This window comes from Artibeus jamaicensis, unplaced genomic scaffold (assembly GCF_021234435.1).
Source record: "Artibeus jamaicensis isolate MK-2021 breed Jamaican fruit bat unplaced genomic scaffold, CSHL_Jam_final contig_923, whole genome shotgun sequence".
In the NCBI taxonomy this organism is placed as follows: domain Eukaryota; kingdom Metazoa; phylum Chordata; class Mammalia; order Chiroptera; family Phyllostomidae; genus Artibeus; species Artibeus jamaicensis.
The window spans coordinates 3,375,772-3,488,371 of record NW_026522014.1 but is presented as its reverse complement, the minus strand read 5'-3'; the positions used below and the strand labels follow the sequence as shown (position 1 = coordinate 3,488,371).

At 37.2% G+C, this 112,600-nt stretch overlaps 1 protein-coding gene across 1 annotated transcript; it reads right to left on the bottom strand.

Moving 5' to 3' along the window:
• Positions 1 to 2,286: 2,286 nt before the first annotated feature.
• On the bottom strand, positions 2,287 to 48,656 carry CASD1 (CAS1 domain containing 1). The gene is made up of 18 exons (XM_037142778.2): positions 48,123 to 48,656; positions 40,609 to 40,705; positions 39,939 to 40,059; positions 31,774 to 31,818; positions 30,278 to 30,340; positions 24,681 to 24,725; positions 24,151 to 24,274; positions 22,788 to 23,002; positions 20,537 to 20,959; positions 19,450 to 19,539; positions 14,069 to 14,188; positions 12,913 to 13,069; positions 11,469 to 11,548; positions 9,176 to 9,277; positions 7,735 to 7,875; positions 7,111 to 7,188; positions 5,578 to 5,670; positions 2,287 to 3,792 (listed from the first exon to the last, which is right to left on the bottom strand). Exons 1-18 carry the CDS (start codon positions 48,253 to 48,255, stop codon positions 3,523 to 3,525), a joined length of 2,397 nt encoding a protein of 798 aa, XP_036998673.1. The 5' UTR covers positions 48,256 to 48,656; the 3' UTR covers positions 2,287 to 3,522.
• Positions 48,657 to 112,600: the final 63,944 nt, after the last annotated feature.

The window sequence follows — 112,600 nt, the reverse complement described above, 5'->3', positions numbered from 1 at the left end:
CATTATATTTACTTTTAAGCAAGAAAATGTTGGCCTGCACATGGCAGAAACACTTCTAAGTAACCAAAATTTCCTTTCAAAATTTTAATTACCTACTATTTTTATCCTCTGAAATGGTATTTTATAAATGAGATATAAGATTTAAACTATTTCTAACTAATCTACTAAATATTTTATAGCTCCTAATATCCTCAACTCTACTTTTGGAAAATAGCCTCTTGCTTATACTACTTTATGGATGTAACTTTTAAGGCAGTTTTCTAATATTTCTAATTCATATAAGACACTAGAAAAGATTTCATGACAGATAAGGATTTAAAGGTGCTTTTCAAGTCTCAGTATCTTAGGAAGTTTTCACCAATCCTGAAAAATCACCCCAAATATAACAAAACTTAATATTTAGAATTTTGAAACAGTTGTCAAGATCAATTCTGCAACAAGAAAGCATTGGGGTACATTTGAAGCAAGCAAGTACATTTTGGGGCCAACAGCAGAATTCTCAATGTGATTTATATTACAGGAAATCTGAGTAACTAACCAAGTGTTTTCTTCAACAAGGGAAGTTGTTAGGTTGAGCCATGCAAGCCTGCCAAAATTTCTACCACGTGTAGGTAAAAAATGATAGCATACTGGTGATTTACCACTGTTCAACATAAAGATTCCAACCTGGCTCTCCTAAGGTTTCCCAGAGGGGCGGAAGTTCTCATCTGAAGGGGAGGGGGCAATCTGGGGTGGCTTCTCCTAGAAACTGCACGTTCTTTTGACAAAGTGACTTTTATTAAGTGTCACTTTGTCAAAAAAATAACCATAATTATTTAAAAATGGTTATTAAGTAACAATGATATAGCCCTAGTGGTTTAGAATCTAGTAAAGAAATGAATATAAACAGATACAGTTATCATTAGAGTTTATTTCATCAATCTTAAAAGCTTCCTATGCTAACATGGAATTAAGCTTATTTCTAGAGAAAACAATTCATGCATTTTAAAAAATTTAACTGGTCAACTTATCTTACAATGGGATGGTAGGATGTAAATGTTATTTTATAAAAATGGGCACCTAAAGCAAGTAATAGGATCTAGCTCACAGGTACAGTGAGTGGTTTTTTGTGGAGGCTTTGCATTTTTCACACTACGTTGGCTATAAAAATGGGACAATTTGGCAAAAAGACACCGGAAAGTGTTTGGGTATATCTGAGGGCAAGCAAGTACCTTTATGGGCCAATGGTAGAATTCTCAGTGTGATTCATATTATAGGAAATCTGAGTTTAGAGAACCTCGGTGGCTTTGTCTCCATTTGAGCATATCTAAACACTCTAGAACAGTCTGACTGCATAATGCATGCAGGAAGTACCCGAGTCAGTGCAGAAAACACACGAAAACGTGTGCCTTACAGAGGTGCTATTGCTGCAGCGACTTCTGCTATAGCAACCTCTCATCCATAAAAACTCATTAAGAAAATCAAATACAAACAGAATGCATTGTAATTAGAAATGCATAATATTTCAACTATTTTATATAACTATGTAAGAAATGAAAAGGTGGGGCATTTTAAATCAGAGCACGTGATGAAGTGACAAGGTTTACTGGTTACCAAGCCTCAGTTCCAGGCTTTGGTTCGAAGAGGAGAGAAAACTTGCTTGTCTAGTCCCTTAGTGTCACTGTGGGAGACAGTAGTGCTTCTAAAACACCAGGAATACTGGTCATCGTTCTTTTTCAATTGTTTCATCAGGAAGACTCTTTTTCAGGTGATAAAACTTACAAGCTAAATTAAAATGCACTCTACCCACTGGCAGGCTACAGCAGCAAGAATAATGCGATTGTGGTACTCGAAGTTTTTGATTTATAACGATCCTATTCTGTGCTTATAAGGCTGCAGTCTAGGAGGAGAGCAATGAATCATTCCAACTGTCTCTCTGAGGAATGTCAAAAGATTAAGTAAGGGCAGATGAGGAGAGAAGAGGAAGGGACACACTTTTCTGTCCAAGCAATAGTCCTCAGTTGGTCAGAAGGAATCACTAGCACATAAGTCCAGTGCTAAAAAAATAATGGTTAAATTTTAAAAATCTCCAAGTAAGACTACTACTAAATCATAATGCTTAAATTTCTGAGTTGAAAGGCAGATAATTCTCCAAAGCTCTGATAAGTAAATTATTCCTTTTTCAACTATCATAATGTTCTACCTCTATATACCAAGAGTTTGAAAAAGCAAATTTAAGTTGAGGAAGTAAATTAGACATTTAAACAAATCATTAATGGATCCAGCTTTTTAAAAAAAGAACACATAGAGTTTAATTGATACTTTGCCAATACAAAAATAAGCATCCACAGAATGTTTATTTACTATTTAAATTACTCCATATTTTCATATACCACGAACAGAAAATATATTTTACCCCACACACAGTAAGAGCAAACGAGTGCAATCTTTCAAACATTAAAAGTCATAATAAAATCTGTACAACAGATAAATAAATTTATACCTCTAATAGTTAGTTTGTAACAACACCAAACCAAACCAAACCAAACCAAAAAACATATTATTGCCCAGTCACCGGTTTACTTAAAATTCTACTGATGGTTGTATATCTCAGTCCTAACAACTTGAATCTTTACTGGACTACACAAGTTTAGATTGATAAATACTTTTTTAAAAATAGGAGGGAGTAATAGGAAATAACAAAATGGTTATAAAGAGTTTTCCAAACATTGGAAATAATACATAAAAATTAGTCAGGGGGAAATGTATTAAGTGGACCCACAGGGTAACTGATATTACACTGGTGTAGCTTAAGATAAGGAAACAGGTGAATGGCTGAACTGGAAAGAAAATTTGGCCTTTTTATAAAATAAAAGCAACACAACATCAACAATGACAAAACCCTGTCATGGAGCCTAGAACAACTCTGTGAGACAAAGTGTACAAAGATTTAGGCTCGTGTACCTGAAAACCACAGTTAGAAAGACAATTATGTCGGGAACACATAACAACAGAAGAACACATATAAATTAAAGGCATACTGCTTATCACTCCACATCATTGCACATATGATAAGAAAACAATACTGTAGTTATTCTTGAGTGAGAAAGTTTTTAATGAACTAGGAATTTCCATGAGGAATACAGGTGTAGACAATCTCATTACCACAAATTTAGTAAATATCAAAACACTGCCACACTAAGCTAGTTAAATTATCTCTAGTTTTTACTGCAAAGGTAATTATTTCCCTGCCTTCATATGTTAACTTAAAATCATTTATAAATGGAAATATAGATCCAGTAGAAAAGACTTTTCACATGCAAAGCTATACAATGCAGTCTGTTTCATCACTGTTTTTCATTATTTCACATGGGAATATGTACACTTCCAATATATACAACCAAACACATTCAACAGACATCACTGAGCTGTCCTCTGACCAGACCAATTGTTATTTACATGTACAATTACATTTCCAGGTAGATGCTTTTCTCCTCCAGGCAGACACCAAGTTAGCTTGAAGAGTTTACATTTTTTAGGATTTTAGGAACTTAATGTCTTATCTTGAATGGATGATAAAATGAGGAGTCCAGAAAAAAATGCAGCTATGCATGCCAACCTTTTTAGCAGGGAAGAGTTATCTTTAGGAATAATGATCTGTGCAAGATCATTGGTGATCTGAGAAATTTCATGTGCCACACACACAAATATGAAAGTGCTGACGATGATGTTGAGCATAGGGTTTCCAGGTATGAGCACCAAGATTCCCCTTGTGTCCGCTGCCAGCCAGATGTGGTACTGGCAGATAAAAAGCTAGGAGGAAAGATATTTAAAGTTAGGTATGTGCAGAGGGTCCATGAATATATAACATTTTTTTCTAATTTAAACACTTGATAGCATAATTACAGTAGCAGGCTTTTCCAAAACCATTGAATTCTGTGTCACACTGGTCCCGAAAAGTCTATTGCAGTCTCCTCTCCAGAACTCACACGTGCTGAAGCACTGTGTCCAAGTGCTCAAGAAATGAACAACAGGAACCCTGACTCGATACACATTTCTTTGCATGACATGAAAGACAAATGACAGAATGATGTCTGGACTCCTGTGTTCAGACCTCAAATAAATGTGTGTGTGTGTGCATGCGCACGTGAGTATCTAGTTATAAACCTATGTGTATTAACTATGTGTGTACAACATGTGTCTACATATCTATGTACAGGATCTGGCAGAAGTAATGCCTGCTTGGGTGTGGTTGCCTGCTAGGGTAATAATAACAGTGTAATAATTTATAGTTTTGATCTGAATACTTCACCTAAAATGTCATATGGTATGCCTGAGTGTGATACTGTTATGTTACTGAATTACATGATTTTGTAGTAAAAGATTCTGTAATAAAGCAGAGGCGTTATTTGTACTGGACCCTGCATTTGTAACTATATTCATGTATGTACATACATGAGAGGGAAATGGTATTTAAGACCGCCTCATGTTTGCTATGAGTGGCCACACAAGTGTTCTGCACTACATTTGCAGGTTTCTACAGTGTAGTTCAAGTTCTGTGAGAACACATATTGGCGAACTACATCATTTCTTTTGACTTGATTATAAACGTGGCTCTTTCATCACACTGATTAAAAATATCACAGCAGATACATGCTTAAGCTACTTCAACAAATATGAGGACTATGACATTTCTATATTTTTAACAGAAACCCTAAATAGTAAATTAATTCAAGTAAAGTTGATAAAACCTCTCATGCTTTAAATATTAAGGAACTGACAAAATAAATATTCTTTAGTCCACTGAATGACTTGGTAAGCCATTCATGGCCAAGAATTTAAATTCTATGTAATCTCTCTTCCGAATGTGACTTAAAAATAATAGAACATTTTTTCAAGAACTCAGAAATTTATTTCCCTATTTTAAAGAAAACATAATAGATCTTATACTAAAAAAATATACCTTTTAAGTAAATCTTAAGCTCTAAAAATTATCTTTTATAAATCACAATATGAATTTTGTTTTAAAATATGCTATTTCAAAAAAAGCTCAAAACACTCAGAATGTATTTCAAAACCTGCTTTAAACTGATTTTGCAGATAACTTAATATTAGATATTACACACATAATAATGAGTTTTAAAATTATTCCAATTTCTAATAATAAGGGTGAATATTATTATGATAAGCATTATAACCTAAATTCCAGTAATATCACATTTAATTGTGGAAATAAACAACAAAATCAGAGTCCCCTCAGCTTGATTTCTTTTATGCCTATTTATAAATTTCATTTACATCGCTTTCATTTTTTTTCTCTTCTGGTCTCAGCATCCTGGGTGTGCTTCAAAGCTTATAACCGTATGAAGAACATGGTGAAAGTCATCTACCTCTAGTCACTTAAATAAAGCTTTACAATAGTCGACAGTATGTTACTGCTTTTGAGGGTACTGAGCTTTTCCCCCTATAATTCCATAAATTTCATAGCTCTGGTTAAAAAAATGTTACAGCCACACACACACACACACATACACGCACATGAGCACAAACAACACTTAGCTGTGTAAGTAAGATAGAGCAAAATGTTAATGTACTAACCTCTAACGAAATTTTCCCAAACCAAGCAAAAAATGAACTGTAAACAGAACGGGCATATCCAGGGATATTCCTTATTAGAATAAAGGCTAAAATCTAAAAATAAATAAATAAATAAATATTAATAATTTGTATATTAAAAGCATTTTTGCTTTCCTTCAAGTCATAACTTAATTCTTTTTTTTTTAAGTTTTATTTATTTAGCTTTAGAGGGGAAGGGAAGGAGAGAAGGAGAGAAATATCAATGTGTGGTTGCCTCTCGTGTGTCCCCTGCTGGGAACTGGCCTGCAACCCAGGCATGTGCCCTGACTGGGAATCAAACCTCGATCCTTTGGTTCGCAGGCCCAAGCTCAATCCACTGAGCTACACCAGCCAGGGCGACTTAATTCTTTATATTCTTAAACCTGATACATACACGATGTTTTCCCCCTCAACAGATAAAGCATTAGCAAGTTATTCCTGTTCTAGCATCCATCTAGCCTGGGTTTCTCAAACGTGGGGTCTGTATACTGCACACTAGTGCAGATACTAGGTGGTGCACGGCTGAACAGTTTTATTTAATGTTTTGGAAAAAATATAAACCCACTCTGAGGACCTTCATATAGAAACAGATAACATATTTATGTGGAAAAATTTATAAATTCCCATGATATAATTTTGATTCTTCCATAAAGATCCTCTAGAAATTCTCCCTGCTCCTCTTTGCTGGGCTACTCAGTTTTCAGTCCTTGGCCTAGACACTATTTTCTCCATGAACCTTGCTGGAGTAGGAAGAAGTCACATGTGTTTCTCAAGCACCCTAACTTACTCATCATCATACTAATCACAATGTACTATGACTACCTGCAACCAGAGGTATCTCTGCAAAAACACAAATCTGATTTGCCTCTAGCCTCTGCCCACCTCCCAGTCACTATCACCTACCTCTCCAGTCCTGGGCTCTTTGAACTCCAGCCCCAATGACCTTCTATGTCAAGTCCCTTGAATGTGCTATGCTCCTTTCCCCACAGGCCTAAGCTCTTATTGCCTGCTGTGCCTCATCCTTCCAGATCACTCCCCAACAACAACTAGGTCATATCTCCTCATGATGTTCCCTTACTGCATCATGACTTCTATTTACAACTACATGGTAATTACAAGATTATTATCTGTAATAGAAGAATGTAGGCTCAATAGGGTAGGAAGTATGTCTGATATGGTTACCACTGTATCTTTCCACATAATGTCTATCACGTACTAGGGATCAAATATTTATTAAGTAAATTTAAAAATTGTTAAAAGCAAATATGACAGGTACAATTAATATCTTCAAAGTGCCGATTAAGTGACAAATACTGATCATTTCCATACATTTAATACAACAGCCCTTTAAAAAGAGATTTTAATTTCCCTCTTATGACAGAAGAAGTAGGGCTTGGAAAGATTAAGTCATACACCTACATCTTGAAAAGTTTGATCTCAAGTTTCTTTGCCTCTAAAGATTGCATTCTTGTCAAGAATTAAGAAAAAATAGTTTCTCCAAATCAAGACTATTACCTGCACTACAGAAACACACGGGTGGAGCTCGTTGCACTCTGCTTTGTTTTTACAACTGCTGGCCCAGATGGAGTAGGTCTAAAACAGAAAACACATCAATCAGTCCACAGACACAGCTATGCCGAACACTCTCAGAAAATGTTGAAACTGTCTTTATAACATTATACTCCAGTATGCTACTTAAAAAGCTTCAGTAGAAACTTCCCATAGTTTTGCGCATCACTGGTTTTGGTGTCTTGACTCCCCACACACAAGCAGAGAGGCACGCAGGCCTACGCTTTTCTGGGAGCAGTGATCTGGGAGGCAGAGGTGGCTTTTCATGTCAAACAGCTTACATTTGTATCTTTCCCCCAATTTATCACAATTTTTAAAATTCCTATTTCACTTAGCTTTCAGTTGTTATTCATATTTAACGTGTACAGGTATTCACTTCAAAATTTATGCTCAATTGGAAAATAGACAATGAATTTTAAAGATTTTGTTCATTAAAAATAATTGATTCAAAAAATAAAATAAAAATAAATGAATAAAAAGAAAAAAATTGATTTAATTCCGTTCTCTTAAAGTTAATTTTCTATACCATTAGGATGTTGGAAAATCAAAAGATTAAATTCTGAAACTTACCAGGAAAGAAACTACTGAAATAAATAATAGAACATTTGAAATTTTGTTTGAAAAGAGAGGTTCACCCTTTCCTTCAGAAAGTATTTGACGCTTCTGTAAAGCCAGATAAATGAAAGCAAACAACATTCCGTAAAAGACTACCTGAAAAATAAGGAGACAAAATTTGTTTTAAACAGCTACTTTCCAATAAATAGCAAAAAATCTGGTAAATGAGAAAAATATGTGTAAAAGTAAGTAGGCTAAAAGCTTGAGATTTCAGAGTTTCTAGGACTTAAACTTTAAGAGTAAAACTTGAAGCAGTGAAGTTAACCCCTGTGATTGTTAGGAACTGTAAGTAATAGGCAAGAGAACGTCTCTTGTAACAACATGAGAAAAACTGGCTCATTCTGAGCAGTTTCAGCAGCAGGTGAAGATATAAAGACAATTTAAAAATAATAATAAAAACTTATTCTGAAGATAAATGATAAAATTTAATTGTATTCAACCAAGATAAAACATTTTATATTGATAATCCTTTCAATCAAATAAAACACACAATAAGAATACCACCAAACTCAGACTTTTAAATAAGAATATTTAAAGAGTGAAAAAATAAGCTGGACTAGAAAGCTCTCTTAAAAAAAAAAAAAGCTACCATATCATAGCAGACCGCTCTAATGAGAAAGCTGATAAGACCTTAGCAAAGCTTTTTTAAATAGATGGTTTTGAAACAATGTACTTCATTGGAAAGTGCACAGGTGTCAGAACCGGGGGATCACACAGAAATAGGCACCAGGAAAACATTTGCTGAATGAAAAATGAAATAGTAAAAGATGGGAGGAAAAGGGAAAAGAGTAAAGAGGAGTAATTAACATTTATCCAGCATCTGTTATTTTTCAAATGCTATGCTGGATGTTTTACATTCTGCTGGCCAACTGAATCTTAGCCACCCTTCAAGGTTAAATCCACAGAATCATCCATGACACTGCTCTCTCCTTCTCTGCCAACTTCTACCTCCAAATGCGTACTGCACAGTTTAGCACTCACTTGTAAGTAGTATTCCTGGGTTTTAAACTAGATGGTAAGGGTTAGAAGCCTCGAGGTGCGTCTCGTTCTCTAGCAGGTCCCTCCCAATACCAACACCAGGGCACACACTAGGGCCCAACACAAACATTGTGCTGAGCGGCTAAAACATGTACATGAAGGGTCACCTGTAAGTGAAAGTTATGACTCAAACGAAGGCTCTGTTATAGACAATGTTTTTTACAGTATTTCTCTGCTGATGCGCATACACATGCAGACCCTTTCTCTGCTATAAAAAAGTAGCGTGGCAGGGCTGCTCTGATTTACCAAATCAACATGCTTCCTTATTCTAAAACTAAATAAAAAATATTTTATTTTTCCAAAGAAATTTTTAAAAGAACAGTTTGAAATGGCCAAAGATCACAAGGTAAATACATACGTAACGGTCTAACCTCCATCTGAACCACCATTCGTATACATTCCCTTTCAGTTCAAAACACTTGGATAATGGCCAAAGAGAAAAGATCTTCTCAAATGCACCCTGGGAAAAGGAATCCGGAAAATAAATTAAGATGGTACAAGTCAATACTTGTAGACAGGATTATATAAGGATCATTCAGTTTTTCTATTCTACTTATTTCATTTAAAAATAGCACTTCATTTGAAATTCATCTGAAAATAAATTTATTTTACTAATGGCTAATACAAATGACTTAAACCTTTTTTTTTTACTTATTTTCATTGCAGATTAAAGGCTACAGAGACTGAAAAATTTAAAAGGAAAATTATCCCATTTAATATTTTAAATCTATGACACAAACAGCTAATACGTATTGATGAAAACAGAAAAATACAAAAGACTTCAGTCAATATGGTATAAATAACCTAAAAAATGATGGCTAATGTTAAAAAATATGTTTTTCTTTCTCTAAATGTCCTTAATAATCTATAATTAACCATATGAGTTAAGAGAATCCTCTGAATTAGTCACCTTAATCAATCAGCCATTCCCAAGTGCCATCACCAGCTTTTGAAACAAAGTTTACAATTTTACTCTGGTGAAGTTGGTGAATTGTGCCCTTTTATTAATCTGACAGCCTGGAAAATCTGAGGATGAAGAGGCAGAAGTCTTCGGTACATTCCTGCACATTAATGAAGTCTTTCAAAGAAGAGAACAAAACCCTCAATTTCCAGACTGAAGAAGGACGACAAACTCTATTAAGGAAAGCTCCATTATTAGACCTAATACCACAGCATTAAAAAATGTAACATTATAATTTTTTAAAAGGCTAATAAAAATTAAGAGAAAATACAAAAACTATTGTATTAAGTAATGCTGAATCATAAGGTCAGAAAAATGTTATTTTAATAAAGTGTAATATTCTCCATTTTACCACAGAATTTAAAATGCCTACAGCTTATTAAATATTAGGTCCTGACTATGCTTCAGGATATTAAGCATGATTAACAAAATTTGCATTATGAAGTACTTATATATCTTATACACATACAATGTGAAAATAGAAATATGATCCAATGGGTATATAACTATTAGATTTGATCTTACCCATCAATGTTACATGACATATTTATAAGGTACCACTTTATTTCTGATTAAAGATATTGTTTCTTATGTGATCAATAAACGAGTATTTACTGACCACCAGTTTTGTGAAAGACACTGAGATATATACTGGACCACATACTTTTTTCTTGTCCAATGGCAAACACTAATTCAGGGCAGAGGAAATCTCCTTAGCCCCTCTACTGACCCTCTGGTCTGCCTGCCTTTTCCTCCCTCAGACGCACCACAGCGTTGGGAACTTTGATGAATGACTGTTAGGTAGTTGTTGCAGTTACCTGGCTATTTCTTTACACATTTGCCTATTGTTTCCTTATTATTTTACATATCTGCTGCAAAAAACCCTTAGAGGTCAGGCAGAAATATCAATGCTTTATTTTTAAGTGTGAAAGCCTACAAAACAAGTGAAAAACCAGCTTTACAGAATTATACCCCCTCGCCCCACCCCTTAGGAGCATTTGCATCTGATGCAGCCAGGTACTGTACCAGACAGTGTGGGAGATAAAAGCAAACTGCAGAATGTGTCACAACTCTAGGCATTCAAATTAAAACATTTTGTTATAAATACCATGCTGCCCAACCGATGTGTCTGCCTGATGGACCCAGCCAGCAGGTAACAGTGTACCACCCTGCTGAAGTAACAGACAATCTCAACCATCATAAAAGGTTAGAGATAAGAAAATCACCAACATTTTAATGAAATTAAATATACCACATGCATACAAATCCCTTTGCTCCTACGTTGGGTTTATTAACTGCCAAAATTTTACTCCATGCAGTTATGGAAAAATCAAGTACGTAACACTTTTTGATGCAATGAATAATGCACAAACCAAGTCGCAAATTCTGTCAAGAGAATTTTGATCTCCACTTAGAGTCTTGTAAGAGACATTCAATAAATGTTTGATTGATCAAGTGAAATGGGTTTTGAACAATTGCCAGAGGAAGAGCTTAAATTGCTCTTTCAACAAAAACAGGGGTAACAAAAGTAGGTCTCAAAAGAACTACACCGCATAGTCAACTACGGAATGACACTTTTATTACAGTCATTAAAAAATGAAGCTAAAAGAAGCTCTAACTCTTCTCACATACTTTAATAGACTTGAACACTAAAATAAAATAGAATATAAACTAAAAGGACTGTACAAACCTGAGAATATGCCAAAAAACATATACATAACAGCAAGAAGGCTAGTTTCAGCAGTAAGCCAAAATGCCAGAAACAATTTCCTAAGAGAGAAAATATTTAATTTACTAAAAAATGTAAATTTACATTAAGAAAATACCAAATACGACTTAACACATTAATACACCACACAGTTCTTAATATAAGTTAAGGCTGCTTACAGGTGATGAAATATATCTAGGCAGTGTAAGTTACGAGTAGGACAAATAGGGAAAAAAAGGTGGACGGGTCCTGGCTAGGAATGAGGTTACAACATACGTCTGATGCCTCAATACCTGCTGTTCATCCACTATGAATATATTTGAAAACGCCTCCTGGATTCCATTATACCTATGCATTACTGAAAGCTGCAACAAAATCTGGAACAGTATGTTCAATGTAATTCTAAAACTCAGGCAGGAACATACTAACTTGGATAAGACTGCTTAAATGAATTCAAGTTTTAAAAGGCGAGCTTAAGGGCTACCTAATAGAATAGGATTTAACCATGAGGTATATTTTAACATACACATGTTTTGAGTTATGTATGTGTTCAGTATACGCACTGGTTATTCATTTGATTTAATATTTTGGTTTTATGTGAGGAATTAAACTACAGAGACTGTCCAGAGACACTAATGGACTTTATTAAAGACAGGAAACTCAACACTTTCCTGAAAAATTATTTGATATTATAATGGAAGTCAACAGAAAATACTTTTTGATATACAATATTTGAATAAGTTAAATACATTATGAAAAATACTTTAATGATATGATCTTGAGGTGGGGGGAAGCATTAAGATGAATGACTGTGGCCTCACTTTGAGCACTATCAGTAAGTGGCTATGTGATATTTGAAGATGACAACCTTTTGGACGCTTAGGTTTTCTTCAAATAACTGCTGAAAGGGTTGCACGAACATAAATTACATTAGAGGTTTTTAAAGTTGTTTGACATAAAAAGCCTTTTTGGAAATGAACATTTATTTACAATCTCTCTCTGCACACACACACACACACACACACACACACACACACACGAAATTAAATGAAGCCAAGCTGTCAAAATTGAAGCAGAATGTAGGAGACTACAACCTTGTCTGGCTTTCCCTTCTGTCTTCTAGCTTATCCACTCTGGCTCTGTACAAGACTGTTTGATAACTATTGCATTAGTTAATCAGTAAAATGGCTTTGAAATTTTAAAATTAAAAAAACACAAACTATAAACTGTTATTCGCATTGCTGTGTTATGTGAACTACTTAGACATTTTAGAAACAGTTTTTAAGAACAAACTTTCAAAATGTCAATGCTACACATAAATATAAACTGTTTACATGTCTCAATAAAAATAGTCTTTAACAACTAAAAACAAATTTAGTACATTGGAAGAATATATTTATTAACATAAGTAAGAAAGTATATTTACCGTTTGCTTTTTTTTGGATTATTTGAGGCCACAGTGCTAAAGTAACATATATGACTATGAACCATACAGTGACCAAGGGGACAAAGTAATAGAATTGATAAGGCCGATCCATTACTATACATAACACCACTACCAGGAAATTGAGACGAAATAAGACCTATTAAAAAGGAGAAGAAATAGTTTTCATTCCAGATATCCATGAAGAGCAAAGACAGATTCTCTCTGACAAATTACAAATGTTTATTTAAGACTAGAATAATAACTCTACAAGTGTATTTTATTAATCCCTAAAATTGTATTTGTTCTACAATCATTGTAAAGAGTTGAATATAAAATATTTATGCATCACTACATTAACTAAATCCCAGCAAAGCACAAGCCTGAGCTGTCCTCTGGCTACAAGTGCTATCATGTTAAATGTAGGGAAAGAATCATAAATCTCCCTCCTAGGGCTCCAGTTTATAAGCAGAGATTAGATTACCTCCAAGAACGTATCCATTTCATCTCTATTTAATGTTGATTTACCCCATTTGGGATTAAACTGAAAGTTGTCATATATACAAAATGATATTACTCAAATTAAACAGAATCTTTGAGACTTCTGTAACTGTCATCTCAGACAGTGCAACATCAAAGAACACAGAACCCAAGAGACTGGTGTGAGAGCAGCACCACTTCCTATGTGACCACAGGCGAATTACTTAACCTCTCTGAGCCTCCATGTCCTTGCCTGTGCTTGTGAAGGTCACAACTCAAGACTGTCGCGGGGGGGTAAGCAAAACAACGTTCAGAAATCACCTAAAGTAAGGTAGAAACTTAGTAAATATTATTCCTTTTCTTAGAGAGAGAAAATACTGGATGTTACTGTATAATAATTCCAGGTACCAGGTACCTGGACATTTCTACAAAACTAAAGTTAGTCAGCCATGTTTTGCCTTGCACACCAGTGTTTTTATTATACATTCATCTCGATTATATTTTCCCTTCTCAGTAATAATTTATCTTGAATTACTAACCACAGAATATAGAAATAAAACTTTAAAGCAGTATTTCATAAATTCAAATTATTCATGGTCTTACAATGACAGTATTTATATTTTATCAACAGTCACAAAAGCATGTTGAACTGGAAGAAAATAGTTGAATGTGTTCCTACCTGACATACTCTATGGATTCCAAAGTCTCCTTTGATCCAAAAGTATGAGAAGTGCCCATACCCTGTCTGAAACAGATATGCAGCAACCAGAACCCGAATGTGCATGTACACAGGCAAGAACTGTTGACAAAAACAGACAGGTGGAACGTATGTTGGCACCAACTATACCCTGAATGAGCATAACCAGTACTTTAAACCAAGACAGTGAATGACCATTATCATTCGGCATGACCTCAATGGAAAGGTTTATTCTCAAACATTAGGCAGTGCAGTAAGAGATGCAAATGTAGAATCAGAATCAGACCTAGATGTGCATTTCAGTTCTGCCACTTACTAACTGTGTGGCTTTGAGTCTGAGGCTTCTAACCTGCAAAGTGAGACTATCGCCTCTTTCCTCAAAGGGTTCTTGTGAGAAATGCATGAGTTAATATAAAGCACAGTGTATATTTCTTCCAGTTAGAACCAAATGTATAAAATCTATAATCATTAGCCCTGGCTGGTGTAGCTCAGTGGATTGAGCACGGGCCTGCGAACCAGACAATCGCGGTTTGATTCCCAGTCAGGGCACATGCCAGGGTTGCAGACAGGTTCCCTGCAGGCCAGTTCCCAGCAGGGGACGCACGAAAGGCAACCATACATTGATGTTTCTCTCCCTCTCTCCTTCCCTTCCCCTCTAAAGATAAATAAATAAAATCTTTAAAAAAAAATCTATAATCATTAATCACCACTCTGGTTTTCACATTTTTCTAATGGCAAAATAAATAAATAAATAAATAGTCTACACTTTTAACACTGTTAAATATTAGACTTTACACTTGTAAATAAAATGGTCACATGACTACTTAAAATATTGTTAGCTAAATACACATATTTAAAAATATACACAGACATAACAGAAACATTATTTCCCTCTCATTCTTATTTTATAGAGTAACTTTATTTTACACTCCTACATAAATGTTTTATTATGACCAAGATCCTTATAATCACTTGCCATGGTTTTTTCAGAGCATCATTTCTACTCTGTATTTTATGGGAGTCACTGGAAATATTATCTCATTTGCAAGCCCTAATTCTCATAACCTTAGAACACTGTCCTTCCACCTCCCGCCAACAATCGGGCCTTTAGATGCACATTCATAATCTCTATAATATAACTAGTACATGGCTTTTAAAAGTTATCTTTTAAAGAACTATTCAGTGACATCCAACACTTGCATTTATAAGGCCATTCTTTTAGGGATAATTACTAAATTTACGTATATTTTCTTGGCTTCTAATGTCTAGACTCATCTGCTCACCTCTGTAATTAATCAGCATTAACACTGCTTATTAGCCACTTCAGTCAGTGTGTCTTCCCCAAGTGATGCTTTGTAGGACGAAATAAACTAATTAAAGCAGACACCTTAAATAGACTTTATAAGGCCTTGGATGTATGCATCTTTTGTATATATCCTCGAATGCATCCTTGAACACACCTTTTTCTTTTCTGAGAGATAGTATTTTTTTCTGGAAGGAAAAAAACTGAATCTTTAATAGTTTACAAATTCTCTACCATAGCCACACTCTAGCCAAACTGTTCAGACTCCCTGTCTCCTGAACTGGCCTTCTTCCTGCCTCCTTGTCACCTCTTCTTTTGTTTACCTGTTTATGCTATTCTGGAATGTTCTCCTGGACCCTTTTGTATTTCTTCAAATTCTATTCTTCTTTAGAGCCCTGTTCAAAACTTCCAACCTTTACTCTCAGATGAAACTGGTTTCTCCTTCCTCTGAGTTGCTAGACTATCAACAATGTGTAAACCACAGTTTTTATTTATTGCTCTTTATCATTAGTTTTTAAATGTCTGATTTCATCATTAGATCAGAAATTTTCAATGAAGGTGTAACATATTAAATCATAGGGGTGAAGGTGGAAAATGCAGTACTGAAGTACCAGGATTTATCTGGTCTAAACTGTGCCCTTACTTCATTCCTGATGTTCTCTAAAATACTCCCTTTAAGTCTCTTAGCACTTTTTAGAAGCCGAAAACACAAATTCCAAAGGCAATCTATTCTATTTTCAGGTGGGGCTTAGCTGCTATAAAGTTGCTTTTCATAAAAAGTTGAAATGTAACTCTACTTAAAATTACCAACTTCAGCTCTCTAAGGCACTGCTTTGCAAGAGAAATAAAAGTGAGCCACATAGTGAATTTTTAAAAAGTTAAAAGAAACAAGTGAAACTTAGAATCAGTTTAAGTCAATATATCTAAAATATCATTCCAACATACAATTAGATATTTTATATTATTTTTATAGTAAGTTTTTGTAGTGTATTTATCATGATTAATCATCCTTAATCTGGTTTGTGTTTCACTTTATACAGTACAGCATATCTTAATTCTGACTGGCTCTGTTACCAGGCCTCCAGAGTCACTCACTGGCGGCAAGTGGTTTCCCCAACGAAGAGAGTTGCTCTAAAGCCACAGCCACAGGCTCAACCACGCTTACATCTAATAGTTCTAGAACGACTTGAAAAACAGATGTCAAACCTAGGCTAACCATTACTAATCACTCTCACCACTCTCCATAAAACATGCTTTCAAGTCCTTTCAAGATGAGGGCTCGGCCTACAAAGTTGGGATTTGGTCCTTCTTTTTAAACAGTCAAAACAATGAATTTAAATGGAATTAAACACAATCACAACAATTTGCCAAATTCCTGACAATGGTGGATTACTACAAATTTCATGTAACAGTTTTATCAACTTTTAAAGATATTTTCAACCAACAGAAAAGCTGCAATAATAGTACAATGGATATCTTACATACATATTATACTGAACCATTTAAAAGTATGTCACAGACCACATGACTCCACCCCTAAATACTTTAGCAAGTATCTCCTAGGCAGTAAAAATGCCTGATCATATTATCATCAAACCCAAGAAATTTAATATGACCATAATAGTAGCTACTGTACAATGCGCTTTCAAATTTCCCTGACTGTCTCAGTAACACTCTTTATAGTTTAAAATTTTTTGCTTTCGATTTAGGAACCTTGAATCAACTATCACTCATACCATTTACTTGTCATTCCTCTTTAGTCCCCTTTAAATTATTTTTCTTTTTGTCTTTCATGAGTCAAGTATTACTTACAACAAAATTTTAGGTATAAAAATATATTTAAAATTCCAACTTCATTAAAATCAATAGCTAGGTTGACTTCTGGTTCTCTTCTTTTTTTCTAGTCCCACAAAATTCCCCTCAAGACCTTTGACTCAGGTCCCTTCATAAAAGTTATTTATAAACTGTCAAAGAAAAAAATTACAGTGGAACACAGAACTACCTTGCTGTGCTTTCCACTTTAAATTCATAGCATTTTATCCATATTGAATATAAATTGTTTTAAAAGAATGTTTATACCAAGAATTGCAATCTGCCAGACCATCTGTATTATTTTAAGAATTCTCTGTAATCTTTGCTATAATTTCTATTTTAGTATAAAAACATGGAGTAACTAAAGTTTCATATATTTTACTAAAAAAATTAATATTAGGTAATTAGAATAATCATGGCAGTTAAAAAGAATTTTTAATTAAGGTAATCCCTCAAAGAGCCATGACTCAAATCCCAAAATATGTTATAACTCATGCTAATAATGCTTTGCTGATGTAGATACAGGTAATTTCTAACCAAAAAAATCTTACAGTATAAAAGAACAGGGATATGTTAATTAATCAAAACAAATATCTATTAATGAAAAGTATTTCCTGCCAGAACAGAAAATTTTTTTAAATTGTCACTTAGGATGTACTGGGATATAGTCTAAGATGTATTAGAATGCTAGCTTGGCAAATGATTATAAAAGAATGCCAAACTGCCTGTATCCATTTATGATCCAAATCCTTTCTGGAATCAATGAATTGAAGAATTTAATCTGCCATTAATTCTCTATGATTTTTTAAACACCATTATCACCCTTTAATATGTCAGCAATTAATTATGTCTCCAAGTGGCATTTTCTTAAAACCCCTTTTCCCCCTCAAATTAATTTAATCTTTGTGCATATGTCAGAGATTAAATTTCTAGGATTCAATATGCATCCCTACTTAGTATTTAGAAATCTGCCATATTTATCGTATAAACTCTGAACTGGGCTTATAAACTAAGTCTCACTCTCTTCATCTTCCCGGGCCTTGGCTCTCCCACTGCCAGGCCTCTCCATGGCCATTGAACTCAGGAGGTCCCTCCATCTGCAACGCCACAGGAATTTCACTGCTGCCGCAGATACACTTATCACAGTCATGGAAATTCAGTAAGAACTATACTTCATTCCTCTGCCTTTTGACCTTCAAATAAACCATCCGTAAAATCACTAATTTTTAAAAATAATAGACTTTAATGAAGAAAAACATTATTTTCAAATTCTTAGAGATATCTGAAGAACCCCAGTGTTATTTACCTTCTTAACTGCTGCTATGAAAATTTTAAAATACTGTACTCTTCTGCCTGGGAAACTGTCATATCCATGTATCATCAACTCAACTACTGTTTAAAGATGCGTGCTTTACATAAACAAATTATGCAGTAATAAAACAGTTCAGTAGTTCCCAAATCATGAATGACTTCCTTACATTTTAAAAACATTTTATAGAAATCAGTTTGTATCTTTACTCCAAAAATATGTAAAAAGTAATTATCAGACACTTAGGTCCACTCTAAAAAGTTTGTTTTAACTGTAATGTGGCTAAAACATTACAATTCTTATACATTTTTTTTCTACCCTTGCCGAATCCAGGATGTCCCCACATCTTGAGAATCCCAAATCTTTTTAGACAGTCAGGGAGCAGGAAAAGGCTTTGTCCAGATACCGGGCAGAGGAGGAACTCCGCATCTCACGGACAAGGCCCCACTCGGCCTCCAGTGCAGCCACCAGTGTCCGAGTTCTCTAAGTTTTTTAAACTCTACCAGTGTAAAAATAGTTGGTTAAACTCCCTAACATACAGAGAAGGACAGAACATACAATTCTCTGATTGGATTTCTTCTGATAGTAATTTACCTATTCCAAATCCTCATTTGCATTCACAAAGACTCTTGATGACTTGAAATTGGTTGTTCAACAGGGTGACATGAAATAATACCCTTTGATCATCAACTGTTTCTATTACATTAAAAATTAAGGCCAAGTAAATATAAGTAAATTATTGTCTTCTCTTTTTAAAAAATGACTTTGCTTTTGAAACTATTCATTCTCAAAGAGTCAGGTGGTAGGGGAAGAATGGGAAGGTAGAAAGATTGGGCTGGAAATCAGAAGGCAGGGAATATAGAACAAAAGAGTTGGTACCCTTAAAGAAACAGTGAAGTGGCAGTATTTCCTATGTTTTCTGAACTTTAAAATACTTACCGTACTTGCTCCAGAGATATGATAAATCAAAATCACAAGCTGCATCCAGCCTTTCCATTCATCTGTTTGTTCTCTATTTAATACTTTAGTCTGTGTAAAGAACCAACATCTGTATTAAAATTTATCATGAAGCTATTATTTTTGGACAGTACATATGTAAGTATGTTAAAATTGTTCTTATAGAATATAAAGATAATGCTTTTGTTAAAAGAACTTGGGTGGGGGAGAGTTAAAGATGGTCATTTTATTTCTTGATAAAAGATATAATAAAACCACTTAAAATATGAATTTGAAAACTAACATAAACTAAAATTTTAAACAGTATTTGATACTTATAGTTTTATATTAAGCTTAAATTTAAACTATAACAGATGTGTTTATAAATCTTAAAAAATGGCATTTTATAATTTTCTTTTAAGAAAATCTCAGGATTTCGGTTAGAAAAGATTTTACAGTTCTGTTACACTTTACTGTGAAAAAAAAACCTCTATTATTATAGCTTATTTTATGTGCGATTTTCTCACCGGAGATAAAGAACTGATTAATCATTCTCATATGAGTTATTTCTTACAATAAAATTTATTAATTGAAATAAATCATGCCTTATAAAGGAGTTACAGCAATGCTAAAATAGGAAATTCAGAATATTATGAAGTGCCCCTATTAGTATGTAAGTTCTAATTTGTGTGTACATATGATTATACATAAATATAAAACATGCTTGTGCATACAGGCATGTATTACTATCATTATACACTTTTGCTTTATAAAAGGCTGTAGTAGATAATGTCTGACTGAAGACCTTCACAAAACTGGAGGCCCCTCCACCTCCTCCATTTCCATGCAGGCAGAAGAACATTGAATCATATATCGTTTTTACAGGTTGTTATTGCCAACTTTCCAGTGATCTTCACCAAACTCTGTGCATGTCCTCCAAGATGTTTGTAAAACACAAGAGTCCACTGACTGAAATGCAACCACAATGTTCGTCTGTCCTCTTCTACACAGATGCTTGTACAGTTTTTAAAATCTAGACTTTGTAATGAGATAACAAAGGATAACAAGCTAAAAAGAAAACGACTCTTACCTCTTTAGTATTTTCATTATAAAATACTCCCAAAACCAAGATGTAAATAATTGGGATAAAGAAAGTTGAATGTGTATAAAATTTGTTTTCCTTCATAAACAGATTTGCACGATCACACATGTAGAAATAAGCCATAATCAGGCCAAGTTTGCAGAAAGATTGTAAAAGTACTTCTAATGGAGACACAGGGGTACTGATAATATTTTTCTTTTCCTCTCCACTTTCCAAATCAGTACATGGCTTATTCTTCCGATGAGAATTACGATGAATTATATAAAAAATTAAATATCCGACAATGGATAAGGTAAAAAAACAAGCAGCCAGCTTCTGTATGAGCGTCAGAGGGGGCCGCGGCTGGCAGCAGGAGCCGTCCACAGGCTTCAGGACCTTATTGCAATACACGTTCATGAGAATCATCGCGCTCTGGGAACAAACCAAGTTACTGGTTATTATCTTGTCAGCAATGTAGTTCACTTTGGATTTTCTCCTGTGAATACTACTGACTTTTCAACACTGACACCAAAATGCTTTTGTACTTTTTGCTGCCATTTCCCAAATGCTCATGCAAATAACGGTATTCCTTCAATCTGTAAAGCTAGTTCGGGGCTTTTCAAACTTCTTGGCCCATGATCTATACTGAAAAATTCATTTTCTAATGTGACCCAGACACATATATGGGAAACAATCCCTATCCTTACTACTTATGATGCACTCTGACATTTATTATTCTTTTCTCCTTTTTTTAGAAAAAAATACTAATTTCATAGCTGCTAATGAACCATGGCCTTAGGTAAAAACAGTGACAAGATGTCAAAGAACAAAAAATTTTAATTAGCAAACTTTCAATATGGAAGATAACCAGGATATTTAAGATAGGGTCCCAGTTTTTAAATGTGAAAAAAAAGAATGTAGCCCTGGTTGGTGTGGCTCAGTTGGTTCAGCATCATCCAGTGAACCACGGGGTTGTGGGTTCGATTCCGGGTCAGGGCACGTGCCTAGGTGTGGGTTCAGTCCCTAGTCGGGGCACATGCGGAAGGCAGCCAATCAATGTTCCTCTCTCACATGGATGTTTCTCTCCTTTCCCCTTTCTCTAAAATCAATAAAGCATGTCCTTGGATGAGAATTAAGAATATAAAACAACTACCACAAACAATAATTAAATCTTAGCTAACAATATTTGCAATACACTTTTCATTTGGTTTACAGTTTACAGACCACTTGGGATTCTACATTTTAAGTACTTCTAAAGTTAAACAAAATGTGGAATCTTGAACATGGTTTCATTATAGTAAAAACATTCTAGGCAAGCTGTCAAGATTCTGTCCAGTTGAAGTTTCAGTCAAATCCAGTTTTATTAAAACTTTATAGGTTAGCCATCTTTGGGACTTAAGGTGATTATATTATTTAAGCCTAAGCATTCAAAGGACTCAACTGTTCAGGACTATTCAGGAAATCTCGCCCTGCTAGCCCTGGGTTCTGTGTCTGACACCCTTGCAGATACTAGCTGACAGACCATATCCCCAAGTTCTTAACCAGCTGCACAGCATCCAAAAAGTCCCTTCAAGTGTGTGAAGAACACATGTATATATTTATACAAACATGCATTTTTCTACAGGACAGGAATGGAACCATTGCTTTTTACTGAACACTCGAAGAGGTCATGTGATCCTCAAAAAGGTTAAGGATCACTGCTTTATAAGAAAATGACTCCAAATCTGTTTTACTATGTGTGAAAATTTGTAGCTATGAAGTTCTTTTTGGGACTTAACATCCCTTTCCATCTGTCTATCCGGATTTTTTCACCGTCTACTGTGTACCTTGAATAATGTTTGGGGTAAAAAAAACCCTATACAAATAATAAAAATTATTCTACATATTAAAAAATGTACTCATCATAGAAGTTTAATCTTGTCAGTTTAAGGCGAGAACATAAAGCAGTTTTCAAACATGAGTGGGCTAAGAATGTATAGGATTCTTGATTAGACAAGGCATAGTAAGATAGTACTCAATAAATAAAGATTCATTTCCTCCTCTCCATAACTTCTTTCTCAAAGTATATAGAACACTCTCACTTATATATTCAGTTAGGTGATGAAAGCAAAATTACTTCTAGATTTGTGTTTAGACAGAATAACTGTAAGTAATTAAGAATGCAATAAAATAAGTCATTTATTACCATTTATAGTGACTGATAGCTATAACCAATTAGATATTATAGTTTCTATCTACAGACAGACACAAGAATTCTTACAGTTTCTCTGCTTGACTCTGGAAGATGTAAGCCATCCAAAGATTCCATGATGGTTTCTTGAGCAATTAATTTGGAAACACTGAACATCTTAACATTTGATTTAGAATTTCTGGTGCTACTATTCAAAATACTGACTGCAGCTTCATTATAGGCATCTATCTTCTCATTAGTGATCATTTTCCTATTTTCACTTAGTAGATCTTCATAAACAGGATCTGTACATGAAATACATTATTTAAAACATAGTTTTAAAAATTCTGTTGGTAGCAATCATGATTGTGCAAGTTAGTTGATTCCATTTCATATTTTGTTGTTCAAGGCAGAGAATTCTAGGAGCTTAGTAATTCTTTTTAAAGTAAAGCTGGCCAAGAATTGCAAAAGATTTATCTTACATTCAATTTCTGAATTAATCAATCAGTACCGTCTTCAATTTTATGTCCTAGCATGACTTAAGAGCTTAGAGTTTGGGGATGCTGGGTTATACTGGGTAATGGGAATTTAAAACTGGGTGGCAGAAGGCTGCCTAATGGGAAAGAGCAGCAAGTCTTTTTTCCCCTCTAGTCACTGCTTAATTTTGCAAACTTTGTTCACACAATTAAGAGGTTATCTTATTGAGGATCAAGGTCTCAAATAATTTAAATTTCACTTTTTCTCATGTTAGTACGAGAAAGGTTAACAAGGAGTCTGTAAATAGAGATTGTGGAACACATTATCACCAGCCCTTTTATTCCTCTCATCATGACATTCAACTTGGAAATAATCATAAGAGTTTCTGACAAACAACTTGAATTGCTAAAAAAAAAAAACCCAAGACATTTCATATTGCGCTAGCATTAAATAATGGACATTCAATAAACTATTGAAATGAGCTGATCTAATGTCAACTCTCTCTTAAAGAATTTCATTACCAATATAAACGAGATGGCATAAATTTAAATACATTCTGTCAATTCCAAAGAATATTTACTTTCTATGATTCTAATATTATGAAACAGACTTTGTAATTTTTCCCTATATTTCCCAATGACACTAAATATATTTTGTAAGAAGTAAAAAAATCAGAAGTAAACATCTCATTTGCCTATAGAACGTGTTCTCTTTGTTACAATCTGCAGCCATTCTGCCTGCTGAGGCTCTTTGTAGAATATATTTTTCTTATTTATTTTTTACTTATACTTATTAGTGTCTTTTCCTTAAGTTTGAAAGAAGAAAGCAAATAACTCAAATTTATTCTAATTTTGAAAACCTTATTTCAAAATGTATTCTTGTAAGGCAGCAATTTTATTTCTTGAAATAGGAGATAATAAAAATCCATGACTCAAAATATACACAAAATGACATTTCTTCATTACTCATCCGTTACCTTGTAAGACCCAGTAAACATCACTGGTCTTGGCCAGTTTTTCTAGAAGCGGTGCTATGGAAGTGATGTTCACTTTATACTGAGAAAGCGCTTCACTGCTGCCGTTGTGAATCTTAATAGACCACTGAGAAGAAGGAGAAATTAGCACAGAAAAATTAAAGTACATGATTTACTCTATTGTCACGAAGGTTATTATTTTAAGATAAGTCCCATTTTACTTTACTATTAGAATAAATTATGGTCACATTATTTCATGAAATATGTGAAGGCAGTTAGAAAAAGCTAATAAAATTAGGCTTCAACATATAACATCAAAAAGAATATAATTTTAGATATCAAATATTGACATTTAATAGCAAATTTTCTAAGTTCCTATCTTTTTAGCAAAATTCATTAGTCTCATTAAATAGAAATAGGAATTAAAACATAAGTACAATCAAGAATTCTATTTAACATAAGTTAACTTTTTCTTAGCATGTCCTTAAGTATGGAATGAAAATCATCACATAAGAATGCAGAGGGTAACTTACCGTGGCAGCTCCTGCTACAATCACATGGGGCTTTGCAACAGAATCCTAAAGAAAGGAAAATCTTTGTAACGGTGTTATATGTAGTTCAGAGAATTAATACAATTAATATTTTCCTTAAATTTAAGTTCTTCCTTCAAAACACATTTTAATTTTCTGGAGTTTCTTACTGAATCTCTGCAATAAGGAGATGGCGCCCTTAAAGAAACATAAAGACAGATAACCAATGCCTAAAAAACCTTACGTGGTCATACAGGATGGCATGAGGCTTGTACGGTTAATTCTTTGATGTTCTACACACACACACCCCCCCAACGGATGGATGGGGTGGTTTCTTTGTGACACACACACACACACACACCAACACACCACACACACACACACACCACCACCACCACCCCCCCCCCAAGATAGAAATCTCACATTGCTGAATGGCTGAATATTATTCTGAACTGTGAGTAAGTGGCTTAAGAATAAAACTAGTATATCATGTCGGCCAATTAAAAAGTATTTATGGAGTATGTAGTTTAAGTGTTAAATAAAATATTAGTGCCCCAAAGAAATACTTTTGGGGGAAAGCTAAATCCAATCCATATATAACAAAATAAACTGATCATTATTATAGACTACAATGTGGGGAAACAATAAGGAGAAATTTGGTAGAAATCCCCACCAGATGCAAAGTGTACTATTCTACTTTCTCTTAAATTAGCTCATTTTAATATGCATTCTTGCCACCTGTGACACAATGCAGGCAGATGTTATACAGATCCTGTACAACAAAGGCTTGGCCTCGGAAAGCTTCACGGGGCACAGCTGAAGCCTGGCAGGGACAAAGTCAGAGTTCCAGTCCTGACTCCTGTGTTCAATGCACTTCCCATGACTCAGGATGCGATGATACAATCACGTGCATGAGAAAAATTAAAAATATGAATTTAGGAAAACATCTGACCTGTATATAAAAGTGAGTTAGTGTCTCATTATAAAGGTGATATATACTTTCATAGAAAGCTATATAATCAGAAAAATAACAAATTAACCTATTTCTTCTTCAGAGGTATTTGTTTCCAGTCTAGTACCCTTAACCAATCCTTCTAAGTTTGTATCTTTGTTTTGTAAGTATGTTTAATACACTCCTGACTATCTCATGGGTGGCAAAAATCTGTATTACAATGAGCCAATTTAAGGGAAAAGTACTCAGTGCTCATTTTACATTATTTTATACCAAAACGTCTCCTCATGCCTAGGCGGCTCCTTTTCTCACTGTTTGCAGTGGTTGTCCCAAATCTTATTTTCCTTATTCAGGTCCCTCTTGTCCTCCTCCTCACTTTCCATATAAGGGCTAATCCTCAAATTTCAAAGAGAAAACTGAATTCATCTAGCTGTATGTTCTTGCCTTCCTCCGTTCTTACAGCTTCACCCAAATACTCACCCAGCCTACCTTCCCCTGACAAGAGAGTAAAGAAAGTATGTCCCTTTCTCTTCTAATGGCAAACCCTTTACTGTGCGTCTACGTCCCCTTCCTTTTTACCCCTATAATCAATGCGGCCCCCCTTTCCCTCTTCTGCCTCCCCTTAATCTACAAGTGTTGGATCACCTTTCTCTTTAAAAAATATTCCTTCAACCTTTTCTCACACTCAGACTCTTTTATTTCACACGCTTAACCAACAGATTACTTGAAAGAGCATTCTGCCTTCACTATGCCAATTTCTTTCTCTCTCATTTCTTCCTCAATTTATCATGTTTTGATTTGTGGCCTCAACGCCCATTAAAACTGCTCTCAGAGCCCACTGATGAACTCTGGACTGCCGAGTCCTATAGGCTAGATTCCTCATTCTCAGTGTGGTTGGGAACTGCCCTGTCTGGTTTCAGAAGCTGTAATCCCCTGTGGCTAAAGCTGAGTAAAGGACCTTGGGACCAGAAGCCAATTAAAAGACAAAGCTTATCTTCCTTGTAGGGGCACCACCTCTGTCCCCTTTCTCCTCACCCTGCTGGACCCTGGACAGATGACAGGTTAGCCAATGACAGGTAAGATTCCTCAAAAGACGGAGGACCTAAGACAGGCATGGTTGTGAAGGAGCCCTCAGTGAAGGACTTGGGGGGCTATAGAAAGGGGGTGATGGACCCTCACCCCTTGGCTTTGAAATAGGCTGAGTCCTCATTCTGTTTGTAAGAAGTCTCCTAATCTCTTGGCTGCCTTACTTCCCCTGCCTGACTTAAGCCTGAAACAATGCCTGAGGTGGGTTCCCTAGAGTGATCAGGCCTAAGAAAGAATGCATAAAATCCTATAAAACCTACTTTGCTAATACCTTCAATTTAAATGATAAGGGTCCAAGTAGGAAGTGAGTTTGTTTCCCAAAGTTTTATGACTCTTTAACTATCAGACCCTGACTCAGAATAAGCCCTCAGAGTTCTTTGAATGTTACCTATTGTTTAATCATTTCTGCCTGACAATGACTGATGAGTTTTACATATACATCCTGCATTCCTGTGCAAACTGAGCCCAATAAACGCTTGTCAAAGCAAGGGTTGAGGTGCTCTCCTCTTGAGAGAGTGGCCGAGGAGCTCCAAGGCTTTTTTTTCTCCTCTTGAGAGAGAAGCCACGCCATCCCTTTTCCTCCATAGGACTCAGTAGTCCATGTGAATTTGTCTCGTTTCATCCACAACACAGAGGACCCCAGGAGCCAGGGTCCGTGTCACAGTGTGACAATACTGACTATCCACTTCTTAAAACTCATTCCTGTGTTACATGACCATCACTCTCCCCCCACTTTTCCTTTCACTGCCCCTTCTCAGAATCTTTTGGATAGTTCCACTTCTAAACTGTCTTTAATTTCTACATTCTCTGCCTATTCAACTTCTTCCATTCGAGTAACTTCAAATACCACCTCACTCCGTATCAAGACTTCCCAAATTAACCTAAGTAGCTCACACCACTTACTGACTACCATTCACCTACAGAATGAAATCTAAATTGCTGCCCTAGCTGGTGTGGCTCAGTGGACTGAGCGCTGGCCTGCAAACTGAAAGGTGGCCAGTTTTGATTCCCAACCAGGGCACATGCCTGGGTTTCAGGCCAAGTCCCCAGCTGAGGGCGTGCAAGAGGCAACTGATCCCTGTATCTCTTGCACACTGATGTTTCCCTTCCTCTCCTTCTCCCTCCATCCCCCTCTCTGAAAATAAATAAATAAATCTTTAAAAATCGAAATTGCTGGTTTCTTCACAAGTTAGTCTAATTTACCACTATTCCCATTTAAAACTTTCAAAGGTTATCCACTACCTCAAAATAAATTTAACCAAATATCCTTATTTTTAGAAAATACATGCTGAAGTATTTAGAAGTAATCAAAAAACGGAAAAAGTAAATCTATACCACACCAAACACAGCTTAGGATGTTATAATCATTATCTGCTTAACTTATCTCTTATCAACTCTCTTCCAAAATGAAGCATCTGATATTAACAACCAAAACCAAACACAAATGAAGGATCCCTTTGAATTCTAGCTCTAGCCACACTAAAACCACTGATGATTCCCTGAATAGGCTCTACTTTATCTTCATCTTTGCATATATTACTTCCCTTGCTTGGGACAACCCTCCTTTCTCACTTTAGACCTTCACCTTCAGGACTACTTTTTCTGAAAATTAGTTTTGAAAACTTTAAAAGTTACATTTAGTGCTTATCCTCTGCAATGCTGTTATACCCGATAGTCCCCTATTTGGCCCCTGTCAGACTGTTTCCTTAATTACCAGTATTTGCCACTCATCTAGAAGCACTTTGAGGAGAAGAATTCTATTATGTTGCCCAGGGTATCAACACTATCCTAGTGCCTAAAATACTGCAAGTGATTTATAAAAACCTGTTGAGTAAAAGTAGAGTTGTTTAAATTCAACTTTGTTTTTATGCCAATAAGCTTCTATGAGGCATATAACTTTATCTTTGTAACCCACAGTTCTTCTGGAGATATTACTTCTGTAAAGCTTTCCTGGATCATCACCTAGATGCTAACCAAGCCCATCCTAAGTGCCTCCATCCATGGTGCTTTCCTTCATTCTTTGTGCCTGACCTGTTGGTACCCTTCATTTTACCTTCATTTTACGTGTCTGATGTCATTCATCAGACAGTCTTTCTTTATACACGAGACCGCAAATTCCAAGGACCAAGAGTGGGGCTAATTCCCTGTCACGTTCCTAATAACCAGCATAAAGCTAGAAATAGTACATAAATAATAAAAATATGGATCTTTGAATTCTTAGGATGTAGCAGTTTATTATGGAAATTGTAAAAAATAAATACATATATAGTCTTTAAAGAAATAAAACCAATCAATCAATAAACCTGAGGTAATTACATGACCATCTACCTAAATAAGTTGAAACTTTTCCTTATAATCATAATCATAAGAAATTTTGTAACAGAATCTAAAGCTCTAAAAACTAGTTTTAGCATATTATAAAAACTGGAAATCTGGAAATGCAATGTTATTTCCAGGTTAATAAAAACAATGATTTTCTGTAAACTTGCAGAACTTATAGATTATACTACTTTGATGTTTTGTTAACTCTGAATTTCACTACTTTGATGAATATACTATCAGGTCCACTAAAAATATGCAACATATTTTTAAGTCACTTGAACTATACACATAACACTCTACACCTCTGGACATTTTAAAACTTATCAAAAAAACAAAACACAATTACATGATACTCTAATTTATCAGAAAGTTCAATTCTAGAAATTGTCTGCATGTTTTTTTTTGAAAACTTAAACATATTTTCTTGAAAAAACAATATTAGAAACATTGACTAGGTTCCCACCAGATTGTGTGAACGCTTATCTGGTGTATGAAGTGGCTGCAATACTAAGCACTTACTGTGGAAAGAAGCAAATAAAAATACCATTGCAGTATAAGTAAGCAAAATAAGGTCAACAAAATTGAATATTGTTTTTATCCACCCCAAATGCGAATCCCTTTGGGAAAGAATACAGTTGTAATGAAAGGACTGATGGGGAGCTATATAAAGACTCCCATGGAGATTCCAAAGGGGACCTGTGGAAACTTAGGGGTTTTCTGACCTAAGAGCATGCTTGTCTTTATATCCAATTCATCTTTGAACATTATGAGCCAAATATACTAGGTCACTTCTGACTTCTGGGTCACAAACATAATGCTAAAAGGGAAAAAATAGGCTATCAAAAAACCAAAAATTTCCTGAACTATTTGGGCATGAGTTTGAAGGACCAAGTGGAAAAACATTCCAAGGAATGTGTACTGTGATAGAAAGATTGCTTGGGTTTGAGTTAACTGAGCTGCAGGCAGTAACAGAAAATTTCAAATCTGGGAAGTATGGTATGAGTATAATCAATCGCCTTAGGGTTGGAATGGTGATAGTGGAGATACTGGATCAACACACACATTCTCTTCTCAGTAAAGTGAGAGAACCAACCCAGCGTAGCTCAGCTGCTATCATGAAGGATGTATAAAGTACAGGAGAGGGGGGTAGCTGAGTAGGGGGAGAAAAACAATGAGTGCTCATGAGCTTTTAAAATTTGGGTGTGCAAAACCAGAAAGACCTCTCTTTTCAAATACAGACCTCAGTCCACACTTTGATACACTGTTTCATAGAACCATTAACTTCTGGATGCCACAGAAAATCCTAAGAAACATGTAAAGAAAAGAAAAAGTCAAAGAAACTGTTATATCCACCATTCAAAATTAACATTAACTTATTTCCTACACAGTACTTACAAGTACACCACCACCTTGCTGTAGTCAAAGGGGAGGGAGCGGGGACTGGGTAAAGGAGGTAAAGGGATTAAGTAGTACAAAATAGCCATCGGGAGAGGACACACAGTCAATAATTATGGTACCAGGTGGGTATTGGAATTATTGGAGGGAACACTTCATATAAAGTAGATGACTCTAATCACTATGTTTTTTACCTGAAACCAATATAAATACTGTAAGTAAATTCTAACTGAAAAAAAAAAAGCATTACTAAAAACTTATATTAAAATAAATCTACCATTAAGACAAAGCTTAAAAACTAAAGCCAAATGCACTGTATTTAAAAGATCTGAACAACTTACATAATTCATTTCCTTATTAAATCTATCTCAAGCTACCAAAAAAAAAATCCTAAGAAATGAACAAACAAAAAGACTACCTTGTCTGTGCATTCTTCTGTCTCAATCTGGCAAGTTTCACAAGATTTCCTGCTATCTACTTTTGCTTTTTTCTAATCTGTTTTCCACATTTTAGTCAGAGTAACCTTTAAAAAATTTAAAATCTGATCTCGCCACATCCCTGCTTAAATATTCAAGGAATTTCAATTGCCCTCAGGATAAGTTCAGGTCCTTGAAGTTGCTAAGAAGGTGCGGGATCTGCCCTCTGCCCAGGCACTCTGCCTCTTCCCCTGCCCCCTCCCCTTTGCCCTGCACGCCCTCTCAGTTACTGGGCAGCTCCTCCAATGCTTTGTGTCCACCTTCTCCAGCACTTTGCACGTACTATTCCTTTTGCCTCAAAGGCTCATAAACTCTTCCGCTGAGCCTGATGAACTCTTACTAATCTTTGAGGCCTCAGTTAAAACATCACTTCCTGGAGGAAGACAACTACTTTTAATTTATTGCCTTGTACATGCCTAATGTCCCACTGTTTCCCTTTAGCCCCCCTTATCCTCCATTTACTTGTATGTAAAGAACTATAATGATCTGCAAGCTCCACAAGGTCTAGGATAGTGTTTTGTTCATCCTCCCTGTATTCTCAGGATCTAGGACAGGTCACTGAGACTAGTAATTCAAAAATTCATGTACATTCTTTTATGAACATTAATCTTGGACATATACTGGTTTCAAATTAATGTGTAAGATTATTTTTCCTGGATTAAATATCTGAGAGTCCAAAATTTCTATTTTATTGCACAAAATAGTACACACATACATTTATTCAATTATTTTACTATTCTTGTCTACTCTCAATACATCGAAGTATATTTAATATATATACAAAGCATTAGGTGTTCTGTAAATAAATTAACTGATGAATATAGTCTTGACATTGTAACATGTGCTTACTATTATATGAACTTACCACTTTAACTGATGCACTCTTGTCTTCAAAAGGAATGTTCTCATGCTGCCATAAAAAAGGAGACACCAGAAATAGTAATGTATAGCCTTTATGTAAATAGTTCTATCATCAGCTGCTTTTGTTAATTTATTTATGTATCATATCTCAATTATCTATAGTCAATCTGAAGAGGGAAAGAACTGCACAGAACACCAAAAAGTAAGTGACACTAGTTAACTTGTATATGCGTGCTCTTCCACATCAAAGATATAGTTCAAAGATAAAACCGCAACTATCAATACAAACAGATATACGAACACGCCTATATAAATGATCTTTTCACCAAGATTGCTGCGATTCCAATTTAGTCCCAGTACTATTATCTATGGCAGAGATGAACTGCTCCCCTACATTTCCTAAGTCCCTTCCAATCAGACAGGACAACACGACTAGTTCTAGGAAATGTAACGTGGCCAAGCTGTGACATGGGTCACTTCCCAGATGAATTTCCCAGGGCAACTCTCGAGTCTCCAGCTTTGCCTGATACAGAGACAGAGGAGGAGAAGTGTTCCAAGTGGTATAACTAAAAGAGGATAAAGATCCCACAAGAGGAATCCCTGAGTGATTACATGGAGCGAAGGAGCAAAGGAGCAAAGCTTCTCCTGGGATGTGCAGTGCTAAGTAAGACCTCAGCATCTGTTGTGTTAAAATTCTAGTGTGTTTTGTTGCTGCAGCAACATCCAATCCATCCTCACCAATGTCCAAGTACAGGTCCTATCTGAACCAGAATAAACACATACGACCCGAGATCATTACCAGTTTCACTGTGAGGACAGCACATAGTCTAGCTGTAGAGAAAATTAAGATCTGGAGACAACTTCTTGTAATCGAGTGTTTCATATAAAAAAAAGAAATCCTTTCAGAGTTAAAAACCCAGAGTGGGGTGGAAGACAGAATGTTATTCCTAATTCCTAAAGCCAAGGTCAAACTGTGTTCATTAATTTAGCCAATTTTACTTTCATATCTATGTGAAATAAGGTTTTCTTTTACTAACAAGCTAACTTTTAAAATTCTTGTTAGTCCTGCTCAACCACCATTTTTTGGGCGGACTCCTGGGACAATTACTGCACAAGAACTTTAGGGTGTGTTACATGAAAAAGAGTTTTCTTGGCCAAGAAAGTGTGGGAAATACCGGGCCAGACAGAATCCCACAGGTACTCTGTTCTCCTCCCTCCTACCCCATCCTGGCCTTGTTAAAACTCTCCTCAGAGAAATACTGCCATGGACTTTCTTTTTCCTCCTCTTGTACAGTTCAATGAACTCAACTCAGCCTTCTCTTCCTTTATTATTTTAAGGTAACGTCTGATACATACAGACAGATATGATTCATGTGTCAGTCACAAAGCACAGTGAAAATACACATGGGCTTTGAATCCATGGCACAAATTGGAGCATCACCAATACACTGAGTGGCATGAGTGGACCGCTCCTTCTTAACTCCTTGCTTTACCCAAAGGAAACAGCTACCTTAAATTTTTGTTTATTTTTTATTATATGGTTATGTTACCTGTAATGTGAACCCTTAAATGATATATTATTTAGTGTTAACTTTCCAACTTTCAATTTTGAAAAATTTCAAAATTACAAAAAAGTTGGCAAAGTTGACAAAATTATAATGAACTTCCAAATGCCCTTTACCAACTTACATTTTCCACACTAGCTTTACGTTTCTCTGTACACACACATACATAGTTTGTCTCTTTTGCTGAACCATATGAAAGTAAATTGCAGATTTAACACTTCATCTTTAAATACTTAAGCATATGTGTCCAAAGCACATGCACTTTCTCTTACATAACTAATACTACAATCCCTCCTAGGAAATCCGATATTGATAAAATAGTCTAATCTAAAATACAGCCCGTGTTCAAATTTCCCCAGTCTCCCACAGTCCTTTCTATAGTTTTTATACTTCAATCCAGAACTCAATTAAAATCAGATATTAAATTTAATTGTTATATCTCTTTAGCCTCGTTTAATGTAGAACATTCCCTGGCCTTTAAAAACACATACATCAATTTACTGTATCAATATATGTTGGGAACCATCCTGCCTGGTTTCAGAAGCTGTAACCCCCCCATGACTAGGCTGAGTAAAAAGACCTTGGGACTGTAAGTCACTAAGGAGACAAAACTTTTCCTCCTGGCAGGGGTGCAACCTCTGCCCCCCCTTACTTCACCCGGCTTGGTCCCTGTAGGATGGCTGGATAGCCAATGATGGGTAAGATTCCACAAGGAAGGAACAACCCAAGACAGGCACAGTCACAAAGGGACCATCAGGGAAGGATTTAGGGTACTATACAAAAGAGGTGATGGACCCTCACCCCTCTGCTTTGTCATAGTCTGAGTCCTCATTCTGTTTGTGAGAAGTCTCCTAATCTCTTGGCTATCTTTCTTCCAGTGCCTGACTTAAGCCTAAAACTAAGCCAGAGAGGGGGGTAGCTTTGTGCTGAACAGGCAGTTCCTGGGGACGATCAGGCCTCAAGAAAGAATTCATAAAATCCTGTGAAAACTGCTTTGCTAAGAATGCCCTCAATTTAAATGATAAGGGTCCAAGCATAAAATGAGTTTGTTTCCCAAAGTTTTATGGTGCTTTGGTGTCACTCTATCTATCTGACCCTGACTCAGAATAAGCCCTATAGTTCTTTGAATGTTATCTATTCCTTGATCATTACTGCCTGACAATGATTGAAGAGCTTTACATATATGCCCTGTACTCCTACGCAAACTAAACCCAATAAAAGCCCATTGAGAAAGAGGCTCAAGCCCTTTCTCCATCAGTCTTTCCCCTCCAAGCAGATCATGTCTTGGTAGATTTATTCTCATCCAGAGCTCTCTGTGGGAGAACTCTGCTGGATGGAGCTCCCCCACAAATATACATCTAATATATTTATTACTTTTGTAAAGTCTCAGTCAGTTACTACAATACACAAAATCCAGATTACAATGGGCACTGACAGTTACCTTCATGTATATGTCTCTTAATACAAATGTAGAGTTCCTATCCCAATAGTTCTAAAGCAGCAATTTTCAACCTTTTTCATCTCATGGCACACACAAATTACTACGTTGGGGTGCACACACCAACAAATATATTTTTTGCTGATCTGACAAAAAGAGGCATAATTTCGATTCATTCACACCAGAGGGCTATTGTTGTGTTGGCTGGTATAATTTTTGTGTCTGACGACCTAAGGGAAAAGAGGTCAGTGCCCCTGACTAAATACAGTCAGGTATCGCATGTATTAAACATTTTTGCAGTGTACTGCTTCCAAATTGCTGTTCTAAAAATTCATGGGCTATACAAATGTTCATCCTCACATGATAAGACAAATTATTTTCTGAGGTTTGTAACAATTTATATTCTCACCAACAGTTTATGAGACACAGACCCTCTAATTCATCTCATCAGACTTCATATTCTTTGCCCTTGTCAGATGTAATTTCTGCCACGAAAGTAGGTGTAAATGGTATCTCGTGCCCTGGCTGATGTGGCTCAGTGGACTGAGTGCTGGCCTGTGAACCAAAGGGTTGCCAGTTCAATTCCCAGTCGGGCACATCCCTGGGTTGTGGGTTGGGTTCCTTGTGCATGTTTCTCTCCCTCTCTTTCTCTCTACCTTCTCTTCTCTAGAAATAAACTAAAATCTACAACAAAAAAAAAAGTGCCTCATTATGGTCTTGATTTTCATTTCCTTGGTTAACTATCTTTCAGATGGACACTGGGATTTACATTTTCCTCCTCTGTGAAATGTGTGGTCATTTCACACATTTGTTTGAAATGACCACACATTTCCCTTTTGTTTTCTGTTGGGTCATCTTTTTAAAATTAATTTGTGGTTCCTTACATCTCTTGAATATATATATTATAAATATCTCCTCCCAGTTTAAGGTAGTCTTTTTTCTTTAAGTTATCTTCTGATAAAGATACTCTAAATCTTAAATATGTAAATTTATCTATCTTGTATTTTATGGTTAATACTTTTGCTCCTTACCTAAGAAACTTTTCCCTACTTGAGGTAATGAAGATATTTTCTTGTATTTTTTTTCTAAATGTTTCAAAGTTTTGGTGTATCTGTTACTTATTAAGTCTATCATATAGGTGTCTATTTTAGAGCTCTCCATTCTATTCCACTGGTGTCTCTGTTGAGCCCTACCAACACCACAATGTATTAATACAGAGTTAAAATAAGTCTTGGTATTGGGGAACAAGTATTTTCTACCTTGTTCTTCAGCTCTGTTGTGGTTATTCTTTGTCTACTGCCCTTCCATGTAGAATTGAGAATCAGCTAGTAAAGTTCCACAACAAATTCTACTAGGATTTTATTTTAATTACGTTTGTACCTATAGATCAATTTGAGAATAACTGACATCTTTATAACATTGAATCTACCCATTCCAGGATACAGCATATATCTTCCACTTAATTATATCATTTTAAGTTATCTTTGAAAATTTTATGATTTTTTTCTGCACATAGATCTTCCACATTTGCTATATTTCATTCCTATATACTACAGGGTTTTTGTTACTATTACATACAGTATATTTTAAATAATATTTTTGAACTCTATATTTCTGGCATGTTGATATGAAATTAATAGCTTTACTGAGTTACTATAATTAATTTTGTATGATCTTATAATCTTCTATCTTATAAAAACTTTATTATATCTAATAAATTTTCTACAGATTTTTTAGAGATTTCTATACAGGTAATTATATCAGATGATATCCTGAGTTTATTTCTTTCTAATGCTTATATCTTCAAATTATCTTTTTTTGGCTAAGAACCTCTAATATGATGTTGAATATAAGCAGCAATAATGGGCATTCTTGTTTTCTGAATTTAACAGAAATGCATCTAACATTTCACCATTTACTGTAGACTTCTAGAAATTTTATCGGGTTAAGTTAGAATAGAGGAACTTAACTAATAGAGAAACAAGTGGTACCAGTTCTTTGAAATCTTTGGAACTTTTTTAATGGCCCAACAGATGGTCAAGAAAGGTTCTATGTGTGCTTTGGAAAAATATATTCTCTGAATTTTCAGTATATTCTTTAAGTATTGAGCTATAAGCTTACAAAATCAGCCTATTAGTAGTCTCCTATGTGTTCACTAACTGTATTTATTTTTCCTATGATTATTTTCATGAACAGTGAGCAGTTAACCCACTATGCTGGAGAATTTGTCAACTTCTCATTGTAATCATATTAATTTTTTGCTTTACACATTTTAAGACTAGTTTATTAAATGTCTACAAGTTTCAAATCATAGTGTTTTGAACTTTCCATCATTAAAAACTACCTGTATCTCTGATAATGCTTCATCCCTTAAAATTTACTTTGTCTTGTATTAATGACTTATTTTTCTTTAGTATTTGTCTGACAGATAAATTATCACACTTGTGATAATTTCCCTCTGACTTTCATGTGAATATTATTGGATAGTTCTTTAGTACCTTCTTTTAATAAAGTATAAAAAGACATTATTATTTTATACAGCCACTATTTGTTTAGATTTACATAGATGTTTAATATTTTCTTTAACAACTGTTTCTTATACTTCAGAACAAGTTTTTGTGAATTATCTTCCTCTTCCCTGACATCTACCCTTCAGAAAATCGTTAGAAAAATCCTTATAATCTTTATTTATCTGAAAATGGTCTATATTTCAAGAACGGGCATTTGTATCCGAGGTATACAACTCTAGGTCGAAACTTATTTTCCCGCAGAATGTTAAAGACATCACTCCACTGTCTCTGGCTTCCAGTATTACTACTGAGAAGCATGGCGGCCCAAAGTGTAGTTCTCTGCATACCGGGCACTGCAGCTCTTGGCGTCTGTCTTCAGGGCAACTTGAGTACCTACTGTGTGCCCACTGTTACTGTTCCCATATCTGGTTTTGCCTCATTAGTTATTTCTTTTTGGGGAGTGTCTTCCATTTATCCGAAGTCTAGAAATACATTACCAAGTATTTTTTTAATCTAGGATTTAGTTGGTTTGAGGTACAAGGGGCCCCAGAGTATCTAGCTTGCCCGCCAGCTGGAAGCAACACAAACAGCTTCTTCACTGCAAGGCTTCTCCGGTTTTTAATATCCTAACCTAAATTAAAAACATCTAAGAAGGGGATATAATATCCAGCTCTGCCCAAACTTATTTGACCAGAGCCTGTCACAGAATTAGTCTTTCACAAAATATTATCTGAAAAAAGTCCTGCTGTAAAGTTTCTTTTTAAAATATTTTTCCCTCAACACAGAAAAGAAATATATTCCAACAAAGACTTACCTTCAAAACTCCTATTCTGCCCAAAAAACCCCACACCAATGCTAAACCACCATCATCATTAGCAGAAGCAGCTTTTACGATATGCCAGACTGTGCTGGGCACAAGAATTTAAATAACAACAACAAGCTCTGTCCTCAAGTTGTTCAGAGACAAGAGAACTAAGTAAAATACAATTTAGCAAATGCTCCACTAGCAGTGTTAACTAAATAGTTTTCCAATAACTGTCTTTCTCAGACTATGACAAACTGCCTTTGGCTCTTTTTAAAATGCATATAAATTTAAATGTATCTTGCTTGATAATTGTGATAAAAATAAAATGAAAAGTGGACTTTATAATTTTCCATTATTCAGATTTTTAAAAAGATTTTACATATTTATCTTTAGAGGAGAAGAGAAGGAGAGAAGGAGAGAAATATCAATGTATGGTTGCTTCTCATGTGTCCCGGTGGGAACTGGCCTCCAACCCAGGCATGTGCCCAGCCTAAAAATCGAACTACAATCCTTTGATTTGCAGGCCCACACTCAATCCACCGAACTACACCAGCCAGGGCTCAGATTTAAAATCTCTATTAGTCCTTCCTGGTTGAAAAAACCTCCAATAGTCTAAAGGCTCTTCTCACAAGAAATAGTTCCTAAAAATCTAGTACCTGCTACTGCTGTCACTCTGCACCAAGCTACTTGTGAAGTCCTCGTTGTGAAATCCCTGATTTTTCAACTCCTTACCACAGGGCAGATGGAACGTATACAAGCAGACTTTCATCATAAATTCACGAGATAGCTCCCCTACAATTCTGAACTTTCTTATACTTCACTTTTCTCTCCTTGCCATTGCCCACTGCCAATCACACGCAGTTCAAGACGGGGTTAGAAATCTGGATCACTTAAAAATGGATAAACAGAAAAATAGTTCACAAAAAATTAACTAATTATTAACAAACATTAGATGATCGTATGTGTTAGTTTTCAAAGACCTACACATACACACGTGTAATCTTTTGGTTGCTTTTTTCTCTCCCGGAAGAACGACTACATTGAAGAAAGGTACATTTTTAAAGTAAGAAATATTTTATAAAAAGAGCATAAATTTGTTATTACACTGTTGTTTGAATTTTGTAGCATGATCGCCCAGTGCCAGTAAGGCGGCAGGAAATGAGGCCCTGACATACATTACTTAGACTATAAATTGAAATATTTAATGATATAATAATTTTAAAGTTTTTATATATTCATATACCTAATATTTACATGGTAGAGATTCCATCCTAAGGAAATAATTTAAAAAGCAAAGTTTTCAAACAAAGATGTACTTTAAAATGTCTTTTTTTAAAATAGCAAAGTGAAAATATAGGAAAGTACAAAAAGTTAGGAAAAGGGAGGTTTGCGTAAGATTATATCTACTCAATAATATGCTGGCATTATAAAAATATTTATGCTGATTATTTAATAATATGGCGAATTATGACAAGCAGTGGAGAAATAAGACATAAAATTGTACATGCTAAAAGATGACCATTATATATTTTTTAAAGGGACAAAAGATATATGGCAAACATTAAAAGGAGGGTATTTTCTTTGTTTTCTTTCTAAGGAATTTTTAAAAGCTTTTCCATGAAAAGAATTTATTATTTCCAAATACTAGAAAAATAAACTAATGAAAGGCTCGCCAATACCCACTCCTCCTTCCATTTCCCACGGTGGCCAATCACCCCTCTTTCCCCCGCACCGCTCCCAAACCCAAGTGAAGCTTCCACAGTGCCTCCTGGCCTGCACGTTCCTCCTAAAATGATTCAGCTGGCTAACTTCTAAAACAACGCCCTAGTGAAGAGAACAGACAAATTTTACCTTATTTCCTTCTTCTTTGAACTGAGGATTAATTATTTTTACAAATGAATAAAATAATTGACGAATTCTGGAATCTCCAATAAATGCGATATGTTTATCTACAAGGCAGTTCTTTGCTTCACTGAAATCAACAAAGAAACATTAATTAAAATAAATAAAAATAGCATCTTGGTGTTTCAAAGCTCACAGTTTGTGAAGAAAGTAGTACAGGATTACTATATATATAGTAACTATGTTGCTTTAAAAACAGGTGGTCATGTTTGCTTAACCTACAGGCTCCTGTATGATCAACTAACCTCAACAACTCCCAACAGCTCCCATTTATCAAGTCTTTAGGAGGTACTCTAACCATATTAAGTGCTTTATGTCCATTATTTCAGAATAAGTCTATGAGGTAGCTATCCAAGTCCCAAAGTGAGAGTCCTTCATTCAAGACCTTCCACCGTGGGCCTGTTTATTTTTCACCCGAGATAAAACCAGAGCTGTCTCCGAATGCTCTCAGGTAGGAATCTTCATTTGGGCTCAACTCCACCTCTATCCTCCTTCAGCAGTTCTCTACCATCATACACAGAAGTATCACAGAGTGCTTTCTTTGTTCCACCAACCACACTCCACTACATACTATGACCCATAATAGGGAAAAAACCAACAACAAAATGAGAAACCATACCTGATTTTGTATTTATGCATCATACAACTGTGAGGTTGCCAAACTTTCTCTCCAAGAAATCTGCCACTTGAAAGAAGGTATTCACACGAATCATTGCCTGTAACAGTTAAGCACAACAGTGTTACAAGCAAGTTAAATCTTTATATGTTAGTTATTTAACCCCATGTAACTCTTTGAGGAGAGAAAGTACAAAGACTTTATCCTTCACTCTATCTTCTAGTTGCATATTACTCATCCATGAGAAACGTAAATATCAATACATTACTATTCGGGAGGATAGCCACTAATAACACATACTTCGCACTAGAAGAGACTGACTTCCTAGCCTCTAAATGCTACATTCACTGCTGTGGCAGTTCCTTCTGCTTCAGATTTTCTTTCTGAGGATAGCATCTCAATCACAAACCAGCCTTTCCAATTATCATTCATATTTCTAGCTTGGAAAGAAAAGTTTGAGGGATAAAAGACTCTGGAAATGACTTCTTCCTTCTCAACTGTTATAATACATAGTGCATTAGCATATTTGGAAACCCAGTTAATATTGAAATATTTTATAAACCTACTCCCTGATTTTCACAACTTTCCTATGAGTATGCTATCCCATTCTGTAAATGTGTGAACAGAGCAAAAGACTTATTCAATAATCTGTTAAAAAGCCTAATGAAATTTTATTCTTTTAGAATATTACAAGGATAAGACTAAAAACAACGTCATGGTGGCCAAAGATACACACACATAATCAGTGTCAGTAACAAACTGCAGATTTCATAGTTAGTAATACTCAGCCTCTCTACTTCTCTTGATTGCTCTTTCCTTCCTGGAGGATGACCAACCAACTGCTCTCAATTTGGTGGAGACAGTCACAGTTTTACATGGAAAGTTCCACATCTGGGACAGGTGGTTACCCTTCTTCCTTTGGCTGTTTAACTGTACATTATCTCATATGACTTCACGGAGTTAAAAGAAAGGGGGGTGAAGGCATTTAAAAAGTTCAAATATGGCAAATGGATGAGGGAAAAATAAGGTGCTTAGATTAACCATAAGACTATAATAAAAGATATGTACTATTTAATCTAATCTTGAGTTCTTTACTTACACTCAACAGCACACTCTATTTGCTTTACAAATAGTTAAGGTCAGGATAGGGAGTCTGATGAGAAGAATATCACAGAACAAGAATTATACTGAATCATTCAGACTGGAGGTAGGGAAGACCTAAAGATATTTAAAGTAGAACACATTTTTTTTCCAATCTAGTTATCTATCTATCTGGTCAACATACAGATGAAAGGTAATACAAATGTAAAACAGGTATGTATAAATAGTGAAAGTACTGTTACTTCAGTGTCAGAAATTCTAAAACAGAACAGGAAGGAAAAAAATAACAATACTGCATTATTATACTGGTGGGAAACTGGATAAGAAAAGCAGAGTATTGATTACTGAATATTTCCAATTATATATGTAATCTGTGTAGGTTTTCTATATTTCAAAGATTTTTAAATAATATCTCACTAAGGAAACTATAATCGGTTCTTAATTCTTCACAATGATTAAAAACTAGTTCTAGTTCCAAAAGAAACCAAAAAACAAATTTAAGCTACATAAACAATCAAGGAAGAGTAAAGAAAGAACTATAGGATCACATAATTATTTTCCTAAAATAGCACTCCTGTTGCATTCTTTTATAGTGGCAATGAAGCAAAATCCTATTACTAAAATTCTAGTAAATGTTTAAAATTAGAATGAAAAGCCTGCATTTACAGCATTTCTACCTCTTTAAATACATCTATTAAACTAAATAAAAAGCTATAAGAAGTTGCAAATAATTGGGTATTAATTCTGTAAAATTTCCCTTTCTCTCTTAAAAAATGATTTTATTTATTTATTTTTAGAGAGAGGATAAAGGGAGAGAAAAAGAGAGGAAGAAAAACATCAATGTGCAGTTGCCTCTCGTGGGCCCCCTACTGGGGACCTGGCCAGCAACCCAGGCATGTGCCCTGACTGGGAATAGAACTGGTGAGCCTTTGGTTCCCAGGCCAGCCCTCAATCCACTGAGCCACACCAGCCAAGGTTGATTTTTGTTTATAACACAAGTCCAAACAGAAACACACCTTGATCAATATTCAGTGTGTGGGATTATGTCATTTGTCGATCATCTATATGGGTTATCAATAAGGTTTTCTGGAGAGGATGTACCATAGCAACATCTTAAAAAAAAACCAGTCTTTTCTCTGACTACTCACACATTGTTTTCCAGTAGTTCAGTGAGTAGAAAACAACATCTCTAACCTAATGAACCCATAGTAGAAAAACCCCAAAGCCAAATAGATTTGAAGTTGTCACTACCGAACAAGCACTGCAAACACAGGATTTTGAGACTGTTCATTTTTCCAGGGAAGAAATTCTTAATTTGCTAATAAATGCTAGTTGGTGATGATTCTTAAAGTATTTTAGGATGCAAAGGTTTTTCTACAGCCCTGCATCTGAACTTAATGATTTCTGTACATCAGCTAGGGTCCTGTCAGCATCCAGGAATCATACCCGCTATTCTAACAGGGTGAGTCTAGTACAAAGAATTGTTAGAAGAGTAAAAGAATTGGTAACCAGACAATTGAACAGACTGGCATTTCATATTTGTCAGCAGAATAAAGTAATCTTGTCTAGAAAAGAAAACTCCACAGAATTCCATACTCTAAAAGCTCTCTTTTGCTGGGAAAATATTTTTTGGATCAAATCAATAAATGTAAATCTAGATGTTAAAATAAGTTAAGATGTCATATTTTTATTATGTATACTAACTATACGTAATATACACTGGCATGTATTTCCTTTCAGAATTTACCCAAAAAAATCCCAACCAAAAGAACACAACAAAACCAGTCATTATTTTCAACTGCCTCATATAATTTTGATAGCTACTGGGATACAACCAGTGTCAGATGAAAGGTGCCGAGTGCTCAGATAAATCAGGCTGTGAACACAAACGCCCACACACAGGGCAACTAGAAGTACAGAATCATCTGCTTCGGCTATCTCCAATAAGCAGATTATCTGATGAATGGCTGTCTTCCTCTTCATTGTTATCTGAAGCATAAGCATTCTGTTTTGACAATGTAAAGTCTCAGGTTTTAAGGCATGATATTTCTATCATAGAAAGATATCCAAAGCAAGCAAAATAAGAAAAACAAGTTTTTAAACAGCTGAAAACTATGTAACAACTGAAGGGAAAATAGGTTTTGCTAAAGTGTAGCCTCTATTTTCCAGAATAAATACTTCCTGTGGCACACTGCTGACTTACACGAATCATCCTACCGAAGCTGTGTGTTCCTTTCTACCAACCATGAAGATGCTAGGTCATAAAGTTTACAATATGATCTGCAGTATATTTTGTTTGCCTAAAATTCAGCAAGTTATACTCTAGTCTGTGCTGAAAAATCATCATGTACATTTTCCTTCAGACAAGCTAGGAGCGCCTCATTACAAGCACTGTCATAGAGATTGGATCTTTCCAGCAGTCAAAGGAAAGCCTGAGAGACCTAGAGCTACTTTTTCTCCAGTTCATTTCTGAAGCCTTGAACTTACTTTTCTCCAAAATATGCAATACCTAACATTTGCATTTAATATGCCTATCGATGGGAAGGATTAACATTTCAACAAAATTAATGCATTTGTAGTAGCAAGTTAACATTATCAATTTAAAAACTGAAATGGATGGGAACTACCCTCAAAGCAAAGAGACACTGGCCTTGTGTCACAGACATAATGTTTTCAAGTTGTAACCATAATATTAACAGACATTTTGTGATTCAGTAATTTTAGAGGCTGATAAAATTTTTTAATGTAGTTAAAAGCTTAATTATTTTAAAGTGCCATTCAACTATGAAAATAATGCAACAAAAACCTGCTTTCTAAATTTGAGATGAAAACGTACTATTAGAACATGAAATTCAATTAAAAGCAAAATAACCAAATGCAAGGAGGAAAAACAGAAGGAAATAGATTTCAAAAACCTATTTATACAATAATTATTCATGAATTGAAGCTCTGTGTGTTAAACTTTGATAACTTAAAAGATAAATATAATATCCTTGGAAACTCAAGGGGTTTTGTGTGTGGAAAGATGCAAATTATAATACAAGGTGATAAGCAGTAATTGCTTTGAAAACACTGAATTCTTAATTCCTACTTCTGTGGCAGTGATATTTGAACCAGGCCTTGAAGGAAAGACCTGTACTTTCTTTGCAGAAAGAAAGACCATTGCAGGCATAGAAAATAAAATATTTGTGAGACATGTAAAAGGGCAAAATGTATTTAGACATTTTGGTGAGACTGGAGTTTAGGAAGAAGAAAAAAAGAAAAACAGGTAATAAAAAGTAAGGTGGTTAGATTTGGAAGTGCTACACATGCAACTTTTGAAGTCACTTTACTGGAAGAAGAATAGGTAAACTCTTGGCTGGTACTGTGAAGCTGAATTAATGTTTCTAAATGGTTTAATCCATTCCTTCTGGAATATGCTTTCCCATTCCATGTTCTATATACATCACCACCAGGTAAGAAGCTCTGAAAAAGGCACACCAGACCATAATAACATAATGGTTTGAGGCGAACTAGGTTCTAAATCCTACCTCAAACTAATTTATATCCTTAAGCAATTTACCCTCTCATGACTCATCTTTAAAATGCAAATAACACTGTAATTCGAAGAATCTAAGAGCATTGATTATAAGAGGCAACATTATTTCATGTTGCAGTAGGAAAAAATGTTATCAATTAAACTTTGACATTCAATCAAAGATTTAAAAGCTCATCTTGATTACAGGAATGCTATAAACAGGCCAGGAGGAGGACTAAATATGGTAAAGTACATCTACCTCAGAGAATGGTTACAAATACAAAATGACTTAAAATGTGAAACCGTTGGAATAGTACCTTGCATACAGTAAGTGTTCAATGTTGGTATGTAGTGTTTGCCAAGCTTTACTTTCTGCAGGATATAATTCTTTTACTTGCTGTTCTTTGTATAGAGAAAGCAAGACGCTGAATATGTGAATTCTACTGCATTCACTCTTCCTTGCTGGATGCATACTCATGTCCACACATTGAAGATTTAAATTTAATTATTTAATTATTTTATTGGTTATGCTATTAAAGGCAGATTTTTCTGCCTTTACCCCCTCCACCCTGTAATCCCTACTCCCTCAGGCAATCCTATTGTTCACCTCCAAGGGTCATGCACTAAATTCTCTGGCTACTACACCTCCTACACTGCACTTTACATTCCCATGGCTAATCTGTAACTACCTATTTGTACCTCTTAATCCCCTCACCTATTCACCAATTTTCCTTCTCCCTTGCTCCCATCTGGCAACAATCGAAATGTTCTTTTTATCCGTGATTCTGTCTCTGATTATGTTTGCTTAGTTTGTTTTTCAGATTCAATTGTTGATAGATATGTATTTTTTGCCATTTTATTTTTCGCAGTTTTGATCTTTTTAATATACAGCCTAAACCTCTATATCTAAGTCCTTTTTTATTCTAAAGACGTGATATTGTTGTTCAAGTGTATCTTTGTATAAAGAGCTTTGCATCTGAATTTGACACTGCCAAAGCACAAGGATGGCTAAAAAGTTCCTGGTAAGATTATTTTTCCCAAATAGTTTCTGGCTCAAGTCCTTGACATTCAGTCTGGGCAAGTATGCACACCAGGTGTTCTGTTTCACACTCAAGGAACTGAAGCACCTAGGGAAGCTGATGACTAGCTTCTGGAGGAGGCTTTACAAACAACCCCAGATTGCTACACTGACTCATAAAGTTCCATCTGACATTCTGTTTTCCTTGCTGATGACAGATCTTGAAAAGATGAAATAATCTAAATATAGTCATTAGTATCCACGCTTATCTGATGTAAAAGCACAATTAAAAGTGAGGAGAGGGTGTGGAAGGGGAAAGACTACATATTTACTTTTAAGGATAAGGCACCGAAGTTACAAAAAACTGAGTTCAATTGCTGTCATCTTATACCCAACTAGCACATGATTAATAGTTGTTAGAAAATCTTCTTCAAAATTACCACAAAAGCATGTATCAACATTGCTAGTTTTATTTTGCATATGATCTGTTACAGCAACTGCGGATGAACCAGAGCCCTCCCAAGTCGTATGGCTGTGATCTTCAGGAGGCTGGAGAAAAAAGGCCAAAAGGGTATAAAAAATTTATTTTTTAAAATTGATTTAGTTTGTTTAGACAAAAAGCTATTCACATAATACAGTACTAGAGTAGGAGATTTTTAATCCTCAAACATTGGAGAAAACAAAATAGCAAAACTGATCAAAATGTTCTACATTTGAAAGATTTCCTGGGATGAGAAGACAGCTCAGATTCCAGAATACAGTTTACTGGACACTTTGCCAAAAGTGGGTGTGAAGTTACCTAAAAAGCAATAGCGTTAAATGCCCACCTGCCCATTACACATTCCATCCTGACCAATCTCAGTCACCAAAAGCTGTCCTGATAAGCGCCAAAAAAGAAAAGATCCTATCATTATTAATTTCCCCTAGCCTGTCCGTCTCTCTCTCCTAGGAACATTTTTACAATTTTTTAAAAACAAATCAACCAACACAGAATATTCCCTCAGTGATCAAGTGATATTTCTTCATCACTGAAGGTAATTCTTTGTGAAATAAGGAGGTCGTTTCCTTTTGCCCTTTACACAAATCTCAGAACCAACAGCACAAGCCTCCTTTCAAACTTCTTCCAACTTGCTTGCATTGCCCACCTGGGTTACTGTCAACTACTACTTTTCAGGGACCTGCTCCAGTGCCTTTACTTCGTAAAAGTGTGCAACCAGAACCCTCTAAACATTTCTTCATCACAAAGTCTGGGTGACACCTCCTCTATTTGGCCAAGGGCATCTTTTGCCAGCTGTCGTTCCCCGTGGCAAAGGAAAATAGGGGCGGCCCTCGCTGCTGTCCAACAACGGGTTGGCCCCGCTGTTGCAGGGCAGAGACCTGATTAAACGAAAGCTAAGAGCCGGACCCCTAGCACGGAAAAACGACGCTGCCGCTATATTTGGAAATGCCCCCGTGCAGGAGGCCTTTGCCTCCACACTCCCGGGTTGGCCGGGAAGCCGCCGCGGGTCAAACCACCTGCACGCGAGCCCCCGGCCTGGCGAGGCTCCCTGCGCCCCGCTCACGCTGGAGCCCGGACCCCGGCAGCCCCTCGGTCCAGGCCGGGGTAGGCGTCCCCGACCCCAGCGCAGGTGCCTGGGGGGCCCGGAACCAAGGGGCCTCGTCCTGTCGCGGCCCGCACTGGGGTCCGCTTCGTCGGCCAAAGCCGCCCGGCCCGCGGAGAGGGACACCAGGGGGAACGTGGGGGCACCGCCTCCCCCGCGGGCCGGGCGCGGGGGCGGGCGGGCGGCCGCGTGAGCGTGGGCGGGTGTTGGGCGAGGGGGCGGCCTCCTGCCGCCGCGTCGCCTCCTCCCCTAGCCGGGCCCGGGGGGAGGGCCCGCTCACCTCGGTAGCGGCGGGAGGCGAGGTGGCACACTGCGAGCAGCAGCACGGCCACCAGCGCCAGCACCTTGGCGCTTCTCACGCTGAAGTAGTGGTTGATCTCTCGCTTGCCCAGGTTGTAGGCCAGAGCCGCCATCTTGGTTCCTCCATGACAACAGTGCGCGGCGGAGCGGGGAAGGGGCGCCGCACAGGGGCAGCACTGGGGCTGCCGCCGCCGCAGCCAGGCGAGGAGCCGCCGCCAGTCCCCGCGGCCGCCACCCGCACCTCCCACCGAGGAGCCTGACCCCGCCGCCGCGGCGTCCCCGACCTCCGCCTGTCCCTCCTCGGCCCCAGCCGCCTGGGCGGCCTCCCCCCAGCCCCGCCGCCGCTGCTCCGCCGTGCCGGTTCCCGAGGCGCCCTGGACGCCTGTCTCCTCCCCTTCCTCCTCCTCCCCTTTAGCCTCCTGCCTTAATAGCGGCTGCGCCTGCGAGGGGGCTCCGGATGCCCTGGGCTCCGGGGTCACGAGCCCCAGGTGGCCCTTCAGGGTCACTGGGTCATGGGCGCCGGCGGGCGGTGGCGGGGGAATGGCGGTACAGACTTAGGGGTAGAGGGGAGGGGACCAGGGATCCAACCTGGCCGGAATGCGTTGCAGGGAGCCCTGGAACTTTCTCCTGGCTTATTGGCCTTTACCTGAGTCTAGGTCGGGTCAATAAAAGGACAATTCCATAAGAAAAGTACACATCACTCCACTTTCTCCTAACCCCCAATACACTTTCCTGACCTTTCTAACCCTGGAACCTGCCCAGTGGGGAGTCAAGGCCACCCCGCCTTCACCAGTGCTCATTTTCTGGCTATCTGGCCTGTCTGGTTGCCCCATTACGCGTTGTGATATTAAGGCCACCGGTAGGAACAGCATTAGCTCTCAATTTACCACCTTGGCCCATTTCTCTTCTAACTTTTTTTTAAAAGGCCTCAGTTTTCCCAGTTCCAGTGGGCGAAGATACATCCAAGTACCGGGCAACAAGGTACAGAATGAGCCTAGCTTAGTGTGGGTGTTGGTGAGAAAACTGTATTTTATACAAAGGTTGGCTAGGTGAGTGTGCCAAATGTAAAGTGTGCTCATAACAAACATCCCCTCTCCGAGAGTTGGTTCACGCTTTGTGGTTATCAATAAAGTGAGCACTCTTTTGCCCTATTAAATGCTTGTTTTCTATACTTCTCCCTTCTTTTATCCTGTTTTACTTTTGGTCTCAGCCTGTACTTCCTTCCAGGTGGGAATGGTTGTTTGTTTCCTCCCTTTCTTCTCGCCTTGTTTAATGTGAGTTATTGGTTAGCTGGGTGTTTTCAAGTATTCTTTACAACATTCCCATTTACCCATTCCTGAGCCTGTGTTTACAGTCCCCTCTTAAAATTATAAAATATTAGATATGAAGGGACAATGGAGATGTTGTCATCCCAATTCCTTTCATCCAAGGACTCTTTATTATGTTTTCATCCAGGAACCCCATATCTTGAAAGATTTTGTCGCTTAAATGAAATTACATATATCACTGTCATAGGTGTAATGCTAATAAGCAATAAAGTTAAGTAAATGTACGAATAGTAGGCACTGTTCCTTGGAAATGCTCTCTTATTTTTGGCTGTCACTCTCCTAATCTAAAAACTATCACATGCTGGCAGAATTAAATCAGATATTATAAATATCGGATAACACTGCTAACAATATATGGTCTGCCAATCACATCCTAGAAACTTCTAGGGTGTCATCAACAGCAAATTAGAATTTCTGACCGGTGTGCCATAACCATTGTGTTAACCTGTAGAGTTGATTTAATGCCTGCCAAAAGTAAAGAAACTTGACTATTTAATTGCGATTTCCAAAAGGGATCATGAAATATTGTAAATAGCTTGTGGACCTCTTCCTTTTTCCACTGTAGCTTAAAGCTGATCCCTGCCTCAGCTCTGAACCTCTTCCTGTCCTTTCTCGGGGTGCCAGTGATTCCATCAGTTATCCCTGTGTCCATCAGCTCTCTGTCTTTCGTAAACTCTCCCTCTGTCCTGGCTGTTTGCTTTCCACTACTCCGTTTTCTCTTTTGAGTAAAACACACCCATGGACTGTGTGTTTGTGCGGTTTACCTCTCCATCTCTCTTTCCTTCTCAGACAAGTATCTGGAAAGAGTTGTGTTGACTTGCTCCACTTCAGTTCTCCCTTCTGAGTAACTCAGATATGTTGTCTCATCTCATCCCCTTGTGTTGCTTTGGGCAAGACAAATTTTCTTGCCGGACTTCATCCTTTTAACTCATCTTGCTTGGGTCTGGCTCAAAAGTTGTCTTGACTTCCTCTTTGACATACTTTTGATCAGACTGAACTTTCTTCAGCTGGGATCTGGATGATGTTAAAAACTAGTTAGTGGCTCCAAGTTTATTTGCCTGCTACTGAACCCTGCAGAATGTTTACTGATGCTCAGCAGGTTACCTCACCTCTCAAGGGTCTGATAAAAAGAGGGCCTCTTTCAACCTATCTTCTCAATGTGCATTTGTTTTTTTTAAAAAAACCTCATTTTATCCCCTTCTTTTTATTTAAACCAAATATTTGTTTCCCATGTACCACAGGAAGTCATGAGGATAAACAGGACCGGAAAAGGAGACTGAAATGGAGCAGTCCGTGTGGTAAGAGGTGCACAGGTTTTTTTTTGTCTCTATAAACATTACTAGTAGTTTCCTTTCCTTTATTCCCTTTTTTTAAAAATAGTTTGAGGTTTGTGGTCCACTGTGTTCATTTATTACTCTTGATACCAGTGTGATTTTGTTTAATCAAGTATGATTGACATAACATTAGTTTCAGGTGCACAATGTAATGTTTTGATATTTGTATGTATTGCAAAATGATCACCACTGTAAGTCTAGTTAATATAGTTAATACATTTATCATAACACACAGTTACAATTTTTTTCTTGTGATTAGAACTTTTGAAATCTACTCTTAGCAACTTTGAAACATGCAATACAGTAGTATTAATTGTGGTTCCCCCTTCCCGAAGCTGTCTCTGTTATCTGCGCCCTTGATGGTATCAGTGCCAGTGCATATGAGAACTTGGTCTCATAAGCTTCCTTCTTTGTTTCTACCTTCAATTTATCCCTCTTCACCGTTTGCCCCATAGAAGCCCAAATGCTTCCTACTTATTATAAAGCACTTTTCTTAATTCACTACATTCCCTTCTTCCTTAAACATCAAACTTCTTTTTTAATTTAATCTTTATTGCATTTTCCCCCATTACCGCTTAGTCCTCTTATAACCCTTTCCCCACAGCAATCACCACACTGTTGTCCATGTCCATGAGTCCTTTTTCCTTGTGGTTCAGTCCCTCCACTCCCCAAGCTTCCCCACCCCACAGCTGTCATCCTGCTGTGAGTCTGTCCCTGTTTTCCTTGTTAGTTTGTTCATTAGCAGTCTACAATTATTGTTCTCATTTTTTTGACTACTTATTGGTTCTTTAAACACTTGAAAACTGACTGGTGCTCCTATTGCTTTACTTAAACCACTCTTTTAAATGTCAACCACAACCTAAATGACCAAATCCAGTGTCTTTATCTTAACTTTATTTTCCTGACTGTGCAGCATGGTTCAAATATTTGCTTTCTTACAGGCTTCTCTTAATGGCTTCCACGCCACATCTTTCTGGCTCTCTTATTTCCTTTCCCATGAACCTCTAAGAAGAGTCATCTTGCTTTTTCAACCCCCCTATATGAAAGAGCTTTTCAGAATTCTCTTGCCTGCTTTTCTGCTTGGGAAACCTGCGCTATAAGTTGGCCTCAGTTATCGCACTGGCTCCAAAGCGTGTAACCTAGAATCCCCTCATTGGCTCCAGGACTCTTTTGCACATACCAGGGACAGCTTCACTGAGTATCTCATGGTACCTGAGACCCAGTGTGTCAGAAACGTTTTGTTTTCCTTCCAAAGCCATTCATGCTGTTATGTTTACCATTTAGTTCATTGACACCACTATCCTTCAAGTCATTCCTGCTGATCTTTGACTTACCTCCTTTTTCCTCTGCATTATTTAAAGAATAGTTTTCAATGGGGATGGGGTGTGTTCACAAGATGAGGCATTGGGTAGTCAGAACCAAGCACTAAAACTTCTATTTACAGTTAATTCCTGTTAAAAATTATTAAAGAAAATAAAGTTAGTGTCACTTTTCAGACCATTGCAAAATAGGGTGAAGGCAAGAAGCCTTTATAGAATATAAAGAATAGAGAAAAGAAAATAGAAAATACCTGGTTGGCTGAGGCCACATACTCAACGTTCTTTGGGATAAGAAGAAACAAGGAAATGAGTATAGAGCCCAGAGGTGACTTGGCATTTGGGGATTGACTGACTGAATATATTGCATTCTGATTCAGTGGAGTATTTATAGGGATAGGAGAGTTACCTAAATTTTGGTTTGCTGATGTGGAACCCTGGGGAAGGAGCAGCTTCATCCTGAGCCTAGGAAGTTATTTCAACATTCCTGAGTACAATAAAATAAGGCTTCACTGGTATCTAATATAAGGACCTCCCCCGGTACTCTGATTCGGTCTTTGTGGAGAGTCATGTCAAGTGCACTTGGAAGGCAGTCCCGAGGGGAGAACATATAGTGACTATGGGCCTCTCCAATAAATTCACAGATTATATTATCTACTTTCACTTAAACTTACTGAGTGGAGAGTGACTTTAAAAATCCCCACGGGGAATATGAATTGAAGATGATTCTAATTATGCAAACCCTACCAAACACGAAGAATATATAGAACAGAATTTTCCCCTAAATACCAAGTCCTCATCAGCTACATGACTTGGTTTTTAAAAAGTATGTGGCTGTATCAGATATATATAGAGAGAGACACAGGTTATATACCACAGCTGACATAAACCTGTGTAGACAAAAATCTGTGAGAAACCAGAAAAAAATTGAAATTATCAAATTACTTAAAATAAGAATTTACATCCACACACTGTAAACTGTGGCTTTTACTGTAAGTTTATGGTACTTTGAGATGAGAGTTACTGCTTACATGAAGCCATCAAAATTAATATAAGTCAAGCACCCAAATATGAATTAAAGCTCTCTCTTTGAAACCAACCACGACAAAATTGTGTGAGCATGTGTGTGCAGTCTAGAAGAGCCACCCCAGGATGTGCCTCACTGGTATGCAGATTATTTGAGCTAAAGGCAATTTTGGTTTCAGGTTCCAGAGAAACTTCTGCCCCAAACCCTTAACTACCTAGAAGAATTTAAATTAGAGACCTTGGCCATAAGAGATTACCAGAGATAACTTCTTTTGACTCATCTATAGGGCGTGGAAAACTTCTTTGTACTGAAGGTCTGTTTTTCTTATCATCTTGCAATGACTGTTTGGAGCCCCAAAGGCACCTTACCTCATGCTCAACTCAGGATGTTTTATTACAAACCTCAGTCCCCCTTCCCATGTCTGACTCGCTCAGGTATGTGAGGTCCGAGTGTGTATGGTATTAAATCTGCCTCCTGTTGATTTATTTGACCAGCCAAAGAGAACCAGAGGAGAGAAAGTGGAATTTTTCCCTTTCCCCCCGACATAAAATGTTTCAGATTACATGTGTTATATTGGCTTATTGGTAAAACAGTACACATTTTATAATTAAATACATGTATTCATACATTGGAGGCTTGCATGTTCAAACTTAACTGATGTGAATGCGTGGTCAAAAATCTAAAATCGCTTACTTTGTGTGTCACGGCCATATCTGTTCTTTGTGCCTTCCTTGAAACTCATCTCCCACAATGGTCAGGTTTGCACCCCAACCTGACCATTGCAACAGGTTTCTCTTGGCCCCCTTGCCTCGAATTTTTCTCTTTCAGTTTCTACCTCCCCCACACTCCCATTGCTGCTAGAATTGTCTCAGGCTTATATTGATCTTGTCATTGCCCTGCTTAAAAACCTGGTGGCGCCCTCTTGGAACAAAACAAATCCCCAGCCTCCTAATATGACTTGGCCTCAAATCTCTGTTTCTTCTGTCCAGCTCTCATTCCACACAACCACGCTATGCTGTGGGCTGGGAACACCGTGTGTGTCACATGTCTCTTACTCTTCCCTTTTCTTTGAAAAACTTTTCCCCTACAACTCACATTCTACTTATTTAAAACCTCTCTTCTTTCGTTTTCTCCTCCAGCTTTACTGAAGTGTAGCTGACAGGTAAAATGATTTATACTTATAGTGCACAATGTAGTGATTTGATGCACATGTATTTTGTGAAATGGTTACCACAGTCAGAAAAACTTCCTGTGTTAAAGGTCTGCTCCATTTTGCCTCTTCCATGAAGTAAGCCCCATGGCTGTCTAACGGAATATAACTCTCCCTCCTCTGATTTGTCATGGGTCTTTGTTTCTGCCTGTGCTTCAGCAGGCTTATAGCACAGGTACCATCCAGTCAGAGCAGAGATCTTCCTTGTGCATATTGTGTGTATTGGGAGATTTTCAGTTTTGTCTTTTGGGGTAAATCCCAGTGTGCCTTATAATTTATTCAGTTACACTGCCTATCTTCCTCTTCTTTAGTGTCCTCCCTCCAGATTGTATGCATTGGGCTACAGGCGGTCAGTACTTTTTGTATTATTGGTAGGGGGAAATTTGTGAAAGACTTAGAAATGGATTGAGATATTATGGTTGTCTTCCATGAAAGACTGGGCATTGTTCAGATTATCTGATTCTATAGAATGTCTGGATGTTTTATTGTCTGTGAACTATTGTACATTGCTGCAAGTTATATAATACTTATAGTAATGCAAATTATCTTGTCTGTAGAAATACAAATTGTATTTCACTGGGATTCAGTTGATCATTGCCCTGTGGACATTGAGCAGTTTGAAGTTTTATATTTGTTCAGCAAGTTTATTTCACCATTCTTATGCCCACGTGTGTGTGGTTCTTTGAATTCTTTCTTGAACCAGTTGTAATGTCTTACTGGTTCCCTCACTAATTAATGAATTAAATAAAAGCTTTGATACATGTTTATTTGATGTCTATATGAAAACCATGCTATATCCTCCTCTAAAAGTTATTTTTTACTACATGTCATTTCTTGAACTTAATAATATTAATATTTTAAAATTCAGATTATATATCATTTAGTGAAGAACACTGGATGAAACTGCGACACTTTTATTCTCAGAATTTTTGAGATTATTGAGTAGAGAAATATTTCCCAAGTTGACTTTTGGCTTGTCTGAACAAGTGAACAATTTCCTGTAAAAGACCAAAAAGTTGTTTTTATTGCGGTGAATTTGAACAGTAGCTTTTGGATTCTTTGATCACGTTGAGTGTACACAAAACCAAACAAAACCAGACCAAACGCCCAATTTGTATTTACTCAAATATTCAAAAACTGAATCAGTTACTCAATTTTGTTATGTGTTTCACTCAGTTATTTTATTATGTGTTTTTTCATATTTTTTTTAACCTGGAGGATTTCACCTTGAAGAAAATATATACAGAAATCTTATCATTTGGAAGTTTTACACAGGAAACATTGCATACATAATAAGTCTTAAACATGAGAATCACATACTGAGTTGACCTTACATTTATACCTGTTCCTGTCTTCACACTGGGAAATGCTTGAGAGTCTGTCTTGTGTTTATGATGCTTTCCATCTAAATTCTCTGGTTACCTCAACTGTGTTCTATTTCTCCCACCTTCTCAGCTCTTCCATCTCCTTTCCTTCTGTACCAACTGTAGTGTTTACCAAGGGTCTGTACTTTGGAGAAAGCTCTTTATTCCCACCCTGGTAACCTCATCACTCAGCTGGTTTGAACAAAGTGAAAGAAGAGGTGATGAGGAGAGTGGGCAGATTGGACACAGACTTCAGAAGTCAAATCGATAGAACTTGGTGGATCACGTGTGGGAGATAGAGAGGGAGAGTTGCGGGTGAACTGTTTCTGGCTTGAGCAGCTGGTGGCTTCAGGGACCGTTTACTGACTTGAGAAGACTGGAGTGGGGACAAGCTTGGGAAAGAGCATCATAACATTTCTTCAGTTTCTTTTTTGTTTATATTAGAGTATGTTTAAAAATTTACCCCCCCAAATACAGTCCATATTCAATTTTCATTTGTGAAATTTGGCCCCGCCTCACCACCTTCAATACCCTTTGTAGGACAGAAAATCGTACTTCCCATTCCATTCCCAAGTTGCACACTTTTTTTTTTCAGGTGAAATCAACATTTCCTATCAGTTAAAGAAATAAAGGGAGAGGGGGCGGTAGTGTAACAGTTATTTTCCCCTGGGTCTTCCTCACAGGCTAAGACAAATTCTCCTTTCTATAGAACAGTTGTTTTAAATTAGCCGGAAATTCACAGTTCATTGTTTTTTTAAAAGGTACCGTGTCTCTTAGGGAAGGCGAATATGAATACTTCCCATTATTTCTGAGGTGAAGGGAATTAAGCATTGATCAGATCCAGAGGGGGACAACTAGAATGGGGGGAAAAATCAAAATGACCTGCTGGGCTTCACAGGCTTCTGGCCCAAATAGTACTGACATTTTCATTAAGCAGGTTAAGGAAAACACTAGAGGTTAATCAACTTAGTGGTGTTTCTGCTGAAATGGCCTGAAAATGCTTAGGCCTCAGGTAAGTCTAATCTTGTTAGCAGTACTTTGGCCTTCCACTTTGCACTCTATCACCTTTGAATGTGTGTAAGCAAATTAGGATCCTTGTGTGTAGGGCTGTGCAGTTCACAGGGAGCTGTGAAAATGTATTAGGTGATGTCTGTAAAGCACTTTAAATGATCTATTGTTTAGCCAGATTTTCCTAAGGGGTGGTTTGTCTCACACTTCTAATGGCCATCTAGCTAGGTGATAAAGAGCGACCTTCAACTAAACACTTAGATCTTCAACATCTCCTTAGATTCAGGAGATGACGCGTAGGTGTTTTACTCTGTGCCCACGAAACATGCACTTACGTTTCCTGTCATGAGAATCTATCTTTCTAACTAGCATATTTTTGTGGGGGTGAGGGGATAACGCTTAGATATCATTTTCACTTTGCAAAAGTGGCAGGTATGATTTTGTGGTCATTAGAAAAAGTTCATACTATGGGGGTAGAATGATGTAGCAAAAAGAGAGTAGGTTTTGAAAAGAGCATTCAGGATTTGACACCTGGCTCCAGCATTTACCAGCTAAATAATGTGGCAACTCATTTTATGTATTGAACTTCAACTATCTTACTTGTAAAATGGAGATAATAACACCTATCACTCAAGGTTTTTTTAATGACTGTATGAGTAATGTATAGTTTTTGACATTTTGGTGGTGCTCAGTCAAATATTCTTTCTTCCTTCACAGTTCCTTGCCACTGGTAAATTCACCAGCGATTGTTGTTAAGTTTGCTCCCTGCTGGTCGATATCTACAAGTTAATATACATGACATAGAGACTGTTTAGCTAATGGGAAAAAGCCATATCAAGCACAGATACATTGCTTTAGATAATTAAATAACCCTTGCTTTGGTCTGTTAAACAATACCCTAGTATGATCGGGAAAAGTCCTGCCACTCACCTTCTTTTATTCCAAGTTTTAAATAATTTAGTTTAACAGTCCATTCTTTTGATCCTCAATAACCTCTATAGATTATTTTTGATCACACACATACAAAAGTCTGGTTTCATTATGCTTTGGCCTGACTGTTCACCTATTGCAGCAAGAGGTATTAACTAACCATATAGGCCTCACTGACCATTAAGTATTGAGTAACAAGAGATGCCAAATAATTAAATTCTGCTGCATAATTTCATTAAATAATATAGGATTCAGTAATGTAAGAGATCTTTTCTTCCCCCTTTCCTATCTCAAGATTAGGAAACCAAGGCCAACAGAATCTGCCAATCCAGACTTCATGTTTCATTGCTCCTCAATTCTGGTGAATTCATTTGCACTTGAAGTTTCCAATATGCTTACAGCCTGGAGGCTTTAACCATAAAAGTCGTGCAGTGACAGTTTTTGTGGGTGGCATTTGTAGACATTATTTTCACATATAAAACACAGCACTTGCTCCCTAATGATGAATTAAATATCATATATTTTTAAATATGACACTCAGGTATGACCTTGTATAATAATGCCAACATTGAAGACAGTAAAATTCTCTGTTGGGGTACAATACATAATTTTTTATTTTAAAAAATATTTATTTTTTAGAGAGAGGGGAAGGAAAGGAGAAAGAGCGGGAGAAACATCAATGTGTGGTTGCCCCTCATTCACCCTCAACTGGGAACCTGGCCTGCAACCCAGGCATGTGCCCTGACTGGGAATTGAACCACCAACCCTTTGGTTTGCAGGCTCATGCTCAATCCACTGAGCTACACGAGTCAGAGCCATACTTTTTAAAAATGTGTTTGATACCTAGGGAATGGAAGTTAACTTCTGAGTGACTTTATTGAGTAACTTTATTTTCATGTAAGATATGGAGACTCAGTAAAGGTACTTCGTTCTAAATTCTGAAGAAGGCACTGAGAGAAATGATTTTTTAAATGTTCCATTTGTTTTTGAGAGTTAGAGATAAATTACCAAGTAAAAGAAAATGTTTCTTTATGCAAGCATCAGAAAACAGACAATTAACAAGTAGACATCATCAGTATTCCAAACCAAATAATTATAATTCCATTTCTCTTATTAGTTTATTTAGTTTATGTATCTATTTCTTGTTCTGTTGCATCTTGGGTCATTGGGCTATTTTCATGAAGTCATCTGCTTCTGAACTAGAGTCCTAGAAGTCCAACTGGCTTACCCATATGCCTGATGACTGTGCAGGCAATGCAATCTAAGCAGAGTTGTTACGCATGAGCCTGTCCATTGAAATATCAGCAGAGTATATAGCGACATTGCCCTTCTTTACTGAAAATAAAAATTTTAACTTCTGAGCCTTTTGGTGAGCATCAGAAAATAATAGAATCCTCTGTCAACGAGACTAAATGATTATGGTTAATTTATTGTTGTAACCAACATTATCGAAACTGAAGACAGTAAAATCCCCTGTTGAGTGCTGTCCCTGGTTTTGTGTAAGAATTTGGTCAGTGTTTTTCTGGGGAGGAAGAACATACAGTAGCCCCACTCTGTTTGATGTTTTGCTTTCTGTGGTTTCAGTTACTTGTGTTCTAAAAACATTAAATAGAAAATTCCAGAAATAAACAATTCTTAAGACTTGAATTGTACATCATTCTGAGGAGTGTCATGAAATCTTTTGCCATCCTGCCTGGGACGCGAATCATTCCTTTTTTCGGAATATTCATGCTGTATACACCCCCCCCCACACACACACACACACACCGGCCCCCCACTGTTACTTACTTGTCTTGGTCATCAGATTGGCTGTTGTACTATTACAGTTCTTGTGTTTAAATAATCTTTATTTTACTTAGTAATGGCCCCAATGTCATTCACAAACTTTTACCACAGTATGTTATTGTAATTTTTATTTTTCATTATTATTGTTGTTAATCTCTTACTCTGCCGAATTTATAAACTAAACTTTATCATAATGTGTGTGTACAGGAAAAACACAGTATGTATAGGGTTAGGTAGTATCTAAGGTGGAGCCTTCAGATGGATCCCCGGGGAGAAAAGGAGCCTCGTGCTTGGGCGGGGGGGGGCGGCATTGAGAAGCCCCAGGGCCTTCCAACTCCCTCTGTGGTGTGTGCAGTCTCAGATACCTACATATGGGTAACGTTTTATCTGTAAAAAACCTGTTAATTTGATCACTCTTTTGATCAGTTCTTACAACAGTGTTGAGCTAACTAAGAAGTAAAGATGTCAAGAAACAATTACTTTAGTTATTAATTCTTCTAAGAGGCAAAAGAAAAAAATCTTCATGAATCACTAAGGGCCTTATGGCAAATTTCAAAGAAACTTTATATGTAAAAAATCCTGAGAATTTCATCTTTCTGATTCTAGAGTATGATCGTGGGAAAGCAAAATCAGAAGAGTTTTCAGAGTGTAATAGATCAACTATTAAGACAGAAATCAGGTGTGCCTGAGAAACAATAAATTGGCTACCTGTTAATCAAAGTGACAATACAATAATCTAAATAACAAAAGGGTATCACGATTGAAAGGAATCTTAGGCCTCTCAGAAATGAGGAGCTTTATGTTTTTGTTGCTTATACTGATGAAAAAGGTGTTCTGGTCATAAAGGAAGCTCACAAGGTGTTCTGATCATAAATTTCTAAATGAGCAAGTCATGGTGGATAGTCACAGCTCGGGTATGTAACTTTTTTGGGGGGAGGGGCCTGAGGAGAGGGAGAAAGAGAGAGAGAAACATCAATTTGTTGTTCCACGTATTTATGCATTCACTGGTTGATTCTTTTATGTGCCCTGACTGGTGATCAAACCTGCGATCTTGGCTTAGGGCGTAGGTATATTTCTTTTTTAGTAAAAGGTTTATTTTTGCCTTAAATAAGGCCTGTCCATTGTTTCTGTGCATCTAGGTTAACACCTTTTTGCAATACTTCTTTTCAGAAGAATAACTACCCTCCAGGGAGCTCATAATCTTATTAAGTAATCTTCCCTAGGCCCATCCCCTCCTTAGTTCCACATGCATAAAAGAAGTTGCAAAACTGCTAGTCTCTGGAGTATCTGATATCTTGCTTCCCAGCAATTGTCAGTTTGGGCTCAAATAAACCCTTATACAAATGTCTACAGATTTAGACTTTTCTTACCTGGACACTTAATCAAGGGCTTGAAAAAGTCAGTACAAATCACAAAAAACTACTTTGATGGGATATGGAATTCCTGCCATGCTGACACATCACACAGAATGTAAAAGAATAACTATTTATAACTGTAAGGAAAAAAACTTTCCCCTCCTTTTCTAGGTTTTTTATTTTTTTTGGAGGGGGGCGGTGTTGGTCTAATCATTAAACTGACAGACAGATTAACAGGAGAGAAATGAATTTAATTTTGTGTATCTAGGAGTCCATAAAAATGAAATTCAGTGAAGTAACCCAAGCAGGCAATTTTTATACTTTTTAGACAAAAAAACAAACAAACCAATAAATTTGTGAAGAATTGACAAGAAAAACAAGTTCGGGTTTGGGGTAGTAAATTAGTGAGGAAGTAACAAGCTTTGTTTATGCAGCCTTGTCCGCTTGGACTTCCCTATTTCTGATGCTAAAGACACCCTCCACCCTCCTGGTACAGGGTGGGGGGTGCGGTTCACAGGAGAGGTTTGTTCTCTGCTGCAGGGCGATAAAGAGGGGTCAGAGTGTCTTGAACTGGCTGTATTTTAAAGGTAACTTTAATTCAAAATAATCAGTATGACAGGTGGGATACTTTGAAATGGCACATTTTGCTTGCCTTCACCACCCTTGTCAAGGAAGACCAAATGGTACAATATAAACTGTCATTTTAAGATACAGAAAACTAAATTCTAGTTCTCCTTTAATATTATACTTAGCAGTAAATGATTTATAAGCTCCTTCTCTTACTGTTTGAATTATGTTACACCCATCGAAACTGAGTGAACTTTGTGAAAATTTGAATACAGTTTAATCCTTTTTAGACTCATTATTTGCAGTTTGAAACAAATATGATTTTTTTCTACCAGTTTGTGATTTTTTTGTATCTATTCCAAGTTTGTCTGACACAATTTTTTTCTCACCTTCTGGGAGTACCAGACTTTTTACTTTAAGGTAAAACTACCCTTCTTTTCTTAAAAACAAAAATACATATCATTACTTTGCATTCACAGTCACAGGTTTCTGCCACTATTCTTTTAGTGTAGCATTTGATTACCTATATGAATTATAACTTCCAGTCAAATTAACTATACATAGCAGTAACTAAATCATGAATACAAATGCACACATAAAATCCTCTAGAGTCACACATTTTTCACATTTTAAAGGAGCAAAATGAAAACGATCATTAAATTGACCAACAGATATATCTGCTATAAGAGATACGAGAGCCCTGACTAGCATGGCTCAATAGATTGGGCCTTGTCTCCCATTATGAAAGGCTGCTGCTGGTTCAATTCCCAGTCATGGCACATGTCTGGCTTGTGGGGCAGGTCCCCAGTTGGGGGCGCATGAGAGGCCACCAATCTATGTTTCTCTCCCTCTTTTCCCCTCCCTTCCCCTCTCTCTAAAAATAACAATAAACAAGTCTCTAAAAAAATAAAAGAGTATATATTAAAATATGTTGGGTAAGCACACTTCAGTGTTATATTTTGCTTAGAAATTTTCTGGTGTCCAACAGTATGCGTTAAATAACTTTAATTAGGGTTAGTCCAAGGTTTTAAAGTTAAATTAAGGTCTCGGTTAAGTTAACGTACTAGAACTTAAAAATCAGTTGTTAAAATTATAACTTAAGAATTTAGACCATTTGTATTTACATAGTTTAGTGATTGTGACTGAGAATTCAGATCCCCCTCTATCATTTGACTTAATATTTTTTTCCAGGAAATTCTTGCCCAGGAATACAAATCTGTAAACCAATAAATTCTTTCACTATTTGCTTTAGGCCTAATAAATTTAGCTTTGATCAGTGACATGACCAAAGAGAACTGTGAGTGAGTAAATGTGCTGTAAGCCAGGAAGTTTGTGGCAATGTTGTTATACAGCATTAGCACATCAATGCAAGTGTATTAATAAAGCCAGGGAAGAAGAGTTGTTTTTCAAACCAGAAGTTATCAAACCAGCCCAGTTTGTAAAAGATTCAACTTGATTACGTGAACTTGTGTAAGAATTTTTTAAGCCTAGTTTTATATGTCCAATTTCTTTATTTCCTGAGAAATTTGAGAATATTAGAGTTGTATGAGTACTATTTATTTTCCTTTAAAAATCTATTAGAATAGAGCTATTTGGATTTGAGATACTTCATAATTTGATTTATTTGTATATTCTAGATGTCAGAAAACATCAAACACCTATTGAGAGGTAAAGGTTTTGCCTAATCTCAGATACAAAGACTTGCTAAGAGCTCATAGCTCTGGTTCTAGGACCTTAATCATAGGTGAATAGGAAATGCAGAACCGAAAACACTCACTGTGGCAGATTTCAAAGGGATGTTCTACTTTCAGTGAGCATATAACGTTTTCTTGACTGAGCTGACTTTACATATAGTAAACAGAAAAACAAAAAAGGCTGACAAACCAGATTCTTTATCATCTCTCACCTAACAGACCCCCATGATATCCTGACAGAGATCGCCTAAGGATTAATCCAGTTTCTCAAATACTGCCATCACCAATGAGGAATAATTTGGCAACACACAACCAAATTTCTATATACATAGGCTGCTTCCTCCCCCCTCCCCTCCCCTCCTTTCCTTACCTTTCCTTTCCTCTCCTTCCCTCCCCTCCCCAGCCCTCCTCTCCTCTCCCCTGCCCTCCCCTTTCCCTCCCCTCCTCCCCTCATGCATACCCGAGGACATTTTTTTCATTGTTTTGAGAGAGAGAGAGAAAACAAGAGAGAGAAAGGGAGAGAGAGAAACATTGGTTGCCTTCTGTATGTGCCCAGACTGGGGATAGTATGCACATACTTCTTTCATTTGGGCCGTATTTCTATGTCTCGACGCACCGGTCTGGTTGTTCTGGTTGACTTTTTCTGTATTTCTTTGGTTGTTGGAGTTCCATGCAGTTTTATTTTCTGGCACTTCTGGTTGTTTATTGATTTCGGATTGGTTGTTATCCTCCTTTTGGTTGTGCGAGGAAGGGAAGGGTTTCTACCTACGCCTCCATCTTGGCTGGAACTGAATGAATATTTTAAAAAGGCACACTTATACATTGGAATAGTGAAATAAATGTGCAAACAGAGGTAAAAATGGCCTCATTGGAGTGGGTAGACAGGGAGGAAATTTAATTGATTCTTCACCAGAGAGAATTTACACAATTATAGATAATAATTATTTTTGCATTGTTATCAGGTATACGTACTATAAAATTTATGGAGTTCTAAAATAAGTAAAGGCCAGTGAAAGTTAGCATCAGATACCTAGGAGGATATGAGCTAAATGACACATTCTTTATTACATTGATGCATAATTTTTTCCTTACATGGTGCTTGACTGGCTTGATGAGGGGAAACTGCTGGGACACATTTGCAAATTGCTTGAGGGGTAGAAACTACAGATTTTCAGTTGCTTAGATGTATTGAGTGGGAAGAAGGATTCAAAGATCATTCATCACAAGTGTGGCAACTGCCCAAGTATTCAGTGCTTGCTTCACGTGCACTAAGGTAACGACCTACATGGTGTCAGAGGCAATGAAAAGAAAAGGCAAGGAAACATTTTAAGAAGGGATCATTTTAGAAACTTAAGCTCCGTGACAGTAAAAAGAGGTTTTTTCTGGCGGGGTTGGGGGCAGGGTTGCCATCTACTCCCTTGTCTTTAGACCCTCCATTTTAAAGCCACCTCAAATAATTATGCAATCTAAATAAAAATAGTTGCTTGCTCTGCTTGGCAGCTCCTGGGTAAGTCCTTTGGATTTCCCTTTTGAAATTGGTTTAGAATGTATCACCTCTTTTGATGCACTTGATCAGGAGTCATTCACCGACCTACAAAAAAGATTCAGGAGGGAATTTAGGAAAGTCGTGCAGTGAACCAACACAGATGTTGCCAGTACTTTTCCCAATGTGAATTTGTTAAGAGAATATCCTGAGTTAAAAAAAAATAGGATAAGGAACTGAAGAAATTTTATTTTCTCCTTTAAAAGTTTGGGTGAAAAGGCAATTATATGACCAGGAATTTTTTTCATATTAAAGATATGAAGAACACTGTGTTCTTTGTTTATAGCTGTGTTACTGTTTGCTTCACTTAAGGTCCTTTGAAACTCAGTTTTATATCAAAGATCTACTCTGAACTAGTCAACTTGCTGTTCTGGTTTCCCAACATTTCACAAATTTCATCTTAAATTAGTATAAGCTGTTCTGTTTATTCCATATATGGATATAAAGCACTACATTTTTTTGTTCCTTGTTTAAGAAAGAAAAGAAGCAAGGAAGGGAGGAAGGAATGCAAGAAAGAAGGGAAGGGAGGGAAGGAGAAAGGAAGGGAAGAACTTGGGAATGGAGGAAGAAGGGAAGAGAGAGAGAGAATGGAAGTTCCAGTTTGGTCAGTAGCGTGTTACAGAAGAGTTTGTTCACTACTGTAAACTTATGACCCCCCTTCCCTGTCCTGAACACTGGGTAGTAGTAAACCCCTCAAACTACAACTTTTTTAAACTCCCTACTCTTTCAAGAATACCATCAATCAACAAATATTATCCAGCACCTCCTATGGGCCAAGCCCTACACTGTAGGATGGCAGTGTTGCCGTGATCTAAGGCATCCTTGCCTTCTTTAACCTTTTGCTCTGGTGGATGTGCTAAAAAATAGACACACACAAATGAAATAAAATTTAATATAGGATGATGAGTAAAAGAGACTTTTTTCTTTGTTATCCCTCAATTCATGACTAGAAGCCAAAATCAAAGGTGAAAAATATGCTCGGTGCTGCAGATTCTCAAGTCAACAGAGAAGAATTGGAAACAGTCATCCCCTCAAGGCTTCTGGGTTTTTAACTGATTCCTCCACACTTCAGGCCATTTTTGATTATTTCATTCCCCTTCAGTTTCTGTTGACAGGAGATTAGAGAGGGGATAGAGCGATAAAGAAACAACCATCTCAGGTGAGAGTACCTGGCATTTTTCTTCTCCTCAATCTACCTGGTGGATGGAGTTGGGGAGGTGTCCCTTAAAAGTCAAGGGAGTGTTTGCTAACTCCAAAAGCCAAGTGAAGGGAACTGCTGGAGAGCCACCCTTAGGGATGGAGGGTATCTGCAAGGAGGCGAGACTGCATCTGGTTTTCTATTGGATCATCTACATTTCTATTGGATCATCTACTTGTACTATACTTTCTGATCTGCCCCTCTGCTATTTTAAAGTAGAGGGGAAAGTCAGAAACAAATGGCAGAACAGAAAAAAAATGGCCTGTCCTCGAACTTTGCATGGCAAAGATGTGAGAGTTCCTCAGTTCACATAGACATTACAAAGTGTTGTTGGACTTGAGCTGACCTCCCGGTACCTCACCTGAGGTCTTAACAGCAAGAGCATGGAGGTGTACCGTAGGGCTGCTGCTGGGGACAGGTTGGAAGGAGTGAGCTAGAGGGGGATTGTCTGTGTCAGGGACCCCACAGGGTTTCTGAAGAACCAGCACTTGGAGGCCTGCTGCACAGAGACCATCAAAGGCCAGGCGGTGTTACCCAGAGAAGCCTCTCCTCTGTGAGCAAGAGAGAGCCATCAGCAGGCAGCCCGTTAGCTCTTGGCTATCTCCCATGTATTTTTCCTTTTCATCCCCAATTCCAGAAGCCCTAGACAGAACAGAGAGGAGATGTAAAGGCCACTGGGAAGACACATCCTAGAAACAAAGTGAGACTGAGGTTTAAAATTCAACTAGACTGGATTTTTAATAATGGACAGTGACCCAACAGCTCTGAGAGCTGCCTGAGTCATTGCTAAGAGGCAGGAAAGGAAAACTGAACGTTGCAAGGTTGAAGGCAGTAATTGGAAGAAAAGTAAAAACTATTTCATGTTTGTTTCTCTGTAGAGTTCAAATAGTAAGTGAACTGATCACAAATAAGTGGGGTAATTTTTTTGGTGTTAAGCTGTGAAGCAAATAGAGTAGCAGGTAAGATGGGAGTAGGTAGGGAGGAAGCTACTTTAGCTTCGGTGGTCTAGGAAGCCTCTTCGGGCTGAGGACTTCCATGCTGAGAAAGGGCCACTCATTCCACACTCTGGGGCAAGAGGTAAGTGCCCCTGGGTAAGACTGAGAAAGAGGGTCAGTGTGGATGGAGTCTGGTTGGTGAGGCAGATGGTGACAGAAGATAGCCTGGCAAAGTGGGCAGAGCCCAAGAAGCAAGTAGAAGGCCTTGTAGGCCATGGTGAAATGTGTTAATGTCAACTTTGCCACCCTCTCCCCCAGCTTTAACATTTTCTTGACTCTATTCTGCTTGTAGAAGACACTGGCTTTAATGGATCACACATAGCATATAATTTTAAATACTTCTGGTCTCAGGCGTAAACAACTATTATACTAAGGTATCTTCTATTTGTTATGTTATCATCTTAATGCTACTCCTATAGCAAGTAGTTATAAAATTTTTATTTATGCTGTTCTGTTTTTTTTATCTTGCTCAACTCTTCATACCCAAGGGTTAAATTCTTGTCTATAATGGGGGTGCACATACTTAAGTAGTTATAATTGACATCTAAATTCCAAATGATATATCTGTTTGCTGTAAGATTGAAAGGAAGGGTTCACATCTTCTTGTAAATAGTTTTCATATTAATCATGCCCAGAGGAAGAACAAACTATCAATTTGCCATAGAGATTATGTGGAAAATGGAGAAAATGTGTGGGAAATAATGAAAGCATGACAGCTAAAAGTTCTGCGCTTTGATATTTATGGCTTAAACCCCAGAAGAGGAAGTCTTGGATTCAGACTTCAATTCCAGAGCTGGACGTCTCTGGCAGGAGCTGCACGTTAGGTCTCTCATTAAAGCCATCCCTTCTAACCCAGGGAAAGGACGCACAGGCTGACTGGGGGGCGTGCTCAGTCGTCTTGCAGCGATGCTCCTGACTTCTTCTCCAACTTGAATTCCAGACCTCTTAGCTCAATCCTTAAACTTCTCTCTGCTCCACTTAACGCAAATAGTCGTGCTGGATCCAACGCGCTATCTTCTAGTTAACCCTGGAACGTTAGGAATTGTTGCTGTCTCATGGAAGAAACTGCCAGAAAAATTTCTGTTCATTGTGGAAATCACCTGTAAAGCTCCTGATAAACGAAGGCTTAGGAATAGCATATCAGTTATTGCAGTCATCGATAGAGCAGTGTATTTCCTTGGGTTCTTACGGGAAATGACTTTCTTTGGCACTTTCTTGGGAGTTCGTTTCTGTGTTCCATCAGCTCTGCAGGATGACACCCTGAAATGACAGGTGCCGTTCTATTCTTTGGTGAGAGCACTCTGTACACCGCTCTTTAAGACCCCTTGTTTGAAGGCATATGCTATTCTCTTTGAACGTTATTTGAGATTATGGTTCATAGTTCAGTCTCGATGTTTTCCAAAAAAAGTCACTTCATGAATGACGAGGAAACTTGTCATAGTGGGAAGAGTAACAAACATCAGAGCAGGAAATTCTGGTTCTGATCCTGATTTCACTGCTAAGTATGTGACCTGTGGCGAGTTACGTTAGCTGTCGTGTCTGTTTAAATATTTATCTAAAACTTATTTCTTCTTTTTTAACCTTTAAGTCCTTATTCCTTTTTTAAAAATATTTCATTTATTGTTAGAGAGAGGGGAAGGGAAGGAGAGGGAGAGAAACATCAGTGTGTGGTTCCCTCTCATGTGTCCCCTACTGGGGACCTGGCCCACAATTCAGGCATGTGTCCTGACTGGGAATCAAACCAGTGACCCTTTGCTTCACAGGCCCGTGCTCAATCTACTGAGCCACACCAGCCAGGGCAAGTCCTCATTTCTTTTATTAGGACTTTATAATTATTGTTAATATGTATCTATGCACACATATAAACAAGCCTTCATTAGTACTGTAAATAGAATCCTTTTTTTAAAATGACAGTTTGTATTCAATGTTGTTCTATATTAGTTTCAGGTGTACAGCATAGTGGTTGGATGTCATGTGCCTTACAGAGGGGTTCCCCTAACATTGCAAGTACCCACCTGGCCCCATCCACAACTATTATAATCTTATTGACTGTGTTCCCTGTGTTATAATTATAACTCTGTGACTATTCATTTGATAACTACCAATTCATACTTCTTAATCTCGTCACCTCTTTCACATTGTCCCCCTCCTTCCCTCTGACAGCCATCAGTCTGTTCTCTGTCTCTATCAGTTTCTATTTTCTGTAACTTATTTTTAAACAGTCTGTTTTCTATTATACTTATAGATGGGAGCCTAACAAGGCAGGCACGTACAATTACTCTCATCTAGGCTTGTACAAAAAGGGGTGAAACCATTCCCTAAAAGGATGTGAGAGCACTCTTAAGAAGTAGAATGGTTAATGACAAATGTCTACTATAGAGCAAGTCACAGGCTAGAGAAGCTAGATGAGTTCTCACTGGAACTATTGAGAGACTTATAAAAAAGGCTGAAAAAATAGTAGTTGAGATGAGGTTGATGAAGGAAGATTAAAAATGCTACCTCAAAGAAAGGAGAAAACACTAATTTAAAAAAATTAAATAAATAAATAAATAATAATAATAAATTAAAAAAATACCTAAGCCACCAAAATTCAGTCTGCAGTACTTTCATTATTGTTTCTAACTAGTTACACTGTACCTTTTTATTCTCAGAAAGGCTTTATGGTCACTCACAAGAAAAAGAATGTATACCTCTTGATGTAGTTTATTCTCTAAACGGAGCCAATTGTATCTGCTTATCAACGATCACTCACTCTTTTTCCAAAGGCATCTGGAAAATGCATAGTCACATTCCCCAGGACACTGAGGTATTTATGGTTGTTCAGTCTGTCCACCCATTTAGAAGATGTTGACATATCATCCCCTACATTAAAAAAACAATAAGCACAGACCATATTTAAAAAGAGCTAATACAAAAGGTAACAACTCATACTTTTGTTATGGGTATTTTTTCTTCTCCCAAGAAGAAAAAGATTTGACCAAGATTCTACTGATGATTTGGAATAGGTTGGTTTATAATGTGATGTTACCTACAATTTCTGGCCAGAGAAGCACGCTGTCTTTCCACTGGGCTGTGTGGCTGTGCCCGGCAGTAGCCAGCTTTGACCAACCAGTTTCAAAGGCTATTAGTGATCAATAGGACTACACTGAATACTTCTGTGACTGAGATTTTCAAGTTTAATTTTAATTTTCCTTTTCCCGAATGTAGTTATAGTTGAAGCGTATAGGTTTTATTTTTCATTTTTTCACAGAAAAAAAGCTTTTTATGGTAGCAACATGAAAACAAATGAAGCCCACCGCACCTGTCTCTGTCCCAACCCAATTTCAAATACATACAGATAGCCTACTTTAATATAACAGTTTAATAAATTTGAGGATTACTCTATGCTAAACACCCCTATAAGGGACTGTAAATATTGGTTGATTTAATTCAAAATACACCTGGAAACTGGTAGACAGGCGGTTCTTCATGTTGTCTGCCATGAAACTACATTAGTATTGTTTGTGGCAGTCCTATGAAGTAGAGCTCTCACTTTTCCCCAGAAACAGTGGGAAAAGCAAACGACTCTCTAGATAACACGGTTAAACGTGCATAAAATGTATTTATAGTACCCTACCTTGATGATGGATGTGTAAACCTGTCTGCTTGCAGATGTTCAAGACAGAGAAAAATTGCGCAAGAAAAAAACTTGAATTTTTAAAAAATCGAAACTGGTGAAAGTAAACATGGATAGTAGCTTGGGAAAAACCTGTAAGTCCAGCATATATTTTTAAAAGTATAGCTTTGGTGTTCTTGGTGGTGAGGGGAGGACAGTGATTACTGACTTTCTCTTCTTTAATTCCATTTTTCTTGCTACAAGTGACAGTTGGTAATTGACCTGAGTGAATATGAGAAGATGACAAAAGTGCACCCCCCTCCCCCAGGTAGATGGGGAGAAGATGTTCTGTTTGTGGTGAATTCCTGTGCGCGAGGCCGACTAGGATGCCATCAGTGACTGGGCTGCTAGGGTTAATGCCAGGGCACAGAAGTAATAGAAATGTGAGAACAGACCCAGTCTGGGAGGCGGGTTGTCAGAGGCCAGCCAGCAGCTGGCTTTGCAGACCCCTCACAGCAGAACCCTGTGAGGGGCTTTATTCTGGTGAATTTAGCACAGCACATGATCTGGCCCTGAGCTGGTCTGGGCTTGAAGCCCTGACAGTTTAGTCCACTCCTAAGAATGGATGCACTTCTCAGTGACAGTTGCATGTAAACCAAGTTCACAAGGCTGCTCTCCAAAACCGAGTGCCAGTTTATTCATTTTAAATGGGAAGTGCAGTTGTAACACCAACCAGAAAACTAGAATCTGTGACCAGTCCCTTTTCTTTCCATAGATAATTGAATATTTGATGTCGATCATAACCTGAAGCTTACTTGATGAAGGAGAGATCAGAACAAAGGGAATTTGATGAAGTAAGCCTTCTTTAACGGTTAATACAGTCAGGACTGGCCTGAGAGTTTGTCTTCTCTCTTTTATGTTTCTTGTTATTAGTCCTCGTGTGCTAAGCTTAAGCATTTAAGGTCTATCTTCCCTCACTTTCCAATTTTCAGGAAAAGTATAATCCTTCATGTACTGACTTTAGGAGAATTTTGCTTTTAACTTTTATTCTCATAGGTTAGCATTTATAAAGTATACATTAAGATTATGATTGCAGTTTTTAAAATGTGTGTATAGGCAACCCATAGAAGTCAAAAGGATTTTCAGAGGGTGGAGAGCTTAATAAATCTGAGTAATGCTAACTTTCAGGGGGGAAAAAAAAAGAGCTGTCTGTCTTATGACTAAGACAGCTCGGAAGGATTGTCAGACCAGAAGGGAGATACCAAATCTGAAGGACAGAAACATTTTGATCTCTCAAGAAGACTTCTGTGGTGAGAATAATTTACTATGCTTCTGTATGACTTGGACTAACTATCCGTAAACCCTGTCCATGTAATCTCCCTGGAGTCCAGTGCCCACCGCCCACCCACTGACCATATCTGGGTAACTGTGAAGGGGGTATCCTGAATTGTGCTAACTCTGATAAACTGTTGTGTAGGTTAGATTAAACTCTGTTAGAGTCATGTCTGGTTGGCCTCTGGGCTGTTAGAAAAGTCATATTTAATAGGCAGTTTTAAATTCCTTCCCTGACACTCACTTTAATTTTCTTCTACCTGTTCAGTAAAGTCTGGTGTGAAGGCAGATGGAGACAGTACAGGACTGGAAGATTGCTCTCATTTCCACCTTCCACACCCCCGGAGGCAGAGATCCTTGCGGGGCCGTACCTCTGAGGAGGTCTGTGGTCTGGGCATTCCGGGCCAATGCTGACACCTGGGGACATGGGTACCATTTTGAGGGGTGACCTAGAATCGGCCTAAACCCAGACTGCCAGGATTTATTTATATTATAAACAAAAACAGTGTCCATTTCCTTCATTTCAAAAAGCCCATTTTAAAAGGATTTTGTCCTTTTGTCCTGATTTGGCTGCTTTCCAGCCCGAAGTGCTTTTGGAGATAGGATCCCCCGAAGATGTTTCAGGGAGTCTCTGTTTGAGGGGAAGGAAGGACAGTGCAGTTTGAAGGAGAATTCCTGCCTGAGATGAGGGGGAAAGGAACGAGCTTACATTTCTGAGAAGTGAGGCAATGAGGCGGTAAGCCGTTTGCTGGGAGGCAAAGGTTTCCAAATGCAGTGGAAAGAGTGCATGCTTTGCAGTGTCAGAGACCTGTGTTCGAATCCCATTTTATTTACTGATACACAGTTGGTTAACACGTTGCCAGGCTTCTCTGTTTTAGTCTCATCTGTGTGAGGGGAGAAGCCATCTAAGTCTCAGCATTTCCTATACTAACTATCAAATGCGATTACATGAACAAAGTCCCCACCAAGGTGCCTAGATGACCGTGAAGTTCACATGCTGGTTTCCTTCTTCTTCTTAGCCCATGATGTTTAGTTGCAACCAGGTGAAAAAGGACTTCATTATCCCAGGACTTCAGGGACAATAACCTTTTCCTCCTAGTTGATTGAAAGTTCCTCTTCTTTTAATGTGATTGCCCTGGTGCAACCCAGAGCAGAGCTTCCACGCTTACTCAGCAGACAACCCTGCCCCACACGCAATGTCTTTTCCTGATTCACTTAGAGTACTTACCCTTGCTGCTACCGCCCAGAAGAGAGGAGACTGGTTCTGTTCTGCAATGAGAAGAATATTCCACTGTCCCCCAGTGGCAGTAATGGCCCTTCTGCCCTTGGGGTAGAGGTAATAGGGGCAACTGAGTTATTTGAAAGTTTCATCTGGATAGTGTGGTCCTTTCCCACTTCTGCCCTACTGATCTTAAGTTTTTGTTTGTTTGTAAGTACTACTTGAGAGGGGATTGACTGAAACTGTGCATAGACGTGGTTTTGGATTGAGGGAATCGTCTGCATTTAGTGTTGGGTGCTGATTGTATTGTACAAATTTTAAATTCTCATTGAACTGAAAAAAAAATTGGGAGATTCTATTTGAGATTGAGGAATAAATTAACCAAATTTTGTGACTTAAAATCTCTCAGTAAAATAAATCGTTTTTCATTTAGGGAAAGAAAAGTACTACCTGATGTCATCCAAGGCTGCGGTCTGGTGGTCGTTCATTTATTATTAGATTCTCATTGGTTTTTCAGATCTTTCAGGTTAAGTCTAGCTAACTTAGCTTGTCATTGGTTTAGAACTCAGTAACTTCTTGAACCCTTTGATTCTTAGATTTCTTTTTTTTTTTAAGATTTTATTTGTTTATCTTTAGAGGGGAAGGGAAGGAGAGAGGGAGAGAAACATCAATGTATGGTTGTCTTCGTGTGTCCCCTGCTGGGAACTGGCCTGCAGGGAACTGGCTTGCAACCCAGGCATGTGCCCTGACTGGGAATCGAACCGCAATTGTCTGGTTCGCAGGCCCGTGCTCAATCCATTGAGCTACATCAGCCAGGGCTAATTCTTAGATTTCTTTACCTTCTGTCTGTTCTCTGAATACCATAAATACAGCATTAAAGAAGACCGACATTTTCACCAAGGAGAATCGGATCTAATCTCACTCAACTTGTTTTTCACATCCAAGAGTCAGGACTGTGATTACCTGGGGGCCCCAGGGCATGAAATCAGAACAGAAAAACAAGGGTATGAAATAAGGCAGATTATTTTCCAACAGGAACATAGACATATAATTAAGATGATTTTCAACCTACAGACACTGCTTAGATTCGGCTGTACCCAGAATGGCAAGGGACACAATGAATACCTTGTGTATTCGACTAACAACCAAAACATCTCATTAAAAAAAATACATTTCTAACACTAATGTCCTAGGTTGCACAGCCAATCACCTAAACAGAAGATACTGGGACAGAGTATGGTTACTGTGTACCTACGGAGAAGTCCAATTTGGAAAACCCATCATTCGATTTTCAAAGAAGAAGTAATACTTTCCTACAGTTACTATAAAGACCTCAAAAAAGTCATCACAGTTGAATTTAAGTCATAGAAAATTCTGATAAAGCTTTTCAGGTTGCATTTAATATATTGAGTAAGTGAGAGGTAGAGAAATGTCTAAACCAACAACCAGCATTCTAACGTGACTCACAGCTCCTCACAAGATCTAAGGGACCCCATGCAATGCGACTTCCAGTCAAGCCCAGACAACTTGCTACCCTGTTCTCTCAAGAGAAAGGGTGAACACATGGGAATGACAAAAGACTACCCGCTGAGATTCTATTGATTTTCACACGTTATTTTCCCTTCTGCTTGCCTCCCCCACCAGTTTCTCACTCCCTGCTATTTCTTTAACTGCAGGCATAGCAGAGAGAGAAAAAAAATGTCGTTATTGGTACATATCGGTGGATATTGTACATATTGGGGCTTTGCGTAAGGCTTTCTATTTCTGTTCGAAGTGCAGGAACTCACATAGAGCAGAGCAGGGGCGTTTTTCTCCAGCCCTAATAGTCCCTTCGGCCAGAAACTGACTGATATCCTGCTGAATTTGAAACTGTTGTTTAGGATAACCTTTAGAAGTGTTGTTTTACAGATAATTGGGATTTAAATTGGATTTCAGAAAGCCAGCAGAGACATGTGTTTAAGGAATAAACTCTGGAGCAGAATCCTGATTCTCCATTTTCATTAATTATGTAATTTTGGGTAAATTACTTAACTTCTTTGTGCCTCAGTTTCCTCATTTGTGAAATGAGCCTGATCATAGTGTCTCCATGTTAGGCTTTTTGTGGCTCAAATATGTTGATATGTAAAGCTTTTAGGACATGCCTGACTCAGGATAATTGTAGTTTAAGTGTTTGCTATCATGGGTTCACAATCCTTTATTTACAATTCTACAGTTGAAAAGCTGGGGGAAAAGGGACATATTTTAGCAAACCCATTAAGGGATAAGGTCTGACATGAACTGATCTGTGGCAATTTATATACTTTATCCCCCTTTGTGCGAATATCCATATGTATGATTGAAGAAATATTAATGTGCACGATTAAAAGCTACTGCCAGACCACCCTAGGTTGTTACATCAGGTATCTGCAACTTTCTTAAATCCAAGGAGTTCTGAGTTCTAAAAGACATCAAGAGGAAAAAGAAAAAAAAACCTCAAAGGGATTGTTGATCTGCATTGTGCTTATTTCATCTGATAGGCCAGTAGAGCCGATCTTGTTTTTCAATGGTGGACACAAAAGCAATGTTTTGAAGCTATGAAAGCTTTCGCACCATGGCGAGGTTACATGACACATGACTGCCAAGGCTGGGGGATGGAAGTTCTGTTAATCAGAAATTTTGACTAGTACAGTGTTGAAATTTGTTAGTTTTCTTCTAATTTGGGGGTGGTCTTTTTTCAGTTCAGTATTTTCTATTCTTGTATCACCAATTTCACTGTTTCCTCTGTTATCTCCATTTTGTTGCAACACCTGTCTAAGAACGTTTTTTTATTTCAGAGATTTCATTTTTCGGTTTTAGAATTCATTAGTTTTTTTTGCATAGTTTCTATATCTTTGCTGAGATTTCCTAATATTTCATTTATTACCAGAATGTTTTTCTTTTTTTCACTCAGTATAATTTTAATAGCTCCTATAAAATCCTTGCCTGTATTAAAATTAAATACAAAATATAGACCGGACTTGAAAATTCTCTGAGCAGACAAAATTATTTAAGTCACACAAGTGAAGCTTAATTTAGCAAAACAAAACCTGTGCTGCTTCTTACAAAAGCTTCTTCTCTGATAATCATAAGACAAACTTAAGTTATCTTTCTAAAAATGGTATAAGATAATCACTTTTAATCAACCAGTCCCTTGTCATCTGAAAACCCCATTGCAATAGCCAATTATTGTAGAAGTTAAACAGTTCCCTCATTTTCACTTTATCAACAGTCCCATAGTGCCATGCCACTGAGTTTTACATCAATTTTAAATTGCAAGTTCCCAGCTCATGAACTGTTTTAAATGTACAATAAACTCTTACTAAATAGTTTTTACTGGTTTGGTGGTTTTAATTTTGCTACTTCAGGATTTTTCACATCTGCTCGTTTCACCTTCTGCATCATGCATAGTTGATATATATGTGTCAGTTGTCTTTTCTCTTGAAAATGGGTAACATTTTCATGGTTTTTAAAATATATTCAGAAATTGCCCTGGCTGGTGTAGCTCAGTGGATTGAACACGGGCCTGTGAAGCAAAGGGTTGCCAGTTTGATTCCCAGTCAGGCACATGCCTGGGTTGCAGGCCAGGTCCCCAGTTGGGGGCACATGAGAGGCAACCACACATTGATGTTTCTCTCCCTCTCTTTCTCCTTCCCTTCCCCTCTCTCTAAAAATAAATAAATAAAATACTTAAAATATATATATTCAGAAATTTTGGAATGTGTCCTGGATATTGTCAGTGTTAATACTATGGATTCTGTTATAATCTCTGAAAAGTTCAGACTTTTTGATTCATTTTAATAGAAAATAAACTTAGCTGAACTCAAACTTCAAACTCTCTCTCCTGTGTGGCTGCTAAAATCACAGTTAAGTTCCTTAATAATTTTCTGGATTTTTCAGACACATGCATGATTTGGGAGTTGATCTGAGATCACATATCTAAATTGAGTTTAATTTACAATTTCATACGGCATAAATTTACCCAACATAAAAGTCCAGTTTGATAAATGTTAGTGGATTTATAAATCTGTGCAACATCATTGCTATCCTGTTTTAGAACATTTCCACCATCCATAAAGTTTATTCTGCCTGTTTATAATCAATCCCCCTTCCTACCCTTGGCCCCAGGGAACCACTGACCTGCTTTTTGTCTCTATAGCTCTGCCTGTTCTAGAAATTTCACAGAAACAGAGCCATGCATTATATAAACATTTGCCCTTGTCTTTTTCACTTAGTATAATATTTTTGAAGTTCACCTATGTTGTTGCTGCTTTCAGTAGTTTCTTTTTATTGCTGCATAGTATTCCATGATATGGATACGCCGCATGGTGTTCACCCGTTCAGCAGTGAATGGACAGTTGTCTTGTTTCCAGTGTTTGGCAGTTTTGCATATCGCTGCTATGAGCATTTGTGTACGAGTCATGTGTACATGTTTTTGTTACTTATGAGTAGGTATCTAGGAATAAAATTTCTGGGTCATATGGTAATTGTCACCATTCAAGAGACTGCTGAACTGTTTTTTAAAAGTTCCTTTTTCTTTTTACATTGCCTACAGCAGCATGAAAGGATTTTTCTGTCTCCTCATCTTTATAGATACTTTTTATTGTTGGTCTTTCCAGTTTCAGCCATCCTAGCAGGTGTGTAGTGGTATTTTGTTGTAGTTTAATTTGCCTTTCGCTAATGACCAATAATGTTGAACATCTCTTCATGTGCCATTGAATCTTTTATTTGTTTAAAATATGAAGTCATGTGTTTTCTTATTATAGAGTTTCAATTATCCTTCATCTGTTTTGGATATGAGTCATTTGTCAAATATATATTTTGTAAGTATTTTCCCCCAACCTGTGCTTTCATTTCCTTAAATAGTTACTTTTGAAAACAATAAAGATGAAGAGATTTTGTTGAAGTCCAGTATATCATTTTTCTCTTACTGATCATGCATTGGTATTATATATAAATAATCTTTACTTAACTCGAAGTCACAAAGATTTTCTCTTACATATTCTTCTAAAAATGTTGTAGTTTTATATTTTATATGTATGACTTTGATTTATTTTGAGTTAATTTTTACATATGTTGTGAAATATGGCTAAGTTTATTTTTAGCAAGTGGGTATGTTTTTCTGTTTTTAAAAAGGTTATTCTTTTCCCATCAAATTCTCTTCAGATTTTTGTCAAAAGTCAATTAGCTGTAATTGTGAGTTTATTTCTGTTCTATTGATCTATATGTCTATCCTAATGCCAAAACCACACTGTCCAGATTATTGTAGCTTTATGATATGTTTTGAAATCAGGTAGCGTAGCTCCTCTTTTTTCTTCTTTGTCAAAATTGTTTTAACTATTCTAGGTTATTTGCATTCCTATATAAATTGGAAAATCTACTGTTTAATTTCTACCAAATGAAACTATGGGGATTTTTGGTGGATACTGTGTTGAATCAGAATTCAAACAAGTATAGCTCAAACTTGAATTTGTAGTTCAATTTATGGAGCACTGCTGTTTAAAAAAGTTGTGTCTTCCAATTCATGAACACTGCACGTTTTCCTCTTATTTAAGTATTTGTTAATTTCTTTCAGCAGTGCCTGAAAATTTTCAGCGTACAGTTCTTGAACTTCTTTTATTAAATATATTTTTAATGTTATGATTAGGATTTTTTCTTAATTTTATTTTTGGATTATTTTGCTAGTGTAGGAAGTATAATAGATTTCTTATGTTCATCTTATGTCTTGTGATCTTGCTAAACTTGTTTATTTGTTCTAGTAATTTCTAAAGTATATTCTTCAGGGTTTTCTACATAAAAGATACTATTTACAAATAAACATTCACTCCTTACTTTTCAACTATATGCCAGTAGTTTCTTTTTCATTCCTTTCTAGTGTGGCGATCATAGCTTATTCAGTATTGAATGGCATAAGAAGGGTGGACATCCTTGCAATGTCATTGATTTTAGAAGGAAAGATCACAGACTGCCACCATAATGTACAATGTTAACTGTAGGTTTTTTGGTATATGCCCTATGTTATGATGAAGAAATTCTTTTGTATTGCTATTTTTTTCAGTTTTTAAAAAAATGGCAAATGGGTGTTAGATTTTGCCAAATTTGTTTCTCTTTTCTTCTTTCTGAGGTTCTCTTGCACTTGCTACAGCTATGGATACTTTGAACTCTCCTCGGGTTCAATAACTAAAAATCTTGCAGTTCTCTGTTGAAATTTTAACTCACCGAAATGTGCCATGTATCCTGCCTCTTTTTACTCTACAAGTTACAAAAAGGGGGAAATTCACCCCATGCTGTCCTTCTTCTAAGTTTCAGTTGCATCCAGAGCTATCTTCTTTATAAAGATTTTATCTATTTATTTTTAGGTAGAGTAAGGGAGGGAAAATAGAGGTAGAAAAGAAACATCAGTGTGAGAGAGAAACTTCAATCGGTTGCCTCTCACATGTGCCCCGACCAGGAATCAAATGTGTCCTGACTGGAAAATCTAACTGGTGACCTTCGGCTTTGCAGGACAATGCATAAACAAGTGAACCACACCAGTCGGGGCCAGAGCTGTCTCTCTTTTGCTCACTCTCCAGTACCTCTGGCTAGTTGTCTTTTATTCAGTAATTACAGTTGTGTCTCTGGGTGCTTTTACCTGGTACGAGTTTACTAGATTGAAGGTACATTTCCCATTGACTGAATATTTTATATTAAACCAACTCTACATACCTTGAATATATCCTGCTTAGACTATCATAATATCTATTTTGCTAAATGTTTCATATGTCCTTGAAAAGAGTATGTATTCTATTGTGTTGGAAGCAGGGTTCTATATAGGCTAATTATGTGAAGTTTGGGAATGTTACCTGATTGTTTTTTTTTTAAATTATATACATTGCTGGATAAATCTATTATTATTTTATTTAAGGTTTTTGTATCTATGTTTGTAAGGTACATTGGCTTATATTTTTCTTTCTTGTAATATTCTTGACAGATTTGTTTATCAAATTATATTGGCCATGTAAAACAAGGTAGAACTTTTTCTTTTCTTTAGAAAAGTGAACGTGGCTATTATTGTTATTTTTTTGTGTTTGCAACTGTTCACTAGTGGATCCATCTCTGGGGGAAGAATTTTTATTACTGATTCAATATCTGTAACACATATAGGACTATTTTAATTTTCTTTTTATGTAAGTTATGAAAGTGCATTTTTCCAAATTTTTTATTTCATCTTAATTTTAAAATTCTGTGACATAAAATTATTTATAATATCCTCATATTTTGAATGACTGTAAAATCTTTAATGATGTTCACGTTGTAAATTTCTTGTAATGGTAATTTGTGTTTTATTTTCTTCCTGCTCAGCCTTTCTAGGAGTTATTTCATTTTATTATATTTTTTCAAATATTGGCTTTTAAGATTTTCTTTGTATGTTTCTTTTTTATTGATTTTGTGTTTATCCTTATTATTTTCTTTGTTTTGCTTTCTACGTTTGAGATAGGAACATAAATCACTGGTTTTTAACTTTTCTCTTTCCTACTATATGCATTTAAAACCTTTACTTTCCCATACAAGTTTGATACATTATATTTTTTTATCATTTAATTAAAATATTTTTCATTTTCAAGCACTTTTTCTATGAGTCATTAGTTACTTCGAGTAGTGTTGTTTAATTTCTAAACCATTGGAAGGTTTTCTAGATATCTTTGGATATATTAAGGTTAATTGCAGGCTGGTCGGCCCTGGTCCTGTAGCTCCGTTGGTTAGAGCATCGTCTTGCTAGTTGTAGGCTGAATGCCAGTCAGGGCACACAAGAGTCAGTCAATGAATACATAAATAAAAACAGCACATGGATGTCTCTCTTCCTTTCTCTCTCTCTCTCTCAAATCAATAAATAAAAAAATTACAAACTTGTCAAAGAATTTATTCCATTTGATTTAATCTTTTCAAGTTTAGGTGGGATCATATGGTTTATTTTGTTAAATGATTCATACACACTGGAAAAGATGTGAATTCTGTTATGGGAGAGTTATCCATGTAGGTCAATCGAGTCAAGTATGGCAACTGTGTCTCCCATATTCCTATTGATATTTTTGTTTTCTTTGATTATCACTAAATTTTGTTAATACCTCCATTCAGGATTGTGGATTATTTAGTTCTCCTGTTAGCTCTGTCCATTATTGCTTAACATACTCTGAACACTCTGTTACTAGGTGCATGTGTGCTTGTATAGATTATTATAGTATATTTTTAAAATTCTTTTTCTAATTATTTATTGGGGTTCCACTGGTAAATAAAATTGCATAGGTTTAAGGTATATGATTCCATAACACATCATCTGTATATTATATTGTGCACTCACCACCCCAAGTCATATCTCTTTGCATAGAGAAATCACCTCACATCTGTCAGAATGGCTATTATCAATAAATCAACAAACCACAAAGGTTGGTAAGAATGTGGAGAAAAGGAAATCCTCACGTGTTGGAGGGAATGCGGATTGATGCAGCCACTGTGGAAAGAATATGGAGTTACCTCAACAAATTAAAAATGGAACTGACCTATGACCCAGTGATTCCGCTTCTGGAATTTATTATAGTACGTTTTTGAAGTGACTGTTTCAAAAATTTGTATTTCCACATCTTTGTTTCCAGTTCTTACTCTTTTGCTTTAAAGTCTTCTTTGTCTGAACTTAGTATAACTACAATACCTACATTTTAGCTAGTGTTTGCATATCATTTCCTTTCCCATACAATTCTTTCAATTTTTGTTTTCTTATGCTCAAGGTGAGTGCCTTGTAAGCAGTACATAGATTTTTAACTATTTTGCCCTTTAGTTGTAATACGTAGTCAATTTATATTTCATGTAATTATTATTATATTTGTGTTTATATTTATTAGGCTTGATTTAAATTTACTTCTTGCTTTGGTCTCCTCCTTTTCCTTCTCTCCTAACTTTATTTGAATTAATAAATACATTTTTAAAATTCTCTTTCTACTTCTATTAGCTTGGTGGTCATGGTTTCAAAAATATTCTTTTGTGGTTAATGTAAATATTAAATGCATCCTTGAATTATTACTGTCTACATTAGGTTAGAATCTTCCTTAAATGAATATTTTTAGTATTTTCTGGACAATGAAAGGCTCTTACAGTCTGATTTTATTTACTCTCACCTTGGTGCTATTGCAATATGTTTGTTTTTATATTTTTTAAACCCCACAAGCTACTTTTTAAAAAATCAACTAATATTGATTTAGAATTACTTACACTTTGAACTTTTGGTGAGCTTTTCCTGAATTCCTGCATCACAAGACTTCTACTGGATCATTTTCCTCCTAACTGAAGAACTATCAGTAGTACTTCTTTTAGTGTATATCCACATTGCATTCTCTCGCTTTCGTCTTTGTTTTATAATGTAATTAAATTTACAACAGCTTTATTGAGATATAATTCACATGCCATAAAATGCACCCTTTTAAAGTATGACAAATGTAAATATAATAAAAGCTCAGTGGTTTAAATAGAAATGTAATAAAAACAGTGGTTTTATTATATTTACATAGCTATCAATATACTATCTAATTTTATTATATTTGCAGAGTTGTAGATACTGTCTAATTTTAGAATATTTTTATTACTCCTGAATAGAAACCTTGTGTTGATTATCAGTTAGTTCATATTCTATTTTCTCCCTAGCCCTTGGCAGCTGATAATCTACTTTTTGTCACTATAAATTTGTCTATTTTGGTGATTTCAGATGGAATTACGAAATATGATCTTTGTGTGGCTTCTTTAACTTAGCATAATATTTTCAAGGTTTGTCAATGTAGAGGATGTATGTATAAGTATTTTCTATGACTAAATGCTATTCTATGCATATACACCACATTTTGTATCGATTACTAGTGACATGGATTTTTTCTACTTTTTGGCTATTATAAATAATGTTGCTACAAACAACTCGTGTACACACATTTTGATGAGGACATATGTTTTCAATGCTCTTGGATGTATGAGGTATCTAGCCATGTAATATAAAAAATAGAGACACTTATTGAAGAACATACAAGATACAAGAAACATTGTACACAGGACAAGGATGCCTTAGTCCCCTTCAAAGGAGACACCTCGGGACCTCACACAGTTCTAATCACCATCAGCTGCCCTGTTGTATTTTCCTGAATCTCATGGCCAGTCTGAAATCTCTTCTCTTTCAAAGGTAATTTTAATTTTGGGAAAAGCCAGAAGTTGCAGGGCACCAAATCTGGGCTGTAGAAGAGCTGAGTCACCTGTGTGATTTTATGTTTTGCCAAAAAACTTTGCGCAAGACATGATACATGAGTGGGCCCATCGTCATGATGAAGCTGTCAATCACCAGTTGCCCATTGCTATGGCCTTCTCAATCACCCGAATAGTTTCTACAGGGGAATGCAAAATTTGATGCAATTTGTTGCTATATTTGCTCAGTCATTTTGAATGTGACAGTCACACAATACACATGCTCACTCAATGGTGTCTACCACCCCCACTGACTAGTACAGTGAAGTCATCCTTGTTCACACATGCACATTCCAGTCCATTCTCCTTGGCTGCCAGGTTATATCAATGCCTTGCAACTGTTCTCGTTATATTAACAATGGCTGGATTTTTCTGGACAGACCTTCATATATACCTAGGAGAGGCATTGCAGGGTCACATATTAATACTATACTTAACTTTTGGAGAAACTGCCAAACTTCTTTTTTCCCCAAAGTGCTTGAGAAATTTTATAATCCCACAAGAAATGTAGGAGATTCCAGTTTCTCCACATACTCACCTACATTTTTTGCCTGTTTATTTGAGTGATCTTAATGGCTGTGACCAACTCTGGCCAGCAGAGTCTGCCTGTTGTGGCTGACGATGAGAATAAATGCACAGGTGACAACAGTCCTGTGCAGAAAAAGGGAACAGCACAACTAATGGCTAGGAGATGGTTTCTCATTGTAGTTTTGATTTGCATTTGATAATGATTTAGAGCATCAGGTGCTTACTGGCCATTTGTATATTTCCTTTGGAGAAATATCTTTTTAAATCCTTTTTCCATTTTTAAAGTGCATTGTCTCTTCATTGTTGTGTTGTGAAAGTTCTTTATACTAGGAGTACCTTACCAGATATATAATTTGCTAATATTTCCTTACATTTTGTACATTGTGTTTTTTTATTTTCTTAGTATTGTCCTTTGAAGTGCAAACATTTTAATTTGATAAAATCTAATTTTCTTTTTCCTTTTGTTGCTTCTGCTTTTGGCAGCATGTTGAAGAGACTGCTGCCAAATCTAAGGACGTGAAGATTTATACCTATGTTTTCTTCTGGACGTTTTGCAGCTTTAGCTTTACATTTATGGCTACAGTCCATTTTGAGATAGAGGTTCAACTATTTTTGTTTCGCATGTGGATATGAAGTTGTCTCAGTGCCACTTTAAAAGGCTACTTTCCCCCTCTACACTGTTCCCATTGAGTTTTATTTCTGACTTTCCATGTGGCTGTTTTCTACTTACTGTCTCTCAGTTTATTAATCTTTAGTTTTGCCTTGTCTGCTATTCAACTTGTGTATTGGACTTTTAATTTTAATTATTTTCTCTTCAGTTATAGAATGTCCACTTAATTCTTTTTATTAGATTCTTATTCTTTTGTAAATTTTCCATTTCTTCTATTTTCAGGAATATATCCAACATTGTTATTTTAAAGTCTCAAATGATAACTTCAATATCTGGATTATCTTTAGTTCTAATTCTAGTTTCAAATTTTTTCTATTTTTTGTTGTATATTCCAACTTACTGTTTTCTCTAGGAACATTTGATGGAATGTTGGACCTCCAAATGAAAAATTATAGAATTCTTAGATGATTCTGTTTTTCCCCAAAGACCATAAAATTTCATTTTGGTAGGTTGATAAAATTATGGCAGATCGACTTAATCTGATGCAACTGCTCCAGTTCTAACTTGTCTTTGTGCCTTTCACATAGCCCTTTTTTTCTAGGATATAGCCTTTCTGTGATCTCAAGTGTAGTCATACAAGTGTTTTCTGTGTCCACTTTACTTCTATGAGTCCTGAATTATAATCTATATGTCCTCAGTACTGTCACACCGCTGACATCTTTGTCTAGGTCTTTAGCATACCAGTGCTTTTGGCTGTGTTTCTGGGTGTCCTGCTTTGTGTATGGACAGTTCTGGAGATGGCAAACTCTTTGCAGAGAAATTGCACACAGACCAGCCTCACTTTCATGTTTTCTCTTCTCCTTCAAGTCTTAATCCCACTGGCTGCCTACAACTCCCCTGGTGTTATGATTCAGGATTTTATTTGTGACCAAAAGACTTGACATCAAAATCAAATTAACCCTAAGGAAATCTCCCCCCAAATTATATATCAATGTTGTAACATATTGATATATAACATTGTCTAAACAAAGATATAGCGATTGTAAAAGCAGGCTTTGTGCTGTACATAATGTACATATTTGATACATACATATGTGATATGTAGTAAATTAAAGAAAAACTATATTGTACCAATATTTGGATCCATAGTTAATATGTCAGCTACCATTAGCATTTAATTCATTTTTTGTCTTAGAATGTAAAGAATATTTCAGTAATGATAATTTGGATGGCCTAGTTCTCTTCAAAATGACTCTAATAAAGTTTGAACTACTTGCTACATTTCTCTCTGTTTTTTCTTCAGAATGTTAAGAATCTTTCTCTTGACTTACCCAGAAATATTGCAGCACATGTAAAAATATTTATTGACATTGCTGTTGATGATTATCAAGATGTTTGTTCTACTCAACATTGTTTTGAAAGTAATGATTGACAAAATATTTTTCCTTCTCTTTGCCCTTGCCTAAGTTTGTGCAAACTATAAGTATAACTAAGTATCAGAACAGACCTAGTCATTTCTGCCTACTCACTGTCATCGATACTTTGACAATGTTCAAAAGCCTTGACATTTTCTCATAATCTACATGAATGATGAGCATTTTCTTCAAAACAGGATCTTCAGCTTGACTTATAGAATTGCTGAAATAGCTGTGACAGTTTAAAAACTGTATTCAAGTAATATTTGTAAGTGGGAATTTAATACTTTGGAGTAAGCAAAGGAGGTTATTGTCTATATATTCAATGCAATGTTAGAACTTTTAGGGATTATCTGAATTTAGAGGGATATGCAACTTTGTCTCCAACTAAGCTATTTTACAACTCTGTACAAAGTAAAGTTAATTTGTAGAAAATAGATACCAATGCAAATAATTCTTGCCTGTAGACATGTGATGAAACTCTGCTGGAGGGAAAACATTGTTCCTCCTGTTGAAAAGCCAGTTTTGCAAGCTCATCTCAATATGGTGGAATCATAAATGTGTTTTCTTTGAGATTTCCTTTTGAACCCATTGCAATGGGCCCCTCGTTTAATTAATGGGCTGAATATCTTTGACGTGTTAATTTCATATTTCTATGGGAGTCGTGATTTCATCTTCTCTTAAAAATTGTCATCTAACATAATGCTTCCTTTGGCTTGGTTATTTACATATAGAAACTCTTAAGGAAGGGATGAGTTCAGGTGTGGATGGGATTTGGGCAGATTTGAATGGGTAGAATGACGGTATATGAAAGCGTGAAAGACTCAAGCTTGCTTCCTTCTCCAGGCTTCTGATACAGACCTATGCAGCATAGGAAACAGGCCTGTAAGATTACCAGAGTTGCTCATGGTTTCATTGCTATTGTCGTTTGTTTGTTTGTTTGTTTTAGTAGTGACTATCCAAAATCCATTTTTGCATGAAATCTGTGACATACTGCTGCAATTATTTTTAATATGATTCGTTGTCATACTCCTTTTTCAAGGTTTGTGGGTTGGTTGAGTAACTAAAACTGCCCCTGCTTCTGACAACAACTATCAATAAGGAGTTGTTGGAAGAGCATGAATTATTATATATTTACAAATCATTCAGGCAGTCTCTCAGGGCACTTAAACAAACTCTCGTTTCGTTCAGCACTACGCCCCCTGCAGCAGCAATGCAAGGAGTGATTTCCCTTTCATTACTACTACACTAGCTGTCTAGAGGTTCACCTCTCCAATCTTGGGTTTAGAGAAGCCCCGATGAATCTAATTGGGAGGAAGACTTTCTCTGTGGGTTATTCAGACAGGGTGTAGTAAAATCCTGTAATCCAGAAGGCAACATCTCCGAGGACAATCAATAGGTGGAGCACTTTCTGGTCGAGAAAGAGAACACCTGGTGGGGAAGTGACATTGTGGCTCAAGTGAAAGCTCCCGCTTACTCGCTTTCCGTTCACTACCAGGCACTGGAATGGTGCTCTTGGGGCCCTGGTCCTTAATTAGGTCTGTCCATTTGCTTCCTCCTGGAGCTCAAGCTCTCTTCTTGGGGTCCAGAGCTCCTGGGGCTCCTTCTGATACCCTCTCTCCTTTACTCACCTCCTCTCAACTCCCTTTTAGCAAGGATGGAGGAAGGTGGTGGGGGCATCCATTCCTCTCTGTTCAGACTTCCCTCAAGGGCACTTTCTTTTCTCCCAAGTTTGGTTCTTATTTTTTTCTTCACAATAAACTTGGTTCATTACCCTTACAGGCTGAATCATTAAAAATCAAACTATTAGTTTTCTTTTCCCCTGAATATTCAAACACTGCCTCTGGGCAAGGGAAAATATTTGCATTCCATTATTCTCCACATGAAAGAAAAAAGAAGAAATTACACAGTTTAAGTTTGCATATTGTGATACTCATAAAATCGGAGTCTTGCCACAGAAAGACTTGACTGGTAGGATTCAGGAGGTGGAAGGTAGATGTTGGAGCTGAAGACCCCCGTCAGACTGCAGAGGAAGCATGTCCAGTCTTCACCTCCTGGGGAGACCCCCGGAGGTATGAAGTATGTTTCAGAGTTTGAATACTTTTGGACTGTGGAGTGGTATTTTAAGTTCATATATATGAGTTATATAAATAGATATTATATAAACATATTGTGTAAATTAATATATAAATAAATATATCTTACTTTATAATGTAGCTTCTTCCAGGGAGGCTGGGACAGCATGGCTTACCCCCAGAATATTATTATTATTATTATTAGTTATTATTTTTGCCACCCAAACATGACGATTCTTACACTAGAATAAAGTCTTTCAACACAATGGCCACACGTCAATTCAGATCAGCTTTGGCTACCAAATGATTTTAGATCAGATTACATTTTCCTGCCAAATGAATTTAAAAATTCAGATTTTCAGAGCTTTCTGGATTTTGCAATTTCAAATAAGAGATTCGGGCTTGTCTTTCCTCGATTTAAGATGTTATCAGTTATAAAATGTACTATTTCATATAATGATAGTTTTAATAGCCAAAAATAAATGTTTTATTTACTATTATTTCATCTACTATTACTTTTGTTGCTTAGTTGCATTATTTAATTTTATTGTATTGTGGACAGTGAACATGGTGTATATAACATTGGTGTTTTCACTGTATTTTGTTGGAACATCTTTGTGGGTAGCACGTGGTTATTTATTATAAATATGTATGTATTTATATGAGTATATACATAGACACATATATATTTAGATATATGAGCAAATGTCATTATATTATTCAGACATTGTTCATACTTACTTACTTTGAATCTGTTTAATCTGTTGCTGTCTAAGACAACCATCTTAAAGATTCTATCTATATAGGTTTCTATTCCTCAAAGTTATATTCCTGTAACTGATAATGTTAACTCATTACATCCTTATACTGTTGATGAGAAACCTAATATTGATTCTTCTTCCTTTATGAGTTACCTTTTTTCCCTCTTTCTCTCACTTATGGGTTTTTAAATCTTTCCTATTTTTAAAAATTTACTTTGTAATAATGTTTGAGTTACAGAGGTGTTGTAAAAGCAGTACAAGGAAGTTCCACAGCCCCGTTACCCAGATTCCCCAATTGTTAACATTTGTTTTTTTCTTTCTGTAGCTCTTTTTATCAAAGATCCATTAGCATTATTTTTTATATAATTTGAGAGCAAGTTATAGACATGATATACCATCACACCTAAATATTACATGTATATTTACCCAAAACAAAGATACTCTTTTACATAACGACAATCAAAAGCAGAAATTGCTGCTGAGGCACAGTTACAATCCAGTCCAGGCATTTCGTTCAAATTCTGTCAGATGTCCCAGTGAGGTGTGGATATGTGTGTGTTATTTTTTCCTTTCTCGTCCAGGATTAGATGTCTTTAGCTGTCATGGGACTTCAGTCTCCTTCAATCTGGAGCAGTTCTTCAGCCTTTCCCTGTATTTTATGATGTCGAGAATTTTAAAGAATACAGGCTGTTTGGTGTATCGCGTATTCCTACTCCGGGCCCGCTGCCACCTTGAATCCATTGCTGGCTCCGTGGCCCAACCAGCTTCTCAGGCCCATGATTACCTTGGGTGCCTTTGGCCACGCTTCTCCCTCCAGGCAAAGAGAAGTTGAAGAAAGGAAACCGGTCAGGTAGAGAAGGAAGAGAAACATTATGGTCTTTCTTCTTACCCATTATGGTCTGAAGTTGTACCCTGACTTGGAACTTCTTTGCCTTGATTCCTCCAACCATAGCTACTTCTTTTTTGTCTTTCTTCTCCTCTTATGGAAGTTCTTTAAGTCAGATATTAGAATGTCTGAATCTACTTTTTGTGTTTCTTAAAATTTTCACCAGAGTTTATATCTCATTACATGTTTTATGTTCTGGAAGATTTCCTCAGTACTGTAGTCCCATTTACCAATTTATTCTATGGTGAATGTTACTCTGTTTATTAAGTTTTATATTTTAATGAGTATATTTTTTATTTTTAAAACCTTTATTTCTGTAACTATTTATTCTTGTTTCATAACCACTTGTTTTTGTTTTTGATTAAATTCCCTGCTTATTTTTTTCTATAGTGTTAAATATTCTTTGAAGACCTTTCTAGTAACTCATTTCCTCAGATATAAGTTCTTATGAGTTGAAGGGCTGAGTCTGTTGACAACCTTTCTTGGTGTGGCCATGAGATTCGTACATCATAGGTAGACATTTACCTTCTGTGATAGAATTCCCCTGCATATATTCTGGACTATGGCAGTTTCCTACAGGGTGTCCAGACTGACTTCCGGGGGATGACGTAGTTCTCCTGATACAGCATGATGTGGCTATCACAAGGACAGTACTTTCTTTTGGGATGGTTGTCTTGATTATAGCACAGAGTCTGTGACATGCTTCAGATGTAAAGGCTCCAAAGATTTCCTGCCTGTAATGGCATCGATTTTGATGGCTTCCCGCTCAATGGATGCCTCTTAAACTATGGCTGTGGTTTTTGGCTCACTGCTGTGGCTGCCAGTCCTTTTTTCAATGACATATCAGAGTTTCATGCCCATCATGAGTTTTCTTTCTTTTCTTTTCAAAAAATCTTTATTGTATTTTTCTATTACCATTTAGTCTTCTTATACCCCCCTTCCTCCCAAAATCACCACACTGTTGTCCATGTCCATGAGTCCTTTTCCTTTTTGTCAGTCCCTTCCCCCAACATCCCTCCCCCACCCAAGTAGCTGTCATCCTGCTCTCCATCTTTAAGTCTGTCCTTTCTTAAGACTTTCCTTCTCTTTTTTCCTCCCTCCCTCCCTTCCTTCCTTCCTTCCTTCCTTCCTTCCTTCCTTCCTTCCTTCCTTCCTTCCTTTCTTCCTTCCTTCCCCCTTTTTTTATCTTATTTCTCTTTCCTCACTCCCTCTATGCCCCTCCCTCTTTCTCTCTCCTTTCCTCCCTTCCTACTTTCTCTTATTCTTTGGATTTATGTCTGAGGAAGAGATATCAGCAAGTGTTAATCTGCATCTTAGAACCAGAATCTGTAAAGTTTAGTACTTGTGTGTTAACAAATGTATGTAAACAATGATGTTTTGTATCTTTAGCTTCATAAAGATTGAATCTAACGTTTCCCTATATTTGGAGTCCAAAGGCTCTTTGAATCGGTCTCACCCCTGGGAAGTCATCCATAGCACCATAAGGAAAACTCTTTCCCTAGGAGCTAACCTCTTTAACATATTTAGGACTGATACATTGTACTGTAACATGCGAGAGCACCGGGATTTTGTTTGCACTTCCAATTTGATTAAACTCATACCTTCTCTTTATTTTTAATTGAAATAAGTATTTCTGGAAGTTAAAGAGCTTCTCTTGAAAGTCAGCCAAAGCTTTTTGACAGATAGCTATTTGGGGACCTGAATGTGATTCTCTATAAGCATCCAATGCTTGCACAAGTCTCTCCTAGCTTTGAAAACTTGATGATTTATGAAAAAGATTTGGCAATTTCTTTTGTCTTTAATTGCATTGCCTGCCTTCTACATTTACTTTGATAAGTCTGTCTATGAACAGGCAATGCCAGTTACATCATAGCTCACTGCTCAGAGTTGCTTTGGACATAAAGTGTAAAAAAAGTATGCTTTAAACCTATGCGCCACAATGTTCATAGCAGCACAATTTACAATAGCCAAGAGCTGGAAGCAACCTAGGTGCCCATCAGTAAATGAATGGATCAAAAAATTGTGGTACATATACACAATGGAATTCTATGCAGCGGAGAGAAAGAAGGAGCTACTACCCTTTGCAACAACATGGATGGAACTGGAAAGCATTATGCTGAGTGAAATAGGCCAGGTGTTGAAAGACAAATACCATATGATCTCACCTTTAACAGGAAGCTAAACAACAAAACAAACAAGCAAGCAGAATAAAAACAAAGACACTGAAATAGAAAACAAGTGGGCAGTGACCAGAAGAGAGAGGGAAGGGAATTTAAGGGGGAAAAAAGGGAGGGATTTTGAGGAACAAGTATGAAAGACACAGGGATGAGGACTGGGGGGGAGGAAATGGGAGGGAGGTGGGGAGCACGGGGCGGGGTGGGGGCTGGGATGGGAGAAATAGACAAAAAACTGTACTTGAAAAATAACTAAATAAAATTTAAAAAAAGAAAAAAGATGCTTTAGTTAAGGAAATATGGTCTTGTCTGTTAAATATCTAATATAATGAATTAGAGACTAGAAACAAAAAGAACATAATAGTTCTATAATTGTTAAAAAGAAGCACACAGATTGGTCTCTGTACCTGATAGGACTCCCCCGATTGCATGGGAGAGGAACATTGACTCCAGACAGCTTAAGAAAAAGAATATATTGGCTTGTGAAGCAGAAAACCTAGGGGTTTGACAGAGGATTCAAATAATGTCGTCAGGACCTACTTCTGACATTTCTTCTTATGCTGCAGTATCCTGTGTTGGTTTCATTCACAGGCCGCCTGTATGCTTGGCTTCTCTGAGGTTCAAGACCAGAGGAAAAGGGAGAAAGTATCTTTCTGGCAGTTGCTACACAAATCCTGGCGGCCATTATAATGGGACCAACTTGGGTCATGTGATCCCTGACCCTTTCTCCTGGTTCTGTTACTCTGACTCTCTGGGGACTGGGATGGTACAAAATACACAGATTGACAGTTGGGAGGTGGACACCTGGGGGGGGGTGGTGGATAAAGAGTTTGCCAAGGGAACTGGTGTGATTTAACTTAAAGAAGCAGAAGATGGATATTGGATAGTCAAGAAGAACCACAAAGGGTCATGTAGATGTGGTTGGATATGCAGGACACAGAGCAGACTAAAAACTACCAAATACAGAGAGTCTGAAGGTGGCTGTGAGTTTCCATTTGACTACAGAATTTATCAAACTATGAAGATTTTTAAAGGTCTCTAATTAGTATGCTGTCATTCATCTTACGTATTTCTGTTCTTATGTAGAGACTAAAGAAAATTTATTTAGGATCGAGCTTTTACACACAAACTACAAAAAAGAAAACTGGAAGAAGTAAATGTTTCCTTAACTGATCCAAGGGCACTTAAGACCCTTCTCATTTGTTATGACCCGGAGGACTTTAATCACATATCTCCACTTGGTTCCAGTCAGTAGATAAACGTAGTGAAAATTCTGTTGGCTAGCAAACTAGGGGTAAACCAAACTACATGGTTGGTTGTTGCCCCGAATCCCAGAAGCAGTACGCTGCTTTGCATCAGAACTCAATTAATCTTGTTTACCGACCCATGCAGTAGCATGAAATATATGTAAAATATGGTTGTGATAAGGTATTCTAGCCTCAAAGCTGGTCTGTTTCACCTTCCTCTGAGATCCTAACTCAGATAAAAAAACAGAACAACAAGAAAATAAGCAGCTACCCCCTTTCCTAACCAACAGTATTCTTCGCCTTTCCTTGTCACTGCGGGAACACCCACACCCATGAGACTGGATAAACACATGGAACCCAACTGTTCTCCCCTCCAATCGTGAGATCACAACTAAGCTTTAGTGTTATCTGTGTTTCAGCTTCGCTAAAGCTTTTGCGATGCTAAATGTAAGGTGCGGTCTCTCCAAAGACTATTTGCATGATAAGAGGAAATTCTTGAGGACTCTAAAGAGGCCCTAGGAACAGTAACTGGAGTCGTGGGAAAAGAGTTTCATGGTTGGTGAGGAGTGCCCTTCCCTCATATTTTCAGTGGAGCAGCAAACATAAATCAGGTGTTTTTCTCAGTGTTTCTGCTTATAGATTTCACCTGGCTGCCTCAAAGCGCCTCGACTCTGGGCCTGTGTGTACGAATGACCTAAAGATCCTAGAAGCCATCCCTCCTGCAATTTTTGGGAGAGTGAATAAATAAAGACTTGGCAGCCGGTGCTCAGAGGCGGCTGGCACCTGCTCGGACAAATCCGGGGCAATGTGCTTTCCATCTTCATCGCAGGTTCTGCACGGAGGACTGAACTTTGTTTATCCTCCACCCAGCTAACGAGATTGGATTTCATGGCCAGCTGGTTCCCTTTGAGGAAGAATTTGGCTCCTTAAATATAATACTTGTTTAGATAAATGTTTGAGTTGCTTAACAAAGGACATTAAATTACTTTTTCTTGGTAGATTTATTTTTTTACTTTTCATTAGTCTAATAGGAATTATTCATATATTTGTTGACAATATATTTGTTTTGCCTCTTCCCACCCCCCAGAACTGTAGAAAAAGACCAAATATTTTATTACTGTACAAGAAATTCTTTTTTAGCATTATTCATAGCACTGTTTTCTTGAGGCTTGATATGATCACAGTAGGTCTGATTAAAAGTTATTGGCTTTTAATTAATATAAATATTCTCAACTAATTTTGAGGAGAGGCTTTTTTCCTTTGGTGTAATCCCTTTTGATGTTGTGTGGTATTTTCCATACTCACTTCTCTCACTATAACTTTCTGTGCTTAGAATGGCAAACTTAAGTCACAATGAAGAAGCCGAAGAAGCATATCTAAAGACCCATGGACCTCTCCCAGAGCCTTGCAGCGAGCTAATACCCATAGTGTCTACGGCAGTGCCTCGTGTACCATGTGTATTCTCTCTTGCTTGTTATTTGACTGAATAAGAAGTAAATAATTTTGAATTATCTGTGTTACAAGTCAAAAATGGATCATAATGCCAACTCTTTTCCGACGTCTCCTGTTATGGGTCATTTTGGCGTTTACGCTGCTCATTTGCAGGGGACCCTCACCTGCCTAATGTGGGCTGGAGCCTCATGAATGCAGTGGACTCAGATGTGACAAAGCTTCAGACTGTGTCATTCAGGCCAGTTTGCTTGGTTTCACATAAGGAGGGGAGCCTAGACGTGTCAGTCCCTGAAGATTAGGAAGCAGCCACTATGAACTAAGCTAAATGAGACACCTCTGATTTTTCGAGCATGACTGAGGAACGGATGGTGCCCCAGCTGCGTAGAGGGAATGCAGTGCAGAAAGAAGTCAGGCTGTCTAGGTTCAAGAACCGGAGCTTCCCAGTCACTAATGTGTACGTTGGATAAGTTATTTAATATCTCTAAGCCTCAGTTTCCTCGCTTGTAAAGTGGAGATAATAATAGTGTCTAGCTCATAGGGTTGATGTAAGGATTAAATGAGATCATGCCACTAAGGAACACAGGACAGAGCCTGGCACTGAGTAAACACAGAGAATGTTAGCTGTTAAGTCCTGTCTCCCATAACTAGTCCTTGACTCTGAACTGTTAAAGCTCGTGGGATCTACAGTGCTCCTTTTGGCACCTGAGCCTGCGTTTATTCATCTACCACCATCTACTGAAGTGATCTGAATCCTCCTTGGATTGCTAAAAATGACTCACATAGTGTTTGAGGTAGCCGATTGCTCATTTATTTTACTGTTTTCCACATTAAACTGACCTCTGATAGCTATTTACTCAAAGCTCTAGTTCAATACTAATAAAGCTAAAGGATTATTGTGTTCTGTTAATGGAGAAAAAGCATCCAGCTTATAGAAGCGGCGTTACTCATCATTGTTGGAATGTTGGGCTTAATTATGTGAATCTACACCCTGAGAATGACACAGATGAAAAGGAAGTAGAGGAGGGTCCAGATACCTTGTGTTATATGAGAAATACTTGAAAGGTCTAAATGGTGCAGTGGATGAAGAAGTCTCTTCCTCCGGTGTTAGGTTAGGTGCTGTTGGAGGGGTTTGTAGTTTTTAGGTTTCTAGTTATAGTCAAGCTACCAATTCCTAAGGCTGGACTGGGGGCACTTACTGTCAGGAGTTACCACACTTTGATTTTTTTAAAAAAATTACTGCTTTTAGAGAGAGAAGAAGGAGGGGAGAAGGGGAGAGAAAAACAGAGAGACAGACAGACAATGATTTGACAGAGTGCCCTCCAGTATCCCAGAGGCCCTCACCGTGGATGAATCTTGAGTCAAACTCGCATTACGCCCTCCTCCTTATGTTCTAGACCAGTGGGATAGGAACAGGTTAGAAATTGGAACCAACACACTGTAGGTAGCCAAGGGTCCAAGATTCATAGTCAATAAGAGAAAACTGGGTTGGACAGAGTGAAATCACAGCTCTCTGTCTCACCTGATGCACGTGGTTCGAAGACAAACTCTACAACTGGCTTCTACAACCCCACCCTCAATTTTCAACTTCCCTCACTGTGGAGGATTTCCTTTCTCTCTCTGCCCCCTCTCTTTTTCTCAAGAGATTTATTTTTTAGTTTCTTTTAAATTACCAATGCAAAGAGAGTATGGGATTATGGCTTTTCTTCAAAATAAAAAGAATCGACGTATTTGTACATTTGGTTTGAAAACTGAGTATATAAATACACACATCCAAACCACCCATGAAAGCTTCCAGAACTGCCATCTCTCGGGATCTGATCTTTGGGATTATTGAAACTGCACTTACGAAGCCAGTTGCTTTGATTTTATGTTCATTTCTGTTTTTAAAATGGGAGGTAAGTTCGTTTCAGACTGTTATTTGCAAGTACTCCCCACGTGGAGTCCCCTGCCCTTGCCTGCCTTCTACCATCCTGACCGCCTTTAACTGCAATGGGGGCTTAGCTCTGCATTTTGGATGTTTGGCCAAACAATTCAAATTTGCCATTTTCCCAGCACAATTCTGCTCTCCATTTTGTTTTGTTTTGTTTAGCAATCATTGTAATTCATGTCATCACAGGACATTTGTTTGAGGTAAACCCTCAGTCCTCTCTGGACATGTTTAAAACACTTTGTTGTTCTTTGGGAACACATGATGAAAACATTGTACCACATAGCTTTTATTTTCCCCGAGCTCACATTAAGCCAAAGTAATTTTGTTCCATGTTGTGAAATGTTCTCACTTGTGATTATTCCTGCAGGTTTCTTGTTCTGTCTCTCTCTCTCTTTTTTTAAATCACAGCAACAAAAGGGCAACCAGCAGCAGCTGGAGTTGCAGTGGTCAGACATTTTAGGCAGTTTTTCTCTTTGTGAGACCCGGGTCTGTTGAAAACACGGGGCTGTGTATATGTTGAGATTGCCACCCGCTGGTAAGATAGAGAATTTCCATTTTAATTAGTAGTGTAAGAAAACGTGCTTGTTTTCTGTTTTCCAGATATGAATTTATACATTTAGTTTTAAAAATACATATTTGGAACATCATTAGGAGAATATAGAATTTCTTTATTATGAAATAATGAAAGCTATACCAAAATTGAAAAAAATCATTATGATGAAACCAGTGAAAAATCTTTATTTTTACATTTCTTGTTGCTTCTGCAAAGGGGAGAAGTGATATAAAAAAATCTTGGAATCAGATATGCCCAAGTGTTATCCCTGGTTGCAGTTGAGTACTAAGAGGAAGAGGGATTAAAATAATTTACACTTTTTATTTAGTTACTCTTTTTTCCACCAAAAGCTTGTATTGCCTTAAAAGAAAAGATAAGTTGGAAGAGGAAAAATAGATGTATATATGAATATAAATTGAAATGTAAGTCTTCAATAACAGCATTTTGCAGAGCGTTAAAAAAAAAGCACCGCTCCAAGTCTGTGCCATATTTAACTAAACAGATACAAAAGGAACAAAAGCCTGAAGACTGCGGCTTTCACCACTCCACTCGCACCAATTTTAAATTCAAATGCGTACACGAGAATTTATTATGTGATAGAGATGCCACTTCGAATTCATGTGCCAGGATGCTTGGTTACCTCATATCACTTACCAAATAAATTCCAGATGTGAAAAATTAGAAATACTAAGTGAAATAAATTAAGGATATGTACATGAATATTTAGGCTAAGCAAAAAATGCAAAGAAAAAATGATAAAGGAACACACTGAAAAGTTCTGTGTATGAATATCACCATAAAGGCAAATGGTAACTGGGAAAAATATTTATAGCATACAGAACTGACAATATAGATAAGACAGTTTTTAAAGAAGACTACGAGCATTTAAAAGAAAAGGTTAACCTCATTACTAATCAAAGGATTACACATATTTTTTTAAATGAAAACTTCAGCTATAAAATTGCCCATAATTTATAAAATTTTGTTATACTCAGGGTTGTCAAAAGTGCTCCATGTTATAGAACTATTCTCCTGTTTGAAATTATTTTTTAAAAATGCTCGTAGCAAAGTTAGATTATAAATAGTGTTTAAATAATAACATATTTTTGTCTATACCTATCTCTCCAGAATGATGCTATTCCAAAGTTTTAATGGTGATTATCTGTGACTAGAATTATTAGTGATAAATTTCCCTCTGCATTCATTTCTCTATTTTTTAATCTTTGAAAGCAAAAACTTGTAAATATATAAAATGCTCATTAAAATTCTTTTAAAACTAGGGTGTATACTAATACATATAGTTTGCTTATTGTTTTAGTATAAATAAAAGCATGTGTGTATATATATTTATCTGTATTTATAATTCATATAGGTAGATTAAAATTATTTTAAATTTTTAATAGTAATTTTGTATTGCTGTTTCTATGGTATAGGTGTTTATTTTCTTTGACATTCATTTTAAAATAATTTCACTGCTGATAAACAAAAATGTACATTATGTTTATTAAAATCATCTTTAGAAAGATATTTAATGATGTGGAAAATTTTAGGAAAAGTAGTTGAAAAGAAGAAAGTGTACATGCAGTATTATGCAGTTCGTTCACAACTTGATGTATCTATTTTATTCATATATTATTTTTAAAAACTTGAAAAGGTATGTGCTAAAGTTTTAACTGTGATTATCTATAGTACTATGGATACAGCTTGTATTTTTCTTCTTTATTCTTTTCTAACTTTTTACCTAGAAACAGTAAACTGAATCCTACACATATATCCAATATATACATCAAATATGCTTTAAATACATACAGCTTATGGTGTATTGATTATTACTTCAATAAAGCTGTTAAAATATATAGTATAAAAGTGTGTTACCCAATAAAAAATAAAAACAACTCCATTTTCTCTCTTTTTTTTAAACTATAGATGCTATGTATTTAAAAATTTTTTTTATATATATATTTTATTTTATTTAGTTATTTTTCAAGTACAGTTTTTTGTCTATTCATTTTCTTTCTAAAAAGAAAAATAAATATTTAAAATGCAGTGTTAGCTTTTTACTAGCTCAATGGTATTTCATTTCATTTGTAGGTAGGTAGAATACCCAAGACATTTAAAAATATTTCCTCACCGGCATTTAGCACAGTAATGAGTCAGCATTTTAAAGCAGTTCACACGAGTTCGGGTCTACACATTCTTTACTAGAGCAGGAGGGAGTGGTGTAGATTACTTCCCCTTATCAAAATATGTTAGTTGCTAAAAGAAAATTAACATCACGTACAAGGAACTTACTTCCTTGTGGAAACATTCAACTACTTTTGTTTTTTCATTAGACGAAGACGATTTCTTTGCCCAGACCAGTGTGGCTCAGTTGATGGAACTTTGTCCCATGGACTGAAGGGTCCTGGTCAGGGCACACACCCAGGTAGTGGGTTCAGTCCCTGGTCAGGGCACATACCCAGGTTGTGGGTTCAGTCCCTGGTCAGGGCATGCAAAAGGTGGAAACCAATCAATGTTTCTCTCTCACATTGGTGTCTCTCTCTCTCTCCCTCCCTTCCTCTCTCTCTAAAAAGCAATGAAAAAAATGTCCTTGGGTGAGGGTAAAACAAAAGAAAATGATTTCTTATAACAAATAAGCAAACAAGCAAACATGATTCAGCTTTTCCAAAGGAAAACATTCAGATTGTACAGTCTTTCATTAACACATTCCTGGAGTCAGTAGTAATTTTACTGATTATGTGAGCTGTTAAATAGTCCATCTTCAATGCACAGGTAACTTTAAAATGAAAAACCTGACATCCATTTCTTTTCTTCAAGCAACTTTAGAACTAAAATGAACTAAGACCCTTGATTTGAGGCAGCCAGCTTTTTCTGATAAAGCTTTCAAATATCCGGCATGTTAAAAGTGTGTTGCTGGCTATGTGAAAGATGAGAGTGGACAAAGAATGACACTGTTTTAATCATTTTTTAATAAAGAAAAACAGATAGCCCTCCTGTGGAACTGCATGCTGCCCGACTGGCGGACAATACTAATATGTACCCAGAGATACAATGATGTGTCTGCTAGTCTTGCCGAGCTGGCTGTGCAGGGGCCTTTTGTACGGATGCTCCTGGGTCACAGCTGGCTGTCTAGTCCCTTCTGCCTTACTCGCAAGAGCTGCACGCTCAAACCCAAGCAGCTAGTTTGAAAATAGTAATGCATGGCCCAGGCGCAAAAAAATGAATGAAAATACTCATCCCCGAGGCAAGTCTTCAGTAGGTTATAATAGAAATTGCTTAATTATTTATTGGTAGTTGCTTTATAAATTACTTGGGTTTTGCTGAAGGATATAAACTGTGAGATGGGAGAGAAGAGCTGGAGAGGTGAAACTGTCAGTTAAGGGTTTGGAACACCACAAAGAGGCCATTCGACTTTATCCTACAAGTGCTCTGGAAACAGAGCTCTTTCAACAGGAGATGGAAAGGTCAGATTTGTATTTCCTCTGTGTGATGGGAGATGGATGTGAGGGGAATGGGAAAGAGACAGGTAGTAGTTAAGTGAATGCCTGAAAGCTTGAAGTGAAGAGTTGCCGTCCAGGTCCAAAGGGAGGAGGAAGGACAAAAGTATTCACAGGTAGAGCATGTGGGGAGAACATCGGTAGTTGAGTGACTATGGGTGCCGGAGATAAAGCAGAGGAAAGAGTTGAGTTTTCTTGGTTATATACCTGGGTAGATAGCAGCACCCTTCACTGGTATTGAAATCGCAGGTGCTGATGGCCATTAGAAGGGGAACATTAGAAGCTCGCTGACCTACTTTCCTAATGGATATGTGCAGTTACTCAGAAATTATTTAAATTTTTATTGAATTTATTAGAGTAACATTGGTTAATAAAATTATACAGGGTTCAGGTATACACTTCTCTAATACATCATCTTGTATGTAGCATTGTGTGTTTACCACCCTATGTCATTTATTGCCCTCTTTACCCTGTTCTACTTCCCTCACCCTCCTTTCCTTCTGGTAATCACCGTACTGTTGTCTGTGTCTGAGGTTTTTGAGGATTTTTTTTCTTAATCCCTTTACCTTTTTCACTCAGTCCCCCAATTCCCCTCCTCTCTGACAGCCGTCAGTCTCTGCTCTGTGTCTATTAGTCTGTTTCTATTTTATTACTTGGAAATTTTGCAAGAGCAAATTGTATAGACAGATATACAATAAACAATGACAGGCAAATTACAAACAAAGCCCTCCAACTAAATCACAAAAGCCCGGGAAACATATAGGAACGTTTTTACGGAGACAGAGCAATTAGATTGCATTAATTGTACTTGTTCTGTTGCAATGGGAATGAGTTTACTTGCTATAATAATGAGCACTGTTATAATGGGCATTCACCTTGTATATCACCTATTCATTAGAATGAGGTTTTTTCCCCCCTTTTACAAAGTAAATACATAATAAGATCAAGTAAATTTTGATGATTGCCAACAGATGGTGAGGGGCTTAACCTCGGACCATCTGATCTTTTTGCTTTTCAGTTCTTTCCGGCTGTTCTTTCTACTTAATTACCTTCCCCTCACTTCCTAATCCCTTCCATGTAACTCGACACCAAGGTTGGGTCTAGCACTCTTTATTAATTTTCCACAGCCTACACTGCCTTCTGATAAGAGAGTCTTTCTTTGTAACTGTGCTGCTAATGGATCAGGACAGTCGGGGTTTAGCAGAACCTTTCCAATCCTACTTGAACCACGTCTTTGCTCAATGTATTAATTCGGTGAAACCCTGAGAATTTAAAACTTACTCTGACAGTTTGATCTCACTTCACATCTGACACAATGGATCAACCACCAGCAATTTTATATAATCAAAGAACTATTTTAACTGACCTGTCTTTTAAATCTTTTTCATGTGAGACATTTATTTTTTTCAATCGGACTTGCTGGAGTTATATATGTGTCTCAGTAAGAAATTCCCTTTATTACATGAATGCATCTATGCATCTTTTATGAATGAGGCAGAAAAAGTATTGCCATAATAGGTCTTTTAATGCTATTTTAGGGAAGTACATAAACGGTAGGAATTCATGGAAGCTCGGGAAACACCTTCTAAGGTAATTTACCATACACTTTGCATGTATATATAATATATATCTGGACAGTACCCTTTTTTTCTTTTGACAAGTATTTTTAATGTCCAGTTCGATAGAAAGGGGCTGTTCCCATGTCCTGTTCAATAGTCCCTAATAGCACTGCTTTAGCAAGAGAGAGTACTAGATTTCTGTTGATTAGACTTCCTGAATTACAGATGTGTTCTCATGTTTCTGGCTTGTTCACCAGTGATTTAACCAAATGCTTATTCCTTTGATGCAGAAAGTGCTCACCAAAGCACTATATCTTGTTAAGCATTTGTGGTCAAAGAAGGCTTAATTTTAAATATATCTTTGTTTTGTGAATGCCATTTTAAAATGAGGACTATTTTTCTGATAATGAGAGTAATAAAAATTTATTTAAATTTTTTGAAAAGTACAGATAGATAAGAGAAAAATCCCGACAATCCTATCATCTCACTGGAGAGGATGGCTGTGAAAATTTTTGCATGCATTCTTTCTGGATTTTTCACGGGTCTCTGTGTAAAATGGAAAATTTAAAATAAAGTTGGATTTATATTGTATATAACAATTTATGTAGATAATTACTACATTCATTTAACTATGTGAGTTTACTCTGGGTATGTGAGAGAAACAACAATTTAAACAGATTTTTAAAACTTCCCCTTCAGTCGGTTCATGAGGGTATGCCCTGTAATAGTGAGGGTAGTGACCCCGGAGATGGGGGACAGGACTTTGAGTTTCCTGAATCAGTCTCAGTTTCACCATCTCTCATAGAATATACCTCTTGCTGTGATGACTGTGATTCTAATGGTAAAAATGCACATTTTTCCTACAACATGATCCAAACTCAAGTCAACAGCACCCAGGCTCAACCACAGAAACAACTGTCCATTCTACTATCAAAAATAAAAAGGCAGTGTTGGAGTTCAGATATTTGGTGTCCAACCAGGAGCTTTTGAATGGTAATGTTAACTATCTGAGATTTTTTTCCATCAGTGTCTGATTTCAAAACCTATCTCCTGCATGAGACACAACTTCACTGTAATCTACTTGTTTTAGTATATAGTTACTAATTTTTCCCATATCAAGTATTTTGAGAACACTTTTCATCTTTAATAACTTTACTGAGATCTATCGTATGGATGTGTCATATCTGTTACGACCATTCCACTAATTTTAGACACTGGTTAATTCCCAGTGCTTTGCCATAAATAAGGCCACGAGCAACTGCCGTGCCCTTGATATGATGTGATGGTCAGCCATTATTCTTGTGCATGTACTTATAGCTAATGTAATGTCTTTCTGTCTTTCCTTCAGGTGTTGGTTTTCTTTTCTTTTTTTTTTTTAAAACCACTTTCATGCTGATAACATAAATTGGAAAGAGGGGTATTTGACTGCACAATAGCCAATAGAAGATTGCCTTCAGTAGAAGAGGAGGTATTAAAACTTGGGTTCTTAATACAACCTTTCAGTGTTTTGTGGAGACTTTCGCCGTGATACCTCCTGTGCAGAGGTTGGATCGGCACTTACTCGTGTGGACCAGTTCCAAAAGTGTACTCGCTGGAGCTTTCTTTGGGAGGTGTAGTGTTCTGGTCCCTTCTGTGGGCCTCATGCTGCAAATAGCCACAGCATTTCTCAAAGTGAGAAGACTTTGGTGCTTCCTGTGCTTGTCCTTCAGACCTACGTAGCTCTCCCTCTGAACTTACGTCACTCCCCGGGAGGACAGCTGTGTGTCTCACTAACTTTGGCAGTGGATGGAAAACCAGGGTCTCACAGCTGTTTGAGAAACTTCCAGATGGGCTCTCTGTGTTCAAAAATCTTTGGAAAAATCAAGGATTCACTTCCTAACAAGCAAGGATATAATGCCAGGTGTGGAATAATAAGTGGTCAGCAGTATAATTTTTTTGTAAGCCTGTTGATACACCCTGATAAATTACTCTCCAGAAATTTTGTACCAATTTATACTCATATCAACTGTATATAAGACTGATCATTTGCCTAAAACACTATTATTTTTAAAAGAAGCATAGCCATAGACGAGGCAAGCTTATACTTTGTATTTCTTTACTAAAAGAATTGAACATTTTTTGGCATGCTTAATGGCCCTTTGTCTTTTATATTTTTATTCTTGTTCTTCATCCCCCCATCTCCCACAAGTTTTGGTGTAAGCATTTTTGTTTTAATTAATGCCTAAGAACTCTTTGTGTTTTATGTTCTTACCTATAGACAAAATACTCAAACCCTGTGTAATAAGGTTCATGGTTTTCAAAAGAAAGTAGGAATAGAAAGAGGGTGACAAGGGTAGCTAGGCAGCAGCCATTCAGGTAGAGATGTTACTATGGCCTTTCACACCCCCTCCCCTTTTCAAAATTGCCCCGCTTATGGCTTGTGGTGCCTGGGTAGCCACGTGTTATACCACATGACTTTAATGATCATAGCTGATGGGATACCTACTCAGAGGTCACCAGTTAATAGGCTGCCAAGGGATTTATGAACTGCACCGGAATCTCTCCCCAAGGAGAGATTTAGAATAGCAAGCAGGAAAAAAAAGGTTGCCAATTAATAGCAGATCTGAAAAGACAAACACGCAGAATATGAATTAACTAGACTCGTGCTGGAGCTGTAGAGAAAGGAGTCACACAGTCCTGCTCCTGCGAACTCTAAAACCACCTTCAACAGAGCGCCACGTCCCAGCTCCATCTCAGCAAGGCTGTTTACCTTCCCCACTCTTCTTCCTCTGTGTATGTTCCTGTTTCTTGGGCTTCCGACAGTGGATCTCTATTATTTAGATTTAAGTGAATGTGAAGATCAGAATGATTCTTAGGAAAAGTACCTCTGATACAGACTTAAAACTGTCTTAGTTACTGTGACTCTAATCAAATTTCAACAGTCATTTTTATAGTTAATTCTTTCAGCAATTTCTTCAATATAAAATCATTGAGCATACCGTCTATATTAGGAATTGGGTTAGGTGGTAAATGAAATACAGCGATGAATCAGACCATCTCTGTCATCTAGAAGCATACAGTTCAATCACACCTTTCTGCATTGCGTGGTCTTTCATTACTGCAGATTGTCAGATCAATGGTGACCAACTAGTTGCTAGGCAACTTTGAAAGACAGGAATACAGAACGGATGCAGCTTCATTCTGATATGAATTCTTTGAAATGTTTGTCAAGATCTGTGAAGGGTCTGAAATTTTCTCTACTTTAAAGCTGTTAGCCTGTCACAATTAATAGATGCTGGCAGAAGACATGTGACTTCTTAGTCAGAGACAAAGGACTTTATTACAGCAGGGTGAGCAACAGAATTTTAATGCTTGCTTTTGGTCCCCTTGACCACTGGGCAATGCAGAGTGACCCGGGTGCCTGTGTCGCAACTGAGGGTCATCAAGCACAGGGAACCCAGGTCTTTTACAAAGGGCTGCAGGAAATCCGGCCTGACGTTTACCCTGTGAAACTCCGTCTTTACTATAGTGGGCCGTAACCTGCACTCCACTCTGCAGGGACACCTGCAGACTCCCTCTCTCCCGAGACCCTTCTTCACCATCACTACACACATCCTCAAAAAGATGGTCCAGAACAAAGGTCTCCAGTGCCTTTGCTTACAAGGCATTTTGCAGCAACACCCATGCCCCAAGGTGAATTGTGTTCTAACAAGGTTCTTTCACTGGATAGTTTATTAAACCTCTCAAGCTTTATGTTCTCATTTTTACTATCCCTAAGTATCTACTTCATCTAAGATTGTCCTATATTCCTTTGTTGTTCCCATCTCCTGTTTATAGATATATTACAACTTTTTTTGGTTTTATGTAACCGAAACCAACTTTTTGTAAGCAAAAAAGAAAAAAAAGAAAGAAAGAAAGAAAGAAAATTAATTGAAGGATTCTGGACCCAAAACACAGTGCAGTGCTGGGACCTTCTCAGAAGTTTAAAGATGTCTCTAGAGTGTCATCGCCAGCAAGCTTCATGTTCAGTGGCCCCCAGTCTCTGTAATTTCCCCTCCAAGTTTTAAATTCTTAGAAGAGAGTTGTTGAATGGCCCAGCCTGGCTAAGGATCTGCCTCTTTCTTTTCAGTATCCCCAACAAGTAGGGCTATAAATGCACAGGCCTCGTCTATCTTGGCTGTTCCCAAATTAGGAGAGATTCGTGGGATCTTTGGAAGCCTTCTCAATCACTCTCTACTATATCTGAATTTGTTGATTGATATTTCAGGCTCATAAAAAATACACTTATTGTTTTGAGCATTATTCCATTTCTTTTAAAAAATAAATTAATAATGTTGCTTTTTCTGTCTTGTTTTTTTTGGACATCTTTGGCCATTTCTCAAATTTTTTGTTTTTGGAGTTATACGCACTGATCTAAGCCAATTTTGTTTTAGATAAATATAGCTCACCTCTGGTGCTTGAAAATAGGTGAGGAAAAAGGACTACATGGACATGGACAGCAGTGTGGTGATTGCTGGGGGGAGGGGCTTTGAGGGAACTAAATGGTAGTGAAAAAATACAAGAAGATTAAATTTAAAAAAATAAAAGAAAATAAATTGGCCTGTGGTTTTTATTGTCAATTTTGCTGTTAAATGGTATGCTACACGTAGAGCAAATTGTGTTAATATTAAATATTTGTTTGCTAGTCATATATCTTCAAGACCATGACGTCAACAATGAAAATTTATTTTTAACATCTTTTATGCCAATTAATATATCCTCTGGTATAGATTTCAGTAATGCTATTTGAAAACCAGAGTAGCCACATCTAAGGTGTAGGTTTTCTTAATTAGGCTATTTCCAAGGTTACTTAGCCCCGAAGTGTGGATTAATGTCACCTTGTTACCCACATACACATATATACTTGAGACTTCCCGAGGAAGTGTTTCTAAAGTAAATTACCAGAAAGACAATATAATAGGTCAGAATGTAGGCATTTAGTCATGCACTCATGCTAATTTTCATATTCCTTTGTAATTAACATGCCTCCTGACTGGATTAATTAGGTTTGCAATAAGTAATCATGTTTATAATACTGCAACTGTTCCCAAATTAATTGCCTACACGTTCAGTGAGTCATTCCATGTTTTCATTTAAGCAGCTTAGAGAGCCCATGATTTCAGAGCTGTGGTCCTAAACATTTTGGGGAGAGGGGCACAGAATCATCCAAGAATATGACCGTAAGATGATCACAGGCATGAATGAGTGGTTCCCAAACTTTAGGAGTACATGAGAATCACCTCAGTATGTTCACTGAAAATGCGGAAACCTTGGCAATTCTGGTTGGGTAGGCAGTGTGCAGGGTGTTGAAAACTTGGAGAAATATCGTGCCCCGTCTTCCCAGAAGAAGGCACCTGTGCACGTACTTCTAAGTTCACAGTGACCTGAATGCGGAGTTCCGCCGCTCCATGGCTTTAGTCTAGTTCAATTTTTCTCCAGGCAGACTGCATATTACTATCCCCAAGGGATTTTTAAAACAATATTTGAGACCAATTAAATCATCATATGAGTGGCACAGGGTGATTAATTTTTCTGCATGCTATTTTCTCCAACCCAGAGCAGAGGCTGGAGATTTTTCCCAATGTATCAATCCATTTTACTGAATTAGATTCACTTGTCAGAAACCTAGCTAAAGTGATAATAAAAAGAAGCCTAATAACCCTATAAATCTTATAACATACACAGTTTAAATTTGTGTATTGGCGAGAAGGCACATCATTTTGGGCATTGATTTGCCTTTCTCTCTCCAAGGGTTCAAAGGATTTACTCTGTTTGATAGGTAGCTCTCCCAAGCCTGAGAGAAGAGCAACACTCTTTTTATAATGTGTTGTGGCGCGGGGAGTGTTTATAGTGACATTTTAGTTGAAGAAAATCTAAGAAAACATGCAGAGCCTCAAGTTAACCCTAAGTTTCCTATAGTTAAATGGCATGCTCCAAAATAACTAAAAGTCAATACTCACTGTAAATAACCCAGAGAAATGGTTAAATGGGTGATTTTTATAGATGCTATAGAGGCCGGTTTTAAAAAGTTCTTTGATTAGAAACATATCATGATGAGCAAATTAGAAGATGGAAACTTTAATTTAATAATAGTGATAAAAGTTTTTGAAATTATTTTAGACTTCTGTATTAGAGGGAGAAAGAGACCTGTAATCAGTGACAGAAAAACTACATTGGAAATAACTATAATCAAAGCTTCTTCCATGTTTCTTTGAAGTGGATCCGCTTTAATATTACTCACATAGACATTCAGAGCACTGGCAATAATAGGTGATTTCATGATGTTTAAAGCCCTCGAGTAGATGTAATAGGCTAAGAAATTTCCCTGAGGACACAAATTTAATAATTATGATCATTTCTTGTGCTGATAGCTGTTGAGTTAGGATTTCCACTGCCAGAGACAAAGTTTTAGAAAATCAAATTGTGAAAACTGAGGGTCAGAAGTTTGGCTAATTTAATATGTATGAATTACAGTTTGTTTGGGTAGAGCTGGCTTTCAAATAAGCAAAAGGACCATTTCTAAGCTCAGAAAACTTTCTTTCTAAAATTGGATGCACATAACGACACAGGGCAAGAGATCAGCTGAATGCCAATTTGTTCTTTTTGTCAGAAACCTCACTTCTTCTTTTATGTCACATTTTTATTGTTGTTCAAGTACAGTGGTCTCCATCTTCCCCTCACCACTTTCCCACTCCCCCCCCCAACTCCCTCCTCAGTCCTTCCCCACTTTGGCTTTGTCCTGGGTCCTTTGTACATCTTCCTGGACTTGACTGTTTCTCTTCTTTCCCCTGTCATCACCCTCCTCCATCCCTTCTGGTTACTGTCAGTTTGTTCTTTATTTCAGTGTCTCTACTTATATTTTGCTTGCTTGTTTCTTTTGTTGACTAGGTTCCACTTATAGGTGAGATGATACGGTATTTGTCTTTCACCGCCTGGCTCTCTTCACTTAGCATAACGCCCTCCAGTTCCATCCATGCTGTTTCAAAGGGTAGAAGCTCCTTCTTTCTTTCTGCTGTGTAGTATTCCATTGTGTAAATCTACCACAGTTTTTTGATCTGTTCCTTCACTGATGGGCACTTAGTCTGCTTCCAGCACTTGGCTATTATAAATTGTGCTGCTATGGACTTTGGGGTGCATAGGTTCTTTTGAATTGGTGTTTCAGGATTCTTAGGGCATATTTCCAGCAATGGAATTGCTGGGACAAAAGACAGTTCCATTTTTCATTTTTTGAGGAAATTCCATACTGTTTTCCACAGTGGCTGCACCAGTCTGCATTCCTACCAACAGCGAACTAGGGTTCTCTTTTCTTCACAACCTCACCAGCAGTTGTTATTTGCTGATTTGTTTGTGATGGCCATTCTGACTTGTGTGAAGTGGTATCTCATTGTGGTTTTAATTTGCATTTCTCTGATGGCTAGCAATGCTGAGCATCCTTTCATATGTCTCTGGGCCCTCTGTATGTTGTCCTCAGAGAAATGTCTGTTCAGGTCCTTTGCCCATTTTTAAATTGGGTTGTTTGTCTTCCCAGAGTAGAGTCGTGTGAGTTCTTTACATATTTTGGAGATCAAACCCTTGTCCAAGGTATCATTGGCAAATATATTTTCCCATGCAGTTGGTTCTCTTTTCATTTTGCTGGTATTTTCTTTAGCTGTGCAGAAGCTTTTTATTTTGATGAAGTCCCATTTGTTTATTCTTTCCTTTATGTCCCTTGTTCAAGGGGACATATTGGTGAAAATATTGCTGCATGAAATATCTGACAAAGAGGCAATGAATAAGTACCTATCAATAATAACCTTAAATGTAAATAGATTAAATGCTCCAATCAAAAAACATAGGGTAGCTGAATGGATAAGAAAACATGACCCACACATAATGCTGTCTACAAGAGACCCACCTCAGAACAAAAGACTACACAGAATGAAAGTAAAGGGTTGGAAAAAAATATTCCAAGCAAACAGAAAAGGAAATAATCTGGGGTAGCAATACTTATATCAGAAACTTTACTTATTTTTAAACTGTTAAGGTGAAATTATTGTTTTGGTTTTTGTGAGGAAAGATGAAAACATTTTCAAGCGTTTAATAAAAGCTTGGGGTCCTTTTATTGTATTGTGGAGGACTCACCAAAATTGCGAGGGTTCGGAGCTTTGCTGGAATCTATTTGTGGTAGGAGAAATTGAAGTGTAATTGAATTGTAGATGTGCTATCATTTTAGGCCACTGCTGTCGGAAAAAATAGGACTTGTGGGAAGGTGACTACTTTTCTTAGCCATGGAGTTAATGGCTTTCAGGGAAGATCCAGCCTTGTGTGGATGATAGCAGTGGTGCTAGGTACCAGCTCTCCCCACAGTTGACAAGCTATTCTGCATTCCTGTTTCTGATCCTAACAGTCCTGTGAACTGTGTCATGGTTAGCCTCGTGTGATAGGTGAGGAAATGGTGGAGACAGGATTCAAATCTGGATGGCTCTGCTTCCTAAGCCTCTGCTCTTTCTGTCACTGTCCTCTTGTCTGTTTCACATAATCCCTAAAACTCCTTGTTTAGATCCTAAAGGGTGACTCACCGCAGTTTGGGACAACATTTTACAGCATTGGACAGTTCTACTCACCCAAAAGCCCTTTCTTAGTTTGAACTTACATTTACCTCCTGTGACTTCTGCTTACCAGGGAGATATTAAGGTTGATAAAGTAAGAAAAAAAACAACAAAAAAAACAGGAGCATTGGACCACGTGACAGCAGGTGACCATGGAAGCCAAAGAGAGGTTGTGTGTTTGAGGCATAGAGGAAATATGCACAGGAAGCTATTGCATTTTCTCCTCCTGAAATTGAATTTTCACTCTCTGATGGTGTGCAGGGTGGCAGTTGTAAGACTGGGGTGTTCTATTATCCAGTCAGCAGGGGGAGCCCTGAACTTGAAGTGCCATCCGGCAGGGAGAGAAGGGCCATCCATCCGCTCTGCACAGTGGCTTATGAGTAGGTGCTCTTATCCTGCCTGGCATTAATAGATTCCATTTACAAAAATTATTTCTTTTTTTTCCATGATGTTTACAGTTAATTAAGACATTGGACACCAAGAACAAGGCGGCACTAGGAAAATATATTCACCATAGTGGCCAAGCACATTCTGTGTTTATGAATTTCTTTAAATATGTAGTGAATCGCAGTGTTAAGGATACCTTTCTAGAATTCATTAGGATTGTTAATTCTGGCCAACATTATTTTTATATCTTGGGCTCAGAATAATAGCTGTGCTTGGAAGCAGTTGGATGAGGAGATGACATTTGGTTCTATGAGGTGATTTGAGGGTCCCTGAAAAGCATGCACCAATTTTTGTCTTTAGACCCTTTTATGATGACAGGAATTGCAGTCCTTTTATATTATAGCTTTTAAATATATAGCTATAACTAAAATATGCATATTTTACCCAACAGGACCAACTCATGAGTTGCCCCTCCATTATTAAGTTGGTTCTTATTTGGAAAGTCTGCGTGGGCAGATGCACACTGGTGGTGTGAGTGCAAGGCTGGCTCACGAAGCATCTGCACTGCCCTGTTACAAGGTAGGACGGAGGACCCATGGCAGGGAAGTGACAGACTGAAAGACAGACCTCCTCACTTAGGGCCAGTGCTGGTTGGTTCTCCCAAGTCTTAGACTAGGAGGAACAGCACGTTCAGATGAAATATGAAAGTCATAGTTCAGAAACATCCAGTTTAATGAAGTGGGCAATACTTTTTTAGGTTAGTAGCTCATAACATTTTTTTTTGGTCATGGACATCTTGGAATATCCGAAGAAAGTTGTGGGTCCTTTTCCAAGAAAAATGCACATATGCACAACACTTACCACTCTATTTCAGGACTTAGTTGATGTTCTGCCGTCCCCAGAAGTCCCTGACACACCGTTGTTTATAGCAGTAGGTCTTTAAAATGAGGGGTGGGGAGGTGCATGCACCCCAGGGTGTGTGTCAAATGATCCACTGGAGTATGGAATTTTCTATTTGTATTTACTTCCTGTCTTGTAAAGTTTTTATTCCACATAGGTTTTATGGTGTACATAGTGTGTTAGTACCATAGCACACGCACAACATTTATATATACATAGATCAACAAAATTAGTTGTAAGAGCTCACATTTTTACTGATAGGACAACACAACTCAAAACTGATAGATTATGAATTTAAAAAGTGATATCAGCTAAATTTAAATTATAGTCTCCTCTTTTCTTAAATTGGAGGACAGGGATAGGAGAACTAATCAAGAGGTGACTATCAGTGGCTGGGGATTTTTGACCTTATGATGACAAGTAACATCCATCCGCACTTCACTGAGCGCTTTCACACCTGTTCCATTCCATCTTCCCGATGTGAGAGAGGTAGAGTGGGCGTGCCAAGGGAAATCTCTGAGAGCAGGCATGCCAACCAAATTCTCAGATACTGTACAACACATTCCCAAGGGCCCTTGGCTAGCCAGCGGTAGAGCTGGGGCGCACAACACTGGCTGCTGACCACAAATTATGTGCTCGTTTCACTGAACCACAGGGATAAGTCCATCATAACGGCTGTCTATGGCCCCTTTGCTGCAGTTACTGGTGCTCCCCGAGGACACTGAGTTGTCGAATCCCTGGCTGACCCAGGCACCAGGATAGAAAATATATTTTAGCTACTTGATCAGAGGGCCAGGAAGCTGAGCTCA

Excerpts from the sequence above, each read along its gene's own strand:
- CASD1 (XM_037142778.2), bottom strand. The coding sequence starts at position 48,255 with ATGGCGGCTCTGGCCTACAACCTGGGCAAGCGAGAGATCAACCACTAC. Across the intron at positions 7,189-7,734 it reads TTTCAGTAGTTTCTTTCCTG|ACCTACTCCATCTGGGCCAG; the intron begins GTAAGTTTCAGA and ends TTTCTGTTTTAG. Across the intron at positions 3,793-5,577 it reads TTGGGAAAATTTCGTTAGAG|CTTTTTATCTGCCAGTACCA; the intron begins GTTAGTACATTA and ends CTTTCCTCCTAG.